Source organism: Ochotona curzoniae, unplaced genomic scaffold, assembly GCF_017591425.1.
Source record: "Ochotona curzoniae isolate NIBS_2020 unplaced genomic scaffold, NIBS_Ocur_1.0 contig_4502, whole genome shotgun sequence".
Classification (NCBI taxonomy): domain Eukaryota; kingdom Metazoa; phylum Chordata; class Mammalia; order Lagomorpha; family Ochotonidae; genus Ochotona; species Ochotona curzoniae.
Genome location: NW_024466308.1, coordinates 1,051,675 through 1,154,462, shown reverse-complemented (window position 1 = coordinate 1,154,462; position 102,788 = coordinate 1,051,675). Strand labels below are relative to the sequence as shown.

The 102,788-nt window shown below is 65.4% G+C and overlaps 7 protein-coding genes across 9 annotated transcripts; 5 read left to right on the top strand and 2 right to left on the bottom strand.

Moving 5' to 3' along the window:
- Positions 1-483: 483 nt before the first annotated feature.
- On the bottom strand, positions 484-13,275 carry SUGP1 (SURP and G-patch domain containing 1). The gene is made up of 14 exons (XM_040986373.1): positions 13,213-13,275; positions 11,415-11,586; positions 10,146-10,252; positions 8,261-8,494; positions 7,019-7,142; positions 6,448-6,548; positions 5,307-5,430; positions 4,687-5,021; positions 3,159-3,265; positions 2,709-2,886; positions 2,289-2,395; positions 1,294-1,439; positions 839-968; positions 484-657 (listed from the first exon to the last, which is right to left on the bottom strand). Exons 1-14 carry the CDS (start codon positions 13,232-13,234, stop codon positions 631-633), a joined length of 1,914 nt encoding a protein of 637 aa, XP_040842307.1. The 5' UTR covers positions 13,235-13,275; the 3' UTR covers positions 484-630.
- Positions 13,276-13,576: 301 nt separating this feature from the next.
- Positions 13,577-30,816, top strand: MAU2 (MAU2 sister chromatid cohesion factor). 3 transcript variants are annotated; one of them, XM_040986370.1, is made up of 19 exons: positions 13,577-13,854; positions 20,267-20,284; positions 20,526-20,591; positions 20,750-20,845; positions 21,451-21,545; positions 22,869-22,896; positions 23,064-23,219; positions 23,852-23,998; positions 24,069-24,159; positions 24,855-24,958; positions 25,944-26,021; positions 26,267-26,332; positions 27,843-27,929; positions 28,254-28,303; positions 28,764-28,841; positions 28,941-29,052; positions 29,318-29,408; positions 29,675-29,804; positions 29,924-30,816. In XM_040986370.1, exons 1-19 carry the CDS (start codon positions 13,591-13,593, stop codon positions 30,123-30,125), a joined length of 1,959 nt encoding a protein of 652 aa, XP_040842304.1. In that variant the 5' UTR covers positions 13,577-13,590; the 3' UTR covers positions 30,126-30,816. The 3 variants fall into 3 exon arrangements, with proteins under 3 accessions (XP_040842304.1, XP_040842306.1, XP_040842305.1); XM_040986372.1 differs by having other exon boundaries at positions 27,843-27,926; positions 29,675-29,802; positions 29,915-30,036; XM_040986371.1 differs by having other exon boundaries at positions 29,675-29,802; positions 29,915-30,036.
- Positions 30,817-39,438: 8,622 nt separating this feature from the next.
- On the top strand, positions 39,439-83,525 carry GATAD2A (GATA zinc finger domain containing 2A). The gene is made up of 12 exons (XM_040986369.1): positions 39,439-39,502; positions 69,555-69,817; positions 77,031-77,163; positions 77,295-77,426; positions 78,096-78,185; positions 78,372-78,503; positions 78,604-78,771; positions 79,382-79,661; positions 81,253-81,542; positions 81,850-81,924; positions 82,174-82,363; positions 82,947-83,525. Exons 2-12 carry the CDS (start codon positions 69,561-69,563, stop codon positions 83,072-83,074), a joined length of 1,875 nt encoding a protein of 624 aa, XP_040842303.1. The 5' UTR covers positions 39,439-39,502; positions 69,555-69,560; the 3' UTR covers positions 83,075-83,525.
- A 2,108-nt stretch (positions 83,526-85,633) lies between these two features.
- On the bottom strand, positions 85,634-86,558 carry TSSK6 (testis specific serine kinase 6). The gene has a single exon (XM_040986206.1). It carries the CDS (start codon positions 86,453-86,455, stop codon positions 85,634-85,636), a length of 822 nt encoding a protein of 273 aa, XP_040842140.1. The 5' UTR covers positions 86,456-86,558.
- A 466-nt stretch (positions 86,559-87,024) lies between these two features.
- On the top strand, positions 87,025-91,302 carry NDUFA13 (NADH:ubiquinone oxidoreductase subunit A13). Its single transcript, XM_040986209.1, has 5 exons — positions 87,025-87,196; positions 90,188-90,266; positions 90,852-90,923; positions 91,000-91,069; positions 91,145-91,302. Exons 1-5 carry the CDS (start codon positions 87,103-87,105, stop codon positions 91,262-91,264), a joined length of 435 nt encoding a protein of 144 aa, XP_040842143.1. The 5' UTR covers positions 87,025-87,102; the 3' UTR covers positions 91,265-91,302.
- A 388-nt stretch (positions 91,303-91,690) lies between these two features.
- YJEFN3 (YjeF N-terminal domain containing 3) lies at positions 91,691-96,138 on the top strand. Its single transcript, XM_040986230.1, has 6 exons — positions 91,691-91,892; positions 93,167-93,333; positions 94,613-94,723; positions 94,822-94,935; positions 95,026-95,176; positions 95,936-96,138. Exons 1-6 carry the CDS (start codon positions 91,691-91,693, stop codon positions 96,136-96,138), a joined length of 948 nt encoding a protein of 315 aa, XP_040842164.1.
- A 376-nt stretch (positions 96,139-96,514) lies between these two features.
- Positions 96,515-102,264, top strand: CILP2 (cartilage intermediate layer protein 2). The gene is made up of 8 exons (XM_040986366.1): positions 96,515-96,581; positions 97,225-97,323; positions 97,501-97,773; positions 98,118-98,264; positions 98,930-99,202; positions 99,393-99,501; positions 99,646-99,803; positions 99,920-102,264. The coding sequence occupies exons 1-8, from the start codon at positions 96,515-96,517 to the stop codon at positions 102,262-102,264; spliced, it is 3,471 nt and encodes a 1,156-aa protein (XP_040842300.1).
- Positions 102,265-102,788: the final 524 nt, after the last annotated feature.

Below are 102,788 nucleotides of genomic sequence, written 5' to 3'. Positions count from 1 at the left end.
GGCAGGAAGTACAGTTCAGTGTTTGCTGAGTGACTGACCGACGGCTGGCCGGGAGCCCCTGGTGGGCTCCACCCGACGGGCTTATCCCACACTGGGTGGGCGCGCGAGGGCTCCGATGCCCAGTGTTGGGAATGCAGATTCCGGGGCCCTGGCCGCCTTCGGGCAGTGGATCTGTGAGTGCGAGCTGCCGGCCTGGGGTGGCCATGGGGTACGCCCACGCCCCGGGGACCCCACGTCACTCCTTGTCCTCATGTCCTCTTTGGGGGAGGTGTCCGCTGGCATCAGAGGGATGGGGGGCAAGCAGCCTTTCCACACGGCACCCCCGCCCACGGACATGAACCCCAGGACTTGGGTAGGGGTAGCCGGGGCGGGGGGCCCTGCGTGACCCGTCCTGGCGCCTCAGCTGCAGGCCGAAGCCAGGGGTCCCTGGGGCCCTGTCCCTTCCCTGACCACGCCGAGGCCCACGCGGAGGGACAGACCCGGCCGTGGCCGTGGCGGAGAGCACGGACACTTTAATACACGACAGGCTCGTGACACGGCGGTGACGGGAGCGGGCCGGGCGGAGTGGGCCGGGACAGGAGCCGAGGAGGGTCGCCTGCGCGTGTCCGGCGTGCTCGGTGGTCAGGGGGCTCAGTAGTAAGGCCGTCGTGGGTTGTTCTGAGCGTGAGAAAGAGGTGGGGAAAGGGGCGGAGTTTACAGGTCAGTCAGAAGCCACCTTCTAGAACCTTCCGGGAGGGGGATCTGGGTGGGAAGATGGGTCAAGGAGTAGAGGGGCGCGCCGGAGGAGGGAAGGACCCCTTTTCCACCCCCCGTCCCCAGGCCCCCCGAGCCCACGCACCAGTGGGTTGGGCCGGAAGCGGTAAGCCAGCATCATCCTCTTCCGGAAGGCCTCGTACTCGTCGTCCTCCTTGGAGAGCTCGGCCGGCCGGTCGATGCCGAAGCCGGCGCCGTCCACCGTGGTGGTGCCCCTGGGGGAGGCGACGGGCACGCGTGAGCGCGGACAGTTCTATTGCTCCTGTCTCCCGCCCACTTCCAGCTTCTTGCTCACACACCGTGCAGGGCCACAGGCCAGGATGGCCCCGGGGACCTGTATCTCTGCCACCCACGCGGGAGACACGTACTGGGACCCGAGCTCCTGGCTGTGGCAGGGCCGAGCTCACGTGGGGAGCGGGTGGGAGGGCGGCCGGAGGTGTGCGACCGGGGACGGGGACGGGGCAGGACCCGGTCCCGACAAGCTCCCCTGGCCTGGCTTTGCCCGGTGTCGGGCGCGGGGGCCCCGGCCGGCCCACTCACTTGTTGACGGGGTTCTTGATGCCCTGGCCCTCGGAGCCCAGCCCCTCGCCCTCCTTCCAGCCCATCTTCATGAGCATCTGGTAGCCGATGTTCTCCACGGTCAGTTTGAACTCCTTGTACTCCGAGTAGTCGGGTTCGCGGCCCTCCTGCGGGACGAGGCGGGCGACGGCTGTCACCACCCAGCAGGGGCCCTGCGGACCGCGGCCCCAGCCTCCGACCACCTCCTCCCCACGGGCCCAGCTCTCCGTTTCTCTGCGGTGTGTGTGTGGGGGTTCCCAAGGTGGCCGAGTCAAAAGGGGCATGTTCTATTGCTGGTGTCCGGCCCGGTGCCCGACACGCCACGTGGGATGCCCACAGCCCCGTGCCTGGGTTGCCCCTGGCACCACTCCCCACTGCTGCCCCAGCATGGGATGCCAGGCTCCTGGCACTGGCGGGGGCCCAGTTGATGCAGGCTCGTGGAGGGTGAGCCAGCGGCAAACGGGGACGGTTCTGGCTGTCTGCCTTTGAAATAAAAGAAAATTCAGGAACACGATTGATGTAGCGTGCCAAGAAGCTGTGACCCCTCAAGGTCGCCCCCTCACAGGGCGAGGGCCTGAAGCAATTTGCCTAACACAAAACAAACTGCAAGGACCGTGGATGGAGCCAGCTGAGCCGCAGCTCGCCCGCCCGGCTCCGTGTGCTCCAGGGGGGTTGCAGGACCCTCCCTCACCCACCCCAGAAACGCTGTGCCCGTCAACTGCACGCGGTTGGCGCCACTGGAAGCCTGGGGCATTCCCGGCCAGTGCCAGCCTGGGGAGTCTCCGAGGTGGCCTGCACGGACAGGCGAGTCAGCGGCAGGTGGTGGGTGGGTAGGTGTGTGTGTGTGCCCGCGTGTGACCGGCAGGCGGTGGGTGGGTAGGTGTGACTGCGGTGTGCCCGCGTGTGACCGGCAGGCGGTGGGTGGGTAGGTGTGTGTGTGTGTGCCCGCGTGTCACGCCGCCCTCCTCCCGCCTCACCTTGAGCGCCTTGAAGGTCTCCATGAACTTCTCCAGCTCGTCGGGCGGCAGGAAGTCCCCGATGAAATGCTTGCCCCGGCCCATCTTGGTCAGCTGCTCGGCCCACTCTGCGCAGACAGGTGGGGCGGGTGAGAGCAGGTGGGGTGGGCGCACAGGGGGGCGGCAGGGGGCCCGGGATGTGCGGGGGACTCTGGGGAACGCGGTGCTGGCCCGGGACCCACGTGCCCTGTGCCAGTGGACACCCAGCCGCGTGGCCCCTGGGCCCACGATCTCCTCCACATGGGAGGAACCGAGGCAGAGGGGGCCTGGTTGTCTGACTCGGGGCCGAGCGGGTCCTGGAGGCCCGGCAGGACACCGACCACCCCCCGGCAGCGAGGCTGGCAGGACACCGACCACCCCCCGGCAGCGAGGGTGGCCCACCCCGCGTCTTGTCCATCTCCATGCGCCGCAGCCGGTGCTCCCAGGTGCCCAGCTCGCTGTCCACCTCCTCGTCGCTGTCGTAGCCGTGCTGGTGCTGCTGCAGCGCCTTCTCCCACAGCAGCTGCATGTCCTGCATGGCGCGCTTGTGCTGTACTATCATGTCATACATCTGCTGCATCTGTGGGCAGTGGGCGGGGTCAGGGCGGGGCCGCAGGGCCAGGGGCGGGACCACAGGGCAGTGGGCGGGGCCGCAGGACCAGGGTGGCGGCCACAGGCAGGCCCAGCCAGGCTCCCCCGGGGACAGGCACACTGGTGTCCAGCCAGGCAGCCGGGCCCCACCCGAGGCACTGGCACCTCCCGGGTGCGACAGGAGACCCCAACGGGCACACCTCCATGGGGGGGACAGCGCACCCCTCCCAGCACCCCACTGGCACCCCGCCAGCCGCTAACCTCCTGCTGCTCCTTCAGCTGCTTCTTCTGGGCGTCGGACAACTCCGTGACGCCCACCAGGCCCACGGGCTTCCCCTTCTCGTAGCCGAGCCCCTTGAGGTCCTGAACTGGAAAACCCAACACACGGGGTGGGAGGGCGGGTCACAGGCGCGGGGCAGGCGCAGGGCTCCCGGCCTGGTGTGGGGCCCGGATTCGGGGTGCGTCGGAGTGTGTTCTCATGTATTCCAGGCAGTCACACACACAATGAACTATCCTCTATTCCACCTGCCCCTTCATTTACCCAGTGGCCGCCCCGGCCCAGGGCCAGGCGAGGCCTGCGTGGCAGAGACCAGGGCACTGGGGCCACCGTGGGCGGACTGCCCGTGGGGAACATTAGCAGGGACACGGATCGGGAGCGGGCCCGGGCGAGCAGAGGAACCTCGACCCTGCGATGTGGAGCAGCAAGGCGGGCGCCAGCCACGCGACTTAACCGGTAGCCAGCATGCCTGCCCACGAGGCACACACGTCTCCATTCCGTGAGACGCTGCCGGGTACGTGGGTCCTCCCACCACAGGGGCTGACGCCTGGAATCCAGGGCTCAGGGCCTCCCTCAGGTCGGGGCCCCACGGCTGGCAGGCAGAGCCGGGTGCACGCCCACGGGGGGTGCAGAAGACAGCTGGGCAGCAGAGCCTGGCCCGGGAGGGAGGGAGGCTGCCGAGCCAGCGCCAGGCCAGGCGATGCTCCCTCTGGCGTCGGCTGGGGCCGGGAGACGCGGGGGTGGCCCCGTCTGGGAGGTGGTGGGTGGATGGTTGGGGCGGGGGACAGAAGGGCCGTCCCTGGGAAAGCAGCCAGGTTAGAGCGGCCCCAGGCGCAGGGGGAAGCAGCCGAGACCCCCCCGGCCAACTCCAGAGCCCGTCCAGGGCCAGGCACGCATCCACGGCCTCCATGGACTGTCACCTGCAGAGTAAGAAGGCAGCCCCCCACCAGCCCCCCACTCTAGGAGAGGAACCGACGACACGAGACAAAGCTTTACTGGAGGCAGAAAAGTCACTTGAGGAAGTCCAACACCTTCTCGGTTTTGTTTTAAGGTTTATTTCTTTTCATTGGAAAGGCAGAGTTACAGAGAGGAGAGATGAGAAAGATACCCCGTCCGCTGGTTCACTCCCCAAGTGGCCACAGCAGAACCGAGCTGAGCCGAAGCCAGGAGCCTCTGTGGCCTGGGAAAGCAGCAGAGGACGGCCCACAGCCTGGGGACCCTGCATCCGCAACGGAGACCTGGAAGAGGCTCCTGGCTCCTGGCTTCGGATCGGCTCAGCTCTGGCCGCTGTGGCCGCTTGGGGAGTGAACCAGCGGATAGATCTTTGTCACTCCTTTCTCTATGCCAACCTGCCTTTCCAATAAAAATAATAAATCATATAAGTAAATACGTTTCGCCGTACAGACAGGGGCTATTCACCCCGTGCGCAGAGAGGCTGCGGACGGCATCCTAGCCAGGCCCGTGCCAACATGCATGAAGCCAGCCCCGACTGGCAGAGGACGGACGGCCCACCTGAGAGCGGCGACGGCGAGGCGTCCACGTCCCCCTGCACGGGTGGGGCAGGCGGCAGCTCCACCTTGTCCTCCTCGGGCCCCCACCTGCTCTTCCTCTTCCTCTTCCCCGTGGCCGTGGCGGAGGCCGGTTTCCCGGGGGCGGCTGGCGTGGGGACGGCGGGGCAGGTGAGGGCCGGAACCGGGGTGGCCGATGGAGCCTCTGGGGGGCTCTTGAGCTTCAGGCTGGGGTCAGGGGCTGTGAGGGCGGCCGGGGAGGCGGCCTTGGCTTTCCGGAACTCCTCCAGCTTCTGTCGGTAGTACTTGTAAGCTTGGCTGTCAGGTTCGTACAGAAAGCTAGAAGGGAAAGGCAGATGCGCTGGGAGCCAGGCCTGAGGCCCCTGCCTGGGGCTGGGCAGTACAGAAGGGCAGAGAGGCATGTGTCCCAGGGCCGTGGGCTTCTCCAGGGCATGGCACGGGCACACTGAACATGACCACGGCCCTGGGGAATCTGGATGGACTGGTGGAGGTGGATGGGTGGGTGGGTGAAGGGATGGGTGGATGGGATGGGTGGGTGCTTAGGTTGATGTGGTAGTGGTGGGAGAAGGGTTCCTTGGCCCAGGCAGGCGCCCCAGCCCTCACCTGAAAGCCGGATTCTCGCGATTGTTCTGGATGGTGATGGTCTCCACTTCGGGACCCCCGTCTGCTATGAACCTGGCCAACTTTTCTGCAAGGGACTTGGCCTCCTGGTCCTCTGGGGGTGAAACTTTAAGCAGGCTGTCAGTACTGAGCTCAACTCACCACACCCCACAGCCTAATGTCTGCTAACAGCCCCACGGCCACGAGCGGGGGTGACTTTAGGAGCGATGCAAAAAGAAATAGGCAAATGGGAGTCAGGTTACTGCACTGGGATTGAACAGCTGAGTTAATACCACCACACACATCAGACCCCCGGCCCACCCACCCTGTCCAGGACAGCCCACCCCGTCCAGGACAGCCCTCCCCGTCCAGGCCAGCCCGCCCCGTCCAGGCCGGCCCACCCCGTCCAGGACAGCCCGCCCCGTCCAGGACAGCCCGCCCCGTCCAGGCCGGCCTGCCCCGTCCAGGCCGGCCCTCCCCCATCCAGGCCGGCCCTCCCCTATCCAGGCCGGCCCTCCCCTGTCCAGGCCAGCCCGCCCCATCCAGGCCAGACCCTAGAGGTGGAGTGGCTCTGAGACAAACGATGAAACATGCCGGTGGGTCTGCGTTAGGCATGACCCACACACTTCATCTAGATCGTCTCCCCGCTCCCACGAAACCCAAGGCGTGTTGGGCGAGAGCGGGTGTAAAATGAACAAGTGTCGTCGGCCGACGTTTGGGCCCAACGCCCCCAACGCCCCCAGTACTGGGCGAGGCTCTGGTGCAGGCGGATCTGGCCAGCCGGTGGTCATCCCGTCGCCCACCCTCTGCAGTGCACCTGTGGCCTCCCCGAGCGGCAGGCGCCGCACCTGGTGCGTGTGTCCCGCAGGGTCTGCGTGAGGCCAGGGCCCCTTAGCACTTAGGAGAGCCTACCGCCTTCCACCCTCCCATGGCTCCGACCCGCCTGGGGCCTGCTGCGTGCCATGCCTGGGGCTGGCTCCCGGGCCCACAAAAATGGTGAGAAGGGTAGACTAATTCCACCCCGAGGGTGACCCCAGCAGTGCTCTGTGGGGTTCAGTCTGCCTGCTGACCCTGCCCCCGCTGCCCCCGGAGCCCCGTCCCCGTCACGATCCCCCAGCCCCCGCTCCGCCCCACACCCCCTTACCTCTTGGCGTGGTGCCCTGGGGCTTCTGCATTGCCTTCCTGGTTTCTGCCACTTTCTTTCTGTAGTACAGGAATTCCCGGCTGTTCTTATCGTGTAAAAACCTGGAGTTTGGGAGAGGCGATGGGAAGCTGAGCAGGTGCCCGTGGAGAAGATCCTGCAGCCCCCGCACGCAAGGAAGGCCGAGGGGAGGCGGGGAGGGGCAGCCTTCAAGCCACAAGGCGGTGTCCCCCCATGACCCACAGGGGTCACCCGGTGCCATGAGGCATGGGTGCTGCTGGTGGGTTGGACCCCACTTGGGGACCCGGGGGGGAGGGGAGAGGATGGACGTTGTGGGCCCAAGTCCATTCTTGACTCGAGCATCCTGCTTAGACCCTGCAGGGATGGGGCGATGGTTCAGGGGTGCCAGAGTCCCTATCCCTGTGAGGGGCTGCTGACGGCATCCGGGGACTGTGCCAACCCGGTACAGGATCTGTCTCTGCGGGCGAACGGCACGCAGCTGCCAAACCCACCGTCAGGCGACCGACGGCGCAGGCGCCCCTGCCCCTCCCCCCGTGCCCCCCAGGTTACTCACGCAAACGCCGGGTTCTCCTTGTAGTCCTCCATGGCCACTTTCTCTAACTCGGGGCCTCCCTCGGCGACAAAACGGGCCAGCTTTTCGATCACTGTCCGGGTCTCGGTTCCCTCTGGGGGTGAAACTTTAAGCAGGCTATCAGTACTGGGGTCTCACTCACACACTCCAGTCAACAGGCACACTCTCTCTCTACGAACCACAACGACAGAAGGGGAGGGTGGGGAGAAGGGTGTGAGCCGCGGGGCAGGTGGCCAGGGCAGGCCGGACCCCAGGCACTAGGCCACGGGGCATGGGCGGCAGCCCCTCCACCCGGAACCCCAAGCCTCCCCACCCCCTGCTGCTGGCTCCATCCACCCCAGGCTGGACGGTGGGTAACACCCCGCTGAGCGTGCACGGTGGGCAGTGCGGGGCCCCCAGAGGCACAGGTGTATCATTCATAATTTCTTTCATCTTCCAGAGGTGGCCCCGTTTTCTTTTTTAACCTAGGATTACAGAAATTGCATTCAAACACACTCGGGTGGGTTTCAAAGCACTGTGTTTGAAGGCCATCACAGGAGCTCTGGGGGGCGGGAGGGGGTCCCCTTGGAGCTTGGGACGCGACCACTGGGAATGACCTTGCTGTTGGTGGCGGCTGGGACCGGGCGCCGCCTGCCCAAGGCCCAGAGCCAGCCACGTCTCTAAGTCCCATTTCAGTTTGCGGGCTACCAGCTGGGCCCACGGGCTTAAACCATGAGAGAGGACTGCTTCCGCCTTGGGCCTGGGGAACTGGCTATCGCTGGCCTGCTGTGGGGGATGCGAGACGTGCAGCAGCCGGCTGAGGGGCTAAACCTATGGCTAATGCTGCTTGCAAGGTGCCCAAGCCCAGGGGCTGGTGGCTGGGGCCCTGGAGTGCCCAGGAGGACTCCTGCAGGGGGCCCAGGGCATTCAGGCCCTCCTCCGGGCGCCCCCATCCTCTTGGAAGGTCCCCTATTTGTACCAAAAGAGAAAAGGTTTACGTCAAGGCCGCGCTGCAGGGGCCACAGGCCCGACCCTGCTCGCAACAAGCCCACAGCGGTGGCTCCCGGCGGACCTGGGATTAACACTGCCTGAGGGCTGGCACCCAGCTGCGGGAGCGCACCCCTTTTGGGTGGACAGGGACCTAGCAGGGAGAGGGGACCCCTTCTCTGGGGACAGGGAGCTAGCCCGGGGAGGGGACCGCGTCTCGGGGGACAGGGACCGGAGAGGGGGGGTCCCGGGAGTTACCTTTGATCTCCAGCCACTGCTCGTCGTCCTCGTCCTCGTCCTCGTCGGGGGACTGGAAGACGCTGGGCCGCTGGGCCACGGGCAGCCGCTTGGCGTGTGAGTAGGTGCGCCCCTGGCCCAGGGGGCTGCCCAGCCCCAGGCCCGCTCGCTTGGTCAGTAGCAAGGGCCTCTTGCCCGTGCTCGGCGTGGGTGTGGGCGTGCTGGGAGGGGCGCCGGCCGTGCTGGGGGGTGCGTCTGTGCGTGGAAGGGAAAAGGGGACGCTCAGGAAAGGCGAGCCCAGGGCATGGGGCACGCATGCACACACGCACGCACCATCCCCCCGTGGTCCTGCCATCTTGGAGGTCCACCCAGGAGCTGGGGACTCAGGACACAGGCCACTCCTGAGGCCCAGGGAGGGATGCACCCCAGGAGTCCCCAGCCCAGGGCTCTGCAGGTAGGAGGTGAGCCCCCCACCCTGCAGCCCAGCCTTGGGGACGCGCTCACTCCTGCTGGATGAGACTCGGGTCTCCCCGATGTGTGCACAACCTTCCCCGGTGTCCCCCACAGTGAGGCGGACTGGCGGGAACCACCAGACTGGCTGTAGGATGCAGGCAGATGGGACTTTCTCTCTGCATCCCAACTTTTACGGGGAACGCGTGTGATGGGACCATGGCAAGGGGCAAAGGTCAGCTGTCCCACCAGCAACCATCCATCCTGGTGGGCTCCCTGTGTGTGGTTAACATGCACACTGGGTACATCCTAACCCATCCCTGCCGGCTAGGTGCCACACCCCCTCCCCCTCTGACTCAGACTGCCACCTGCTGCTGAAAGGCACCCGGGGGTGGGGGGTGGAAGGAGGGGCCAGAGCCGAGCTCAGGTGGAGCAGGTGGCATGGCGTGGCAGGCCCCTACCCCAACGGTGAAACTGGGGAAGGGAGGCGTCGCTCGGGGACAGCCCAGCTTTTCGAAGCCTCAGTTTCCCCAACAGAAAGTGTCAGGGACGGAAGGCGAGGGTGGTGGGGAGGCATGTGATGTGAGCGCGGGCACGCGTTCCGGGCGCTCCACTTTTGATCCGGCGCCCTGCCCGCCCACCCACGGAAAGCAGCAGACTCGCCACCCACACGGGAGACCCAGATGGCGGTTCCGGGCTCCTGGCTTGGGTCTGGCCCGGCCCTTGGCTGCCGTGGGCGTGCGGGAATGAACCAGCGGAAGAAGCAGCCAGCTACGGGCTAGACCGGGTGAAAGGCAGGGCTCTGGCGATAGGGTCGGGCTGGAAGGAACGTTCCAGCCTGTCGGGAGGCAGAGGGAGGAGTGGGGTGGCTAACTCCTTGTGCTGTTGCTTGTGATTAAAATGAATAAGGTTACACAAGCTGCGTGCTCGCCCAGGGGTTCCGGAAGCACCAAAGATACCACGGGGGTTCTGGGCAGAAGGGCGGGATGGCCATGCACGTGTGGGGAGCGAACGTGTCCCTCCCGCAGACCCCGTCCCTGGTGGATGGCGTGTGGCAGCCAGCACGAGGCTCGTGCCCTGTGCGGCTTGGGCTGTAAGCATGGGGTGGGTGTGGGGGTCCGAGTGTGCCCAGCCTGCATGCCATGCTTCGTCCTTGCCACCTGTGGGTTAGTGGAGCTCACGGCCACTTGCAGCTAGACGTTCTTGGGCACGCGATGGGTGCGGCCCTCTGTGTCAGGTGCCACTGGGCACCCGAGCGTCCCTTGGGCGCGTTGCCAACACTGGGAGAACTCTAGTGGCCACCAGCAGACAGACACTTGCTCGCCCGCCGCCTCCAGGCGGGCTTCTGCCCTGTGCCCCGAGCACCTGCTGGTTCTGGGAGGCCAAGGCACTGCCCCCTTGTTTCGTGGCGCAGCAGGGACCGGCGGGGTCGCTCCCAGGCCCGGGCAGCGCTCACCTGTGTGGGTCTGGGCCTTCTGTAGTTTGAGGAACTGCTGCAGGAAGCTGCCGTCGTTGGCGAACTTGTTGGACGCGCACGAAGAGCTGCTGTGTGAGCTTGCTGCTCTACAGACGTGAGACGGGGTGGGGGAAGAGGTGTGTGAGCAGGTGCGAGCCGAGGGCAGAGGCTGTGACCCCCTGGGCTCGCGGGGGCGGTGGGGGAACCCAGAACGAGCCCCCGAGACGCCAGGGAGCAAGCGTTGAGCACTCCTTGGAAGCCGGAAGCTTTGGTCTGGGGGAGCAGGGACAGTGCAGTTTGGAGAACGGCGCCGACACGCCCCGACTCTGCCTGCAGAGGGCGGACCCTCCCGCACTTCATGGGAACAGCCCCCCAACGAACAGTGGGGCCCCAACACCACTCTGGCACGCGACATCTGCCCTATTGCCAGTAAGTTCTTGGGTGATTCCTCCCCCAGTGTGTGTGGCGGGACTCCAACCCAGGCGATCCAATCAAAACAGAAAAAGGCATTCAACGAGCCAGAGTGCAGGGCTGACACGGTGGCACAGTGCGAAAAGCCGCTGCCTGAGGTGCCCACACCTCACACTGGCTGCTGCTGGTTCGAGTCTCGGCCGTTCCGTTTCTGATTGAGCTCAAACCTACCACTGCTAATGAACTGCCACACTGGGGGACAGTCCTAGCGACTCGGGGCCCTGCACCCACAAAAAACAAGTAATTGTAACAAATGAACACAAGAACAAACCCAGCTGCCAATATGAGAAGAGGCTAAAAAAACAAAACAAAACAAAAAAAACCAAGAGCGTCACCACCGAATGATATGTTCCACTTCTGACCTGGCTTCCTGCTAACGCGCCCCAGAAATCAAGAGGGGAGGAAGGCCCCGTGCTTGGGCCCCGCCACCTCACGTGGGAGACCTGGATGAAGCTTTGACTCCTGGATCCTGCCTGGCCCAGCTCTGGCCGTGTGGCTGTCGGGGGCTGAAGCCCCGGCCGTGTGGCTGTCGGGGGGCTGAAGCCCCGGCCGCGTGGCTGCCGGGGGGCTGAAGCCCTCGACAGAACATGTCTCTGTATTCGTGTGTGTTTTTCCCTTTGTAACTCTTTCAAAGCTCAATGAAATCTTAAGGGGTCAGGCGTGGTAGCCTGGCGGCTATAGTCCTCGCTTTGCAATGCACCAGATATTCCATACGGGCCCCGGTTCTAACCCCGGCTGCCCCGCTTCCCATCTTGCCAGGCCTCCGCCGGGGCGGGGCAGCCCGCACTGGACCCTTACTCGGCAGGCTGCGGAGGCTGCGGGCTGGCCATCTGGTTCTGCTTGGCTTTCTGCTCCATCTTGGCTTCGATCTCCCGCTTCTTCTGCGCGATGAGCTCTTCCTGGTGCAGGATGTTCATGCTCATCTTGGCGTTCTTGGGGGGAGCCACCCCGAACCAGCGGTTAGCTTTTCCTAGGGAGAGGACGGAAAGGGGCACCTGGGACATTGCTCCTCCCATACACACAGGAGCGCCGGGCACTGGGCTGCCCGACCAGTGCCTGCAGACGCGCAGCGTGGCAGGCGGAGGAAGCTGGCCCAGCTACCTAGGCCCCCTGCCCTCACACGGACGAAGACCCAGAGAAAGTGCCTCGGACTGGGCAGTGCCAAACGCTGCACGCATCTGGGCAGTGAACCACAGCTGCAAGACCTCTGCTACCTTCTTCCTTCTCCGCCCATGCCCGTGTAGTGGCCCTGGGTACGGTGCCACGGCCTATGCCTCGTATGTGCTAGCATCCCATACGGGCGCTGCTTCGAGCCCTAACTGCTCCACTTCCACCCAGCTCCCTGCCTGTGGCCTGGGAAAGCAGTGGAGGATGGCCCACAGCCGTGGGACCCTGTGGGAGACCCAGAAGAGGCTCCTGGCTCCTGGCTTCAGATCAGCACAGCTCCAGCCGTTGTGGCCATTTGTGGAGTGAACCAGTGGATGGAAGATCTTTCTCTCATTTGCTCTGTAAATTTGCCTTTGCAACCAAAAGAAAGAAACCTTAAAAACGTAAGAAAATCCAAAGAGAGGGCCAGGCCAGGGAAGGAGCCCGGCGTGCCTGAGGAGGAGCAGGTGCCCTGGGCAGACCTGCAGCAGCGAGCAGCAGCAGGAGTTTGAGCTCTCTGTTTGAGGGCTTGGAGACGCGCCCTGCCAGTCCTAAGCTGGGGAAAGAAAACGCTCCATGCGTCTGTTTTGTTTTCTTTCAAACATCCTGGTGGTAACTCAGTCATCGCTCTGACTCCACAGGGGACCGCTGGCCAGCGTTAACCAAAGCTGGCGGTGTCTTCTGCCCAGGCACGGGGGGCTAGTCGTGGCGGACATGCAACACGCATATAGGTGCCCCCCCAAGAGGATTCAGAATAAAATTGGCAAGTCGCCCCCGTTTTTCATTCCATTCCTTGACATTCACCCAGATTCCTTGGGGTGCAGGCGGCGTCCTCCCAGGCTTTCCCGTAACTGGCCCCCCTGCAGGCACCCCGTCCTGTACACCCACCTCGCCTCACAGCACCTCAACTTGCTCCCAGGAAACCCTAGCGAGTGGGGTGCACAGGTCCCGGACCCCTCCCAGCGGGCCGGGCGTGCTTGCCGAATGGGCTGAATACACGCTGCAGGGAGGCGTGCAGAACAAACGAACTAACTTGCCCGGCGCTCCGAAAAGCAGCTTTTCCAGAACGCGGGACACGGTGGGAGAAGGTCGTTGCCACCAGCAGAGAGATGGGGGGACAGCCCAGCCCAGGGTGACCGGTGCCTGGGAAAGCGGGGCTTGCAGGAGCCCTCAGGGCTGCGGCTTCCGAAACCGCATGCAGAGCTGGAGCCCGGGCGGCCTTCTTGGAAAAGCCAGGCATGTCTCCCCTCCGAGCCAGCAAAGCCAGCGGGGCCTGGGCTGGCGGGGCGTGGGGTGGGACGGGGGCGCCGGCCAGCAGCCTGGGTCTGGGGGCTCGGGGAGCGCAGGCAGCACAGGGCCCGAGGCCAGGGGGTCAGCTGCTGGACGCTGCGCCGGCGGCGAGGACCACAACACGAAGCAGCGGCCTGCAGGGCAGGCGGGGGGCTGTTACCTGCAACATCCCGGTTGTCCATCTTGAGAACTCACCCAATCCCACAATGCTCCGGCGCCACCTGAGGGAGGCCTCTTATAGGGCGCGTGGCCTGCTGGGGGTTGTAGTCCGCTGCGGCCCCCACAGGCCTCTTCCCTGTAGGGACGTGGCGACTCTTTCCCCCGACAGGAATGCACCTAACACGCTAGCGGGGTGGCGATGTCCGAGTCCGTACCGAGGGTCGGACGGTGGTCGCCTGTGTCCGGTCAGAGCCTGAGGCCACGGTCCAGGCGGACTACACGTCCCAGCAGGCGTTGCGCACGGAGCTCTCGCGAGAGCCGCGGCGCGCCGGCCTTCCGCCCTCCCCGGTGGCGGCGGCTTGTTGTTGTGGAGGCCAAAATGGCGGCGCAGGCGGCGGCGGCGGCGGCGCAGGCGGCGCAGGCCGAGGCAGCCGAGTCGTGGTACTTGGCCCTGCTGGGCTTCGCCGAGCACTTCCGGACGTCCAGCCCGCCCAAGATCCGCCTGTGTGTGCACTGCCTGCAGGCCGTGTTCCCCTTCAAGCCGCCGCAGCGCATCGAGGCCCGCACGCACCTGCAGCTCGGCTCGGTGCTGTACCATCACACCAAGAACAGCGAGCAGGCGCGCAGCCACCTGGAGAAGGCGGTGAGCACCAGCCAGCGGCTCCCCTGGGGCCGGGAGGGGAGCCTGGGCCGGGGGTGCCCCGCTTCCCCTCCTCCCGCCGGGACCTGGAAGTAGGGGTGGGGACGGGCTGGGCGCTGCGTTCTCTCCCTCTTTCGGGGTGACACACCTTTCCGTTCACCTCTGCTCCTCAGCTTGCATGGCGACGCCCTAGGGTCAGGTGTTTGGGGAAGTGGCAAGCGCGGGGTGGCCAGGGAGGAGCGGAAAGGAGAGGTGTTCTCCGCGGGACGGAGACCCCCAACGCACACACACCAGCTGGACACGGGGGGACTTGGGGCGAAGGGGAAGGAGGGTCCGGTCATCCCTTGGACGTCTGCAGGCTAACCTGGGGAGACCCGCCCTCCCTGCACCCGGAAGTGCAGTCAGACGGACCGGCACCCCATCCAGGTGGATGTGGGACCTGGGGTTGTGGGTGCGCGAGGGAGCCTGGTTTGCAAATCCGACTGCACCCCTGAACCTCCCAGAAGGACCTCTTACACCCCGGGCCCCGTTTGTGTCCAGCGCTCGCCTCTCCTCTGCTCATGCCATGCTTGGCATTGTCCAAGAGACGCTTCAACAGGTCTGTGTGCGCTATAGAGTTGGGGTGGGACGGGAGCTGTGTCTGTGCTCCCTGGAAATGAATTTTCTGGCCGAGGCGTCCCTGTCATGTCTAGCTTTTGAGTCTCCCCATCTTTTTTTTTTTTTCCAACATTTTATTTGTTTATTTTAAGGATTTATTTTGATTGAAAAAGCCGACTTAACAGAGAGCTGTATCTTCCATGGGTTGGTTCACTCCCAAGCAGCCACAGTTACTGGAGCTGAGCCAAAGCCAGGAGCTAGGAGGTTCTTCCGGGTCTCCCACGCGGGTGCAGGGTCCCCAGGCTGTGGGCCGTCCTCCACTGCTTTCCCAGGCCACAAGCAGGGCGCTGGATGGGAAGTGGAGCTGCCGGGATACGAACTGGCACCCATATGGGATGTCCCATGTGCCAGATGCCAGCCCCTTTATTTATTTATTTGAAAGGCAGGATAGCAGAAAGCCCTCCCAGGGCTTCCCTCCCCAAATGTTCACACAATTGGGGCTGGCCCAGGCTGAAACTGGCAGCCAGGGACTCCTCCCGGTTCCCCTATGGGAGTGACAAGGGCCCGAAGGCTCCAGCCGTCCCCTGCTCGCCTCCCAGGGTGCTGTCAGCGTGAGCCAGAACCTGGGCACAGCCAGAGCTCGACCCCAAGCAGTGCTGTGGCCTCCAGGTGGACCACGCACCTTTCCCCGGCTCTGTTTTGATCGGAGGAACTTTTTCGGGAGCCTGGGGTTCAGCTTTGGTGCTGCAGGGTCTGTTGGAGCCCACCCCCGTGTCCCCTAGCAACCATAGAGTTGGATGCCATCCCTGGAGCCCTGCCGGCCCTGTTGCTGTGGGAGGCAGGATGGGCCCGGGGTGGGGAAGGGGAACTGACTTGGGCAAGGACACGCAGCCAGTTGTGTGCAGAACTGGGCTCAGACCCCAGGCCCAGTGCTTAGGAGCTGCCTGGCGAGGAACCCTTCCTTGTTTCCTTCATTCCCGTATCTGGTCAGCTCGCGTGGGGTGCCAGTGCCGGAAAGCCGTCCCTGCCCTCCGCGGCAGCTCCTGTGTGGGGCAGGAGGGCGGTGGTCTCGTGTAGGGTGGGAAGTGTGGAAGCCATGGAGCCCTGAAAGGAAGGGTGGGTTGCGGGGTGCCGCTGTGGATGTGGGCCTGAGTCTGGCGTGGGGGCTGAAAAGGCGGGAGAACCCCTCAGGGTCCCCGGCCCAGGGCCATCAGGGTCTGCTGAGCACGGAGGAAGCAGTGGAGAAATGAGAGGCCTGGTGTGGGGCCTGGCAGCCCAGGGCTGCAGGCACGATCTGTGGTTCCCTCCTCACCCCGTTCCCCTGCCCCCGGGCCTCCTGGGTGCTGGAGGGGGAGGGTCGCTCAGCCGGGGGCACCGCCAGGTTGCCAATCACTGCCAGGGGCATCTGGCCCACTCACCCCTCTGGGAAGTGGTCAGGCCTGAAAATGGCTCCCTGCGAGCCACGTGGCTTTGGGCCCTGTCGTGGTACCCTGGCTGTGTGCAGGGCCTGGTCCCTCGTGTGACTGCGACTGTCCTTGTTGGATCTGCAGGGAGCTGCCAGCACCCCCACACACACCAGGGCCCACGCCTCTCCCCCAGCCCCCAGCCCAGCCGGGGCGTTGTATGATTCCAGGGAAGCCGCCTTGCTTCCCCTTCAGGCAGGGTGAGCTCCTTTTGGACCCCACGCCCAGCAGGCTGCGGTGACAGCCTCACGGCCTGGCCCGCAGCTGCCTCCCCCAGAACTACTGGGAGAAGAGTCAGGGCCTGCCGCTCTCCTGGGTTTGCCCAGTCTAGGTCCTAAAGAGCGAAGGAAGCAAAAGAAAACAAATCCTCTGGAAGGTGCACGACCCCGGGACTTGGGGCCGCCGTCCTGTTGCCTTCCTGGGCCCCCCAGCCCCTCGGCTCACCTCCCCGGCGTCGGAGCTTAGCCAGGCAGCATTCGCTTCCCGCCACCATCCAAGCTCCCGGCCAGACACGCTCCCCAGCAAAGGGCAAGCAGAAAGAATTCATGAGTGGGGTGGTGGGCTCCGCTGCCCGTGGAGGGGTGAGGCAGCAGTGTGGGTTACCCTCCTCACCCTGGGCACACAGCACCTGCCCCCTAGCGCTCGGCTCTCCGGTCAGCTGTCACAACACCACAGCGCTCACGTCCCTGCAGTGGTGGCCACACACAGCCAAGCACCTGGGCCATCCTCCACTGCTTTTCCAGGCTGGAAGCATGGAGCTGGGTGGGAAGTGGAGCAGCCAGGACTTGAACCCGCAGCCCTGTGGGATGCAGAGGCTTCCCCTACTGCATGCGCCAGAGCGTGGGCCCCGGTTTATCGATCCGTTCGCTTTTCCTTTAAGGGAAAGTTGCACTCTTGTCAAGTATCTCTTTTATGTTTGCTTATGTATCTGCAGGCCTGGCCGCGCTGGCACCCGTGCGTGCACTGTCGTGGTTGGAGGGGTGCAGTGGGTGTGTCATGTGCAGGCCTGGCCGCACTGGCACCCAGCGTGCACTGTCGTGGTTGGAGGGGTACAGTGGGTGTGTCATGTGCAGGCCTGGCCGCGCTGGCACCCAGCGGGCACTGTCGTGGTTGGAGGGGTGCAGTGGGTGTGTCATGTGCAGGCCTGGCCGCGCTGGCACCTGTGCGTGCACTGTCGCGGTTGGAAGGGGTACAGTGAGATTGGAAGCGGGGCAACCAGGACTCAAGCTGATGTACTGAACTCGAACCAGGAGCCGTATGGGATGTTGGTGCTGTGGGCGATGGCTCAGCCTGGGGAAGAAAATCTCTTGGGCCCGGCGTGGTAGCCTGCTCGTGTCCCTCCCGCCTGCCCGTGCCCCTCCCGCCTGCCCGTGTCCCTCCCGCCTGCCCGTGCCCCTCCACCTGCCCGTGTCCCTCCTGCCTGCCCGTGTCCCCCCTGCCTGCCCGTGTCCCCCCTCCCGCCTGCCCGTGTCCCCCCTCCCGCCTGCCCGTGCCCCTCCACCTGCCCATGTCCCTCCCGCCTGCCCATGTCCCCCCTCCCGCCTGCCCGTGTCCCTCCTGCCTGCCCGTGTCCCTCCTGCCTGCCCGTGTCCCCCCTCCCGCCTGCCCGTGTCCCCCCTCCCGCCTGCCCGTGTCCCTCCTGCCTGCCCGTGTCCCCCCTCCCGCCTGCCCGTGTCCCCCCTCCCACCTGCCCATGTCCCTCCCGCCTGCCCGTGTCCCCCCTCCCACCTGCCCATGTCCCTCCCGCTTGCCCGTGTCCCCCCTCCCACCTGCCCATGTCCCTCCCGCCTGCCCGTGTCCCTCCCGCCTGCCCGTGTCCCTCCCGCCTGCCCATGTCCCTCCCGCCTGCCTGTGTCCCCCCTCCCGCCTGCCCGTGCCCCTCCCGCCTGCCCGTGCCCCTCCCACCTGCTTCCTTGTGACCACCTGGCCCCCGGCTACCCCTTGGTCTGGATAGTGCGTGATTGTTCCGGATTCTCTAGAACATGGTGCTGGCCGCTGCCCGTGACACACACAGTGGTTGTTTGGACAATGGTCCTGTTTAGTTGAGATGCACAGGGAGGAAGGGAACCACCCCTGGGCTTTGCACGTGCCAGTTCATTGCCCCCTCCCGCTCTGCCCCCCCCCCCCATGCTTCCAGAAGCTCTGGACCCTGGGCGGAGATTGTCAGGCTGGTCTCCACCCAGGAAGTGCCCCCCTGGGTCTGCCAGGCGCAGAGCAGGTTAACAGACCCCGGCATTCGGCATGCACGTAGACCCGACGCCCCGGGCCTGCCCGTCTGAAGCAGGGCCCATAGACTGTGCCAGCCTAGCACTTGGCACTTCTGTACCCGGGATGAGGCTGAGGCTGCGTGCTCTGCTGTTCCAGCAGGCGGTTGGCTGCTGGCTCCGTCTCCCTTCAAGTCCTCCCAAGGCTCAGGCCTGAGTCCCACCTTCCTGTGTGGGGTCCGCACCGCACCTGCTCAGGACCCCTGCCCAGGCAGTGGGGCACGAGCCGTGTGGAAGCCGCGGCCGGGCTGACTGTCCTTGGAGAGCCTTGGCCTGCGTCTCCTGCTCTCTGCTGGCTCACACTCCGTCCTGCCCGCCCCCCAGTACTGCACACTGTACCCTAGCCAAGCCCTCAAGTGGGGTTCCCTCCCGGCTTGCTGATGCCCCACTCAGGTGCTGGTTGGGGGACCACACGCCGGCCCCATCGCACCGCAGGACAGAGTAAGACGGTCCCTGGAAGGCTGTGCTTGTCCCTGAGGAGTGGTCGGCCACGTACACGGTGCTGGATTACAAAGCTTAATCTGGTCAGGCAGTTAGGACCACCCCTAAGCTCTCCATTGGAGGGCCCGAGTTCACATCCCACCTCTGGCTCCTCAGCTCCCTCCCTGGGATGCACTGGTCCCTGCTGCTCCCCTGGGAGACACGGATGAGGCCCTGGCTCCCAGCTCTGGCTTAACTCAGCCCTGGCCATCGTGAGCATGTTGGGGAGAGAACTCACTCGTGCTCGCCCCCTCCACCTCCTGAGTGGACATAGTGCGTCGTGGCTGAAGGGCAGAGGCCCCAGGCCTGCGGTTCCTGGTGTTTCTGCAGAAGCTGTTGGTACACCTGGGTGCCAGCCTGCTGCAGGCTCTGGGGTCCCGGCATGGGCCATGATGGTACGTGGAGAAGGCCTTCCCTGATGCCCCCTGTGAGCCGTGGAGCAGCCTTTCCGCTGGTTGACACGCTGGCACGAGTGCTGTGGTCCCCCAAGGTTATGCTGCCTAGGGATGTGTGGTGGCTGTCCCCCACGATTGGACTCAAGGTCAATGCCCTAAGGACACGTTTCTCAGAACAGTGCGGGGTCACCTGCCTGTGCACATAGGAGGAAATAGTGGCAGCCACCAGGGCCCGATGCTCCAAGACCCAGCACGTCGCTCGCTCACGTTGCCTTGAACCCAGCACTCCTGGTAGCCACTGTGGCACACAGAACCTTCCAGGAGAAAAAGTCAAGCCTTGAAACTGCAGCCCGGAGCCTCTCAGATCTCCTGCAGCCTGGAGCCAGGAGCCAGAAACCTCTAAGATCCCCTGGAGCCAGGAGCCAGCAGCCTCTCAGATCTCCTGCTGGGTAGTGAATTCCTGTTCTTAGAACAGGGCCCTCTTTCTGCACCTCACCCACATCATGTCAGAAGACAGCAGGTGGCAGGGGAAGCCACCTGTTAGACTCAAAGGGCTCAGAAAGCAGACACAGGTTGGGACACCCACATCCTGTGTTGGTGTGCCTGGCTGGAACCCTGGCCCCAAGTCCTGCCCCCGGCAGGCACGCTGAGGCCTTGGGTGGTGCAGTCCCTGGCCACACCTCCACAGGAGACTCCGAGTGGATGCCCAGCTGCAGCCCCGGCCTAGCCCTGCTGTTGGATGGCCCCTGGGGAATGAGCTGACAGATGAACTATCTGCCTCCCTTCCTTGTGCATTTCCGATTGAAGGAAGACAAAAGAAAAGCCCGTTGCTATGAGGAAACAGTGATGGGCGAACACTGGCAAAGGCTTTGTACCAGTGGGTGCAGTGGGGGCCGGAAGTTCCACGAGGCACCCCTTGTGCTCTGTGGGAGGGTGGCCCCACACCACGAGGCACCCCTTGTGCTCTGTGGGAGGGTGGCCCGCAGGGCAGGCCAGCCCAGGGCCATCTGCTCAGAGCGTGCCGGCTGCTGCCCTCCATTCCATGAGGAGCACTCACATGTCTTGTCCAGGAAGGACTGAGCCCAGAGAGAACAGCTCAGCTTGTGAGGGATGTCGGGTGTGACGCTGGGCCGGGCCAAGCACGCTGGCCACCCCCAGACCCCTGGGCAGCCCGGGTCTGTTCGCCCAATCGTTAATTCTGCTTTTCTCTTTCCAGTGGCTGATATCGCAACAGGTATCCTTTGCTCGTTGGTGCTGACCCTGTAAGTACCGAGCGTGCGTTCAAAAAAAACCCACAATGCAGGGCTCCTGCTACACCTTGAGCCAGCTTCTCCCTGGCCGCTCTCTGCTCCAGTTGCACTCCACCAGCCCCAAACCGGGCTCCAGGGTGGCACAGGGCGTGGGCGAACCTGCCCAGGAAGGTGGGGTCCCCGGGCGGGGCTCTTGGAGGTGGACCCTTAACTGCGTGTCACTAGATCCCGCAGTTTGAAGACGTGAAATTCGAAGCTGCGAGCCTGCTGTCGGAGCTGTACTGCCAGGAGGTGAGACTTTTTATTTTAACCTGTTAGCAAAGTAAATGATCAATGCCTCCCCCCAAAAAAGCTGGCACACCCTGCCCGGGCCTCAGCCGCTGCCCAGGGGAGCCCGGCTGGCTGGCCAGCTGAGCGTGTCTCTCCTCTCCCAAACCTGACTCCCTTAGAATTCCGTCGACGCGGCAAAGCCGCTCCTGCGCAAGGCGATCCAGATCTCGCAGCAGACCCCGTACTGGCACTGCCGCCTGCTTTTCCAGCTCGCCGTGAGTACCCATGGCCAGGCACACCGCGCTGCCTGGGCACGAGGCCATCCCCCTGCCCCCAGCAGCCTGCCATCAGGTGGGGAGGGAGCGCCCATCCGGCCTGGCACCCCCCAACCCTGGTCTTAAAATTCAGTGGGGCTCCCTCTTGGGCAGCAGATGGCCACGTCAGACAGACCTCGTGCCCGGAGCCCTGCTCCTGGGGACTGCCAGGACACAGCTGCATGGTTGCCCCCAGGCCCTGTGACTGAAGGCTGAGGGCTCCCGGGTTCCCCCGCCCTCCTGCCGAGACCCTAACCCGCCAGCCCAGCGGGGTCGCAGGGTGCTTCCTCCCCGGAGCTCCCAGGCAAGGCCTTGCAGTGGCCCTGCTGGGCTCAGGTGGAGTCAGGAGGCCCTTTCAGCCTGTCAAGCTTTGAGCTAGCCCGTTGTGCCCTGGGCCCCCACTCGGCGCCCCGGGCGTGGAGGTGGAGTCAGCTGCAGGTGGCCTGGTGAATGTCAGAGCTCACGCCGAGGCAGCTTGGTCCCCGTGAACTTGAACCTGCTGATTCAGCAGTCAGGCTGGGACTGTGACTCGGACAGGGCTGGCAGCGAAGGTCTCTCGTTTTCAGCAACTGCACACGCTCGAGAAGGATCTGGTGTCTGCCTGCGACCTCTTGGGCGTGGGCGCCGAGTACGCCCGGGTGGTGGGATCCGAGTACACACGGTAGGTCCCTCCTGACCTCCGAGGAGCTTGTCTGCTCGCCCCACAGCTGTCGGCAGAGGTGTTCAGGGGGCATGGGTGGGGCTGGGCTTTGCCGACAGTGAAGGCACCCTTCAGGATGTGTGGGTTCAAGGCCCGGCTCCACTTCCAACTCCCTGCCAGTGCACAGCTTGGGAGCGAGAGATCATGCTGCCAGGAGGTGGGCCTTGACCACCTACCACCCACCCCAGAGCCCCGGGCCAGCCTCCCCTGCCACCCACCCCAGAGCCCCGGGCCAGCCTCCCCTGCCACCTGCCCTAGAGCTGAGACCCCCGGGCCAGCCTCCCCTGCCACCTGCCCTAGAGCTGAGACCCCCGGGCCAGCCTCCCCTGCCACCTGTCCGGGAGCCCTCGGCCAGGCCACCCCCCTGCCACCTGCCCAAGAGCCGAGAACCCTGGGCCAGGCCACCCCTGCCACCTTCCTCCCCGGGAGCCCTGGGTCAGCTTTCGGAGTCAGCTTCGGCCCAGCACAGCCCTGCTCTGCCCCAGCATCTGGGGAATAGACCAGTGGGTGGAACGTCTGTCTCTCACTGTTTTTCGACTGAGTCAGTTAGAAGAGAAAGGAATTGCAGCAGCACAGGGCGGTCAGGCTGGGCTGGGTCAGCACCCTGCAGGGTGAGGCCCCGGGGGCTCATCTCCTGTCTGCCCACCAGGGGTGCACAGCGAGTGTAGGTGCCCGCCTGCTAAGGGATGCCTGTCGAAGCAGGCCAGTGGGCAGAGGCAGCTGGGAACGGAGGCTGTCGTGCACAGGAAGCTGTCCCGCCCGCAGAGACGGGTCAAGGGCCGCTGGCATCCCCTGTGCAGCATCTGGGAGGACTTGCTGCCCATCACCCTTCCCCCACGTAGAAACATTCCCTATGCTTTGTGCAGGCAGCTATGTATATTAGAAATTCTGGAAGATTCTCTTACAGGACCTTCCTGGCCCGAGTCCTCAGCTATGCACCAGTCCCTTGCGGGACTCACGGCAGCCCCCCTAAAGCCATTGCCAGCCCTGGAACACCTGTGTAGGAGGTGGGGGGATGGAGGGAGCGTTGAGCCCACAGTCGGGGCTGCACTGCCAGACCCTCCCCAAGCCAGCAGCTTCCTCCAGGTCTCCCACGTGGGTGCAGGGTCCCAAGGCTTTGGGCCGTCCTCCACTGCTTTCCCAGGCCACAGGCAGGGAGCTGGGTGGGAAGTGGGGCTGCCGGGATTAGAATCGGTGCCCACAGGGGATCCCAGCATGTGTAAGGCGAGGATTTAGCCGCTGAGCCATCACTTGGGCTCAGGCCTGGCTCTTGTCTCTTTGCAGGGCGTTGTTCCTACTCAGCAAGGGGATGGTAAGTCGAGGCTGGGCAGGGTGGCAGCTGTCTCAGAAACGAAGGGTCTGCCTGTCTGCTCCCCTTGGCGTGGTCTCTATGGCAACACAAGCAGTTGGCGTGGCCCTGCCCTGCCCTGCCCTTGGACAAGCAGCCCCCACAACCTGGCCTGTGCCCCTCCCCGCCAGCTGCTGCTGATGGAACGCAAGCTGCAGGAGGTACACCCGCTGCTGACGCTCTGCGGGCAGATCGTGGAGAACTGGCAAGGCAACCCCATCCAGAAGGAGTCACTCCGCGTCTTCTTCCTCGTGCTGCAGGTGACCCACTACCTGGACGCCGGGCAGGTGCGTGCTGCCTCGCCCGGGGCACGGCAGGGCGCAGCGCCCGAGGGGAGGGCCACCCGAGGGGAGGGCGCAGGCCCCCGTGCGGCCCTGGCACTGCCTCCTCACCTAGCAGGTGTGTGTTGGTGTGTGGCACGGGCAGTCTCGGAGCCTGTGGGAAGCCCCTGGGAGGCCTCTGGCAGGTGCCTGACACAACAGGCGCCCAAGTGGTGTCTGTCCGCGCCCTTCCCAGTTGTTGACAGCCTCGTGGGGTTCAGGTGGCACTCGGTGTCGCCGAGTGGCTGTGTGTTAGTACCCTGCCCCGTGCACTTCAGCCCCTCCGCCCGGCCCGGAGCCTCCGTGCCATGCTGGGAAGTGGCGGGTGGACGCCAACGCAGTGGGTCCTCTCCTTGGAGAGGGACCCCTTCCCCAGCCCCACCCCATCCTCCCAGGGGCTGAGCTGCCCATGCCAGCTGCCCATGCCTGCGCCCAGCGGCCCCACGTGACTCCAAGAGCTCAGGGGCCCTCAGGTCTCGGGGAAGGCCGCGTTCGTGGCAGGGCTGGGGGGCAGGCGGGCGCTGGGGCGGGCGCTGAGGTGGGCGCTGGGGCGGGCGCTGAGCCGGGCGCTGAGCCGGGCGCTGGGCGTGGCCCCGCAGGTGAAGAGCGTGAAGCCGTGCCTGAAGCAGCTGCAGCAGTGCATCCAGACCATCTCGACGCTGCATGATGACGAGATCCTGCCCAGCAACCCCGCCGACCTCTTCCACTGGCTGCCCAAGGAGCACATGTGCGTGCTCGTCTACCTGGTGAGTGCGGGGCCCCGGGAGGGCGCGCGCCGGGCAGGCGCCCGCTGACGGCTGCCCTCCCCGTTGCCAGGTCACCGTCATGCACTCCATGCAGGCTGGCTACCTGGAGAAGGCGCAGAAGTACACGGACAAGGCCCTCATGCAGCTGGAGAAGCTCAAGAGTGAGCGGCCCCAGCGCCCCCTGCCCCGAGGACCACGGCGCCGGGTCTGGGGGCGGGGGTCCCTGTCGGGCCGGGCCCCTGGGTGTCTCTCTGATTGCTCCCTGCCGCAGAGCCGGACTGTGGGTTAGCCACGCTGCCCACGTGACACGGGTGTGAGCATGCCTCACCACCTCATGGCCCTGCGGTCTCAGCGGTGAGGGCTGCTCGACACAGGGCGTTTCTGGGCACTCGGCCATGTTCTCCACCCTGGGGCGCCCGGACCCCCAGTGCCCGGCAGGCCCCACTCCCCTCTGCTAGTCTGCTTTGCTGCCTGGCTGTCCTGGCACATCGTGGCGGCAGGTGGACGTGTGGTCCAGGACCAGCAAAGCCCAGGGGACTGGGACCATCCTCAGAGGGCCCTGGCTGTCAGGAGCTGGGGCTCCCACCCAGGGCTCCCATTGCTGCTGGAGCTGCGTCTTTGTAGAAGCTGCTGTGGCCAGAGCGCCATTGAGGACTGGGCCCGTGTGGGTTGTGGGTCAGTGGGGCCAGGCTTAGGCCACTGGTCCCACTCTCTGTCAGCTTCACGTGAGCTGGCCATGGAGGAGGGTTAGAGTTAGGGTTACTGAGCGGGCCGGCCCAGGACTGGTTGGCAGGAGGCGGGGCCCAACAGCAGGACCCCCACATACACACACACTCTCCCCCCGATTCCCCCACAGTGCTCGACTGCAGCCCCATCCTGTCCTCCTTCCAAGTCATCCTGCTGGAACACATCATTATGTGCCGGCTCGTCACCGGGCACAAGGCCACGGCGCTGCAGGAGGTAGGGCCTGGGCGGGGTCGGGTGGGGGCACAGGGCTCTGCAGGACACAGGACCAGGGTGGGGTGGGGGCACCGGGCCACAGTGCTGCAGGAGGTAGGGCCGGGGTGGGGTGGGGGTACAGGGCCACAGTGCTGCAGGAGGTGGGGCCGGGGTGGGGTGGGGTGGGGTACAGGGCCACAGTGCTGCAGGAGGTAGGCCGGGGTGGGGTGGGGGTACAGGGCCACAGTGCTGCAGGAGGTAGGGCCGGGGTGGGGTGGGGTGGGGGTACAGGGCCACAGTGCTGCAGGAGGTAGGGCTGGGGTCGGGTGGGGTGGGGGTACAGGGCCACAGTGCTGCAGGAGGTAGGGCTGGGGTCGGGTGGGGGCACAGGGCTCTGCAGGACACAGGACCAGGGTGGGGTGGGGGTACAGGGCCACAGTGCTGCAGGAGGTAGGGCCGGGGTGGGGTGGGGGTACAGGGCCACAGTGCTGCAGGAGGTAGGGCTGGGGTGGGGTGGGGTGGGGGCACCGGGCCACAGTGCTGCAGGAGGTAGGGCCAGGGTGGGGTGGGGGTACAGGGCCACAGTGCTGCAGGAGGTAGGGCTGGGGTGGGGTGGGGTGGGGGTACAGGGCCACAGTGCTGCAGGAGGTAGGGCCGGGGTGGGGTGGGGTGCAGGGCACGGTGCTGTATATCCTGATATCTTGCTGTCTCCCGTGCCCAACCAGCAGGCTTTTTCCAGATTTCCCGTGCGCCCTGGTATCTTTGACTCTCATGCCCTCTGCTGCCATAGGCCCACACACTCCCTCCCCTGAGGAGAGCAAGGCACAGGTGCCTTAAGGAGCACAAGGCGACCAATGGCCAGGGTACTTGTCCCTGCAGTGATTAAGGCCGCAGGGTGCCCACCACAGCCGTCCGCCAGGACCCAGGGACCCCTCAGAGTCAGTGGGACTCAGACACACCCCTCAAGTTCGGGGGTCTCTTACCCCCTCCTCTTTCCCTCCACCAGATCTCCCAGGTATGCCAGCTGTGCCAGCAGTCGCCCCGGCTCTTCTCCAACCACGCGGCTCAGCTGCACACGCTGCTGGTGAGTGTGCCTCCCCCTACCCCCAGGGCCGGTTCCAGAACCTTCCCAGAGTGGCCCCCGGTGGCCACCGCAGGCAGAAGCCGGGATGTTCTCAGCAGGCCCTGTTCTGCCGGGCACTCCCTGAGCCCCAAGTGGCGTCAGCAGGAAAGCTCGAGCTGACTGCATTGGGCTCCTCATCGGGGGTGGCTGGTTGGAGCCCTCAGTGGGTGTCCCCTGGGCCCCCCAGCTGACACCCCCTCTTCCAGGGCCTCTACTGTGTCTCGGTCAACTGCATGGACAACGCGGAGGCCCAGTTCACCACAGCCCTGCGGGTAAGGCACTGGCCCCTGCCCTCTTCGCGGCGGGTGTGGTCTCTAAGGTGGTGAGGCCAGCCTCATGCCAGCTGTCACCCCTGCACACCGTGGCTGAGGGCGGAGGTGCAGAGAGGCCCAGAGCTCACGAAACCATAGCCTTGCCAACCACTTTTTTAAAAAAAGATTTATTTATTTTATCCTCCCAAAATTATTTTTATTGGAAAGGCAGATCAGATTTAGAGAAGAGAGGATTCGTCATTTGATTCACTCCCCAAGTGGCCACAGTGGCCTAGCTGTGCCAATCCAAAGCCAGGAGCCAGGAGCCTCTTTCGGGTCTCCCACGCGGGTGCAGGGTCCCAAGGCTGTGGGCCGTCCTCCACTGCTTTCCCAGGCCACAGGCAGGGAGCTGGGTGGGAAGTGGAGCTGCCGGGATTAGAACCGGTGCCCACAGGGGATCCTGGCATGTTGAATTCGAGGATTTAGCCTTGAGCCAGCATGCTGGGCCACTTTCCATGCCTAAGATGCCGGCGCAGGTCCCCATTCCTGCTCGGGAAACGGGGTCACCCACTCTTGGAGCTCTAAAGCTGCCCCGTAGCCAGGGGGTGAGATGCAGGGGCAGGTTTGCCCTGACCGGGTGCTATGGGGCACAGGAGGCTCTACCCTGTGAGTGCCCAGGCCCCTGGCCGTGGCCCAGGATCCTGCCCCAAGTCTCATGCCATGCCGTAGGGCAGCCCACCAGAGCTCACTGCCCTTGCCCTTCCCGCTCCAGACCTGTGCGGGTGTGAGCCCCTTAACCTCTGGGTCCTCGTGAGAGAAGGAGGCTGCAGTGTGCCTTCCTCTGGTTCTGGCAAGGCCCCGAGTCAGAATGGCAAGGTGTTGCTGGGGCCGCAGCCCTGTGCACCCTCCCTGACAGCCCTACCTTCCCCACCAGTCCGGGTGCTGTCACCCTGGGCAGCAAGAGCGGCTGGGAAGCCCCTGCCACCTCCCACCATGGCCCTCCGTCTTTGTCCCCTCCTGGCAGGTGGTTGTTGCTGCCCCTTGGGGCCTCCAGCCACCACCTGCCAGGGGCTGGCCACCCAGGAAGTGGCCCAGCCAGGATGTTATCACAACCCAACCCCAATGTCAGGGTCTGCCCCTTTCTCAGTCCCCAGGAGGCCCTGGCCCCCTCAGCCCATCACTTCCACAGTCAGGTCCACCATCATGTGCACACTTGCCAGGCCCTGCAGGTGTTGCTGCACGCCTCCACTGTTTGACCCCCGTTTCCAGCAGGGCCTGGGGCCCCAGCTCCCCGCTGCAGGGGAGTGCCCCTCAGGACAGAGCATGCCTCTGGGGTGTGGGTGGGAAGGGCCACCAGTCCAGACAGCGTCCTCCGCAGGCGAGACCGGGCCGTGCTGGGCTGTGGATGGGGGCTTTGCAAGGTGTCATTGCCGGCAGGGGGTTCAGAAACAAGGAGCGGGCAGCTTCCCAAGTTAGCCCCGGGGCGATGCGGCCTGCCCCGCCAGCCCCTCACGCCTGCCTCCCGCTGCAGCTCACCAACCACCAGGAGCTGTGGGCCTTCATCGTGACCAACCTGGCGAGTGTGTATATTCGAGAAGGAAATAGACACCAAGAGGTAGTAGGTGACATGCTTCTCTGGTATCCTTTCTCCTCGCCGGGGCGGGGGCGGGGCGCAGCCCAGAGCCGAGGGGCGGCCTCGCGCGAGCTCCGGCCCAGATGGCCCCCCGTGGCCGAGCCCAGGTCGCCGGCCTAGCTCATACCCATCAGCCAAGTTTCCAAGAGGCGTGTGCGGCTCCCAGGGCCCGGAGGTGCAGCGGCGCTGGGTGCAGGGAGCGGAACAGCCCCATCCCCAACCCCCGCACCCGTCAAGGGAGCCACCGGCAGTGCTTGCTGTCTGGGGTGCCCTTGCCCGCCACAGCCCTAACCTGGTGTTCCCCTGCAGCTGTACAGCCTGCTGGAAAGAATCAACCCTGACCACAGCTTCCCCGTCAGGTGAGCTTCCGCCCCCGGCGCCCCTAGCGCCCTTCGCGCCCCTTGTGCCCGGCCCTCTCACCCGGCCCCCGGCGCCCCTCGTGCCCGGCCCTCTCACCCGGCCCCCGGCGCCCCCCATGCCCGGCCCTGTCACCCGGCCCCTGGCGCCCCCTACGCCCGGCCCTCACACCCGACCCCTGGCGCCCCCCACGCCCGCCCTGTCACCCGGCCCCTGGCGCCCCCACGCCCGCCCTGTCACCCGGCCCCTGGCGCCCCCCACGCCCGCCCTCTCACCCGGCCCCTGGCGCCCCCCATGCCCGGCCCTGTCACCCGGCCCCTGGCGCCCCCACGCCCGCCCTGTCACCCGGCCCCTGGCGCCCCCCACGCCCGGCCCTGTCACCCGGCCCCTGGCGCCCCCCACGCCCGCCCTCTCACCCGGCCCCGTGCCCCTCCGCAGCCTCACGCTCTCTCCCCCCCGCAGCTCCCACTGCCTCCGGGCGGCGGCCTTCTACGTGCGGGGCCTGTTCTCCTTCTTCCAGGGACGCTACAACGAGGCCAAGTGAGTGCCAGGGCCAGATGCAATTGTGGGCGGCGCCCCTGGCCGGACCACCCCTGCCCCCGCACCCCGGGCATCCACCCCCCCTGTGTCCTGGCATAGGCGGTTCCTGCGGGAGACCCTGAAGATGTCCAACGCGGAGGACCTGAACCGCCTCACGGCCTGCTCGCTCGTGCTCCTGGGCCACATCTTCTATGTCCTGGGCAACCACAGGGTAGGCGTGCAGGTCCGGACAGGCACCCACGGGCAGACGCTGGGCACAGGCAGGGGTCGCCGCTCAGAGGCCCCCGGGGCCAGGGGGCTGCCCCGTGTGGTCGCGAGGTTCCCCTTCCATGGGGTGACACCCACACACGTGACCCGGAGCTCCGCGGTGGACAGAGGGCCGTGCGGCGTGGGCCCCGAGGGAAGGGGCAGGGCAGTGCGGGCTGGCCCGTCGCCGGCCCCTCAGTCACCCCCCACTGGCTGCCCACCCCCGGCAGGAAAGTAACAACATGGTGGTACCCGCCATGCAGCTGGCCAGCAAGATTCCAGACATGTCGGTGCAGCTCTGGTCGTCGGCCCTGCTGCGGGGTAAGTCCAGCGGTCAGCCCCCCTCCGGCCCTGGTGGAGGGCAGCGGTGCCGAGCCCTGGGCTCCGGCAGGCCTTGGGCCCCACTCGCACCCTGGCCGCCGGTCAGAGCGGGGCGCTGGGTGCTGGAAGGGCAAGGGGGAACCCCCTCCTCAGGTTCTCACTACCCATGTCTGCCCCTGTCGGTTGGCATGGGCCTCCATCCCCATTACTAAGATGGGGGGGTCCTCAGTCCCCAGTGCCTGACCCTGTGCCCGTGTCGCCCTCAGACCTGAACAAGGCCTGCGGGAATGCCATGGACGCCCACGAGGCCGCCCAGATGCACCAGAACTTCTCCCAGCAGCTGCTGCAGGACCACATTGAGGCGTGCAGCCTCCCGGAACACAACCTCATCACGGTACGTGCGCGCTGTGTGGCCACCGCACCCCTGTCAGCGGGGGACCCCAGGCTGCCGCAGGGAGGGGAGCGGGCAGGACGGAGTCCTCACCGCTGTGTGTGCCCCCCCACAGTGGACGGACGGCCCGCCCCCCGTGCAGTTCCAGGCCCAGAATGGACCCACCACCAGCCTGGCCAGCCTCCTGTGAGCCCCCGGCGTGGGGCCCAGCTCCTCGGGGCCCTTGCGTGTCCCTGGCTTTCACGCAGGCAGCACAAGAGGTGCCTGCAGCTCGCTGGCCACGCCCAGGCCTCTCCCGACTGTCCAGCGCTTCCAAGTGCGAGTGAGCGAGCGAGCCGGCCCTGGCACAGCAGCTCTGGGCACACCGGGTGCCAGCTCCACACGGCTGTGCTTCCAGGGCGACGTGGGCTGCAGGCCCTGCTGTCACCATGGGCCACACCTGCCTGCCTGCCTGGGAGCGCGTCTGGACCAGACGCTAGCCCTGTATGCCACCGCCCAGGCCCGTGCCCGCAGGCAGCAGCTCCAGGCCGCGTCCAGAAGCCAGAGGGAAGGCCCTGAGGCCCCGGCGCCCAGGTGGGCCAGGGCTCATGGTGCTTTTCCCGGCACGCCAGCCTCTTCATTGGCCAGACCTGTGGTCGGGGATCCAGGGGACACGCAGGGACTCGGCCTCCAGGCGCCTGCGCAGTGACATCCGGCGGTGCCAGCCTGTACACGTGCGAGTGCGGCACTGGTGGCAGCCGGGCCGTGAGGCCCACCGTGTTACTACTGTGGGACAGCAAACGGGCCGAGGGTCCTGGCCGACACGCACGAGTCCAGTGCCTGCACAGAGCACACAGCCCCGTAGATCTGGGGTGGAGGGGCCCTCCCCCGCACCTGCGCCCCGATGCTGCCCGGTCTGCCCGCACCGGCCGCGGTCCCCAGACCTCCTCCTGAACTGGGCAACACTAGGCTTTTCACGCTCTTCTCTTGGCCCGTCGGGCAGGGGGCGCCGTGCGAGTAGTGGCAGCAGAGATGGAGCTGAGCCCTCTGCTGGCTTGGGAGTGGGTAGATCGCGTGGCTTGGCAGGGCGCTGGACCGGTTCAGGTCGTGTGGCAGCCTGTGGCCCAAGGCCCACATGGCAGTGTCGCCACGGGCAACGGACGGGGGGGCTCAGCTCAGCCGCTCACGGCCCTGGGGCCCGGGTGTGCCTTAGCCACCTGCCTGCCTCCTGGCTGCCCTGTCCCTCCCGAGGTCAGGGCCAGGAAGGGCTGCGAGGGGCGCGGCTTGTCCCCACACAGCTAGGCCTGACCCTTGGCCATGAGGTCGGACCCGCACCCACCGCGATCACGCGTGTATCATGCTTGTCCCTGCCTATTTATTTCAGCCTGCCTTTGCTTCTGGGGTGTTCTGTACATAGAACCTCAGGACTTTAGCACCCATGCCGCTGTTGGAGGGCTTCGAGTAAGCACCCCGAGGCGCGTGTCCTTAAGGCTGTGGCGTTCAGGTCAGTCGGTCAGTACTGGGTACGCAGAGTTCTGGAGCCTTCTGGAAACCAAAGTGTGCGTGTGCGTGGCGGGCCAGCCCGCGGCTCTGCCCCCACCCTCCCTCCGCAGCAGCCTCGGCCCGCCGGACAGCGCCCGGAAGGCCCTCCCATCCTCCGCCTCCAAAGCCAGCAAGTCCCACGGCTGGGGCTGGGAAACCAGACAAGGACGCCACGTCCAAGGGCGCCCGCCGGACACGAGGTCCCCTGTGGTCCCGGGGCTGTGTGGGCCCGGGCCGCCCTGGCGCTCGAGGCCGGCCGAGGACCCAGGGCCTCGGGCCGGCGTGGTACCATGGGTGAGGTGCATGGGGTGCCGTGGCTCCACAAGGTTTTCGGGTGCAGTAGTGTCTCGTTTGAAGAGGGTTTGTTCTCGCTGACAGTTTCAGCAGTCTGCTAACTTTCCACCTGGTGCTTTTTTAATCAGGAAAAAAAAGGTTTGTTTTTTTTTTTTTTTAACAAAGATTTGTAAATACAAAACTTTGTTTAAAAGACATAACCATTGAACATAGCTTCTCCTTTGGGTTTCTTTTCCTATATATATGTAAAAGATAAATATATATATGTATTATATATATATTCAAAGTAAAAACTTAGCAAGAACCACCTGCTGTGTCTCCATCTCCCGTCAGCCACACCCCCACTCCCCTTGCCTCCAGCAGCCAAGGCTCACAGTGTGGGGGTGCAGACACGCAGACACCCCTTTTTATTCCCAAAGCTGCTGGGGGCAAGAGGACCCCAGGCTCGGGGCTGTGCGTCGCTCCAGCCAAGCCCCCCACTTCCATGCACAGGTCACCCTCTGGGCCGGCGTGGCGGGACGGAGCCCGGGGGCCGAGGCCTGCTCTGCCTGCTCGCGCTCCTGCCGCGGCCACTGGGGAGGCGCTGACCACAGCAGGGACCATCTCCAAGTCCACCTGGGAAATGAACCAATGATTTTTTTTAAAAATTGTGACGGTGCACTGAGTGGACATTGATGCCCTTGTCACGGCAGTTCCACTGCGCACCGAAGGGCCCGGGTTCGAATCTGGACTCTCCCTCCAGTTCCCCACATCGGGGCTGCAGCAGGAGTGGCCCAAGTGTTACATGGAACACCAGCAGATGGGAAATTCTTTCAAAAATATGTATTTTTTAATGCTAAAAAAGACTTTTTCGAAAAATGTATTTATTCAGGAAGAGTGGACAGAAAGATGCACCACCTACAATTGCCGCAATGGCCACAACAGTGGGGTTGGGCTGTGCCCAAAGCTTGGAACTCCACGCGGTGTCCCACGAGGGTGGCAAGGGCCCTGCTCTCTGCCAGGCTGAGTGTCAGCAGGGAACCAGGCCGAAAGCGGGGCAGTACTGGGGCCTGGCACAGTTGCTCAGTGGGCTAAACCTCAGCCTGCAAGCGCCAATATCCCACTGGACACTGGCTAGTGTCCCGGCTGCTCCACTTCCCAGCCAGCTCCCTGCCTGCGGCCTGGGAAAGCAGTGGAGGACGGCCCAAAGCCTTGGGACCCTGCACCCAGGTGGGAGACCCGGAAGAGGCTCCTGGCTCCTGGCTGCGGATCGGCTCAGCTCTGGTGTTATGGCCACTTGCAGAGGGAACCAATGGAGGAAAGATCTTCCTCTCTGCCTCTCCTTCTCTCTATATATCTGCCTTTATAATAAAAAATAAAATAATGAAAAAGTTCAAGAAACACGTATCATGAAAAAAAACTATGCAGCGAAGTCTGAGCTCTTGGACCCCCCAGAACGCTGATGTTTCAGTCCCCCCAGGCACAGAGACAAATCCCCACGTCACGTGTGCCTGTGGTGCCAGGGTGGCAGCATTCTGTGGCACCCCACGAGGAACCTGGGAGCACCCCAAGTCCACAACCCTGTGTGGGGCTTTAATATTTAATTTTATTCTTTGATATATATTTTCGTTGGAAAATCAGTTATACAAAGAGGAGTTATACAAGAGACAGAGAGGAAGTGACCCCAAGTGGTCGCAACAGCTGGAGCTGAGTCGATCCAAAACCAGGAGCTTCCTCCAGCAGGTGCAGGGTCCCCAGGCTGTGGGCCGTCCTCCACTGCTTTCCCAGGCCACAGGCAGGGAGCTGGGTGGGAAGTGGGGCTGCCGGGATTAGAACCGATGCCCTTATGGGCTCCTGGCGCATTCAAGGCGAGGACTTTAGCTATTAGGCCATGCTGCCGGGCCCCACAAATCTTCCCTAAAGGGTTAAGTGTCCTTCCCCGGAAGCGTATCTGCACATCCCTGCCTGCCCAGGCTGTGGCCCAGGGCCCTGGCTGGCTCTGCCCTGGAACCACCAGGGGGCGTGACACGCTGCCTCCAGGGCAGCCTGGGCAGTGTCCCCATGCACACACACTGGGAGAAAGGCTGGTGTCCCACCAGCTGATGGGGCACAGCGAGAAGGTGGGAGAGCCCTGCGGGGCGCGCGGCCGGCCCCGCGCAGGCCTGAGACCTGTGACCTGGACTGCAGGCTGGGGGCGGGGAGGTGGGGAGACAGGTGTGACAGGAAGTGGCCAGGCCTTCCTTCAGCAGGGGCATGGGGCTCTCAAGGTCAAGGACTGAAGTGCAGCCAGATGAGAATCATGACACGGACGAGGCTCGTTTTAAAAAGTGACAAGCCCTGTGCCGCCGTGGCCTCACAGCCGCTAGGATCCCACAGGGACAATGGCTAGCGTCCCAGCTGCTGCACTTCCCATCCAGCTCCCTGCTGCAGGCAACACAAGAATGTAAGCACTAGGTTAACATGCCAGGATTTTTGTTAATGGGCCCCACTGCAATAGCCTAGGGGCTAAAGTCCTCCACTTGTACAGGCTGGAACCCATATGGGCGCCAGTTCTAATCCCGGCTGCGCCACTTCCCACCCGGCTCCCTGCCTGTGGCCTGGGAAAGCAGTGGAGGACGGCCCACAGCCTGGGGACCCTGCACCTGCGTGGGAGACCCGGGAGAGGCTCCTGGCTCCTGGCTTTGGATCAGCTGAGCTCCATCCTTTGTGGCTACTTAGGGAGTGAGTCAGTGGATGGAAACTGTCTCTCTTCCTCTCTGTATATCTGACTTTGCAATAAAAATAAATAAAACTTTAAAAGAAAGAAAAGAGCTGTCTTCCTCCCGCTGATTCACTCCCCAGAAGACAGAAGTAGCTGCACTGGCACTGCGCTAGCCTGAAGCCAGGAGCCCACAGCCGCAAGCTGCTTCCGGGATGTCCACACGGGTGGCAGGGACCCACGGCTCCGGCCACCTTCTACTCGGCCTGGCCCATCAGCAGGGAGCTGGTTTGCACGTGGAGCCGCTGGGCCAGGAAGGCTGCGTCCATGTTCTCTTGCTCATGTCGCTTTACCCCTGTGCCCGGAAATGCCATCCCTATCCAGGGCGTTTGATTGATTTTTTTTTTTGAGATACCAGTTCAGCTCAGATGGTCTGTGATGCTAAAAGGCCTTCAAGGTGCCCAAGCAACTGGAAGTGAGTCCACTGTCCTCCCCGGGCGGAGCAGCCCCACGGCTCTCCTTCCGTTCTGCCCCCAGGGGTGGCTCCTCCCTGCAAGCCAGCCCGCTGTGGCCACGTGCATCCAAGATGCACGCCACCCTTCCTGTTTGGGCTAGTCTCCCACGCCGTGGACGTGGAGGTGTCAGTCATCCTTTCTCTGGGTGATAAAGGGTTCTGTCACCAACCCCTTTCTCCTTGTGGCAGCCGGCTGGGCTCTTTGATCTGGCGGGAAGTGTCCCCGAGTCCCGTCTGGATTTGAGCCTTACTGAAGCTAGGTGCCACAGATCCCACATCCGGGCCTCCAGCGTGGGCGGCAGGGGGCTGTGAGCACCCGGGCCAGCCCGTGGCTGCCTTCTCTCCCTGGCACTTCAGCAGGGAGCTGCATGGCAAGTGGGTCAGCTGAGGCTCGAGCTGGGATTTTGGCATCCCAGGTGGTTGGCAACACTGCTGGCGGCAGTGCCCCCTTTGCAAGAGGTGGCCAGAGAAGGGGCCCTTGTGTCCAGCACCCCCCTGCATCCAGGGCACTTGGAGTCCCCGAGGGACACTGGACGCTCTGCCTGGCACCCGCCTCACTGCGGTTGACCAGCTGTTACTCGTTGCCATGAGCGATGGTGGACACAAGCCTGGCACTGTCCCCCAGCCGGGCACCCCCAGCCTTCTCCCCTTAGCTCCCACGAAGCCCCGCCTCTCCTGGCTGTGGAGTATCCTGGCCGTGTTCCCATTTCCCTATTTGGACCTGAATGTCACTAAGCCAGTTTGCCCACATGACCTGGGAGGGTGGGAGGGGACACGCCTTGGTGTGGAGATGGCAAAGGCTGTTAGTGGCAAGGATCAGACATACGCTCCCTGCTGTCACGTGGCCTTTCCACTTCTTTTTTTTTTTAAATATCAGAAACTGTGATGGGACGGGAGTCACACTGAACACAGGGAACAAGATAGCCGCGAGACGCGAAGATCTGTGTCTGCTTCCAAGCCCGCCTTTTGGTGAAGGCAAAGCCTGGCACGCGGCAGGTGATGGCTCAAGCCTAGGCTGACCCCTGCCACCCACTGCAGCCCTGCATGGAGTGGCCTGCCCGCCGTGGTGGCTACAGGCAAACACGTGGGGAAGGGGACAATCAGTCTCTTTCCGTGGCTTAAAAAAAAAAAAAAAACATTTATTTTTATTGGAAAGTCAGATATACAGAGAGGAGGAGAGACAGAGAGCAAGATTTTTCACCCTCTGATTCACTCCTCAAGGCGCCACAAAGGATGGAGCTGCACTGATCCGAAGCCGGGAGCCAGGAGCCTCTCCCGGGTCTCCCATGCAGGTGCAGGGTCCCAGGGCTGTGGGCCGTCCTCCACTGCTTTCCCAGGCCACAGGCAGGGAGCTGGGTGGGAAGTGGAGCAGCTGGGACTAGAACTAGCACCCATCTGGGATCCCAGCTTGTGCACAGCAAGGACTTTAACCATGAGGCCACCGGGCTCGGCTTCTGTAGCATTTTGAAAGGTGTATGGATTTATTTGAAAAGTAGAGATCTTCCATTGGCATTAACTGTCCCTGGACCGAGTCAAAGCCGGGAGGTTCAAACATCATCCCAGTCTCCTAGGTGGGTGACGGGGGCCAAGGGTTGGGACCATTTCTTCTGCTTTCCTAGGCAGGTGAGCAGGCAGGACTCTAAGAGCTGTGCATGTTGGATGTTAATGAGAGGCAGAAGCTTAAGCCACTGTGTCACACCCCAGCCCCACCTGCCTTTCAAATAAATAAATAACCAGAAAAAATCAGTAAGCTCATCACGGTGGGGACATTTTATTCCCTCCCTCCAATCAAAGTCCATTTTTATTTAGCCCATTTGTTTTGAATTCTTTTTTTTAAAGATTTATTTTTATTGGAAAGTTAGATATCCAGAGAAGAGGAGAGGCAAAGAGGAAAATCACTCCCCAAGTGGCCCCAATGGGTGGGGCTGAGCCAGTCCAAAGCCAGGAGCAATAAAAATAATAAAACTTAAAAAAAAGAATAAATCCTTAAAACCACTAAAAAAACCACAAACCTACCCAGACCCCCTGCCATGTCCCCCAAAACTTTACATCTGGGCCAGCTGCCTGGAACCCCCTTGGGTCTCCCATGTGGTAACACAGTGTGCCTGGCCCGACTGTGCTAGCCGTGAGCAAGTGTGCAGGACAGCGAGCATGCGCAGGTGTCTGTGGTCCAGCTGCATGGCCTCGCTTGCATGACACGCTGGTGCTCTCCGTGTCCATGCGGGTCCTTCCTGCTTAGCCTGGGGAGCTCACGGGTCACCCCAGGAAGCCAGCCTTGCCCCAGGAAGCCAGCCTTGCCCCGGGAAGCCAGCCTTGCTCCAGGAAGCCAGCCTTGCCCCACTCCCTTCCTCGGAACTCCTTGTATCTCTTTTGGGAATATCCGTCCACTTGCTACAATAACCGAGGCCCTTTGCACGTGGCGCAGTGCGGCTCACCACGGAGGGCTCTCCCATCAAGGATCTCACAGGCCAGCGTCCTCCTGCACATTCAGGACAGGACTGCTTCCTTGGTGGTTATCTCTCGGATGGAACTTTGTGTGTCCTGTTCCCAGGGTCACGTGTTTCTCTTTCTTCCCTTTCTTGTATCCGTCTTGGATCATAAACTCTGCCCTCAAACTTGGGGACCTCCACAGTGGAGACCAAGTGCAGACATAAAACCCGATAAAACCCGGCCACACTGCCTCTCTGCCGTGGAGGCGTTTTCTTCTTTTCCCTGCTGGGTTTTCCAGCTTTCTTCAGCTCTTGCGTGTGACGCCTCTGCACGATTAAAGTCACGGCCCTGGCAGGATGGCACAGTGGCTCAAGTTCCCATCTTGCATGTGCTGGGATCCCATTGGGGCACCAGTTCTAATCCCGGCTGCTCCACTTCCCACCCAGCTCCCTGCCTGTGGCCTGGGAAAGCAGTGGAGGATGGCCCAGCGCCTTGGGACCCTGCACCCGCGTGGGAGACCCGGGAGAGGCTTCTGGCTCCTGGCTTCGGATCAGCTCAGCTCTAGCCATTGTGGCTTACTGGGGAATGAACCAGCGGACAAAGATCTACATCTCCTCTCTGTAGATCTGGTTATCTGATTTTCCAATCAAAATAATAAATAAATCTCTAAAAAAAAGTCAGCTTCTTTCAGGGCAGGAATTTCAAACAAACAGCTGGGGAAAGACCCAGTCGCAGCTTGCTTGCAGCGCGAGGGCCGAGCACCCAGCGGCCCTGGCTTCTCTCCCGGGGGCAGAGGATGCGCTCGGGTCCCCGGGGTGCGCACGGGCAGCAGGTGCCTCGGGCCCTGCCCTTCACACGGAGGGCCTCACGGAGCTGCTGCCTCCCCGGCCGGCAGGTTTTCTCAGAAACCCAAGAAACCGGAGTCTCAAATGACCAGGATCGCCCGACTCCGAGCCATTTTGTTCAGAAAAGTGAACCGGCCCGCAAACTCGGCTAAGCAAGGGGAGGGGCGCGGCCAGGTGGTTGGATTCTCCGCAGAGCTGGGGAGGGTGCGCCTTCCAGGTAAAAGATTCCAGAAGCTTCATCGCAGGAGGAGGGGGGGGCAGGTGAGCAAAGATTCCAGAAGATTCTCCTCAGAAGGAGCAAGTGGACCAGGGAAGAATCCCAAAGATTCGCCCCAGAACGCGGGAGCGGGGCAGCCAGGTGAGGAAAGATTCCAGAAGCTTCGCCTCAGAACGGGAGGGGGGGGCAGCAAGTGAGGAAAAATTCTAGAAGATTCTCCTCAGAACGGGACGTGGGGTGGACAGGGGACTGTGAGTCTCCGAGATTGTCCTCAGAAGTGGGCCCAAGTCGCAAGTCTGGGGCCAAAGAGAAAACAAAGAAACAAAACAACATCCAACCCCCCAAAAGGCCAAGCGAAGGCCCTGAGGTGAACAAGGGCCACGCTCCGCTCCCCGGCGGCCAGCCATGTCCTCCCCGGCCCCGCCTGCGTCACGGCCCGCCCGGCGCAGGCCGCCTCCGGTGCATTGTGGGTGGGGCGCCCCTGCTGAGCACTGCGGGGGAACCCTGTGCCCTGACGACGGCCCGGCCGCCGCCGCCGGGAGGCCCGGCCGGACAGCCCAGAGCCCGAGTCCGAGCCGGCCGGCCACGGACCGTCGGCGTCTCCTCCGCCCCGCCTGGCGCCGATTCCCGCCCCTGAGCCGAGGCCCCGCCCCTGCGCGCTGTTCCCATTGGGCCTCCGTTTCAGCTCGCTTTCTCTATAGGTCCAGGAACCTGTCAGTCTTCCACGTCCCGCCCTCCGCACCCCGCCCCTCCACGACTCTCCGGCGGGACCCTCCCCGACCAGCCGGCCCGCGCGCTCATTGGCCGCCGCATGCCGTCCATCACGCGGCAGGCCCCACCCCTCCGGCGCTGGAGAGAGTTTTTCTCTTGACCTCATTGGCCCGCCCCGCCGCCACTCGGAGAACCGCTCCTCAACCCGGAAGCGTGCGAGGCGAAATCTGCCTAGCAACCGGGGAAGCCGGGCTGGGAAGCGGGCAATTTCAGTGTGAGAAGCGAGCGGCCCGCGAGCCCGAGCGGCGGTGGCGGCGGCGGACGCGGCTCCCGCTCCTTCCCGGGGCTCGGAGGCCCCGCTCCCGGCCCGCGCGCGCACGCGCACCCCCGCGCCCCGGCTCGCTGCTCGCCGGGCCGGCGTCCTGTCGCCGCCGCCGCGGGCGCCACCGGAGGGAGCCGCCGTCTCCGCGGGACGCGCCGGGCCGGAGGCCGAGGTACGCGTGTGGGGGCGGGCGGGTGGGACCGGGCCTGAGGTCGGGGGGCTCCGTCGGCCGGCGGGCGCGCACCCAGCAACTTCGGGGGCCACTTGAGGGGCGGGAGGCGCCGGGGTCCCCCCCCATCGCCATGCCCCGGCTTCCGGTGCTCGGGCTTCCGCTTCTCCCCTTGGACTTGGGGGCCGGAGGTCGGGGATTGGGGTCCCGGAGGTGGAGAGGGGTGGGGGTCCGCACGTGGAGAGGGGTGGGGACCCGGAGGTCGGGGCTGTGGGGGTCCTGAGATCGAGGGATTGGGGTCCCGGAGGTGGAGGGAAGCTTGGGGTCCGGAGGTCGCGGCTTTGGGGGTCCTGAGATCGAGGGATTGGGGTCCCGGAGGTGGAAGGAAGCTTGGGGTCCGGAGGTCGGGGCTTTGGGGGTCCGGACGTGGAAAGGAGAAGGGGCCCAGAGGTCGGGGCTTTGGGGGTCCTGAGATCGAGAGATTGGGGTCCCGGAGGTGGAGGGAAGCTTGGGGTCCGGAGGTGGAGAGGGGTTGGTTTGGGGATCCTGAGGTGAAGGGAGATGGGGGTCCTGAGTTTGAGATTAGGGGGTGTTGAACCTTTTCTTGAAATTTCTTGATTGTGTGCTGAGACCATACCCCCAGTTACTGAAGGAAACCTTATATTTTTAAGCTGAGGTCCTAACTACTTAACTTTCTTGGGAACCGCCCCCCCAAGCTACCCAGCCCAGTTTGCCTGGGGGACCCCCGTTTCTCAAGGGGTAGGAGAGTGTCCCTAGCTTCTCTTAAGGAGACCCCTGTACCTCCAAGGTGGCTGAGGGGACCCCTTCTGTCTCCAGCCGGGATGCACACCTCCTTGTTGGGGCTAACCCTTCTCCGAGGCACCCCAACATCTCCAAGCAGCTCTCCTCCCGCCCCTACCCCCTTCTCTGGCCAGTCCCTCCGCACTAGCTGCTTGTCTTTTTTTGTGGGGGGATCCCTGTTGGAGTGCCCGCATCTTCCAGCTACAGCCTGAAATATTCCTCACTTTTCCCAGTGAGCCTCACTTGTATTAAGTTTTATGAATGTGCTTTTTGTTTGTTTGTTTTTCATGGTTTGAAAGAGAGACACAGAAATGGTCTGGTTTAGTCCCTCCATGCCCACAGCAGCTGGGGCTGAGCTGCACCCCAGCCCCCCAAGCCAGGAAGCCTCCATCTGGGTTCCCCATGGTGAGGGTGGCAGAGGCCCCAGGACTGGAGCTGTCTGTCCTCCTGCTGAGCTGGGCGCCGCCTGCCCAGCTGTGTTAGCATCCGGGGGTGGTGGCGGGCAGAGGGATGGGCAGCCAAGCCCTGACCCTGCATGGGGGTCTCTCTGTCCCCACTGTGGGAGGACACTGCCTTCATTGCCCCTGCAGCTTGGGAGGCCTGTCCATGCGCGGTCCTGTCCCTCATAGGTGGATGCTAGAGTTTGCTTCCCACCGTCACTGGCTTTTCTGGAAGCCAGAAACTTTCTTTGCACCTGCAGCCACCCTCTTGGGGGCGGTCCCCGACTTGGGGGGGTCTCTGACTTGGGAAGGTCCCGTGCGTGGCATCGATTTCCCTCCCTCGTGGGAGGCAGAGGCCATGGACTTGGTGGCTGCCTCCCACGCCGGCCCCTGCCCCCCATGCCCCCCACGCCCCCCATGCCCCCACCCCATTGCACCTGGAGCCTGGCCAAGCCCGGCCTTGTCTGTAACTTTCACACCTGAGTTGTTACTGTTGCAAGTGGAGGGTTTTGTGGAATTGTGGGGAAGCGAGAGAGTCCTGATATTGCCATTCTCCCACATGCTTTTAGGACCTGCTAATTTATGGGGGGGCTACCACATGGCCCCTGGGCTCGCTCCATTTCCCAGCGCCAGGGTCCCCCACTCCTTTCTCTCCCGGGCAGTGTCTTTCAGGGACAGGATAGAAACATTGCTAGGTAAACACTGTCAGGCTGCAGGACCGACCTGCACTTCCTGTCCCATCCCTTGGTCCTCCCGCGGCCAAGGGTCACCCCCTCCTTGCCCCCACAAAAGGAGAAGAAAGGGTTCCTTCAGATCTTCCTGCTTTTCTCTCCTGGGGGGCCTTGGTCACCCCCCTGGAGCCCTAGAGGATGCCTCCCCTGGCTCCCCTGGCTCCCCTGGCTCCCTGCCACCGCTGGGACCCCAGTTCCTGAGCCACTCCGGTCAGAGGGGCAGGCCCAGCACCGGAAATGGGTCATCACCGGGTCCTGGTTGCTTTTTTTTAAAGTCCCAGTTGCCTGCTGGCCCCTGGCAAAGGAAGTTTTCTGAATGTGGCTCTTACCAATCTTGTGTGTCCTGTCTTTCTGTTTATTTATTTATTTTTTAATGGCCCAGCCCTGAATTCCAAGTTCACTTCAGGAGCTAATTGTATCTGCTTTGGCCAGGGGCAGGAGGCTCGGGAGCCTGGGCAGATACCTGCACACATACAACTCCCAAGGAGCCAGTTGGAGATCGGAGTCACCTGGACCCGCTTGGGGTCCTGGGCACCCCCCTCCTCCCAGGGTTCCCAGAGCTGGCAACCGTGGGACCCCTTGGGCCCACAATTGCCCATTGGAGTTTTACAGTTTGCCTGCAGGCAATCTCTCTCTCTCTCTCTCTCTCTCTCTCTCTCTCTCTCCCCCCCCCCCCCCCATCCCGCTCTCTCTCTCTCTCCCCGGCCTTCCCTCCCGCCTCCAACCCCGGGACGCCCCCATCTCTGGAGCTGGCTTAATTGGAGTCCTTGGTGGAAGACTCCCCAAACCGCCGAGACTATAATTTGAGTTCTAAATCCGTCGGTGGACACAAGTCCCAACTCGAGCTATTTTCTTCTGAGGAGAAGCTCTTGGAGAAATTCCTGGGCGCGTGTTCTCTCTCTCTCTCTCTCTCCCTCTCCCCCTGGGGGCGGGGCGGGGTGGGGGAGGGGAGGTCCAGGTCAGGAAGGCGGCTGCCCTGCTCTCCAGGCTGCTTCCTGGTCCGTTCTGGGGGGGGGAAAGGAAGGAAGCCTTGGGTGTCAGGGTCAGGGGCCTTCGCGTGTCCCTGGGAAGGGCCTGCTGCCAGAGCTCCCCTACGCCCGCAGGTGTCCGAGCGGGGCCACTCCCTTCATCCCTCCTTCAGGGCTGTGGAGCCGCCCTTCCTGGTGCCGCATATCTCAGGGAAGCCATCTTTGTTGAACATGTGACATGCACCTCCCTGTGGCTCTGGAGCCGGATGGATAGATGAACCAGTGAGTGCAGACTTGTAAAGAGGTGCTGTTCTGGAAGGTTCTGCAAGGTCAGGTAGCCACTGCTACTTGGCTGGTTGCTGTGTTTGGGAAATGAAGATGCTGGCTTGGATTTCTAAGCTTGGGGTTTTCCTGGGGAGGACCCCCACTCCACACACCCGGAGTCTCTGGGCAGTGTGTCTTTTCTGGTCCTGGGTGTGCGCCTCAGCCATGGCGACGTCCGCTCCGTCGAATGGGGTAACTGGTGTGTTTGACGCAAGCAGGGACGTGTTTGCCACCTAACTACACCGAAGGGCAAAGTGGGTCGGAAAGTTCTGGAAGGGTTGTGAGGAGGATGCACAGGAGAGGCGGTGTGTGTTGAAGGGTCTGCCCTGCGCGGTTTGGACCTGGGGCCCGTCAGGCTGCAGCTTCTCCCTGGGAGATGGCCATCCTGTCGCTTTGGATCCGTGCAAGAAGCCAGGGAGGTGACGGTGGACCAAGGCCTCAGGTGCCACTCACACTGCTACAACTCTGACAGGGCTATCGTGGGGGGCTCCGGGACCCCTGGGCAGCACCCACCGGGCACTCACAGGACCCTGCAGGTGCATGGCTGAATGTGGACTCAGCTCCTGGGAGGCAGGCTGGGAAGACGGGGTGGGAATGCAGGTGGGGGCTGGGGGTGTGGGAGTATGGCCCTGCTTTTGGAAACAGAAAATTTCATTTGGGTCTGGTGCACAATATTCAGCGGCTAAATCGTTACCTTGCAGGCACTGGCATCCCATATGGATGCCGGTTCTAATCCCGGCAGCCCCATTTCCCACCCAGCTCCCTGCCTGTGGCCTGGGAAAGCAGTGGAGGACGGCCCAGAGCCTTGGGACCCTGCACCCATGTGGGAGACCCAGGGTAGGCTCCTGGCTCCTGGCTTCCTGGCTCAGCTCCGGCCGTGTGGCCACTTGGGGAGTGAACCATTGCACAGAAGACATTTCAGTCTCTTTGTAAATCTGCCTTTCTAATAAAAATAAATACATCTTGGGAAAAAAGAAGTGATAACTGAGCCAGCTGTGCCACAGCTCCAGCGCCGAGTCCTCTGCTTCCTCCGGTGGGATTCCTTCTCAGCACCCGCGGCCAGACTCGAGTCCCGGTGTGTTCATTGGACGTAGCCTTCTGGTTGTTCTAGCGGGGACACGTGGCACGCTGCCTCCCGCAGATGACAAGCAGGGCCCTGACAGGGCTGCGCTCAGTCCGGTGAGCGGCCCCCCAGTGAGCGGCCCCGGTGAGCAGCCCCCGGGTGTGAGCGCAAGGTGGATGTTTGGAGCACCCCCCCCTCTCTCTCCACACACAGACTCTGGTATTGGAGCAAAGAAATATCCATCTAACATTTCTCTTGTTTATTTTTACTGAAAAATCAAATATACAGACAGAGAGGAAGATCTTCCATCCACTGATTCATTCTTGGAAACCAGGAGCCAGGAGCCTCCTCCTGGTCTCCCACGCAGGTGCAGGGTCCCCAGGCTGTGGGCTGTCCTCCACTGCTTTCCCAGGCCACAGGCAGGGAGCTGGATGGGAAGTGGTGCAGCCAGGATTAGAACTGGCGCCCATATGGGATCCTGGCACTTTCAAAACGAGGACTTCAGCTGGTAGGCCATGGCGCTGGGCCCCGTTTTAGGGATTCTTACTGCATCCCACAGGCAAGGAAGCAAAGTTCATATTGTTAAAATAAAGACAAATCGGGACAAAGCTTGAACAGAATCGCTCTGTCCCTGTGGCCACCGAATTTGCTCTGGTGCTCGCGGCGCCAACAGCAAGGCTGTTTACTTACAGGGAGGTTTTTTTTTTTTTTTTCCCTGGGTCCTTGCAACAATAAAAAACCTCGTGGGCCAATTTTGGAGTGATATGGATCTCGGTCCATTTATTAGCTGTAATGCAGCGAAGCTCTGAGCAGCAGGCGGGGCCCGGGCCTGCCCAGCCCCGGAGCTGCTGGCCAGAGCACTCGGCCGTTGAGCTCTGTCACTGAAATAGCCGGGGAAGTCGGCGCTTCCTTCCTGCGGGACAGAGCCTGCCCGGGCCACGCAGCCTACTGGGGCATGCAGCCTGCCCAGGGCACGCAGCCTGCTGGGGCCACGCAGCCTACTGGGCCACGCAGCCTGCCGGGTCCATGCAGCCTACTGGGCCACGCAGCCTGCCCGGGCCACGCAGCCTGCCTGGGCCACACAACCTGCCGGGCCACGCAGCCTGTGAGCTCGCCAAGCTGCGTGCTCCGTTTTCCGTGCCAGCGGAAGTGATGCACCGTTGCGCTGCGTGCCGGCTGGATGCGGGCTGCTGGGGTGTGCACGGGTGCGCTGTTGAAATCCGAGGCAGTCCCTCCGGCCTGGCCAGAGGGACACCGGAGAGCTGTGCCCGAGGCCGGGTTTCCCTGGGTGGCAGGAAGACATAGTGTCTCCTTTATTCACTTGAAACGGAAGGGGACCGGCCTGGCCACGGTGTTGAGCCGACACCTGCTGCGTGGAGCCTGGCCCACTTGCTGCCACGTCCACTTGGGGGGAAACCAGCAGATCAAAGACCTCTTTCTGTCCCTCTGCCTTTTGAATGAAAGTTCTGAAAAACACTTATTTTTACTGGAAAGTCAGATGCACAGATGGGAGTAGAGACAGAGAGAAGATCTTCCACCCGATGATGCACTCCTCAAGTGGCCACAACGGCTGGAGCTGAGCTGATCCGAAGCCAGGAGCCAGGAGCCTCCTCCAGGTCTCCCATGCGGGTGCAGGGTCCCAAGGCTTTAGGCTGTCCTCCTCTGCTTTCCCAGGCCACAGGCAGGGAGCTGGGTGGGAAGTGGGGCAGTGGGGCCTTGAACCTGTGCCCCTGTGGGATGCTGGTACCACAGGAGGCGGATGAGCGTACTGCACCATCGCTAGGCTGGTCCCTTCAACAGGTTCCTTTTAAGTGTAAACTCATCAGTGTTTGCCTGGGTCCATGGCGGATGCTGGGCTGGTGGGGGCACCGCATCGTTATGGCCGAATTCTGTGTGTGGCCGTGGTTTGGGGGAGAACGCAGATGCCGTGTGTGTGTGGTTCTGGACGGCAGTACAAACATAACAGGGCATCGCACCCCTGCCCTGAAAGCCCTTGGCTGCTCGGCTTGGAATTGAAAAGAAAAGAAGCAAGCGCCGCTCTGGACTGAGGCTGTGTGGATGCTGGTGGGGGTCCCCCCAGTGGGGTTGCTGGCTCAGGTGGGGGCTCCCCTGTGGCGCCGCCCCAGGAAGGGCTGTGCTGCGGCCTGAGGTTCCGTGGATGCGCGTTGGGCACAGGTGTTCCCCGCGTGGAGGACGTGGAGGACCCAGCCTTGGCCGCTGGGAACCTTTCCTGTGTTCTTTTTTCTCTTTCCCCTTTCTACCCTAGTCCTGGCCCGGAGGTGGGGAGGCCGCTGGCTGCAGGCCGGAAGTGGGCGTGGACGCGGCCAGCCGTGCCCACGTGACCTGGCTCCCACCTCTGGCTCCTCTGGAAGCCGCTGTCTGCTGCTCCCTCTGCACTTGTGCTTCTCTCGCTGCAGGCTGGGTGCAGGTCCGGGGGCCAGGGCATTCCCAGTCTGCCTTTCCCCGTGCTTAGAGCAGCCACCGGTGTGTGGCACCTGGCAGTTGTGCGGGCTCAGCTGATGCACCCCCAAACTGAGAGGCCTCTCTGGTGGGTGGCGGTGGCCAGCACGAGCGTGGTTGCCCCCACGCGTGTACGGGACAGGGTCCTTGGCAAGGGCTCGCCGCTGTGCCTTCTGAAGCCACCCAGTACTCTGTACCTGTTTCCTTTGTAAAACCAGCGTGGCAGCCGTGTGTGTATGTGGGAGGGGTGGGTGCTGTGTATGTATGGGACAAGCTTTGCAGCCAGGAAGAAAGCTCGAGCTTGGCTCCAAGTCCATGTGCTGGCGTGCGGCCCGGGGACAAGTCTGGCATTTGGGGGTGGCGAGGGGTGCTGGTGGGTGCACAGCCTGGTGTCCATGACATGCGGCCGTTACAGAATTATCTGCAGGCCCGCTGTCGGCGCCGAGGTTGGCACCCGAGTTTGACTTGCCCTCTCTGGCTGCTTATGCTGCCCACGGTGGGGCAGGTTAGCCTGCTTGCTCGGTGCTTCTGTACGGCCTCCCAGTTTGAGCCCTGGCAGTTGTGGGTTCTGATCCCCTTGGGGCAGCAGCACAAGACGGCCCAAGCCCTCGCTTCCCTGTCCCGCAGGTGGGAGGCCTGGATGGAGCGGCTGGCTCCTTGGCTTCCTCCTGCCCCAGCACTGGCTGCTTGGCCACTTGGGGACAAGAAGTGACGGCTGAAGCTGGACAGCTGAAGCCGGACAGCTGGGGGGAGCGAGGCCGGCTGGGGGCTCGGTACTCTGAGCTGGGCAGCTCTCCCGTGGGAAGGAGATGGGAGCTTTGATGTGGCACCCTCAGGGGCAGGGGCGGGAGCCGGGGGACATGGGTGCCGCTCTGCGTGTGGGCTGGCTGGCCTTCCTGGGAGGCGTGGCGTGGCCCACTGCAGCCCTGCCTGACGCGGTGTGAATGCCCTTGACCCCAGAGGAGGACTGTGAGCTGACCATGAGGTGCAGACCAGCCCAGTGTTTCTCTTTTATTTTTTAAGATTCAGTTTTTCTTGGAAAAGCAGAGTTACAGAGAGAGGAGGCAATACAGAGCTCTTCCATCTGCTGGTTCCCTCCCCAAGTGGCCACAACAGCTGGAGCTGAGTGACCCGAAACCAGGAGCCAGGAGCCTCCCCTGGGTCTCCCACACGGGTGCAGGGTCCCCAGGCTGTGGGCCATCCTCGACTGCTTTCCCAGGCCACAGGCAGGGAGCTGGGTGGGAAGTGGGGCAGCCTAGAAGGGAACTGATGCCCTTTTGTGACTCCCGTGTGTGGCGTGGGACAGTCCCTCGGGCACCAGCTGCTCCTTGCCCCTAGGTTTGCCTTGTTTTTAGGGGAAGCTTTGAGAAAACCTGAGCTGCACCGTCCCGGGCTCCTGGCTGCATTTGCCTAGCTGCATGGCTCAACTTTCCTGTGAATGGAGCGCTCGGGAGGGAGGGGGACTTTCATCACACTCCCGTCCCCCCCCCCAGAGAGGGCTGGGTGCTCCCGTCCCCCCCCAGAGAGGGCTGGGTGCGCAGTCCTTGTGTCCAACCTCCGCCCTGGCTGTCTTCACCCCTGCCTGCTCCCGCAGCCCACCTGTTAGCACGGACACGCAGCGCTGCAGCCCCCGTCGCCTGCTCTCTCCAAGCGGGTGGGCTTCAGCTAGGGGTCTGAGCCGCAGGGCTGGCCATCGTGGCCCGGATGGGAGAGCTCCCCGCCGGCCACGGCCTGCTGCTCAGCATTGGGTGGCCGCGCCGTGGGCAGTGTCCGAATCCCCCCAGCCGGAACAGGTCAGGGCTTTGGGAGTTAGCTTCTGGAACGCTTCTCCTTTGGCCTGGGCAGGGCGAGCTGGCTGTTGGCTGAAGCAGTTGCAAGGTCGTGTGCATGTGACTCTTGCTGGGGTGGGGACAGAGGGTCGCCAGTTGTGGGGTGTGACACTTCTCAGAGGCTTTGGAGCAGGGGCTTGGGGATTGCAGACTCTGCGGGTGTGTGTGGGCTGATGGGTGGGTGTTGTGGGTTTGCTCAACTAGGAGACCCGTCGGCACGGTGGGCTGTAAGTGGTGGCAGGTTTGGATGCTAAGACTGGGCGGACCGGTGATCCCTTCCTTGTCTACAAACTTTTGCATTTTTTGGCCCTGAGGGGGGAAACTGGGTCCTGCTAGGGTGGGCCCTGCCCCACCCGTCGCCCCTCCCGGTATCCGGGCTGCACCCCAGGGGCGAGCCAGGGCAGCCTGCAGGCGGAGATCCGCGGTGCGAACGCCCGGGAGGCGGCCAGGCTGCAGGGTCGCATGGGAGCCTGGAGGGCGGGCGGGCGCTTCCGGGGCGGGGCCGGCGCCAGCGCCCCGCCCTCGGCGCCAGCGCCCCGCCCCTCGCCGCAGGCCCGCCCTCGCCGCAGGCCCCGCCCCTCGCCACAGGCCCGCCCTCCCGCAGGCCCCGCCCCTCGCCGCAGGCCCCGCCCTCCCGCAGGCCCCGCCCCGCCGGGCGCGGGCGGGCGGCGTCTCCTTTAAGAGCTCCCCGGTGTTTTGGGGGCCGCGGGCCGGGCGCGCTGACCTGGTGCGCATGTCCCGGGCGGTGACGCCGGCGCCCGGCTCCATGTGTGCGGCCGAGGGGCGCATTATCTGGCCGGCGGCGGCGCGGGCGGGCGGGCGGAGCGGCGGAGCGGGCGCCCTGAGCGCCGCGGGCCCGGGCGGCCCCCTAGGCGGAGCGAGCGCGCGCGGCCCGGCGCCCCCTGCGCCCCCGGCGCCCCCTGCGCCCCCTGCGCCCCGGGGCTCCCCGCCGGCCGGCCCCGCCGACCACCCGGGCCGTGCCCCGCAAGGGCCCGGTAAGTTCGGGGAGCAAAGTTGTTCGGGGTGGGGGGTGGGGGCGGGGCGCGGCCGCCGGGGTCTGGGGTGCGCGCATGGGGTTTGGGGGTGCCGGCTGCGGAGGGGGACCCCTCTCCTCCCCTCCCCCCATGGCGTGTGCGTGGAAAAGTGCGTGCGGCCGAGTTGTGGGACTCCTTCCTCGTGTGCCGGCAAAGTTCCCGGCGGCTCCTGCTCGGCCGCTGGGGCCGCAGGGGCACGTGGTGGGGGGCCCGGAAAGCGGGGTGCGTGCCGCGGGGGGTCCTGCCGACCAGCAGCGGCGCCCCGGGGAGCCCCCGGCCTCCTCCTCCTCCCCCGGGACGCCGGGCGCGCCGCAGGAGCTGGGGTGCACGTGGGCGCCCCGGGAGGACGCGGCCGAGCTGGCGGGGTGTTGGGGGGTCGCCCTGCACCCCAAGGCGTCGGCGGCGGCTCCGTGTCAGAATAAGAGTCCCCGCGCCCACGCCTGCAGGGCGGCCCTGCTTCCTGCCTGACCCCCGCCCTGAGCCCCGGGCTCTCGCGCGCTCCTGTTTTATTTTATTTATTATTCCCCCCACACCCTCCCTGCCCCCACCTGGCGTGGCTCGGCCAGCAGCGGCGGCGGCAGCTGGCTTTTCAAAGGGATTATTGCCAAGAATCGGAATTGATCACTTGGAGGGGAAGGGCCCAGCCCGGGACCCTGGGCGTGCCCGGCCCTGCGCACCGCGCACCCACCAATGAATGCTCCCGTGCCTGGGAAGCGCCTCCAGTGCTGCGTGGCTTGGCTGGGTGTTTTTTTTTTTTTTCTGACTTTTTAATTTTTGGAGGGGGGTCTTGCCCTGGAAATTCTGCAGAAAATGGATTCAGGTGTACCCCTCAGCCTTGGGGTCAGGATTGGGGTTCTTGGTGCTCAGAGTCGGCGGGCGGCAGGCTCCCTTTGGACGTCTCCTCGCCGAGCCGGTCGGGGTGCGTGTGTGGGATGGTGGGTTCTGGGTGCCCGTTCCCACAGGAGGCAAGGCCAGAGCCCCCTGTGTGCCCCCCAGCCCCGGGCTCTGCCCACTCGCGCTGGGGGGTCACAAGTTTTTTTCCGGGCTGGATGAGGTGGAGCTGTGGTTTCCTGGTGGCCCTGTAGTGTCCGCAGCCTCCCAGCGGCCCCCTGACCTGCCTCCTTCCCTCCTCTGGGTTTGGGGTTTGAGCGCCTGCTGCGTGTGAGTGTGTGGGTGCCAGGGCCCCCTGGGCAGCCTTCAGCCTTCCAGCCGGAGAGCCTGGGGTGTTCCCCGAGGCCAGGCTCCTTGCTTGCTCGTCCAGGGCTCTGAGGTGGGGGGCTAGGACCCCTGACCCTGGGTCGCCCTGCGGTCACCGGCCGAGCCAGGGGCTGTCTGGTTTGGAAACGCTGTTGCTTCCACTCAGAGGACAGTTATTCTCTAAAATGTCATCTCCACGCTGTGCTGTAGCTGTGCTGTGCTGTGCTGTGGCTGTGCTGTGGCTGTGCTGTGGCTGTGCTGTGCTGTAGCTGTGCTGTAGCTGTGCTGTAGCTGTGCTGTGCTGTGCTGTGGCTGTGCTGTAGCTGTGCTGTGCTGTGCTGTGCTGTGCTGTGGCTGTGCTGTGCTGTGCTGTGCTGTGCTGTGCTGTGCTGTAGCTGTGCTGTAGCTGTGCTGTGTGCTGTGCTGTGTGCTGTGCTGTGCTGTGCTGTGCTGTGCTGTGCTGTGCTGTAGCTGTTCTGTGCTGTGCTGTGGCTGTGCTGTGGCTGTGCTGTGGCTGTGCTGTGCTGTGCTGTGGCTGTGCTGTGCTGTGCTGTAGCTGTGCTGTAGCTGTTCTGTGCTGTGCTGTGCTGTAGCTGTGCTGTGCTGTGCTGTGCTGTGCTGTGCTGTAGCTGTTCTGTGCTGTGCTGTGCTGTAGCTGTGCTGTGCTGTGGCTGTGCTGTGCTGTGCTGTAGCTGTGCTGTGGCTGTGCTGTGCTGTGCTGTGTGCTGTGCTGTGCTGTGTGCTGTAGCTGTGCTGTGCTGTAGCTGTGCTGTGCTGTAGCTGTGCTGTGCTGTAGCTGTGCTGTGCTGTGCTGTGCTGTGCTGTAGCTGTGCTGTGCTGTGCTGTGCTGTAGCTGTGCTGTGTGCTGTGCTGTGCTGTGCTGTGCTGTGCTGTGTGCTGTGCTGTGCTGTGCTGTGCTGTGCTGTGCTGTGCTGTGCTGTAGCTGTGCTGTGCTGTGCTGTGCTGTGCTGTAGCTGTGCTGTGCTGTAGCTGTGCTGTGCTGTGCTGTAGCTGTGCTGTGCTGTAGCTGTGCTGTGGCTGTGCTGTGGCTGTGCTGTGCTGTGCTGTGGCTGTGATGTGCTGTGCTGTGCTGTGCTGTGGCTGTGCTGTGGCTGTGCTGTGGCTGTGCTGTTGCTGTGCTGTGCTGTGCTGTGCTGTGCTGTGCTGTGCTGTGCTGTAGCTGTGCTGTGCTGTGCTGTGCTGTGCTGTGCTGTGCTGTGCTGTGCTGTGCTGTGCTGTGGCTGTGCTGTGGCTGTGCTGTGCTGTGCTGTGGCTGTGCTGTGCTGTAGCTGTGCTGTGGCTGTGCTGTGCTGTGCTGTGCTGTGCTGTGGCTGTGCTGTGCTGTGCTGTAGCTGTGCTGTAGCTGTGCTGTAGCTGTGCTGTGGCTGTGCTGTGGCTGTGCTGTAGCTGTGCTGTGCTGTGGCTGTGCTGTAGCTGTGCTGTGCTGTGCTGTGCTGTGCTGTGGCTGTGCTGTGCTGTGCTGTGCTGTGCTGTGGCTGTGCTGTGCTGTGCTGTGCTGTGCTGGATCGCGGCATGGAGCGGCAGGCATGTCCTAACGTTTCGCAGATCTACAAACTTCTCTGTCGGTAGAAAAAATGTTGCCAGCAGGAGAGACCCCGGCAGGATTGGTGCTGAAAGACGCTAAACTTGATGAAAGAGAAGTTTTCTTGCTTGTTTTTCTTTACATTTTGATGCCATAGTTTGTGTTTTTTGAAAAGTGAGCATTTTAAAACGCCAGTTCTCAGGGTCCCCCCCCAGCTTTGCATCATTTATGTTGTGGGCTTCCGGTGTGCAGCATCCTGATGTTTGGGGGGGGAGTGGTGTGTTTTTATGTCGTCAGTGAACATTGGTGTGTGTTCTGGGCTCCCCACCCCGTGCTGGGAACCCCTGTTTGGGATTAGCGGGCCAGGAATTGTCCCTAATCCCATAAATGTGAGGGGGGGTGACCTGGAACCCCCGGGAGGCCTCTCTCCAGTCCTGGGTCCCGGGAGGAGCAGGGTTCAGTGGGAAGTGGAAGTGGGGGGATGTGAGCGAATGCACGGAGCAGGGGAGCAGAAGGGCCCCGTGGAGGGAGTAAGTCCCGGGCAGGTGGGACAGGGCAGGTCCTTCCCCAAGCCCATTCCCAAGTCGGCGTGCTAAGCTCCTTACCTGGCGTCCCGGGCAGGACCCAGGCCTGGTAGACTGTGCTGGTCGGGGGGGGCTGGTGGGGCCGACCCTGTCCCTCCTCCGTTGGTGGGCCGTCCCAGGAGTTAATGTATGCACGTTGGGAAAGGTGGGAGGTTGCGACACAGGCCTGCAAAGCCTTCCCAGGGCGCTCTGGGGCAGTTGAGCGTCCCTGGGTTTTCCTGCTAGCTGCCCTGCCGGCAGCTCGGGCAGTGCCGCTGGCAGAACCAGCAGGACGGGTTGGCGCTGTCACACTTGGAGACGTGTTCCCTGTCCCCGCGCGGGCTGGCCTCAGGTGGACTTGGCTTCCCAGGCCCAGCGTGCCCAGCGCCCCCTGCATGGGAAGCAGGCCGAGCCGAGCGTGAACCCCGAGCGCCCCCCAGGAATGCGATCTGGGACCTGGGGCCACCGGCTCCGTCCCGGGCTCTGGCCCCACCCCCGCCCGGCGCTTCCCAGCCTGTATCTGTGACCTCTTTTTGTCTGATGGAAATGTAGGTTAGTCTCTCGGAAGACAAAGGAACTTTAGGAAGGTGACCTGCAGGTGGGTTCAGGAGATGCTGGGAAAGCTTGGAGGCCTCCGGGCGTGAGGCCGACCCTCGCGGGAAGGCCTCTGCCTGTCTGGTGATCTCTCTCACTCTCTCTTTCTCTTCCCTCCCTCCCTCTCTCTGTTTGGAGTTTGTTGGAAGTTGCCTTCCCCGTTGGGTTCTGGGTTCCAGGCCTTGGCTCCGTGTAGGCCTGGGGGTCTGCACCCCAACCCTTAGCTCTGCCTGAAAGAGGTGGTTCCTCTCCTGGACCAGGAGGGGTCCCCAGCAGGGCTCCGGGCGAGCGGCTGGTCCCCAAGCAGTGTAGGTCCTGGCTCCCCTCATCCACCGGGTCTGCTTGCCTCCTGCCACTAGGTGACGGGACTTGCTGGAACCCCCAGCCCGTGTCCCCTTTGGACAGGGGTGGCTAATGTGTGCCCCGGAAGCTGGGGTGGGGTGTAGGGAGCACCTCTGTGGGGTGGGTTGCTGTTTGCCACCTAACTCCTGGAGCCTCTGCTTCACGCCAGCGCCGGCCTTGGTGCAGGTGAGGGAGGCAGTGGCCGGTGTGGAGGATTAAAATGCCACCTGCAGCGCTGGCAGGCCATGGGGCACAGGTGGGAGTCCCGGCAGCCCCACTTCCCTCCCGGCTCCCTGCCTGTGGCCTGGGAAAGCAGTCCCGCGTGGGAGACCTGGAGGAGGCTCCTGGCTCCTGGCTTCAGCCTGGCCTAGCCTCAGTGGCCAGTTGAGTATCCAGTAGAGGAAGATGTCTGTCTCTCTTTACCTCTGACTTTCATCTAAACGTTTAGAGAAAGAAGGTGCCCCCACCCCTCGCCTGTGAGGGCTGGCCTGGCCAGGGCACCTGCTGGGTACAGTGAGGTGGGCGCTGCGCCGTCTGACCGTGTCCTCCACTGGCGGGGCCTCCTTGGTGAGGTTGGTTGTTCCTTCCGCCTCTAGCTGAACCCAGCATCCCGACACTGTCCACTGAGGTTGTGAGATGGGGCATGTCAGGGAGCTGTGTGCACACCCTGCCTGTGGGACCCAGGGGGGCTCTGGCACTGAGGGGCAGCCTGGCCGGGGCCCACTGTTGGTGCTTTGGTGCGCACAGTAGCCGCGGGCTGCGAATGCGGGCTGTGGCTCTGCCTCCTCTGGACTGAGTGCCCGGGAGGTGGCCGGCATGCTCCCTGCCACGGGCTGGGGGCGAGTCGTGTGGCCTTGGTCCCTTCCTGGCCGTCGTGGTGATCTTTGGCCTCCTGCGATGGCCTGGAGGTGTGGCTAGTGGTGGCCTGCCCCGCATGCGATGTCCGCGGTGAGTCCCGGGGTCCGGCGTGCGCTCACCTGTATGACGGGGGCATCAGCTGGAGGCTGGGGGCCGCAGCCCCCGGCCCGTGTATGGCCCATGTGGAATGTCCTCCAGGTCACAGTTTGGGGAGGCTGTGGCTGTTGAACGTGATCTTGACTGAACCCTGGAGGCAGCAGCTCGCCCGTGACCTTGTCGGGGAGCCACCGCTGGACCAGCCGTGCCGAGCGGGACACTTCCAGTTCACGTCTCTGTGGTTCTGGCCAGCGCAGAGGTGGTGTCCCGCCTGCGGAAGGCGCTCATGGACAGGCGTCCGTCGCACCTGCCGCCACTGGCACGCAGTGGGAACGAGCTTTGCCAGCGGCGTGTGGGTGGGTCATCGTCTCCCACCTGGCCCGCTTGGTTATGGCATTGCGGGCTGATGCTGAAGGCCGGAGTGCACTCGGCGGAGCCCCATGTTTTCAGGGGGCCGAGCATCCTGGTCTGCCCCAGCCGTTCCTGGGCCGGTGCCTCTGTTGAGTTGATATGCAACCCACAAGCTTTTTTTTGGGAAGGCAGATTTACAAAGAGAGACTGAAATGTCTTCTGTGCACTGGTTCACTGGCCAAGTGGCCACACGGCCGGAGCTGAGCCAGGAAGCCAGGAGCCAGGAGCCTCTCCCGGGTCTCCCACGCAGGTGCAGGGTCCCAAGGCTGTGGGCCGTCCTCCACTGCTTTCCCAGGCCACAGGCAGGGAGCTGGGTGGGAAGTGGAGCAGCTGGGACTTGAACCTGCACCTTTATGGAATCCTGGCATGTGTAAGGTGAGCACTTGAGGCACTAGGCTACCGTGCTGGGCCCGGCCCACAGCTTTAGAAACCATCTGGTTCTGGAGGTTGGGCAGCGTGCATGTTTTAGATTCCCCTGAGGTGGTGGGCGGTCTGTTGCTGCTGTCCCCACCTGCAGTTCTGGGGTCCTGGGAGCAGCTCTGTGGGGGGGGGATGGCCTGGGAGCTGCTGGGGGTGCTGCGCGTTCTGCATTCCTTCTGACGTGCCCGCCTGAGTGATTCCAACAGCTGCCGCCTTCCGGCTCTAGGACGCGAGCTTGCTGCATTCATTGCTGGGGTGTTAGCAGATGCCCGCTCCCTGGGCAGAGCCGGGGGGAGAGGACAGGTGGAGGTCCCACCGCCGCCCTCCGTCCTCCATGCCTGGGGCACAGCTTGATCTCAGGGAGGAAGGAGCCGCGGGCTTGGAGAGGCCTTGGCCGCCGGCTGCTGTGCCCCGGGATCCCGTCCTGCTGCTTATTTGGAGTGTGGGTGGGAGTGTGGTCCTGTGAGTCATGTGGTGACAGGCTGGGACATGCCCTGGCCACCGCCCAAGTCGGGAAACCCTCCTGGCTGGCCGGCCCGGGCTGGCGCCGGGTCCTGTCTGTGTCCCACCGGTATGCCTGTCAGCCCCCTTTGAGGCGTGGGGACCTGGTGTCCTCCTGTGGTCCCCCAAGCCGGGGAACGCGTGAAAGGTGGCCCTGCCATTAGGGCTCAGGCCGTGTCGTGGTCCATCGGCCTTGGCCGAATGCTCGATTGTGCACGCTTGGAGCCGCCAAATCTGCCTGGCGTAGCTGCTCTCCATCCGGGCAGGCGAGGTTCAGGAGTCCTTCACGCGTCTTTAGGAGGGGGAGCTGGGCCCGCGCTGCTGGGCCTTCCCTGGCAGGCGGAAGGACAGTGAGCAGAGCGCTCGGAAGGTCCAGGGTCGGTGGTCCTGGTGCTAGGGCATGGGGCACGGAGGTGGGCCTCGGCCTGCACGGCGCAGTGGCTGCAGGGTCCTTGTATGTCGGGAAGGGTGTGGCTGACAACGGCAGCGCCCCGTGCGGCCCGGGTGCCCGTGGTGGCGCCGCTGTGGCGTGTCGGGGATCCTGTGGATATGCCTGCTGGTTTTCTTCAGTCGGCTTTGAGTAGCAGTCAGCATCTGCGTCTGGCGGGACCACGGCCTGCGTCTCGTGTTGGCATACTTTCAGTGCCCGACAGACCGCAGAGGAGCCTGGGGCGTGAGGATGGCACGCTGGGCAGGGCGTCCAGTTGTGTGGTGCTAGTGCTGTGACGGCTCGCTGGGTCCAGGTGGCCCGGAGACCACGGGGACAAGGGCCGGGGGTGGGGGTTGGCGCTGGTTGGCAGATGCGGGCGCAGGGGAGACGCCTGCGTGTCAGGGGAGAGGCTGCAGGAGCTGCGGGTCCGGGCGTGGATTCCGCGTCTCTGTGGGCACGTGTTTGGTTGGGCTGAGAGTTGGGCAAAGTCCTCCGAGGGGGTGCAGCCCAGGGTGGCATGGTCTGGCCGGTTCTTCGGGCCTCCTCACATGTGTGCAGTTTGCAAGGCACCTCGCAGGGCGCCTGAGGTTACGTCAGGATGCCTCTCCCCAGCAAGAACTCCCCACTGCGCGCAGAGGTTCTGGGGAGCTGGCTGCCCACTGGCTGCCCGCTCCCCACGTGTGCCCCGGGCAGATAGGGAGTATCGGCCACGTCCCCGTAGTAACCCTCCCACCTGGCAGGAGTCCTTGCTTTTTTTTTTTTTTAAGCTTTGTTTATTTTTTATTGGGAAGGTAGATTTACAAAGGAGATAGAAAGATATTCCATCTGCTGGTTCACTCCCCAAGTGCCTGCAATGGCTGGAGCTGAGCTGATCCGAAGCCAGGAGCCAGGAGCTCTTCTGAGTCTCCCACAGGGTGCAGGGTCCCAAGACTGTGGGCCATCCTCCACCGCTTTCCCAGGCCACAGGCAGGGAGCTGGATGGGAAGTGGGGCTGCCGGAATTAGAACCAGTGTCCATATGTTATGTTTGCGCTAGTATGCAGGGGGTTATCATGCTGCTCAACCACACGAGCCCCTGAAAGATTTAGAGCGAGAGAGATGCTCCATCCAGGGTCTCGTCCCCCGATGGCCACAGTCGCAGCTAGGACTGGGCTGGGCAGGAGCCAGGAGCCCCCATGTGCAGTGGCTTCTCGTGGCTGCAGCCGCCCAGGTACCTCGGTCATCTTGCAGTGCTTTCCGGGGCCACTGGCAGGGAGCAGCACCGGAAGCAGGGGCGCCAGAACACACCCGCTTCCACGAGGCATGCCTGTGGTGCAGGCCACGGCAGCAGCCCGCCGAGCCCGGTGCTCGTGGTTGCCCCTGCGGAGGAGACAGCTCGGGCAGCTAAGCTGGGTGGGCCACAGTGGGGTGCTGTGCGCGCCTCGGTGCTGGAGGTGTGGAGCCCAGGGCTTGGTGGGAAGGGAGCGGGCCGGGCGTAGCTGGGCTCGGGTCAGATGGCCGCCCTCCTCCTTCCTCCTCTTAAAGGGTTATTTATTGATTTGAAAGGCAGGGTTACACAACGAGAGAGGGAGGGGGTCACCTCTGCTGGTTTAACCCCCTGATGGCCGCAGTGGCTGGACCGCACCGGGGCTGCGTCTGTGTCCTCCGGAGGAGTGGCAGGGGACCTGGTGGGCTGTCCTCTGCCTTCCCAGGCTGGTCAGCAGGAGGCTGGAGGGGCAGTGGGGCTGCTACCCACGTGCTTGGGGGAGTGGACACTGCCTGGCCCAGCCCTGGCTTCGTGTGCATTTAGGGGATAACCCAAGGGGCCCCCAGACTCTGCGGAGCCCGGCCCGTGTTCTGCCCTCCAGTCTCCAGTAATTAGCTGATGGAACAGATCTAGGGTGTACCCCCGTGGTCTCTCCGGGCCAGGTGCCAGAGGGCTCAAGGCAGGCCCAGGAAGGTGCTGGAAGGTGCTAGAAGGTCCATTGTAGTGTCATCAAGGGATAGATCGTTGGGGTGCTGAGGTTCTGTGGGAAGGCAGAGGCGTGCATGGGGGAGCCCTTGGTCTGTCTGAAATGTCCCCAGCGACCTGCTTGGGGTGTACAAGTATGTCGGGGTCTCCGTTGGTGGGGAGCTGCCCAGCTCTGCAGCTGCCAAGGCTTGATTTCCTCATGATGGAGGAGAGGAGGCTGCAGAAGGGGGTGGGGTGCAGGGGCTGGGGAGCCTCCCGTCCCTCGCGGCTCGCCAGCCTGTGGTGCCTCTGGGCAGCGCCGTCCACAGGTTCCCAGCACCGGCCCGCTTTTGTAGAAGCCACTGGGCACATTGCTGCACACTGGGGGTCACGCAGGCCCACGCCCCCTCCCCGCCTGCCAGCGCTGCCCAGTTCTGGGCCACCTCGCTTGGGCCACCAGCCTCCAGCCCTGGCTAGCATGCTAACCAGATGCCAGCACCTCGGAGGCTCCCAGGACGGTGTGAGCTGGGTGCCAGCAGGTGCAACAAGGGCAGTGTGTATTTCACAGTGTCTTGGCTGGGTTTCAGTATCAGTAGAAATAACTTCTCGTTTTTGTAACTTACTTAAACAATTGTTGTAACGGTTCTGTTTCAAAGGAAGATTGGCAGAGTCCTTCCACCTGCTGGTTCACTCCCCAAGCAGCCACAATGGCCGGAGCTGAGCCGATCTGAAGCCAGGAGCCAGGAGCCTCCTCCAGGTCTCCCACGCGGGTGCAGGGTCCCAAGGCTTTGGGCCGTCCTCGACTGCTTTCCCAGGCCACAGGCAGGGAGCTGGGTGGGATTAGAACCGGCGACCATATGGGATCCTGGAGTGTGCAAGGAGAGGACTTGGGCTGCTAGGCTACTGTGCTGGGCCCAGGAGGCCTTTCCGGTTTATCCTGATGTTTTTGCCTCCGGCCTGGCTGGGCGTTGATAACAGGGGGTAGGGTAGGGTAGGGGTCTGCTGTTTCATTTTTGGTGCCTGGTTAAGGGGTGGAGATGAGCCAGAGCCCCGATTAGAGGCACCAGGGCGTGCTCGCTGTGTCAGGTACCAGGTGTCCGTGAATGGAGCTGTGGCTGAGAGGGCCTTTTCAGGGGAAGTGAAGCTGTAGTGCCCGTGGGAGGCAGGGCATACTTGGCATTGGGACCAGCATTGCAAAGTCCTGGGGTCAAGGCCGGCCTGCGCTGGAGGCCTGAGGCGCTCAAGTGACCAGGTGGCAGGAACTGTGAGCTGCTTAAAGGGACACTTACAGGTTTGTGTAAGATAGAATGAGAACGTGGCACACGTGGGTCCTCGGATGTTCGACGTGGGGTACTGTGAGCAGTGTTGGGGAGCAGGGTTCAGGGGCACCGCAAGCAGCCAGGCTGGCATGATACGGGGAGCAGACATGGTGGCCATAGCAAAGGGAGGGCAGGCAGGTAGGCGGGGCCCAGTGCCGTGTGGCAGACCGCCTGTTGCTAGCCCTGGTTGCCAAGGTCAGGCGCACTGCTGCTCCCCGGCCCTCCTGGGGCCGCTTCGTTGCTGGTTCGACCGCGAGTCGCACTGTCCCCTGCCCCGTGGGAACAGGGCTGACGAGGCTGCGGGCCATGGGGAGAGCAGGTCGTGCGCCCTGGGCCCCTGGAACCAACCCCGAGCCTGCTGTGTGTGTGTCTGCCCTGTCTTCTCGCTGAGGTCCCCTGGTCGGCCCGAGCAGGCCGCCGGGGCACCATGCGTGCTCCTCCTGGTCTTCCGAGGCCCGGCTGGAGGCTTTGGCTCCGGGGCCTCCCCGTCTCTGTCACCGCCCCCGGGATCCGCAGTGTGCTCCGTGTGCTGGGGCAGATGGGCAGGGCCCCAGACAAGGCCACGCGGTCTGTGGCCCGTGTGGCTGCCCTCCCTCGGCATGCCCCTTGTTGGGGGAGCTGGCATGCTCCTCAAGACAGCTTGGAAGCTGTTGCCAGAGCCTCGGACGTTCGGGTGGGCAGGGTCCTTGGGGTCCGGGGTTCCGGTCCCAGGACCAGGTGGCAGCCCTGGAGTGCAGACTTGCCGCAGGCTGCTTGGGTGTCTGTGAGCACAGATGGTGCGAGGGCTGGGCCTGTGGCAGGAATGGCAGAGCCCAGGTCTCCCTGACAGGTGCCAGGCACCCCTGGGACAACTGTGCACCTGTTGCAGGCGCTGCGGGCTCAGCATCTCCATGGAATTGAACCCCCCAGGCGGCAGCCCGCATCCACCCCAGGCTGCCCGTGCGAAGGGAGGCGACCTCTGCTGCCAGTGTGCGGTGACTCGGTTTCCTGGGTCTGCTGCAGATCCGTGCGGCCACCTCCTCCCAGTGAGGCATCCACCCAGGCAGGGCCGTGGCGCGTGCGGGCGGACCAGGCGCAGGGGCCGAGCCAACCCTGATGATTTATCGACGGAGCAGGCCAGCCTCTTATGAGTTGGTAATTGTGTACTTAAGGGTTACTTGATCCTGCTTTCAATGTATGGGTTGGAAATAAAGACAGCGAAGCTGCCGTGCCAGTCGGAGGGTGTCTGCCGGAGCGGCCAGCACGAGGGCTCCACTGGGTGCATCGCGCTGCGGTTGTGCATGGGGCTGGGGCCGCCCCTCCCGCCAGCTCAGTCACTCGGGGTGTCCGGCAGGTCCCCAGAAGGGCATGAGGACCAGGCAGACATGTCCGCTGCCCTTGAGGCAGTCACATTCCTGCAGGACACGGCAGCTGAAGTGGCCCTGTGGTAGTTAAATGCGTTCAGGGCGTTTTCAGTGTCAGTAAGGACAGAAGAACCCACTCGGAATTGACACTCGTGCCGACGTCCCATTGAAGCAGCTGGCCCAGTGCGCGCGTGCGCGGTGTGCTGACGGCATGTCGGGGCAGGGGAGGCTCGCGGTGGGTTGCTGGGTGGGCCTCTGGGACCCCGGGGGGCTTCACTCCTGAGTGGTCTGCGGCAGGCTGAGCAGGACGGGGGCGTGAGAAGTGCTCACACAGAGGAACGCTGGGATTGCCTGATAGACTGGCCGGCCGGGGAGCCCATGGCACCCGCTGCAGGCTGCTCGAGTTTGATTAAAGGGCGAAGTGACAGCGGCAGGGAGTGACAGAGACCTTCCATCTGTTGGTTCTGTGCCCAAGTGGCTGTGACGGGTGGAACTGAGCCGATCCGAAGGCAGGAGCGTCCCCTCTGTGGGTGCAGGGGCCCAAACAGTTGGGCCATCTGCAAGTTAGCAGGGAGCCAGCTCGGAAGTAGGGCACCTGGGACTCGAACTGGTGCCAGAATGCAGTGCTGATGTTGCAGACCCTGGCTTTGCTTGCTAAGCCACAGTGCCATTCTCCCTTCGGACTTTTTGTTTTTAAAGGTTTATTTATTTTTATTGCAAAGTCAGATACATAGAGAGGAGGAGAGACAGAGAGGAAGATCTTCCATCTGATGATTCACTCCCCAAGTGAATGCAATGGCTGGAGCTGAGCCGATCTGAAGCCAGGAGCCAGGAGCCTCTCCCGGGTCTCCCATGCGGGTACAGGGTCCCAAGGCTTTGGGCCGTCCTCGACTGCTTTCCCAGGCCACAGGCAGGGAGCTGGGTGGGAAGTGGAGCCGCAGGGACACGTGAGGAGTTTAGCCACTTAGGCTACTGCACCGGCCCCCTCCCCCCTTTTCTTTGGCCAGTTGCCCCTGAGTTTCTTCCCACCCAGGAGCTGGGAATCGCCCTGAACCCAGTTGAAAACTCCTGACAGGGTTCCCTGTCGGAGCCAGCTCCCGGCAGTCACGTGGCTTCAGAGGGCCACAAGAGGTGACATAGGCAGTGTCACGACCTGCCCTGGACAGAGCTGCCTGGAAGCCGGCTGGCCAGTTCACTGAGCTTGGCCTCTGGCGCCCAGCCCTGGACGTTGGACGCTGACGTCACAGCTTGGGGATGAAGTCCTGGGGCTCCTGTGTCTGTGTGACCTTGGGAAGAAAGTTCCTGAACATTCTCCAGTATTCCTTCTGCCCTCGGTACTTTTTGGAGAGACAGAACTGCAGAGGGGACACGAGGCCATTCCCACCTGCTGGTCTGTTTTCCAAAAGGCAGGCTGGGCCGGGCCCCGGGGCCCCGGGTGGCTCTCCCGCCCAGGTGCAGGAGACTGGCATGGCGAGGCTGGGGTGCCAGCCAGTGGCCTGGCACCGTGTCCCAGGTAGCAGCTTCGCCTGGCTGTGCACTGCAGAACTCTGCTTCCCTGGGGAGTGGGCCCCATTGAGACGACTCCTTGGGCACTGGCGTGGAGCTGGTGCTGTGTGGAAGACGAAGTCTTCTGTGGGCAGGCACAGAATACCCACCATTCCCGAGGGCAAGCTTGGTGCTCAGTGGAGAGTGCTGCCCGCGCGAGCTGGCAGCATCACTGGCACGTGGCCTCTGCTGGACACTGGTCTCCAGCTCTCAGCTTTGCAGATAGAATTGGGAAAAGTTGGCTGACTTGTCCCTGTTGGAAGTCAGAACCCTCACCACGCAGTTTTAGGGGTGGAGGCGTTTGAAGAGGCCAGAGTGTTCCAGAAGCTTCCCTCAGGAACTCAGGGCTTCTCCTTCTGTCATTTGGTGCAGGCCCCTGGCCCTTTCCCTCAGGCCAGGAGCTTCGGCCAGCGTCCACTGGCAGGACCCGTGACACCAGGTGAGGGCTTGGCAGCCGACAGCTGATGGCATGAAGCTGATGGGAAGTGGAGCTGCCGGGGCTTGAAGCGCTGCCCATATGGGATGCTGGTGCCTTGTGTTGGAGGATTAGCTAGCTGAGCCATCGTGTCCTATCCTGTTCCTTGTCAGTTCAGGGCCCCGCTGTGTCCCTGTGCCCCGCTCCCAGCTCGGCCGCTTCCTGAGGAAGGGTTCTGCCGCCTCGTGGCCGGGAGAGCTCCCGGCTGACGGCAGGTGGAGGGCCCGGGCCGGCCAGGGCTCCGAAGGCCTGCCCCGGTGCTCTGCGGGGCAGGAGCGTGCTGACTTTGGGACTCGGGCCCTGAGGGTTCGCACACATCTGCTTGTAGGAAAGAGCTGAAATTCACCTGCTGCGAGCTTCGCTGTTTCAGGTGCTCTCGGTTGGGGACGTCAGTGGGGCTCGGTCTTTGATCTGCTCCTGTGGGTTTCCTCGAAGCCCGACCTAGGGTCTGTCTGCAGTCACTTCACCAAGATGGGGCGTGCGGGGGTGTGGTGGGCGTTCTGCAGCGTTGCTGCCCGTCCAGGTAACGTGTATTCCTCGCTCCTGAGGTGCCCCGGTGTGCCAGGTGTGGCACTGCCGTGGACCCCAAGAACTGCATTCCCCAGTGACCGTGCGGTGGGCACGGGGAGCCTGAAGGGGGTGACACATGGTGGGCAGGGCAAGGTGTGTCCTGCGTCCGTGCAATGGGGGTCCTGTGGCGGGTGGCAGTGGACAGCGTGAGCGCAGCTGACCAAGCAGGGTGGTGACACACAGGTGGCCATGGGTGAGGTTGGAGAGGTGGCGCAGGGGCTGTGCGGCCCCGGCCTGTGCACCCCGCGTGCTGGGCTCCTGCCCCAGGTGAGGGGTGGCTGCTGCAGTGTGCCTGGAGAGGGCTTCGGGTCCCCGCGCCTGAGACCCCGGAGAGCACCTCCCCGACCCGGGCAGGGCCAGGCAGAGTCTGCCCACACTGCCCGCGCCCGAGGAGACCCCTTCTGGAATTTCTGTGCCTGTCCACTTTGGTGGTGCTGGCCGTCGGTGCCCACCTGGCTAGGCCCTGAGGAAACGTGGGCCTGGAAGGCGAGCCTCGCCAAGGGCAGGGGAATGGCTGGTGGAAACTGCTGGGCTGAGACCCACTGCCCGGGAGGGCTCCGAGGTGTGCCACCACGCTGCCTCCTTCCGGTCAGTCCCTGCCTCGGTGGCAAGTCCTGGCTCCAGGGGCTAGGCATGTCGGGGCGGGTACCCCCACACGAGTGGGTCGTGAGCCCACACGAGTGGGCAGCGAGAGACCCCCCTCCCCTGGCTCTCTTCTTCCTGGGAGTCGGGAGTGAGACTTGAGGGCCGCGTGCTCTGCCGCCCTGGTCGCTTTGCACAGCCCGAGTTCCTCTGCTGCTCCCTGGGCCTGGGTTGAATTTCTGCATTCCAGCCCTCCCCTCCTTTTTGGTACTTCTTTTTTCCTTGCTTGAAAGGCAGAACGCAAGATCTGCCCGGTTACTGTGGGTCGCTCTTCGCTGGGTGCCGTGGCTGGGATGCGGACGCCCGTTCTGGGATGGATCCGGGTTCCCACGTAGGCGTCGGGGCCCCAGTGCCCCAGCCATCCGCCTCTTCGGCCTTCGCAGGCACAGTAGCAGGGAGCTGGGTCAGACACAGCAGCTGGGACTCAGACCCACTCCCCAGCCCCCTGAGCGAAGCCTGCTGTTCTCTGTCATCGCTTGTGGGCAGAGCAGGCTCAGCACGAGGGTAGGGGACGGTCAGCGCATGGTACCGGTACTGCCCTGGGTTCTGAAGAAATGATTGACCGCAAGTTGGGAAATGCTGGACTGAGGGCCAGCAGCCCGTGCTGGGAAAGCTTTCCGGGGACCCTGGAGTCCACCCTGGCAGATCACGTGGACCGAGTGGTCGTGTCAGACCCAAGTGACCCACAGACTGGAAATAGTCATTGCCTGTCCCTTGAGGCAAGGCTGTGGTCCCAGTGCTGTGGCTACCATGGCTGAATCCTCACCTTGTAGGGGCCACTTCCTGTCCTGGCTGCCCCGCTTCCCACCCAGCTCCCTGCCTGTGGCCTGGGAAAGCAGTGGAGGACGGCCCACAGCCTCGGGACCCTGCACCACATGGGAGACCCGGAAGAGGCTCTTGGCTCCTGGCTTCAGGTTGGCTCAGCACCGTTTGTTGCAGCCACATGATGAGTGAACCAGCAGATGGGAGAGCTTTCTGTCTGCTGCCCCACTCTTCCATACTGCTCAGTTCCCAGCATCTAGGTACCCACACCTCAGGTTGGCAACAAGCCCCCTGCCCTTTCTGTCTGCACCCCTCTCTCTCTGGGCTCAGACAGCCACCGCCTGTCAGCGAGCCCCCCTAGCTGAGGGCTGAGGGTCGGGTGCCCTTGGGTTGTCAGGTGTGCGTGCATGTCTGTCAGGGTGCTGCTGTCCCGTGTCGCAGAGGAAGCGTCAGAGTCCTGGGCCCCAGCCCTGTCTCCCATCACTGTGTGTTGTCCAGCGTCACTCCCTCCGTGCTGTGCCCCGGGAAGTCCTGGGGGTTGAGGACAGACACGGGCGGTGTCATCCCTGGGGACCCTAGCTGAGACCCCCGCAGGCTGTGTCTTAGCCGGGACTGGTGAGGTGGGGTCGGTGCAGGGCTCCAGGCCTTGCTGAAACCTCCGGCTAAGGCTGATGGGGGACCGTGGCCAGCAGCGAGTTGCCTGCCTGTCCCTGTGGGGTCCGAGCTTTCCCACCTGGATCATGGGCTGAGGAAGGCTGCCCCTCCCAGGGTGCCAGGGAGACGCCGCTGTGTGGCAGCTGTTTAGCCTCTTCCAGCATCAGGAGGCATGGGCCAGGGCTATGCTCCCGTCCCCACTGCACCTGCTTGCGCCAGGCATACCGGGAGCAGTGGCAGGGGGGCCTGACCTAGCCTCCCTGAGGTTCCCACAGTGCAGGCAGGGCACAGCGTGGCTGCCCTGACTTAGGCCTGAGGGGGGCTACTGTGTCCTCGCACGGGCACCCATCACGTTGTCCCGTCCGTGGGCTCAGGGAGGGCTCCTGCAGGGTCCAGCCCTGAGCCTGGATTCACTGTACCTTGTGGGGGATGTGCGCCTCTGCCGTCATCCTTGGTGGGTGTGGGCAGCAAGGGCGCCTGCCCACCTGTCAGCTGGTCCCCACAGGGAGAGTGACTGTGCCCCGAGTCTTCCTGACCTGAACATGTGGAGGAGGAAGGTGCCCACCCCGGCAGCTGCACCTCGACCGGGCTGCTGCCTTGCCTGCCGTGTGACCTCTGGCCCCCCTGCCTCTTGGCCTCGCTGTAGGAGGGCCACGCCGTCCACCTGCAGGAACTCTGAGCAAGGCGTCTCATGCGCGTGCTCACCTTTGCCCCTTGGCTCAGCCCCAGGAGCGTGCCCGAGCCGGGCTGCTGCCTCCGCACAGATGCACATGGACTTCTAGAAGGGTCCGGCGTTGAGCCGGTGTCTGTGAGGTGCTCCCTCTGTGTCACATGGTGTCTGAGGTGCTCCCTCTGTGTCACATGGTGTCTGTGAGGTGCTCCCTCTGTGTCACATGGTGTCTGAGGTGCTCCCTCTGTGTCACATGGTGTCTGTGAGGTGCTCCCTCTGTGTCACATGGTGTCTGTGAGGTGCTCCCTCTGTGTCACGAGGTGTCTGTGAGGTGCTCCCTCTGTGTCACATGGTGTGTCTGTGAGGTGCTCCCTCCGTGTCACATGGTGTCTGAGGTGCTCCCTCCGTGTCACATGGTGTCTGAGGTGCTCCCTCCGTGTCACATGGTGTGTCTGTGAGGTGCTCCCTCTGTGTCACATAGTGTGTCTCTGAGGTGCTCCCTCTGTCACATGGCGTGTCTCTGAGGTGCTCCCTTGGCGTCATGTCACGTGGCGTGTCTGAGGTGGGGTCTTGCTGTGTCATGTGGTGTGTGTGTGAGGTGGGGTCCCGGTAGGGAAATGAGGCCGAGACACTGGGCCGCGTGGTGGTGGGCTGTTGCAGGCTGTGCGGTGGCCTGGGCCAAGTTCACTGTGTCCTTTGTCCTTGGCCGTCACAGGCTTTGGAGAGCTGACGTGAGTGTGTGCGTGTCAGGGGCGGTGCCTTCCGGAGTGCCCTGCTCAGCCGTGCCTCAGGAAGTGACAGAGCGAGATGGGTGCCTGTCATGGGGGCTGCCCCACGTGGCCTGGCATGGTGCTCGCCCTGGCTCCTGACGCCAGCCTCCTGCCAGTGCGCACTCCACGAGGCACCCAGGGGAGCAGGCCTGGGTGTGTGGAGCCGCTTGCTGTAGCCCTGGTCGGGGCTCTGTTGACGGGTGTTCCCCGTCTGCCCTCCCTCCCCCTTTAAAGATGCAGTCCCCGGAGGGGTGTGTTTAAGGAGTGGGCTTTGTGTGGGGGCAGGGTGACAGGGTCCTGAGCCTGGCCAGGAGGTGAGGGTGGCCCAGCCACCCCGCCGGCCCCGAGCCTGGGTTCCCGCGTGTGACACTGGGCGCCAGCCGCCGCCTCGGCCTCCTTCCGACAGGAACAGGTCCCTCCCGGTGCTTGGCACGGGCACGCTGCCCCTCCTCCCTCTGCCCAGCCTCCCCTTCCTGACCCGGAAAAGCCAGTGACAGACCAAGGCAGAGTGGCAGCCCGCTCGCTCTCTCGCTCCCCCAACATCTGGCCCTGTTGCCCGCTGCCACGTGGAGGGTGTGGGTGGGTGTGTGCCCGGTGACCCCACAGATGGAGGGCTGGCTGCCCATGGGGCTTCCTGCCTCGGATCCTACCCCCAGCTGGATGATGGCATTTTATCAAAATAGGGCATTGTTAAGGGGGTCGAGGGCCCTGGGGTTTGCATGTGGCCCAAAGCCCTGGTCCCACAGGTCCTGCAGGGGTTGCCTCCCCCCACCCCTCGTGTAAGGGGAGAGAGAGGGAGGGGCCTTAGGCTGCAGGGTGGCCTTGGTGGCTTCCCGGCTGCACCTTTGCAGTGGGCACAGCACTGTCAGGCTTGCTGCTGGCACCCCGAGATGGTGTGGTGTTGGGGCCTGGGTGCTGGCAGTCATCACCCCTTCCCTGGGTCGGGAGGCTTGCAGTGTCCCAGCTGCCCAGGAGCATAGCCCTGGGCTGGCTGCAGGGCTGGTCAGCGCCCCGCCCGGGGCCGGCTCCGCCCCTCCAGCTGTGCTTGTCCTTCCAGAGGTGGGGGCGGGGCGCAGCAGGTCCCCGCTCTCTGGGTCCCCCCCACCTCCCCACTGCTCGCGGAGGCACCCTCACTTGGGCCCAGGGCTGGGCTGCCTTGACACCAGCACCACAGCGGCTGGTGGCAGACGCCCTGGGCTGCGGCCGAGTGGGTCCTTGGGATGGGCCGGGGTGTCCTGGGGGTGGTGGAGCAGACTTCCTGTGAGCCTCCTGAAACAGACCGGTCTTCCAAGGACGGGCCGAGCCTGGGAGCGGGGTCCCGCCTGGCTGGAGCAGACAGTGGGGTACGGGACGTGCTGGTGGGGCGAGTGTACGTGTGCGGGCCACGTGTCTCTTCCCCGTGCACCTGTGATGCTGCGGTTGGCCAGGCGTGGAGCTGTCCTGGGGCTGCTACCCCTGGTTCCTGGGACCCCTCCTGTGCGTCTCAAGGCAGGGACCGTGCTGCTCCCCTGGGGAGTGGTCCGCAAAGACGGCGACCTGCCCGAGGTCCCCCAGACGGGACAGGCACTGAGCTGCCCGAGGTCCCCCAGACGGGACAGGCACTGAGCTGGCCGGGCAGGGATGCTGGGCAGCGCTCAGCATCATCCCGCTGTGGGGGCCTGGCTGCGTTAGGAGCCACCCTGCGTGGTGCTCAACTTGAGCGCATGCTGGGGTGCCCAGGCCAGCGCAGGCCCTTGGCTCTGGCTCTTCTGAAAGGGGCTGGCCCTGGAGGCAGTTCCCACTGCGCCCCCCAAGCGGTAAGGCAGAGGAGACTCCTTGCTCCCTTGAAGGCGGCCTGTGCTTGGTTTGCCTGGCTGCCCCAGGGAGTTGCTGGCCAGCGACTGGGTGCCCTGCCTGCAGACGGGCCAGAGTGCGGGCTGGCGTGGGCGCTGGCGGTGGAGGCCCAGGTTTCTGCCCCAGTCGCTCCGGGGCACTTCTCGATCTTTCCCACCCCGTCGGGACGTCGAGGTGGGCACAGGGATCTCGGCATGGCCGGCCCCTTTAAGAGTGCCGGGTCCCAGACCCTGCTGTGGCATGCCAGCCGCCTCCCGCCGACAGACGTGCCGCGCTGTCCTGCCTCTCTGAGGGTTAACAACACTTGAGCTCGTTGTCTGGAACCGGTTCAGACTGGTTTTCTGGAAAGTGCTTTGTCTCTCCGACTGCATCCTGGGAAGGGTCATGTGGCGCCCATGATGTCAGGGGATCAAAAACTGACTCAGCGGTTTTTTTTCCCTCCTTCTTTCTTCTTTAAATCAAGATATGTGTGTGCCTCAGGTACTGGGCGGTGGCACGCTGGCAGGCCAGGCATCAGCCTGCTCTGAGGGTGCCTGGCTCGGCCCCAAGGGGTTAGGCGTGGCCCCCACTGCCCACTCCCTGGAGGTGAGCAGGCTGTGGGGGGACACCCCCCACTTGGAGGGAAGGGACGACCCAGGGTGTCATCCCAGCCTGGCTCGTGGGTTGGCGCGTTCGCTCCCTTCCTGGATTCCAGACACCCCAGCATCCAGGGCAGGGGCTTGGGATGCCCCAGGCGGGGCCCTGCGTCCGGCCCGCACAGGTCCGAGTGCGTAGGATTCCTTTGCTGCCGGTCAGGGCCTCCCCTCCCCGCAGCTCCCCTTCCCCAGGGCAGGGGGTGATGTCCTGGGAGTGCCGTGGGGGGCCCGCACGCGCGCCCGGAAGGTCCCGGGGCTCTGCAGGCTCCCTGGTCACACGGCCTTGTCCTTTTCTTCCTCAAGTTCAGAATGACGGAAGAAGCGTGCCGAACACGGAGTCAGAAACGCACGCTTGACCGGGACCCTGCGGAGGACGATGTGGACAACAAGAAAATAAAAATGGAGGAAGCGTTGTCGGACTTGAGCCCCGACGGAGAGGCGAGAATGACGCCTGAGGCAGGGGCAGGCCCAGCCCAGGGACCGCTGAGAGTGGCCGAGGTCAACGTGGTGGGCAGGGGTGACGGGCCAGCAGGCGACGGGCCCGTGGACATGCGCACCTCGCACAGGTGAGTGCCAGAGGGGCGGAGGTGGGGGGCGGCTTCGATGTCGGGGGCTCCAGGAGTGGCTCATTGGTCCTCGGCCTCTTGCTGACTCTAACAGCTGGGGAGTTGGTGGGCAGACGTCCAGTTTCCAGGTAGCTGGGTGCTTCGCCCTTCCTGTCTGGAAGTCGCCTTGCCAGGGTGCCGCCGTGTCCCGGGGAGAGGAGAGGGTGCCCCCAGCTCAGCCCTCCCTGGGCGCGGGCTCCTGCCACCTGCCCTTCCTTCACCCTGGTGCCCCGCCGAGGCTCAGCCTGGGAGGTTCCTAAGGTCAAAGCTGGAGCTGCCCCGGCACCCTGGCCCTCCGCACCCCCAGAGTCCACCCGCGGGGTTGTCTGGCCCTGCAGAGCAGCCCAGGCATTGCCGTCTCATCGGCTCCGAGCCTGGCCTGGTGTTCTGGGGCTTGTGAAGTTCCTTGCTGTCCAGGGTGACCGAGTACCAGCCCGCGTCCCAGCCTGGTTTGGGGGCCATGCTCTGTGTTCCTGCCATCTCGATAAGGGCTTCTCGGCGGGCAGCCCTTGCTCACCCAGGGCGCCTTCCCCCTGCTTTGCGTGGTGCGTGGTGTCTCGAGTGGGTCTGGACAGAGGGCAGGGGTGTCCACCGTGGGGTCTGCTGGATCTCCGTGTGTGTCCCTCCAGAGTGGCTGGGTTCCGGTGGCTGCTGTAACGGCATGCCGAGACGCAGACATGGAAAGGGAAGTGGTCCAGCGAGGACCACCTGACCCTCTTCGTAGGACATGGCTCGTCCAGGGCCTCCCAAAGGGCCCAAGACGCCCTGCCTGTTAACATGGCTGCACGCGGAGCTGTTGGTGGGGCAGCCGCTTTGGGACCCCAGGCCCCCAGCCTGTAGGCACAAGGAGGTTGGCTGGTGAGGCCCCTAAGGGCCGTGCTAGGCGCCCCCCCCATCTCCTCCCTTGCCCCTCTGTGTGGAGGGCTGTTAACTGGGACATGGGATTGGGGTGCCCTGGAGTGGGACAGGATGCTTTGCTTTGCTGATGGCACAACCAGGACATGGGCGGGGGCAGAGATCAACCCCGACACTGGGTTGGGTGGTGCTTGACCGCCAGCCACCCCAGGGTGCTGTGAAGCAGCATGGGGGTGGGCTGGCTGGTGGAGTTGGGGTCGCCGCCTTGCACCCTGACTGGCCCAGCCCTGCAGGAGCATGGATTGGGACCGCAGGCAAGGTGCAGGTGCCAGCGGCCCCGGTGCCCTGCTGCAATGCTGCGGACTGTGGCTTTACCCGACAAGGTGTGTCGTGGGCTGCCTGCATCCCCCGAGAGTGGTGACAGGCTCACTCCACATCCGTGTCCTCGGTCCTTGTATGTTTGTGAGAGAGACATCTCCGTCTGCGGGGCGTCGCTGAGTGGGGGGCGTCCTAGTCCCCTCCCGGGGGCCGGTTAGCAGGAAGCCACAGCCTTAGAGGTGTGGCTTGCTCCTCAAAGCCAGACTTAGAACTGGCACGCGGCTGGACGCCTGCCCCTAGCTTAGTCACTGAAGTGCAGCCGGCAGGGGCACGTATGCTGCGGGGTGTCGCACAGTGGCAACCGGCCCTGCTGTAACGCCCCGGCCACCGCCGCCCCCAGGCCCGTCCCTGGCCACCGCCGCCCCCAGGCCCACTCCACCTCGGCCTCCATGCCTGAAGTGGCTGCCCTCCTGGGGGGCGTTTCCTTCTGGCTTCCCTGAAGGAGTTGGCTCATCTGCCATGCAGCGTCCTGCCTGCCCCTTTGCAGAGCTGCCCTTCGTCCATCTTCTGTGTTGGTCATCCGTGGCTTAGGATGATGCACTTGCGTGCTGAGGGGGACCGGGGATCCGTGCCCCCGTCCTGGGTGCACCTGCCGGGAGCCCGTGGGGCGCGCTCGGGGCCTGCTGTAGCAGCGCCGCCGTCTCCCCAGCCCGTCACTGGCCGTTCATGACGGGACGTGGGGTGCGACAGAGCCCTGCAGGGAGGGGCCGCTTTGAGGTGGCTGGTCGCTGAAAGGTGGAGTTGGAGGAGGACAGACACTCCTTGCAGATGGCCAGTGGTCAGGGTGTCGGTCGAACCTCGGCGGGTTGGCCCCGCGGGTGCAGCTCGGCCACCTGCTGCCTTCCGGCACCTCAGCACACGTGGTGCAGCCACACTAAACCAGAGCTTCCTGCTTCAGTGTGCCCGCCCTGGTCGAAGGGGGCTAAGGTGGGCGCTGGCTCTGCCCCGGGCAGCCCCCTGGGGAAGCTGTGAGCCTGGACACACCCTTGCTGGCCACGGCCGCAGAGCTGAGGGGTGCGTCCCTCGGAGTGGGTAACCAGAGTCTGGCTCCTTCCCTGCCTGGCTGTGCCCGCCGAGACCACCTTCCTTCTGGGCCTCTGCGGGCTCGCCCTTCTGTGTCAGCGCGCCTGGAGCCCCAGGCCTGCCTGCTCACACGGTGTTGGGTTGTTTGGGGACCAAGGTCACAGGCTCACAGGCTCCCCCAGGCCTGCTTGCAGAGGGGCTGTAGGACCCCTGTGTTTGTTCCCGTCCCACGTGGGGGCGAGCCCAGTTCCGCTCACTGATCTTGCTGCGGCTGTAGTGGGGGCTTGGGCTTGCCTGTGTCGCCCCCAGATGGTTCTTGTGGCCCTGGCGGGGATGTTGGGGGTCACCCCTCTTGGGGGTGCGTGGGAAGCAGGGCCTTGGAGCAGGCCCCCGCCAGGCCAGCGAGGATGGGAGGGTGGGTGCCGGAATTGGAAGCCAACCAGAGGATGGGGTGCACGCATGCTCCCAGAGCGCTCCCACTGTCCTTGCGTGGGCCCTGGGTCCCCTTGGTGACCTGGTGGCAGGGACGCCCTATAGGTGCCCGAGTCCATGCAGGGCTTGGGTGGCCTGGCTGGGCAGGCTGCACCCAAGTGCCTGGAAAGAGAGACTGCCCGACTGTGCCAGGTCAGTTCACGAGGATGGCCGCTTGAGTGATAAGTTTGTGAGTTTGGGGCCCAGTGCAGTACCCTAGTGGCTAAAGTGTTCCTCTTGCAAACACACCAGGATTCCTTAGGGGCACCGGTTCGTGTCCCCACTGCTCCACTTCTCATCCAGCTCCCTGCCTGTGACCTGGGAAAGCAGTGGAGGATGGCCCAAAGCCTTGGGACCTGCACCCGCGTGGGAGACCCGGAAAAGGCTCCTGGCTTGGGATCAGCTCAGTGGTGGCCATAGTGGCCACTTGGGGAGTGAACCAGCAGATGGAAGAGCTTTCTGTGTCTCTCTCCATAGATAACTCGTCAGAGACTTTTAACTTTAGAGGGAAAGCACTGACCGTTGCCACGTCACGGAGCGTGCTGGCTGAGCGGACAGCACGCTGCAGGGTGTGCCCCCTGGTCACGGAGCGGGGGCTTCCGCCGAGCGAGCTGCCAGGACAGCCTTGTCCCTTATTGTCCATTTCCTGCTTGGTTAGCAAGCAGACAGCCGCTGGGGCCACTGCCCGTGTCCCGAGTCCGTCCCCCGTGGGTGCTCATGCTGGTGGGCGCACGTGGGGGAGAAGCCGGCCCTCCCCACCCAGCAGTGGGGGAGCCAGGAAACGACACGCTTCCTCCTTGTGCGTGAAACCGAGTGGGCCGGTGGCGCTCGCCCCCTGGACGGCCGGGCTGGCCAGGCCGGCGGCTCCTCTGCACTTTGCCCAGGACAATCGTTGTCGCTGAAGTTGGAGTTGCAGCATGGTCCTGGATTCACGGGTGTCCGGGAGCATTTCTCACGGCCCCACGGTGTGTTGCTGGGTCCCTGCCCCCTCGCCCACTTGGCCCCGCTGCCCTGGGCGCCCACGTGTTGTGGGTCCTCCCCTCTCCTCCAGCTTCTCAGGGTGTCCCTGCTTCTCCATGACCTTGACAGCCCTCGGGGTTCACCGCGGCCCCCATCCGGCCGTGGGATTTGGCAGGTGGCGTCCTCACAGTGGGCACCCTCTCGTCCTCACTGGCTCTGAGGCACACAGCTCCGCGGGGTCTTGTCCCCGGCGGAAGGAGCGGGGGAGTGGTGCTTGGGAGAAGGGTCTCTTCCTCTCGCTCAGGACCGTGTCACACCGGGGGCGCTGGGAGGTGCCAGCCGAGCAGGCCGTTGTCCGGTCGCCTGCTTGGGCTCCCTGCTCTGCCGGGAGGTTTGGAGCTTGTGTACCACGCCTGCCGGCAGGCTTGCCCAAATTCCAACCTTTTCTTGCTCCTTGGCCTGGGCCAGTGACGGCCTTGGTGCCTGCTGGCCACCTGCGGGCCCATTTCTCTGCGATAAGCTGAGGCTGCCACCCCTGCCCCTGCCACACACGGTCTCCCTTCCTTGTACGTGGCGTCCAGGGCCGTGCTGGCTGTATGGGTTCCCTACGCACTCATCAGGTGAACTCTGAGGAGTGGCTGGGGACCGGTCCTTTCCAGACTCTGAGGTCCACGGCCCCTGGGCCCGGGCGTCTGCGGGTCCTGGCCTGGCCCTCAGCTGCTAGGCGGTCTGGTGATGGGGACGGCCACCCTTGTGTGGGCCGCATTCCTTTCTGATGAGGGACCTTGGCTTTTTAGAAGCACTTGGGTTTGCTGTGTTTCCTCGTGGTGTCAGCTGCCACCATGGCCCCGGGCCCAGCCCAGTGACAGTAAGGTCCCCAGGACCTCCTGTGGCCTTGGTGTAAGGGCTGGCGACAGCAGGGGGCTCCCCTTCTGCAGGTGGGGTGGATGCCCCCTTGCCCCGGCCGAAGGCCCCCCACCCCCGCAGAGTGGTGGCTGGTTTCAGGAATCCCATCCCAGCTGCTCACCCCTCCCCCCCCCCGGCCTTTGTGTGGGAGAAGCCCCCCCAAAGCAGGCCCAGCTGAGACCGGCTCAGGTTACCGCGCTGGGAGCGGGCCAGGCTGGCGGGAAGCAGGCTCTGGGGAGAGAGGGATGTTGTCCTTGTCCCTGGGATGGTGTGTGGCGTGGTGGCCTCTGCTGGGCAGCGTCCACGCGGGGAGTAAAGTGTGGGGTGTGGGCTGGCTCTCCAGGGACCGAGCTTTGGTGTGGTGTAGAGGTGTGACCATGCGTCCGGTGGGCTGCAGCTCCCTGGCCCTGTATCCCTGACGTTGCCTGTTGCCCATCTCTGGCCTGGTGGCTGGGGCGCGGGGGCAGCCACCTGTGAATGCCAAGGGAGGGTGTGTGTGTGTGAGCCTGTAGGTGGCGCTGCACTCCCCGTGCGCTGGAGGGCTGCTGGCCCGGGCCCTGAGGTGGCCACAGGTGGCTCAGGGTGGCCTGGTGCTCATCAGGGGCATGGAAGAAGGGCAGGGTGTTGGGGTGCTGCCTCCAGGTCACAGAGCAGAGCCGGGCCAGGCCTGGGCTTTGGGGTGCAGGGCCCCGGCCCTCATGGCTCCACTCTGGCTGGAGGGGGCCAGCCCCTCTCCCACAGGTGGACTCCCCCAAGTTTCTGAATGAACTTGAACCCTTGGGCAGAGCTGCCTCCTCCCCTCCACCCCAGGGCAGCTCCTGCTGCTGGTGGGAGTGGCAAAGGGTAAAAGCAGCCCAACGGGGCACCTGGCTGTGCCGCCTCGGCGAGATGCCTGCCCTGGCACTGGCTGAGGCCCCTAAACATTAACCAGGCCCCAGGCGCTGGCGGGGCTGCCGCGAAGGAGCAGGCCGCAACCTTGTTCGCCCTGATAACCTGGCCTGCCTCCCGCGAGCTTTGTAGGTCACACGCGCTCCATGTGGCTCGCTGTATTTTACATAGGCTTCTAGAAGCAGCGAGACCGAGGGGCCGCGGTGCTGCACTTGAGCAGGCGGCCTGCAGTGCTGGTCTCCACTGGCTGTTTGCCTCCTTTAAGAATCACACTCCGGGAAGTTTTTCACCTTGCAGCTGGAGGGGCGGGCTCCCCTCGGCCTGCCCAGGGGACCCGCTGACACAGGAAGTGCCCGAGCCCCTCGGCCCTCCCTCTTCCCCGGGGAGCCTGGTGCCTCCATTTTCTGACAGCACCTGAACCTTCACCTCTCTTCTCAAAATGAAGGCTGCGTGTCACAAACCGGTTTCAACTGGCCGTTGCCATGGTTTTCACGTTGGAAGGCACAGTTAAAGGGTCACGTGACCACGGAGGGAAATGCCTTTGTCATGTGACTTTTTGGTGGCCTGATTAGCATACAGGAAGTTCACTCCCTGCTGGCTGCTGGGATGCTGAGTGAGCCATGACGGGCGGTGACGTCACCCCTTGGGGATGAGTTATGGAGGAGTCTGTTGGAGCAGGGTGGGGCCAGGGAGCGCTGTGGCCTCTGGGTGGTCTGGGTCACTTCGCGGGGAGCTGTTTGGTTGTAGACGCCTCACCTCTGGGGGCTGTACAGGTGGGAATCCCTTTGGGAGTGGGTATGGGGGAGCTGGGATCCCCACGGACTCCAAGAGCCAGGCACTGGGGTGGTCGGCAGGAGCGACCTCAAGACCCTGAAGGTGGCGGGGCTGCTGAGACCGAGCGAGCTGGCCAGCGTCACTTTGTAGAGAACCAGCCAGGTGCTGCACTCCCGAGCGTGAGCCGGGCACCCTCTGTGCCCGGGTTGTAAGTTGACACGGGCACCTTCCCACCCATCCTCCCGCGCGCTGAGACACCCCAGCCAGGGGCTGTGGGCCAGGCCTAGCACTCAGGTGCAGCCCTGAGTGGGCTTGGGGACGGTGGCTGCTACAGGTCTCCCCGCCAAGACCAGGGTGGCACGCTGTGCCAGCCGCAGCCTGGGGTCTCCTGTGCCCCCTCCCCTGGAGAATGCTGCTGGCTGGGCATGGAAGCGGAGGGCCGAGGCTGTGAGGCCGGCCAGTGGTCTCCTGGAAGAGGCTGGACAACTTCAGCAGTGGCTTTCCTGGTTAACTTCTGGGGAGTTTGTCTGCTGGGTCACAGCGCCACCTAGCGACCGGTCCTCAGCCGACAGGACAGCCAGACACTGCAGGAGCCTGGCCGGGGTGGGCAGCGGTCAGAGCACGTGGGCCGGGACGCTCTGTCACTGTGCTGCCTGGGTGGCCAGAGCCGTTGGCCACGGGCCCAGACCCCGGCCCACAGGGGGGCGGCAGGGGAGTGGCCTTGGTTGGGGGGGCAGCAGCGTGCACAGCCAGCCAGTGAGATAGATGGGTTCGCAGGGACAAAGTGATTCATCCGAGACTCAAAGGTGCTCAAGGCACGTGACCTGGACTGGACGGCACAGCTGGCAGGGCACCCCCGGCCTTTGGGGCCACGTGTGCAGCCCGGCGCACTCACTAACAACCCCTTCTGGGCCCCCAGCGACGTGAAGGCCGAGCGGAGGCCCCCCTCGCCCGACGTGATCCTGCTGTCCGACAGTGAGCAGCCGTGCAGCCCGCGGGTGAACGGGCTCGCCAAGGTGGCCTTGCCGGAGACCAGCGCCGAGGCCCTTCTGGTGAGTGGCCGTGGGCACTGAGGCCGGCGCTCTGCCTGCCCCGGGACCCCGACACGCCCCGACACGCCCCGACACACCCTGACACGCCCCGACACGCCCCGACACACAGCCTGCGTCTCTGGCCCTCGCAGAAGAGCAGCCCCGAGGAGCGGGGACGCATGATCAGACAGCTGAAGGAGGAGCTGCGGCTGGAGGAGGCGAAGCTGGTGCTGCTGAAGAAGCTGCGACAGAGCCAGATCCAGAAGGAAGCCGTGGCCCAGAAGGTGGGTGAGGCTGCCCCGGGGCGGGGGAGGGCCCAGGTGTGGGTTGGGGGGCCTCCGGCAGATGCCCAACCCTGCTCCTGTGCTGTAGGGTAGCGGAGGACCCCGTTTCTAAGTGAAGCCATTTCCCTTAGTGCAGGGCGGAAGGGAGGGTGCCAAGCCTGGGTAGACTCGGGAACCTGTCTGCCGTTGGCTGTCTGGATGGTGCCAGTCCCACTGCTGCCATGGGCCCCACAGCCCCCCGGCCAGGCATGCCAGGGAAATGGCACCGAGACGTGCCCGAGCCAGGCTCATGGAGTCTGCAGCGGCAGATCCTGAGGGCCACCGTGGCTCGGGCCATTGCTGCATCCCCAGGCTCGTTAGCGGGGAGCTGGCTGGGGAGCAGAGCAGCCTTGAACTTGACTCTCATGTGTGGGGCACCAGCGTCATGCACAGGGGTTAGTCTGTCACGGGGCGTGACTGCTGGAGTATGTGACGAGAGGACGCCAGAGTCCCAGTGGTCAGTGACACGCCAGGCCCTGGCTGTCCCAGCTGAGGTGCCGCCTGCCACTGTTCTGTCTGCCAAAGTCAGAGCAGGCTGCCCTCCTTGTCGGGGGACCATCCGTGCCTGTGCCAGGAGAGAAGAGCTGTGCCACCCTCACGCCTCCTCATGCCCCCTGTCCTGTTCTGCAGCCCGTGGGCTCCGCGGGGAGTGCCGTGACCACCCCGCCCCCGCTGGTGCGGGGCACCCAGAACATTCCTAGCGGCAAACCTTCCATTCAGGTGAGCAGGTGTGAGGGAGGCAGCGTGGGCTCCCTGGGAGGACTGGCCCCAAGGTGGCCCTGGCAGAGGGGAGCCCCTCTCCCCCCAGTCCTGAGTCCCTAGCTTAGCGGCAGCACGCAGGACAGCCCTCTGCATGGACACAGTGTGAGCGGTCACTCACGTGTGTGGGCACTGGTTCGTTGGCAGAGCTCGTCGGCGCGGGTGCCCGGCAGTGTCATCCCTCCGCCCCTGGTCCGTGGCGGGCAGCAGGCGGCCTCGAAGCTGGGGCCACAGGCCAGTGCCCAGGTCGTCATGCCGCCACTCGTGCGAGGAGCCCAGGTGAGCAGCCCCGCCTGGCCCGCACGCACACCTGTCTGCCCGCCCACCTGCCCACCTGCCCAGGTGCAGGTCTCAGAGCCCGCACTCTTGTCCCCTGCAGCAAATCCACACCATCCGACAGCATTCCAGCACTGGGCCGCCGCCCCTCCTCCTGGCGCCCCGGGCCTCGGTGCCCAGCGTGCAGATCCAGGGCCAGAGAGTCATCCAGCAGGGCCTCATCCGCGTCGCCAACGTCCCCAGTGCCAGCCTGCTGGTGAACATCCCACAGGTGAGGGCGGGGAGGCACGGGTGCGGGGCGTGAGGTGGAGACCCGCGGACGGACGGGCAGGGCTCTGCGGACTGGCGGCCTTAGGGTGGCACGTGACAGCAGCAGCTCTGTCGCCGTCAGCTCTCGCATGCCCCCTGAGCGGCGCAGGGTCTTCTGCTGGGGTGGTACTCGCTCTGCCCGCCTGGCTCCGGCGAACGCAGCCAGCTGGCGCTGGAGTGCGTGCTCTGCCTTCTCAAAGATTGAAGCCAAGCAGTGGGTGGGCGGTTGTCTTGCCCCACGTGGGTGGACGTCCTGGGGCGGGTGGGTCGCCTGCCGTCCCCACTGGTCTCTAGGCAGTGAGGGGACGAGTAGGGACAGGCTAGCGTCTGGTCTCTCGTCAGCTCACCTCAGGGACCCCTTGCAGGTGGGAGGGGGTCCTGGCATTCAGCCGGAGCCCCGGGCCCAAGAAGCCATGAGGGCAGTCTGGGCGCAGGGTGGGTCCCGGGCCTGGTCAGGGCGCTGACACCTGCAGGCCCTGGATGGAGAGAGGGCGTGGACTCCCACGGGGAGCTCCCCCGGGCCTGCCCAGCAGGGCCCTGACAGTGCTGTCTGTTCCGTCCCGCCCCCCAAGGCCACCCCAGCATCGCTGAAGGGGACGCCAGCTGGCTCTGCACAGGCCAGCTCCGCAGGCAGCAGCGTGGCAGGCGTGACCACGCCCGCCGAGTCCCCAGCCAGCCGCCAGGCGGCCGCCAAGCTTGCACTCCGCAAGCAGCTGGAGAAGACATTGCTGGAGATCCCCCCACCCAAGCCCCCCGCCCCCGAGTTGAACTTCCTCCCCAGCGCCGCCAACAACGAGTTCATCTACCTGGTGGGCCTCGAGGAGGTCGTGCAGAACCTGCTGGAAACCCAAGGTGAGCCCGCGGCTGGCCTCGGGGGCCGCAGCATGCGCCCCGTCCACACGCGCCAGCTCCTCCCACAGCTGTGGCGGGTGGGCTGCGGGGCCGCTGTGTCGCCGTCGTTCTGAGAGCCACGTGCTGGCAAATGGTGTGGTGGCCCGGGGATGTCGCTGTGCCTTGAGGTGGAGGCAGGGGAGTGTGACCGGCTGACGGGCGTCTCCAGGAGGGTTCCCGGGCAAGCGTGGGGTTACCACGCAGGCAGAACTTTGCAGCGCCTTGAATGCTATGAGCTGGGGGAGTGTGGCCTGTGCCTGGGCTGGGGTCGCTTTGCCCATTCCGGACATTGGGCTGGTAGGAACGCTGGCTCGGCCCCCTCGGCTGTGCCCGGACTTGAGTTGGTGGTGACAGTGGTGGGACAAGCCACACAGCCTTGTCCCCGGCAGAGAGGAGGGGCGCCGATAGGGGACAGAGGCCAGGGGCGGCGAGCATCCGGGGTCCCACGCCCAGACGGGCCCCAGACCACTGGCAGGTTGGCTTGCGTAGCCTCCCCCACCCCACACTCACACCCTGCCCTGAGCGCAGGAGCACCCCCAGGGAGAGCCATGGGGAGGGCCGTGACAGGGCCCGCAGGGGCCGGAGCCCTTAGCTGTGTCCTCGGTGGAAGAGGGGCCACGGCCGGTGGGGCGGGCAGGAGGCCCGAGCCGGGCGGCCGTCTGCACGCACGGCCCCCGCTCTGGCAGACCGCCTGTCTTTGCTCGTTCTCTCATCAGGGGTCAGTGTCCCTCTCCTGTTGCCAAAACAGGACCTAAGTGTGGCCGGAGGCTCAGAGCCCTCCCTGAAGGCGGCTCCTGACACCTCCCCGACCCCCCGGCCGGGCGGCTCAGCGCGGCCTCGCGCCCCGTCCCAGCTCTGGTGCTGCTCCCGCCGGCCGCAGGTACCACAGCCTCCCTCGGGGTTGGACATGCGCTCTTGTCGCCGGGCAGAGGCCAGGCCCTGGCCCCGGGGGGGCTGGGCCAGGACACCCCATCCTCTGTGGATCGGGGGCTTCCAGAGGTGGGGCGCTCGGCCCCTCCTGGCTCAGGCCCGCAGGAAGAGGAGGGCCAAGGGGCTCTCCGCCCGCCCTCCCAGCACCACGGGCTGTCATGGCCACAAAGGCAAGTGACGCCCTGAGCGGGCGTGGGAACCCCACAGCCGGGCAGGTGGCTCGCTGCCCGCCGAGGTGCCCGGTACACAGTAGAGGGATGTGTGGACCACCCCGGACTTGGTCCCTCTTCTGTCGGCGAAGGGCAGCCTGGCATGGCCACAGCCACCTCGGTAGCTTCCGGTGGTGTTGGGGGACCAGAGGCCGGGCTGGCGCCCCCAGTGTGTTTAGAGAGCTAACCCCGCGGTGCCGGTCCTGTGATGCTTCCCAGAAACGCTCAGCCCGTGGCCATGCGCGCGTGGGCCCTGGTGTGTGTCCCACCCACCACTGCAGTGTCCTGGTGGCCGCAGGGCGGCCCGGCCCAGGGCGCTGCCTGTGTCTGTGGCCTGGGGGCGGGGGGCTGTCACGGCGCCTCGGTCTGCTCTGGTCTTGGACGCGAGCCCACCCACACACGTGTCCCCGCAGCAGGCAGGGTGCCGGCCGCCGTGGCGCTGTCGCGGGAGCCCTACGTGTGCGCACAGTGCAAGACGGACTTCACGTGCCGCTGGCGCGAGGAGAAGGGCGCGGTGATGTGTGAGAGCTGCATGGCGTCGAGCCAGAAGCGGGCGCTCAAGGCCGAGCACACGAGCCGCCTGAAGGCCGCCTTCGTCAGGGCGCTGCAGCAGGAGCAGGAGCTGGAGCAGCGGCTGCTGCAGGGCGCCAGCCCCGCGCCCGCCAAGGCCGAGCCCGCCGCCCCGCACCCCGCGCTCAAGCAGGTGAGAGCCGCGCGGGCGCGATGCGGGGCCGCGTGTCTGGGTGGCACTCGGTGCTGGCGTTCCCAGTGAAAACCGGCACCTGCAGCTCTCCCGGCGTTCGTGGCCGACAAGTGCCACTGCGCGGAGGGCGAGCTAGCCGCGCGCGTGGGGCCGAGCTTCTGCGCCTTCTGGGGTGTCTGGGGCTCGGCTCCTGTGGCTGTTCCTCTGGTGCGGCTCCGCCCCGGGACCCCGACACGTCCCCCGGCGGTGAGCGGGGCCCCGGCCGGCCGCAGGGCGCTGACCCGTCCCACCCGCCCCGTTTGTGTAGGTTGTAAAGCCACGGCGGAAGCTGGCGTTCCGCTCGGGAGAGGCCCGCGACTGGAGTAACGGGGCCGTGCTACAGGTCAGAACCGCGGCGCCCCGCCGCTCGCCGCCGCGCCAGGCTGCCACCGTCTGTCCCTCTCTCTCCGCCGTCTCTCTCGCCAGCTCTCTTCCCCCTGGCCCCTCCTGCCGCCCGCGGCGTGACCGGCCGGCCTGTCTCCGGACTGCAGGGACCCGGTGCGGGTGGGGAGAGCCGGAGCCAGGAGATGCTCTGCAGCCCGCCGAGCGCCCTGCCCCGCTCAGCCGGTCCCCGTCCCTCTCGCCGCTGCAGGCCTCCAGCCAGCTCTCGCGGGGCTCGGCCGCGGCGCCCCGGGGCGTCCTGCACACCTTCAGCCAGTCGTCCAAGCTGCAGAACGCGGCCGCGGCGCTCGTGGGCAAGGGCGGCAGACATTCCGACAGGGCCGCGGGCGCCGGCAAGGGCAGTGCCCCCTCCAACTGGAAAAAGACGGCTCTCGGCACAGGTGGGTGCGTCTCCCCCAGACTCACGCCCGCACCCCCATCAGCAGCACAGGCCAGGCGAGGCCCGGGCAGCGTGGCTGTGTGCTGTCGGAGCAGGGGGCCTGGGCCCGCGGCTGGGCCTGCCGCAGAGGCCGGATTTGAAGAACCACCGGGGAATGGGAGAGAACCCCGAGTGGGCCCTGCTGCCTGCCAGGTCCCCCTGACAGCCGCTGGGCACTGTGCATGTCCCTGTTAACGTGACGCCACAAACGTGGTGTGGCCCCAAGGACAGCGAAGTGAGAAGTGGGGCTGGGGCAGGAGCCACGCAGCCTGCGGCCTCAGGGGCAGGAGTGGCAGCGTGGCTGGGCACTGGGGCAGGCCAGCCAGCTGCTGGTGCCAGTGGGGTTGAGCACACGCTGCTGTCCCCAGTCAGGGGGCACAACCCGTGTCTCAGTCCCGCTGGGCATCTAAGCAGAGTGTGGGGGGTGTTGGCCTGTGGGGGGACTGAGGCTCCCAGGGAAGAGGAGGTGGTGTGAGTGGGGGCCCTGGGGGCAGTCCGGTGTGCCCGCCTGGGCTTCCCCCGACGCCCGCCCCGTGTGTCTCCAGGCGGGACCCTCACGTTCGTCGGCCCGGGCCTGGCCCACAAGAGCTCCTCGGCCGTGGAGCGCCAGCGCGAGTACCTGCTGGACATGATCCCGCCGCGGGCCATCCCACAGTCGGCCACGTGGAAGTAGCACGTGGAGAGGCCCGGCCCCTCCGCTCGCTCAGGAAGACGCCATGCTCCGCAGGACCCCACGGCCCCGCGGGTGGACGGGCCTCGGACCCGGGACCTGCCCGCGGGCTGTCGACCTTGGCCTTGCATTTTGCCTGACACCAGCAGAGCAGCAGCCCCGGGGGCTGCGTCGGCCCCGCCCTGGACGGACACTGTGACACGCGTGGCGAGGCGAGGCCGGCGTGTGCACGGCTCCCTCGGGCTTGCTCCCCTGCCCTGCCCACGCTCTCAGGCTGCTGCCTTGGGCAGTCTGTAGGTTGAAAGACTTTTCTCTTTTTTTTTAATTTTTTTCTTTTTGGATCACCTCATGATGATGGAGCTGTAAGTGACCCATGGCCGACCCGGGGGTCCCTGTGGCACCCGGCCTCGCCCCCTGGAGGGTGGGCTGCTGCTGCTCGTCCCGGAGACCCAGGGCCCGCGGAGAAGGGACCAGAGCCTGCCGCCCCCACTGCCGCGGTCGCGGGGGGCGTGGGCGTGCGGGGAGGGTGGTCATGGCGGTTTTTGTTGTTGTGGTGGTTTATTTTATTAAATCTTTTCCCCTACTCCTTCGGACGGACACAGTCTTGAGCCAGCCCCGGGCCTGTGCTCGGGTCAGCTGTGTGTCCGGGCCTGGGGCACCGGGTGGGCCCCCACATGGTCCAGCTCGGAGCCGCGTCTGCCAAGAACGGCTGAGGGTCTGGGTTGCTTCCCCTTTCTTCTCCTCCCGGTAGAGAATCCAGAAGTGTTTTTTGTTTCAAGGATCAGGTCTGCTTTTAGTTCCATTTTATTTTCGTTCCCTCCACCTTCTGCCTCCTTACAAATCAGTTTCCCGAGGACAGGTGGAAGAGCCGCGTGTCTGCACCGCGGGCTGGGGCGGGGGTCCCCACGCAGGTGCGCGAGGGCGGGGCCGGCTGGTGGAGCTCCAGCCACGGACGCCGTTAGGGACTTTAATTTAAAACCCTTATTTTTGTAGGGCCGCCTTCTCCCCACACAACTTGCTACAACGTTCTAATAAAAGCTCATTTAACCCGTTTCTCCGTTTCTCCGTGCTGTGCTGCGGCTGGCGGGCCCAGGAGGGGTGCACCTGCTGCCGGTGGGACACCCTGGGTGTGCAAGCGGCTGTGTCCCCACTGCGTCACCCAGCTCCTCCAAGCAGGTGTCTGAGTCGTGTCCCCTCTCCCGTCCCCCGTCGCAGCTCCGTGCAGTGTTCTGGGGTCAGGCGACCCCACAGTGCCAGCGTCACCCCCTGTAGCCCCACAGCGATGGTTCCTGTACACGGTCGGCTGGCCTTGGCCATGACCTGGCCCCGCCTCAGGGACACAGTGGCTTTGTGCCCACCCCGTGCACAGGCCCAGGTCCAGGATAATCCCCCTTCTCGGCCCAGGCTCGTCCTCCGTGGGGGGGAAGACCCTGTGGTGAGGGTCTCGTGTCAGAACCCACAAACCCCTGGGGCCTGGCAACTCCAGCCCCAACCAGGAAGGCTCCCCAGTTACCGAGGACCGCCCCCAGCCCTCATAGTGACCGGAAACAGGGCCTGTCGGGGGGCAGGGAGTCGGTTGGTGTGGGGGGAGTCACTTGGGCCTTGGAACCCTGCTCTCCAAGGGGCTGGGGTCCTTCCCCAGTACACTGCAGGCTCAGCGGCGGGTGTGCCCCTCTGGCCAGGGGAAGGTGGGCGGCCCTGTGGACTGGGCATCTCCTCGGGCAAGGCCGCCTGGCAGGGGACAGTGGCTGAAATGCAGGCCCAAGCCTGTCGCATTCCTCCTGTGTGGAGCCAGGCGCTGGGGCAGCCAGCAGGGACCCCCTCCACTCCCGGGGTGAAAGGCATTGCAAGGATTTAGTGGGACCACCTGGCAGGGCTTGGCTGCAGACAAAACGTACTCCGCCCCCCACGCCATTGACCCTGCCTGGCATTGAACGCCCACAATTACTCTTGGTCTGCTTTTTGCACCGCCTCCCTTCTGCCCAAGCATAGGGTGGCTGTGCCTCCTTACCCACCCCCAAAACCCCAGGTGGATTAGGGACGCTCGCCCAGCCTGCACGCCCACCCCCTACACACCCACGTGGGCTGGAACCTCAACGTGCCTTTCTGCAGAGGGGGCATCCGCCCTGCACAAAAGGGGCGGACCCTCCACCAGAGCCCGTGCGAGGAAGAGCGGCTTTATTGCATCTGCGGGGGGCGACACCCGGGGGCGCATCCCTCTGCACCCCCAGCCACCAGCAGCAGGTGCAGCGGGCCGCGCTCGTTCCGCGCAGGCGCGGGGCTTCCCGCTCGTCCCGGCCCCGCCCCTCCGCTCGAGGGGGCGGGCCTCGCCGGCGCGCGTGCGCGCTCCAGCTCTCTGGCGGGTGGGCGGGGCCCCCGCCGTGGATCCGCGGTGGGAAGCGGGAGGGAAGGAGGGAGGGAAGGGGCGGCGCGTGCGCCCTGACGCGCGACGGCGTCGCACGCCGTCCTGGCAGCGCGTCCCTCGGCGCGCGCCTGCGCCCTGCGTGCCGCCGACGCCGCCGCCCGGGCTGGACGGAGCGGGCAGGCCCGGGGCGCGCGCGGCTACCCCGAGTCCCCCGAGCGCAGCCAGCCGTTGCGGGCCACCTGCCCGGCCGAGGGCCGCGCCGACGGGCTGAACTGCAGCAGCTCGGCGATGAGCGCCTTGCAGCGCTCCGGCAGCTCGAGGCCGTCGGGGTAGAGCACGCCGCGCTTCTGGCGGCGCGGCAGGCCGGCGATGTCCGAGTCGTCGAAGGGCATGCAGCCGGTGACCATGACGTAGAGCACGACGCCCAGGCTCCACACGTCGTACTTCTTGGGGTCGTAGGGGATGCCGAGCAGCACCTCGGGCGAGGCGTAGGCCGCCGAGCCGCAGTAGGTGGTGCTGAGGTCCGGGTAGCCGTGCGCCTGGCGGCCGAAGCCGAAGTCGGTGAGCTTGACGCGCCGCTCGTCCGGGCTCAGCAGCACGTTCTCGCACTTGAGGTCGCGGTGCACGAGGTGGTGGTCGTGCAGGTAGCGCACGGCGCCGGCGATCTGCGCGAAGAGCTCGCGCGCCTGCGGCCCGGGCATGCGGCCGCTGCGCTGCACGGCCTGCAGCAGGTCGGTGGCCGCGGCCTCCATGACGATGTACAGCTTGCCGTTGCACACCTCGATGAACTCGAAGACGTGCACGATGTGCGGGTGGCGCACGCCGCGCAGGATGGACAGCTCGCGCGGCAGGAACTTGTTGACGAAGTCGGGCGGCGCGCGCCGCCGGTCCACCACCTTGATGGCCACCGTGCCCTTGTACTTCTTGGACGTGGCCACCTTGACCTTGGAGTAGCTGCCCTCGCCGATGGTGCGCCCCAGCTTATAGCCCAGTTCGCTCAGCAGTTTGTCGCCCGACATGGTGGCACCCCACCGAGCCGGGGCGCGCGGGGCGGAGAGCCGGGGACGCCGAGCTCGGACCTAACCCATGACGCTGGGCACCTGCACCCCCGCACCCCCATGTGCCCACGCGGCCGGGGCCCCGCCGGACCCCCGCCCTCGGTAACAATTTCGGCCTTGTGAAGTGACCGGGGGCGTCACGGCTGCGCCCCGCCACTGCAGGCCCTCGGGGTGCCCCTCACCACGGGGTGGGGTCCTGTGACTCACAATGGCCCTCAGACGCTCCGTCCCGGCTGATAAAGCCCAGCAGCCATGGGGGAGCAGAGGCGCCTCTCCACACGCGCGGACGGGGATGGGAGAGAGCGCAGGGGGCCCCCCAAACACTACAAGGGTGTGAGGTGGGGGGCGCTGAGCCCACAGCGCCCCTGGGACGTGGGGGCTCTTGACGGTGTCATGCACGGACCGTCGGAGCCCGAGCGTCCGCCAAGGCGCACCAACGACCCTGGAAGTCGAGGTCGGGGTCCACCATGCCCCCCAAGACCCCTGGCGCTGCAAGGGAGGTCGAGCCCGCGGACACTTCCGCCACACTCCTCATGGCGGCGGTAGAGGGCTCGCGCCTATCGCGTCACTTCCGCTAGCGGGCCGGAAGCGCGGAGTTTGCAGCGACCATGGCGGCGTCGAAGGTGAAGCAGGACATGCCCCCGCCGGGGGGATACGGCCCCATCGACTACAAGCGGAACCTGCCGCGTCGGGGACTGTCGGGTCAGTGAGGGTCGCCTGGTGGGCCGGGGGAGCTCTCGGGGTGCGGGGTGGGCCGCGCGGGGTGACGGCGCGCCGGGGTGCGCCTGGGTTTGGGGGTGCACAGCCGAGCTGGGCCGGCGCTCCATCCTGTCGGGGCGCCCAGGTCCTCACGGGGCGCCGAGCTCCTCACGGGGCGCCGAGCTCCCGACGGAGTGCCCAGGTCCTCACGGGGTGCCCAGCTCCTCACGGGGCGCCGAGCTCCTCACGGGGTGCCCAGCTCCTCACGGGGTGCCCAGGTCCTCACGGGGTGCCCAGGTCCTCACGGGGTGCCCAGCTCCCGACGGGGTGCCCAGCTCCCGACGGAGTGCCCAGCTCCTCACGGGGTGCCCAGCTCCTCACGGGGCGCCCAGGTCCTCACGGGGTGCCCAGCTCCCGACGGGGTGCCCAGGTCCTCACGGGGCGCCGAGCTCCTCACGGGGTGCCCAGCTCCCGACGGGGTGCCCAGCTCCTCACGGGGCGCCGAGCTCCTCACGGGGTGCCCAGGTCCTCACGGGGTGCCCAGCTCCCGACGGGGTGCCCAGGTCCTCACGGGGTGCCCAGCTCCTCACGGGGCGCCGAGCTCCTCACGGGGTGCCCAGCTCCCGACGGGGTGCCCAGGTCCTCACGGGGCGCCGAGCTCCTCACGGGGTGCCCAGGTCCTCATGGGGTGCCCAGGTCCTCACGGGGTGCCCAGCTCCCGACGGGGTGCCCAGGTCCTCACGGGGTGCCCAGGTCCTCACGGGGTGCCCAGGTCCTCACGGGGTGCCCAGCTCCCGACGGGGTGCCCAGGTCCTCACGGGGTGCCCAGCTCCTCACGGGGTGCCCAGCTCCTCACGGGGTGCCCAGCTCCCGACGGGGTGCCCAAGTCCTCGGGGTGGCACAGAGCCGGTCCCCCCGGGTTCCGTCGGCATTGGGGGGCTGTGGGGGACTGTGGTTGTCCTAGAGGCTCGCGGAGTCCAGCACCCCGGAGAGGTCAGCACGGTGACCCTGACCCCCCCCGGGCTGGCTGGCTGGTGGTCCAGCTGTGGGAGGGGATGGGGATACCCCTACGCCACCGTCTGGGTCTGCACCCCCCCACACGCACCCTACGGGGTCTGCGTCGGCCTGCGCCTTTTCTGGGGATTTTTCTCAGGCCCCTTTGCCGCCCACAGACCAACACCCCTGCCCCGGCAGCACCTCTTTCAATTTCTTTTTTGTTTTGTAAGTTTTAAACTTATTTGGAAGCTTGACCCGCCATCACTGCACATCCCACCCGGCTCCCTGCCTGTGTCCTGGGAAAGCAGTGGAGGACGGCCCACAGCCTGGGGACCCTGCACCCGCGTGGGAGACCCGGGAGAGGCTCCTGGCTCCTGGCTTCAGATCAGCTCGGATCTGGCCATTGTGGCTACTTGGGGAGTGAGCCAGCAGGTGGAAGATCTTTTTGAATTTGCTCCGTAATCTGCCGTTAAGTGTCTAGTTATTTGCAAGGCATACGTAGAGAGCTGTTCCGCTGGTTCACTGCCCGAGTGGCAGCAGCAGCCTGGGCTGGCATAGTCTGGGCAGGCATGGCACCAGGGCCGGCTAGCCGAGGGGCCAGTGTGGCCAGAATTGCCAGCCTCTGTCCCCCCGGCTGCTGGCCGAGGCATCCACTCCCCTCTGCCCACCCCTGAGAGGCGGAGGGCAGTCCAGCCCCCATCCCCTGCTTCAGTCCCCAGGAGACAGGGACCCTGCCGCCCACCAGGGCGTGCCTTCAGCCCACTGCTCCCCACGGCATGCCGCAGATGGCAGGGGCAGGGGCAAGGCCAGGCCGAAGCCAGGAACCCGAATTCCATCTGGGTCTCCCATGTGGGGTGGCCAGGCCCCCGTTGTGTGCGATGCTGCCCCTTCTGTCCCCGGGTTCACGCCCCAGCACCCAGGGTGCACGGCAGCGGGGGCTGTGCTGAGCTGGATGGGAAGGGGAGCCCCCGGCAGGCCCGGAGCCCAGCCACCCACCCGTGCGCTGCAGGCCGTGGGGTCCGCAGCAGCCGGCACCCCCGCGGACCCCCGCCCCTCCACCCCGAGTCACTGCAGTCCTGGAACTCCTGTGGCTTGAACTGCATCTCCCTGACGACCTGTTGGCTGTTTATGTATCTTTCTTGGAGAAATGTTCGAATTTTTTTTTTTTTTGAAGATTTATTTATTTTTACTGGAAAGGCAGATTTACACAGAGGAGAGACAGAGAGGAAGGTCTTCCGTCCATTGGTTCACTCACCACGTGACTGCAACAGCCAGAGCTGAGCCGATCTGAAGCCAGGAGCCAGGAGCTTCTTCCGGGTCTCCCACCGGGTGCAGGGTTCCAAGGCTGTGGGCCGTCCTCCACTGCTTTCCCAGGCCACAGGCAGGGAGCTGGATGGGAAGTGGGGCAGCCGGGACTCGAACTGGCGCCCATATGGACTGTCGCGGCCACATGCAGCGGTTTTATTAGTGACGCCACAGGACCAGTCCTGGACTTCATTATTTGCTAAGAGAGAAGTCTTCCCTCTGCCAGTTCCTTCCCTAAAGGCCTGTAACAGGCAGGCGGTGCCCGGCAGGAGCGGGGAGCTGCACCCCAGTCGCCCGTGTCCGTGGCACCTTGACTGCCTCCCACCTCCCAGGTGGGCACGCGCAGGGAGCCCGCCCGCCCGTTTCCCAGACGTTGAACTAACCGGGCTCGGTCAGACGTGCCAGAGCAACCTGAAGGAGAAAGACGGGGCCAAGAGGGCCTTTCCCTGGGTGGGGGCCCACTGCAGCTCGTGTGCCCAAGCCTGGTGGGGCGCCCCGGCACCCCGACGCTGGAGGCTCTGCCAATCTGCCCTGCAGGATGGGGCACCCTGGCCGGTGGGCGCCAACCTCCAGGAGTGTGGAACCAGCCTGCCCAGCTGCAGTGCCCGTGAGCCCCAGCAGGCACTGTGGGGAGGGGGCCTGTCGCCTCCCCCGTGTGCCCGAGCGCTGAGCGGCCCCTGGCTGTCCCTGCAGGATACAGCATGTTCGCCGTGGGCATCGGGACGCTGCTGTTTGGGTACTGGGGTATGATGAAGTGGAATCGAGAACGCAGGTAGGGGGCCTGGGGGGGGGGGTCTGCCACGTGTGTCCCCACGGCCGCAGCAGGTGCAGGCTGCCGCTGACCCCTACGCCCACTCCTGAGGGGCGGGGGGCGGGGGCCATCACCTCCATCACCCTGCAGCAAGCCCCCCCCCCCCCGAGTGCCAGGCACTGTGTAGACGCGACAGGGGCGGGTGGCCGCGGGCCGGCTCCTCGGACCTCGGAAGCTGCTGGAAGGCGGGATGGGTGCAGGAAGGCGCAGGCCGCCCCCCAGCTGGCCTCCGCCCACCCCTGGTTATTTTGAGACAATGTCCCCTCGCCCTGCCCCACACAGTCAGCAGGCAGAGCTATTTTTAGGCTACAAAGTTTTTAATTGAGAAGAAAAGTGTGAAGCCGACAGTTTTGAGGCCGGCGCCCTGGAGCAGCTGCCCGCCTCCCGCCCGCCCCCAGCACAGGCTTCCCATGGGCACCGCCCAAGGCCCTGGCGTGCCAGCTGCCCGCCCCCAGCACAGGCTTCCCATGGGCACCGCCCAGGGCCCTGGGGTGCCAGCTGCTCGCCCCCCGACAGCGGGGGCTGACACAGCTGGCCGTCCCGCAGGCGCCTGCACATTGAGGACCTGGAGGCCCGCCTGGCACTTATGCCGCTGCTGCAGGCCGAGAAGGACCGCAGGTGGGTCGGTGGGGCCTGGGGGGCCGGGGGGCCGAGGGAGGCGTCCCCCGACACTCAGCCCCTCGCCCCTGTGCAGGATCTTGCAAATGCTGCGGGAGAACCTGGAAGAGGAGGCGGTCATCATGAAGGATGTGCCGGACTGGAAGGTGAGGAAGCGGGGCCACCAGCCCGGGGGGACAGTGGGGTCCCCAGCGCGCCCCACCTGCCACTGTCCCCCACAGGTGGGCGAGTCGGTGTTCCACACCACGCGCTGGGTGCCGCCCACGCCCGGAGAGCTGTACGGACTGCGGAGCTCCGAGGAGATGCTGCGTGCCAACTACGGCTTCATGTGGTACACGTAGGCCGCCCCCGGCGGAAATAAACGCGCCTCGCAGCCTGACCCGGCCTCAGCACTGCGCCCGCGTCCACACCGCCAGCCCCGCGTCCACACCGCCAGCCCCGGGCTGCCAGCCCGCTGGAGGGGCCAGCCAGGGCCGCCGTGGGGGTGCAGTGGGGGGCTCCCCAGGCCGGCCTCTCGGGCCTCACCATCCTCTTCCTCCTCTTCATCCTCATCCTCACTGTCCCCCCACCTGCCTCTCAGTGCTGACCGGGGTGGGGCGGGGCCTCCGCAGCACCCACCAATGACCATGCAGCGCCTTCATGGTGCCTCCTGATTGGCCAGCCCACTGAGGGAGGGCGGGCGCAAGGGCCCCACCCCAGCGGAGAGCTTTAAAAGGACCACAGCTCTGGGGTGCTGACCAAGTGCTGACCAAGTGCTGTCCGCGGCCATGAGCGGGACCGAGGAGCTGGAGGGGCCGCGCTTGCTCAGGTCAGCCCGGGACAGAGGGGACCAAGGGGACAGGGTGCTGACCGCAGCCACGAGGGGGACCGAGGGGCTGCACCTCCTCAGGTCAGCCCGGGACAGAGGGGACCAAGGGGACAGGGTACTGACCGTGGCCATGAGCGGGACCGAGGGGACCCGGGGACAGGGTGCTGACCGCGGTCACGAGCGGGACAGAGGGGACCCGGGGGACAGGGTGCTGGCCACGCCATAAGCAGGACCAAGGGGCTGCACCTCCTCAGGTCAGCCGGGGACAGGGGGATCAGGGATGGGGGACTGGCCCTCCCCCCCCCCCACGCCCCACTGGAGAGCCAGGCTGAGGGCACACCCCTTGCCTCAACCAGCATCATTGCCCAGTCCGCCCGGGCAGAGCAGGGGCCTGGGTCAGGCGGTCACCACAGGCCGGCAGTGTTGGGCAGGGACACCCCAGCGGGGCTGGCGCTGGAGCCACAGCCCACCCCGAGCCCGTGCCCCAGCAGAGCCCAAGCTCACCTGGCAGGAGTGTGCCCAGGGGCTGGTGAGCTCCCACAGCGTCAGCACGCTGCACCCTCCCTGGGGCACCTGTGGGCCTGGATCCACTCACCCCTTTCTTGGGGCTTTGCTCGGGCCCTAACCCCTGCCCCATCCCCACCGGCCTCCCAGCCCACAGAGCCATCACTCCCTGCCCGTGTGCCCACACTGTCCCCCCATGTCCTCCTGAGCAGTTAGGCGCTGCCAGAGGCAGGAAAGAGCAGGTGCTAGGCCAGGGACAGCCCAACTCCCAGGACTGGACTGCGTACCCTCCAAGGTGCCCTGGAGCCGGCTGTCCCTCTATCCTCCCCCAGCTGCAGGCCCAGGGCCTCCCCTGCCCGGAGCCCCCACAGTTCCCCACCCGCGGGGAGCCCCAACACTCTCCTGACCTGTCACTGTCCTGACCTCCGGGTACAGCCGGGCTCTGCCGTGCTGTCCACCTGGCCCTGCCCTCCCTGCTTCCCACTGGCTCCTTCCACTTTGGGGTCCCAGCACCCCAACCCCCACAGCCACCAGGTGCTGCTCAGAGAGCCGTCTTAATGTGTCTGTTGACCTCCCCACACACACCCGTTGCCCACCAAGCCTTCCTCACCACCCTCTGCCTGGCATGGTGCCACTCAGCCACGTGGGGGTGGGCTGGGGTGACCTCACTGCTGCTCAGGGGGAGGCTGGGCAGCCAGAGGCTGTGAGGACTAGGTTCCCCCCAAAAAGAGCCAGCAAGCCCACCAAATTTCAGACACCCCCAGCCTTGTCCTAGGCCCTCACCTCCCACCCTGCTCCCTCTGCCACCCGCTGTTAGATTTGGGGGTGTCCCGACCCTGCTCCCCCTCCTGCCCACCCTCACACGCTGCCAGCACCCCCATGGCTGCCAGAGGGTGCTTCCCCCCGCCCCGCACTGGCACTCGGACATGAGGGGCCACATGGGGCACCCATGTCCACGGGCAGCCCCTGCTTCTCCCTCTGGTCCCCAGCGTGGCGGAGGCGTCCGCCCTGGAGCAGGAGCTGCTGGAAGAGTATCGCTTCGGCCGGCAGCAGCTGGTGGAGCTGTGCGGCCATGCCAGCGCCGTCGCTGTGACCAAGGTACCCGCGCCAGCTCACCCAGGACCCCCCCCAGGCCCATCATCCCCCACGTAGGGGGACACAGACCCCCAAGGGCGCTCAGCTGGTCCTGACCAGATACTGGGTGTCAGCCCCGCAGGGGACACTGTCTCCCCCAGCAAGTACCCCTAATACAGAACACCAGAGGGCTGGAATGCAGGTTCTGACGCGTGACCCAAGCCCCGGGCTCCACACCTGGACACCGGGCGGTTGCTGGGGTCTCGTCCCCTCCCCTTCTGATTATGGCCACTTGTATACTCAAAACACGCCATCTCTACAATGACTCAGCTGTCTAAACATCCCAGGTGCAGGAACCCGGAAATGAAAGCCACTCGGCTTGAGAGGATCCCTCCTCGGGCTCTGGGGTCACACGGTCCTGGTCACGTGTGGCTGGAGTGCAGAGCAGGGTGGGACCCAGGGCCAGGCCTCCCAGCATGCCACTATGTGCCCCTTGGACCCGCGGCAAAGGCACAACGCACAGAAGGTCTTCCATCCGTTGGGTCACTCCCCAAGTGGTTGCAATGGTCGGTACTGCTCCGATCAGGAGCCTCTTCCGGGTCTCCCACGCAGGTGCAGGGTCCCAAGGCTGTGGGCCGTCCTCCACTGCTTTCCCAGGCCACAGGCAGGGAGCTGGATGGGAAGTGGGGCAGCACCTGTATGGGATGCAGGAGCCACAAATAAAGGTTTAGCCTACTCCACAGCAACCACTGGCTGCTGTGCGTCTATGGGGGAGGCAGCTGGTGGTGCCAATGAGGGACTGTAGGACCAGGGACCCCCATCCAGCCATGTCTCACACTCCCCCTGCCTGCTCACAGGCACCCTAGGGCGCAGTAGGGGTGACTAAATTCCAGGGGCCCCTGCCACCCACATGGGAGACCTGGGGCATCCTGGCATAAAGAAGACACCCCTCAAAGGTCGGGGGGGGGGCGCGGCTGAGAGGCCGAGTTGGGGCGCCCACGCAGAGAACTGGGGCCTCCAGAGGCAGCCTGGCCTGAGGCCCAGGCGGGGTTGGCCGCAGTGTGGAAACTGGCTGCAGATGGGTCTGCGGTCGAGCGCCTGCAGGGAGCCGCTGGCCGGAGCGGCAGGCGCGTGTCCTGGTGCAGGACTGGCACAAGCCCAGCCCGGCCTGGACACATCCCGCCCTGCGCCCTGGCTCCCAGCCCACCACCTCCTGCCCTGCGCCCTGGTTCCTGTCCGCCTTGCCCGCCGGGGCGCACGGAGCAGTGGCCGGCCTCGGACCTCTGCTGTCCGCCCCCACCAGGTGTTCCCGCTGCCCACCCTGGCCCGCAAGCAGAGGACGGTGCTGGTCGTGTGTGGTCCGGAGCACAACGGGGCGGTGGGGCTGGTCTGCGCCCGGCACCTGCGGGCGTTTGTGAGTAGCTGGGGCGCCCCCACACCGCGTCCAGCCCGGCTCCTCCCTGCAGGGCCCTCTTCCTGGGCGCCCCCCTCAGCCCCGTCCCCACACCCTAGGAGTACGAACCCAGCATCTTCTACCCGACGCGCTCCCTCGACGCGCTGCACCGGGACCTGACCACCCAGTGCGAGAAGATGGACGTCCCTTTCCTGGCTTACCTGCCATCCGAGGTGGGAGCAGGCAGCAGGGCGAGCGTGCGCGCAGGTGTGGTGCCCGCCCGGCCGCCCTTGACCCCGCGGTGCCCGGTCCCCACCCCGCAGGTGCAGCTCATCAACGCTGCCTACAGGCTGGTGGTGGACGCAGTGCTGGGGCCCGGCGTCGAGCTGGCCCAGGTCGGGGGCCCCTGCACCCGCGCGCTGGCCACACTCAAGCAGCTCTCCGTGCCCCTCGTCAGTCTGGACATCCCCTCAGGCACGGCCCGGGGAGCGCGGGGAACTGGGCGTCCCGGCCGGCCCGGGGCAGCTGCCCCCAGGTGACCCCTGCGGGGGGCCCGCCCCATGCCCAGCTCCAGTGCCCGCTGCCCACCCCCTGGCCCTGCTCTCCCGCCCGGGCAGACGTGAGCTCACAGCCCAGGCCGCGCCCGCCCTGGCCGCCGCCGCTGCCCCGCGCCTGCTGGAACCATTAGGGGACACGCAGACAGACGGAACAAACAGCCACCGTGGCCAGCTCTGCCTGCTCCTCCGCGGGGGTGGCAGCTGGGCCCTGGGGAGGGTGCTCCCGCGGCGGCTCGTGGGGCCATCGCAGGGGCTGCCCCATGGGGGCTCAGGTGGGCGGTTGGAGGAGGCGTCCCGGTAGCGCGCGCTCACTGGTGTCAGGAGGCAGGTGCAGGCTGGCTGGGGAGGTGATGGGATGGGGCCCACCAAGGGGGCAGTGGTGTGCCCTGTGCCAGGCAGGGCAGAGGCACAGGTGAAGGAGCCAGGTGGGAATGGAGTCCGAGGGGGGCGTGCTGTGCAAGTTAGGGGGTCCGGCGTCCTGTCGAAGACGGAGATTCCGATTGGCAACGGGCGGCAGGTGGGAACGAGGGAGGCCGAGGCGGGGCGCCTAGGGGAGGGAGGGCGCAGGCTGAGGTGCAGGAGGGACACCCCTCCCAGCAGAGGGGTGGGAAGGGGTTCCCCGGCAGGAGCGGGGCTGGGGGCAGGGCCGCCCACCGCCCTCCTCCACCTCCCTCAGGCTGGGACGCGGAGACGGGCGGCGGGGAGGACGCGCTGCAGCCGGACGTCCTGGTCTCACTGGCTGCGCCCAAGCGCTGCGCCCGCCACTTCACCGGGCGCCACCACTTCGTGGCGGGCAGGTTCGTGCCCGAGGACGTGTGCCGCAAGTTCGCGCTGCGCCTGCCGGCCTACGCGGGCACCGACTGCGTGGCGGAGCTGTGACCGCCCCCCACACATGCACACCCCTGCCCACTCCGCGGGGAACCCGCGACAATAAACACACCCACACCTCGGCCGCGCCTCCCGCCTGCTGCGTGCGCCAGACAGTCAGGGGGCCTGGGGGAGGGATGCGGGTGGCCACCGTGCAGCGTGGCTCCAGCGCACGTGGGCACAGCCGGAGGGCGGGCGCTCCAGAGGGGGGCCCAGGAGGGTGGCTCCAGGGGCGGGGCCTGCGGCGCACCCGCCTTCGCTGTCAATCCCCCCCAGCACACACATACACACACGCACGCCCGGTGGCCACCAGATCCGCCAGAGCCCGACGCGAGCGAGCGCGCTGCTCCATTCCCTCCCTCCCTGCCTCGGACGCTCGGATCCCGCTATGGCGCGTCTGCTGGCCCTGCTGTGGCTCGGCGTGGCCGCCGCCGCGCACCTGCCAGGTGCCCGAGGTGAGAGCCTGGCGCCTCCCGGGTCCGCATCGCCCTTGGGGTGGGTGGACAAGGACGCTCCAGCCCCACCTGGGGTGCAAAGGGGACCTCGTTCAGAGGAGAGAATAGGGGTCCAGGGAGCCTTAGATTCCTCCCAGCCTTCGGGTCTCTCACCTGCCAGCACGGCCCCTGGGGGACAGAACGGTAGCTCTAGGGGAGAATGGTGATGCGCCCACTTCTCAGACCAGGAGACTGAGGCTCCAGCAGTCCTTGGACAGTTCCCAGTTGACAAAAAAACGAGGCGAAAATGCCAGGATTTTTCACTGGCAGCTTTGGGCGCTGTAGGGAAGAGGGGGAGATATAGATTAAGACCACATGGCGGGGTGCTGATGCAGCCACTGGGCACAGAAAGGGGGAGCCCTGGCCGAGGGGAGCAGTGTGGAGCCCACCCCTGGCTTGGGGGAAGCAGGAGCCTGGGCAGAGCTGGAAGGAAGGCTTCCTGGAGGAGGAGCCGCAATGCCATCCCGAGCTCAGCTCAGTTCTGACCTGCCCCTGCCCCCAGAGCCTCGGCTCTTCTCACTGTAAAATGACCGAACAGGAGGTCCCGCTGACAGCTTGCACATGCGCACACCCCCAAACACACACATTCCTCCCCGTTCCAAAGCCGCCAGCTCCACCGAGGAGCCCCCTGGGACTGCGTGGGGCCTGCAGGGGCGCAAGGTGCTCCCTGGCCAGCCCTCGCCCACCCTGGAGGACTGGGGAGGTGAGTGTGGCCGGGGGGGACACGGGCCATGCTGATTGAGGGTCATGGCATTCCCGGGAAGGGGCTGGGCGGCTGGTGGGTCGGCAGCACCAGGGACGCAGCCCTGGCCAGCGGGGCTGGGCCCGTCCTGGCTGCCCGCGGCGGTGGTCTGGGTCCCAGCGCCTGTGGCGCCCGCAGAGGCCAGCGAATGGACGTCTTGGTTCAACGTGGACCACCCTGGAGGCGACGGTGACTTCGAGAGCCTGGCCGCCATCCGCTTCTACTACGGGCCAGCGCGTGTGTGCCCGCGGCCGCTGGCGCTGGAGGCGCGCACCACCGAGTGGGCCTTGCCCGCGGCCGTGGGCGAGCGCGTGCACCTGAACCCCGCGCGCGGCTTCTGGTGTCTCAACCGCGAGCAGCCCCGGGGCCGCCGCTGCTCCAACTACCACGTGCGCTTCCGCTGCCCGCTAGGTGAGGGCGCGCTGGACGGCGGAGGGTTGGGGTGGGGAGTGGTCCAGTGGCGGGTGGGGGGCAAACAGGCAGACTCCTGGGGGATCAGGTGAGAGGAAGGAAAGGCCTCGCTCAGGTGCGCCCCGCAGGAAGGGGACAGATGGCTGGGAGCTGACCTGGAACCCAGGGCCGGGGAGTATTGGGTTGATAGGTGAACCTCGAGGGGGCGGGCAGCAGGTAGAGGGCGTGCCCTGGGGGCACCTGCGTGCTGGAGGCGGGGTCCATGGGGCCCCCTCCTCCCTCATTGTCCGGATGGGGTGTCGCCGGGAGGACAGGTGCCTGATGGCGTCCCCTGCCATCTGCAGAGGCCGCGTGGGGTCCGTGGGGCCCCTGCTCCGGGAGCTGCGGGTCTGGTCGTCGTGTGCGCCACCGCAGCTGCCCGAGTCCCGCGGGCGAGGCCTGCCCGGGGGGTCCCCAGGAAGTGCAGAAGTGCGAGCGGCCTCCGTGCCCAGGTAGGTGGGGATTCGGGGACACGGGGCTGCCATGGGGGCCGTGCGCAAGCAGCCGGGGCTATGCCCGGAGCCACAACGGAAGGGCGCACACGCCTGTGGCCTTCGCAGCCCTGGCCCGGGTCCCTCCCCTCCTCCCACCGACGCCCACGCAGACACGTTGGCTCACACCCTGGCAGACGTCGTTCAGGCCCTCCCGCGGACCAGACACCAGGCCGGCCAGGAGGCGACTGGAAATTCCGTTGGGGTCTGGACGCTGTGCCCGCCTGCAGGAGCGCACGGGGCCTGCCACAGGGGTGGGGGTGCGCCAATGAGGGGTCCCCACCCCGTCCTGCCTGGCTCTGCCTGGCGCCTCTGCCTGCAAATTGCCAGTGGAATTTTCCGTGTTGTGCACAAACCGCAGGATTGAGAGGGGAGGGAGTTGGTCTGGCCCGGCCCCCAGCCCGGTGCACACAGGGGCCCCTGAACCCCTGCTGGCCTGGTTTCTCACCTTCTGGCTCCCAGCTGCCCCCTCCCCCTCCAACACATCTTTCCCACCGCTCAGGCCCGTCACCTCCCTGCCCACCCGTGCAGCTCCTCCACGAGGGGTTCACCCCTCGGCCTCCGAAGGGCACAGCTTGGGCAAGTGTTTGCTGAGCCCTAAGCAAGGCCTCCTTGTCTCCCCTCAGGGTGCGGCCCGGATGGCTGTGGGTGCTCCAACCACACGCTCCTAGGCTCCGTGGTCACCCCGGCCGGCCGGCCGCTGCCGGGAGCCAGGGTCTCCCTGTGGGGTCAGCGGGACGTCATGGTGACCAGCGACGCCCACGGAGCCTTCCAGCTGCCGGGGGTCTGTAATGGGACCAACATCTCAGCCCAGGTGGATGGCTACTCAGCAGGCACTGCCCAGGCCCGGGCCAACAGCTCCATCTCGGCTGTGGTCACCATCGTCCTGCAGGAGTTGGGTAGGGAACTGGGGGAGGGGGTCCCGGGTGCCATGGCGCTCCGGGGGCACAGAGGGTGAGACTGGGGAGAAGAAATACAATATGGCGCCATCAGTGGGGCACGCGCAGGGCACGTAAGAAATGACTGAGCAGAGAGGGGGTGTGTGTGGGGAAGACAGGGCTGTGACCCTGCTCACCCTGGCACCCCCAGAGAAGCCCTACTTGGTGGTGCACCCCGAATCCCGCGTGCGAGAGGCCGGCCAGAATGTCACCTTTTGTTGCAAAGCTTCCGGAACCCCTACACCCAAGAAATACTCGTGGTGAGTGGGCTCAGCGCCCCGGGCCTGCCCTCCCCCGGCTGCAGCCCAGCCTGGGACATTGTGATGGGGTAGGTGGTTGGCCAAGTGGCTGTACGGGAGGAGGCCCAGACCGGCCCCGCTCTTCACTCCCACGCCCCTCGCCAGGTTCCACAACGGGACCCTGCTGGAGCGGCAACAGCACAGGTACGGGGCGCACCTGGAGCTGCGGGGGCTGCGCCCGGAGCAGGCGGGCATCTACCACTGCAAGGCCTGGAACGAGGCCGGGGCCGTGCGCTCAGCCACCGCCCGGCTCACCGTGCTGGGTGAGCCAGGGGGACCGCGATCCCAGCCCTTCTGTAGGTAGACCCTGACCCCAGACCAAACTCTGCTCCTTGCGCTGACCTGGCTGTCCTCTTCTCTGCCTGCCCCCCCACACCAGCCCCGGGCCAACCAGCCTGCGACCCCCAGCCCCTGGAACACCTCATCAAGCTCCCGGAGGACTGCGCCCAGCCGGGCCAGGGCCCCGCCTACCTGAACGTGGGCCGCTGCCCCGACACGCACTGCCCCGGCGCGGGGGGCTCGGGCGCCCGGTGCGGGGACAGTCCCTCCCGCTGCTGCGCCGTGCAGCGCCTGGAGAAGCGGCAGGTGCAGTGCGGGGCCCGCGCGCTGCCCGTGAAGGTGGTGGCCGAGTGTGGCTGCCGCAAGTGCCCGCTGCCCCGGGGGCTGGTGCGGGGCCGCGTGGTGGCCGCCGACTCCGGGGAGCCTCTGCATTTCGCCAGGATCCTCGTGGGCCCGGAGCCGGTGGGCTTCACCTCCTACCGGGGGGACTTCACCATCGAGGTGCCCCCCTCGCCCGAGCGCCTGGTGGTGACGTTTGTGGACCCCAGCGGCGAGTTCGTGGATGCTGTTCGGGTCCTGCCCTTTGACCCCCGGGGGGCCGGCGTGTACCACGAGGTCAAGGCCATGCGCAAGAAAGCTCCGGTTCTCGTGGAGGCCAGCCGGGGGGACGCCATCCCCCTGGGGGAGCTGGCCGAGGAGGGCACCCTGGGCGAGCTGGTCCTGCCGCCGGGGGGCTTCCGCCACGCCGACGGGCGGCCCTACACGGGGCCCGTGGAGGCCCGCGTGACCTTCGTGGACCCGCGAGACCTCGCCTCTGCCGACGTGGCCCCCAGCGACCTGCGCTTCGCGGACGCGGACGGCGAGCTGGCGCCGCTGCGCACCTACGGCATGTTCTCCGTGGACCTGCGGGCGCCGGGCTCGGCCGAGCAGCTGCACGCGGGGCCCGTGGCCGTGCGCGTGGCCGCCGAGCACATCCGCATGGCCGGACACAGGGAGGCCCTGCGTCTGTGGTCGCTGAACCCGGGGACCGGGCTGTGGGAGGAGGAGGGCGGCTTCCGGCTCGAGGGGGCCTCGGGCGGTTCCGCGCGCGCGCGCCGCGAGGAGCGCGTGTTCCTCGTGGGCAACACGGAGATCCGGGAACGGCGTCTGTTCAACCTGGACGTGCCGGAGCGCCGGCGCTGCTTCGTCAAGGTGCGCGCCTACCTCAGCGACAAGTTCGCGCCCAGCGAGCAGGTGGAGGGCGTCGTGGTGACGCTGGTGAACCTGGAGCCGGCGCCCGGCTTCTCGGCCAACCCGCGCACCTGGGGCCGCTTCGACAGCGCCGTCACGGGCCCCAACGGCGCCTGCCTGCCCGCCTTCTGCGACGCCGAGCAGCCCGACGCCTACACGGCGCTGCTGACCGCCACGCTGGGCGGCGAGGAGCTGGAGGCCGCCCCGTCGCGGCCCCGGCCGGTGCCCGGCACCGTGGGCGTGGCGCAGCCCTATCTGGACAGGCTGGGCTACCGGCGCACGGACCACGACGACCCCGCCTTCAAACGCAACGGCTTCCGCATCAACCTCGCCAAACCCAGGCCGGGCCGGGCGTCCGAGGCCAACGGCCCCGTGTACCCGTGGCGCAGCCTGCGGCAGTGCCAGGACGCGCCGGTGACCGCCGGCCACTTCCGCTTCTCGCGCGTCGAGACCGACAGGTACGAATACAACGTGGTCCCCTTCCGCGAGGGCGCGCCCGCCTCCTGGACCGACGACCTGCTGGCCTGGTGGCCCAACCCGCAGGAGTTCCGGGCCTGCTTCCTCAAGGTGCAGATCCGGGGGCCCCAGGAGCTCACCGTGCGCTCGCACAACGCCGGCGGCAGCCACCCGCGCACGCGGGGCCAGCTCTACGGGCTGCGCGACGCACGCAGCGTGCGCGACCCGCAGCGCCCCGGCACCTCGGCCGCCTGCGTGGAGTTCAAGTGCGGCGGGATGCTGTCCGACCAGCGGCAGGCGGACAGGACCCTGGTGACCGTCATGCCGCAGGGCAGCTGCCACCGGGTGGCCGTCAACGGGCTGCTCAAGGACTACCTGGCCCGGCACCCTCCCCTGGCGCCCACCGACGACCCGGCCACCTTTGCCATGCTGGCTCCGCTCGACCCGCTGGGCCACAACTACGGCGTCTACACAGTCAGCGACCAGAGCCCGCGCCTAGCCAAGGAGATCGCCATCGGCCGCTGCTTCGACGGCTCCTCCGACGGCGTCTCCCGGGAGATGAAAGCCGACGCAGGCACCGCGGTCACCTTCGAGTGCCAGGAACCCGCCGCCGGCCGTCTCAACCTCTTCCAGAGGCTGCTGGAGTCGCCGGCGGCCGTGCTCCAAGACCTCCGCCGGGAGATGGGCCAGGCGGGGCGGGCGCAGGCTCGAACCCTGGGGCCGCTCCGCCGCTCGCGCAGGGGCAGGGCCCGGCAGTGACCCCTGGCTCCGGGCCTCCCCCAAGTCCCCGGGCGCGCTCCCCGGGATGAGGCCAGCTGGACGCCCGTGTGCCCTCGGACCCCAGGAGCGCCCTGAGCTGCCTGTAGCTGTCCCCAGCCCACCCCCCACCCCACGCCTCGCTCTTTGGGGTTATTTATTGAAGCAAAGCCCCAAGAGACCAGCTGGTTTTGGGGGGCATTCAGGCTGGGTCCTGTGATAGCCAGGGAAGGGCTTCTGGGGTTCCCCCACCCTGGGGCTGGTACATTTGGTGCTCAGACCCCCCCTCTCCACGGGGTGGGGGTTATGGGGTGGGGGCCTCGTTGGGGATACAAGATCTTTCTCTGTCTCTCTTCCTCTCTGTAAATCTGCCTTTCCAATAAAAATAAATCATAAAAACAAAAATCCTGCATTCATTTCCCACTCGGCCTGCTGGACTGGAGGAGGGCACAGGGCCCCTGGGGGGCACGGGTACAACCCGGAGCAGGAAGCAGTGTGGTCTTCCTGTCCGTGCCCGGGTACCGACG

Excerpts from the sequence above, each read along its gene's own strand:
- SUGP1 (XM_040986373.1), bottom strand. The coding sequence starts at position 13,234 with ATGGACAACCGGGATGTTGCAG. Across the intron at positions 11,587-13,212 it reads GGACAACCGGGATGTTGCAG|GAAAAGCTAACCGCTGGTTC; the intron begins GTAACAGCCCCC and ends TCCTCTCCCTAG. Across the intron at positions 658-838 it reads GCTTCCGGCCCAACCCACTG|AACAACCCACGACGGCCTTA; the intron begins GTGCGTGGGCTC and ends TCTCACGCTCAG.
- MAU2 (XM_040986370.1), top strand. The coding sequence starts at position 13,591 with ATGGCGGCGCAGGCGGCGGCGGCGGCGGCGCAGGCGGCGCAGGCCGAG. Across the intron at positions 21,546-22,868 it reads GTGGGATCCGAGTACACACG|GGCGTTGTTCCTACTCAGCA; the intron begins GTAGGTCCCTCC and ends GTCTCTTTGCAG. Across the intron at positions 24,160-24,854 it reads GCAGCTGGAGAAGCTCAAGA|TGCTCGACTGCAGCCCCATC; the intron begins GTGAGCGGCCCC and ends ATTCCCCCACAG.
- GATAD2A (XM_040986369.1), top strand. The coding sequence starts at position 69,561 with ATGACGGAAGAAGCGTGCCGAACACGGAGTCAGAAACGCACGCTTGAC. Across the intron at positions 77,427-78,095 it reads AGGAAGCCGTGGCCCAGAAG|CCCGTGGGCTCCGCGGGGAG; the intron begins GTGGGTGAGGCT and ends CCTGTTCTGCAG. Across the intron at positions 78,504-78,603 it reads CACTCGTGCGAGGAGCCCAG|CAAATCCACACCATCCGACA; the intron begins GTGAGCAGCCCC and ends TGTCCCCTGCAG.
- TSSK6 (XM_040986206.1), bottom strand. The coding sequence starts at position 86,455 with ATGTCGGGCGACAAACTGCTGAGCGAACTGGGCTATAAGCTGGGGCGC.
- NDUFA13 (XM_040986209.1), top strand. The coding sequence starts at position 87,103 with ATGGCGGCGTCGAAGGTGAAGCAGGACATGCCCCCGCCGGGGGGATAC. Across the intron at positions 87,197-90,187 it reads GCCGCGTCGGGGACTGTCGG|GATACAGCATGTTCGCCGTG; the intron begins GTCAGTGAGGGT and ends CTGTCCCTGCAG. Across the intron at positions 91,070-91,144 it reads AGGATGTGCCGGACTGGAAG|GTGGGCGAGTCGGTGTTCCA; the intron begins GTGAGGAAGCGG and ends TGTCCCCCACAG.
- YJEFN3 (XM_040986230.1), top strand. The coding sequence starts at position 91,691 with ATGAGCGGGACCGAGGAGCTGGAGGGGCCGCGCTTGCTCAGGTCAGCC. Across the intron at positions 91,893-93,166 it reads CGAGGGGACCCGGGGACAGG|GGGCCACATGGGGCACCCAT; the intron begins GTGCTGACCGCG and ends CTCGGACATGAG. Across the intron at positions 94,724-94,821 it reads CCCGGCACCTGCGGGCGTTT|GAGTACGAACCCAGCATCTT; the intron begins GTGAGTAGCTGG and ends CCCACACCCTAG.
- CILP2 (XM_040986366.1), top strand. The coding sequence starts at position 96,515 with ATGGCGCGTCTGCTGGCCCTGCTGTGGCTCGGCGTGGCCGCCGCCGCG. Across the intron at positions 97,324-97,500 it reads CACCCTGGAGGACTGGGGAG|AGGCCAGCGAATGGACGTCT; the intron begins GTGAGTGTGGCC and ends TGGCGCCCGCAG. Across the intron at positions 99,804-99,919 it reads CGCCCGGCTCACCGTGCTGG|CCCCGGGCCAACCAGCCTGC; the intron begins GTGAGCCAGGGG and ends CCCCCACACCAG.